Source organism: Alosa sapidissima, chromosome 15 (assembly GCF_018492685.1).
Source record: "Alosa sapidissima isolate fAloSap1 chromosome 15, fAloSap1.pri, whole genome shotgun sequence".
Taxonomy (NCBI): Eukaryota; Metazoa; Chordata; class Actinopteri; order Clupeiformes; family Clupeidae; genus Alosa; species Alosa sapidissima.
In genome coordinates, this window is record NC_055971.1 from 5,515,069 (window position 1) to 5,657,905 (window position 142,837).

The window sequence follows — 142,837 nt, forward strand, 5'->3', positions numbered from 1 at the left end:
CAAACTCATGCACACACAGAACAGACTGCTAGAGAGTGAGCAGCAATTCACTTTGACTTTGACAAAAAGTGTAGTGGATCTGATCAGAATCGCAAACTCTACCTGTAACTGATAACCTGTAACCACTTTTGTAATGAGTTACAAAAATGTATTTCTAAAGAAACCGGTTCATTCAAGCTGTTATGGTTCAACCTCAAATACTTTATGGTTGTGTGTGTGTGTGTGTGTACTCAGGGAAGATGCTGGTGCTGGGGTCTCTGTTTAATCTGCTGGAGCCGGTGTTGACAGTTGCAGCAGCACTTAGTGTTCAGTCTCCATTTTTGCGAAGTGCTCAGCACAACCCAGACTGCTCTACAGCACGCCAGCCCCTCCACAGCAACCATGGAGACCCCTTCACTCTCCTCAACACCTTCAACGCCTGGGTGCAGGTCGGTCTTCAGCACTACAGTAATCTACAGTGATCTTTTCTGATAGTTTGCTACTGTTGTACTTTTTGATATCCTCATTGAAAATATCATTGAATTCCTCTCTGAGGGCTGAAAGACAGCTAGGATTCCAGTAAACAACCTTATTTGACCACCCAGTGTTGCATTGAGGTGTTGTAGTGTAGTGATCACTTGGCCTTACCTGATCTGCGTTTTCCCAGGTGAAGGGTGAGCGTGGTGGTGGCTCCAGGAAGTGGTGCAGGAGGCGTGGCCTGGAAGAGCAGAGACTGTACGAGATGGTCAACCTGCGCAGACAGTTTAAGGTACGGCACACCCTTTGTGTAGTATGTGTGTGCATGTGCTTTTGTAGGTGGTTAACTAATAACATGATCGTGTATTCTATCAGTTTGTCATCTATTGACCTATTATAAATTAATAAATGCTGCATCTTGGATGCTGTTAGAGGTATTAACTACGTATGCATAGACTGAGTATAGTTTAGAAACATGTACATTGCGTGTGTGCATTTCTATTTCTTTGGTCTACATGCATTGTTGTGTGACTGTGTGTGTGACTGTGCGTGTGTGTGCGTGTGTGTGTGTGTGTGTGTGTGTGTGTGTGTGACTGTGTGTGTGACTGTGTGTGTGACTGTGTGTGTGTGTGTGTGTGACTGTGTGTGTGTGTGTGACTGTGTGTGTGTGTGCGTGAGTGTGCAGGAGCTGCTAAGGAGCCATGGCCTACTGGAGGAGGAGGGCACTGGTGCTCAGACCCCGGAAGAGCGCAAGCGACGTCGCGAGAGACTGACCGAGCGGCATCAGCTGCACCAGCTGAAACGCGAGCATGACCTGCACGAGGGCAGCCGGCGTAAAGTGCTCCGCCTTGAGGAGGGGGCAGGGGACTCGTCCGGCTCGGACGACGAGACGTCAGGGAGGAAAGGGAAGGACAAGAAGGGAGAAGGACAAGGTGTGGACATACAGGTGAGAAACTTCACTTGAACTTCACCTAATCGATAACACAACCTGCAGGACTGTGCAGAACTGAGTTTATATCACTTCATGGTTGTCATTTACAAAAAAAAATATCACATGATGTCACTAGCTTTTCATCTGCAGATGACTGCAGAACTCACTCTTGCGGTTCCCTTCATGTAGGAGGTGAAATTTAAGCTGCGTCACAATGTTGACCAGCTACAGGAGGTGGCCAGTGCCAGTCAGGACCTCTCGTCGCGCCAGCAGGCCCTGCTCAAGCTGCTGCTGTGCCGTGGGCTCTACCCCCAGCTGGCTCTGCCCGACGAGCACAACGCCAACCGCAAGGACTCCGAGCAGGTCTGCCCAGTCACACCTACACAGACACACTTTCAGTAACACAGTTATAAACATGACTCATTTATTATGAACATTTACTCACCTTTTATTAAACATTGCAAAGTATTGGTTGAAGAATCTATTTGGATAGTCTTGATGTGGTTATGGTGCTTCATTGTAACTCCATGTTGACTATGACTATGATCTAGCATTATGTTATGGGCTGTCTCGGATCAGTACTACAAACCTATTGTTTTTTATCGTGATTTTTTCGACAGCCCGGCACAGTATGTGGGGAGTTTGTTCAAATACTGCTTAAGTTGTGCCTTTTTATTTGGTAAATTGATCTGAAATTCTGAAAATAAGATTCAAGGACAGCAACAGGCTTTAGTGTTTAGATTCTTTCTTTCTTTCTTTCTTAGATACTGAATCTTATTTCCATTTAAAAATGTAAAAGAATGAAGATACTGTAAAATGATTGACTACAAGTATCTAAGAGAGCCACTAGGGTGAACAGTTCAAGATAAGTATAGAATGTACTGGTTCCAGTCTTAGATGTCTGAGTTTGTGTTTTTGCAGATATTCCACACAAGAAACAAGCAAGGGGTGGTAATCCATCCCACCAGTGTGTTTGCCAGTGACCCAGAGGTGCTGCAAGTTCCTGAACAGGAGAGTATCCAGCCTGGTAAATGAGACCATCAAAACACTTTCACACCTTCTGCAACATCTGGACATTACATTGTGTTCAACATATCACACACACATGTTGACACTGGTTTTTAATCTGAATCACTTTCTCTTGGCAGGGGTAGATAAAGGCCAGAGCAGTAGACACCAGCTGCTGGCCTTCGTCACTTTGCTGGAGACCAACAAGCCATATGTGTCCAACTGTGTCAGAGTTCCAGCACTGCAGGTGAGACACAAATCACCCCAGATCGCCAATGATCCTCCCCTGTGCCTGTTTAGCATAATCTGGAAAATTGCACATTTTGAGAAGTAAATGTAAGTGAATTGAATTGAATGTCATGTTATGTAAACTGCTAACGGCCCTTGCCAGGCTCTGCTTTTGGTGGCGAACTCTCTGGACAGTAATGGCGAGTGCACGCGGCTGGTGGTTGACGGCTGGCTGGAGCTGTGTCTGGGGGACGGGGAGAGGAGCCTGGCCGTGCTCTCGTCTGCGCTAGAGCTGCGCGCCGAGTGGGAGCGCCTCCTGCAGGCTCAGCTCAGCAAGCGCAGGCCATCCGCCCGGGACCTGGGGCGCCTGGGTGATCGTCTGGTGCGCTTCTTGCTCTACACCGAGGTGAGAACGCCATTTTAAAGTCGATTATTTTTTATGCTGTAGCAGGGTTGTGCACAATTTGAATTGCAATTCTGCTTCCTGTTTGCTACCTCAATTGAAATGCAAGTGAAATTCAAGAATTGAATTGGAATTTAAGAGCCAGTTTCAATTCAATTCTGGAATTTTGCACAAGCCTGTGCTGTAGACCCATTTCATCACCACAGACTACCAGAAGAGCCAGGCCAGGGACCATTGGAAACAGCCTCACACCAACAGCATGATCTTTTTGGTTGTCACTCACAAATATATTATGTACATCTTCAGAGTACTTGAAGTGCACTTCTGTGAATCATCAGGCAACTGAATTTCATTGTGATCCTATCTCTTGGAGGAAGACAAATTAAGCTTGGAAATCAACTGGTTTCACAACTACCCAAAACAGACATTGTTTATCATCAGTTAGGTGTGCTGGTTCAGAGTCTGTGCTAGCTGTGTCTAAGATCTAATTGCTCTCAACTCAGTCTCTTAAAATGGTTTCCCTTGCTGTTATTGTTGAGGCTCTGTTCATTCCTCTCCAGCCGCCTGTTTATCCACAAGACCATGCAGCACGCTAAGCACATTGCTCTTCTTCAGGTGAATTACAGCGTGCGGCGCCTCACATCTCTTCAGGCCCAGAACCTGTACGTGGGGCCCCAGCGGGACCCGGCTGCTTCGGACGTCCAGGCGCTCAGCTCCGTCTTCCCTGGGGTGGAGCCCAAGCCTGACCCCATCAAGGGAGGACTTCGTGTCAGCAGCTACTTCACCTACAACTGCCTCAGCGTAAGTGGTCCTGTCTCTGCTTCTGGGTGGTAGCCAGCAGGAACAAAGGACACATGTAACGTTGCCTTTGCTTTTGTGTTGTTGGTGGCAGGACCCGACTGACCTGTACAGTGAGTGTCTGCGCACGTTTTGGACCTGCCCGTACTGCGCCCTCTACATGCCCTTCACACCACTGGAACGCATGAAGCACCAGGCCACCTGCAAACCCCCAGAGGAGCAGACTGCGCAGGAGGACGAGGGTGTGTGTGTGTGTGTGTGTGTGTGTGTGTGTGTTTTTTCCGTGTTGACATTACTGCAGAATTACATAACATCAAATGAATGAACAGTAACAGAATGCTGTGGTTTAAATGAATAAGCTGAAGTGTAGATGACCGATGTGCCGTCCTGCTTGTCCAGATATGATTCTCAACCCAATCTCTCCCCAGAGTGTGAAAGTGAGAAGGCCGCTGCGTCGTCTTCCTCTTCCCTGACTCGCCTCTACCACTGTGATATCTGCGACAAGGACTTGACCCTCACGTCCACCGAGATTCTCAAACACAAGAGGCAGCACGCGATCACAAGTTAAGAAATACTGCTGCCAAACACTATTGTGCGTCCAGGCTGCAGGTGGTTAAAGCAGAAGAAACTGGACCACTGGATGCAACTGGGTGGAGAAAGTGTGGACCACATGCCTTGTGTGATGTTATGTGTAATGTTGTTCTAAAATACAAGAATATGTTTTTTAAGAGATTATTTCCCAGTTTCATTGTATCCATATGATGTGTCATCATAATACCATGCGGCATTATGTTGGTTTGTTTCTTAGTAACACTATACAACTATTTGCCACTTTTTAAAATATGCTTTTACCAGGGAACTAGTTTTGGCATTTTGATGTGACGTCCCCACTAGCTATCCAGGATTATGTACTTTATAGTTTGTGGTGTTTCGTGGAACACATCACGAAAATGATAGAAAACCTTTCACAGCACAAAATTGCCGACTGTATTGCCAATAGACAATAGCAATGCCAACAAGGCTCTGGGTAGCTCACAAGTTTTTAGACCAAAACTCTGTACTGCTGCTTTAAGTCATTACATTCATTGAGAATTTTTAGCCCTACAGTATGAGAGCCCACTGTCACCACCTAGTGGGCAGTCATGGCTGGTGTTTAGTGTATGCAGTCATTCACAAACACTGAGGCTAAAGCCTTAAGGTACACTAAAACAGAAGACCTCATATAATGAGAAATGCTTACACTGTTAGTCTCTCCAGGGAAACGTTCATGCCAAAGCCTCCAGGCATGTTAAAGGATTATTGATTGAAGCATTTAGTTTTTGCCTCTTGTGCCGATAGACAGTAACTTGTGCAAGTGTTGACGGATTTGACAGGTCTAACATGATATACAGTACATCATAGAGGTTACTCTTGCTTTAACTTCTTAGGAGTAAAAACATGCACACAATATTGAGAGAGCAAACATTTCATTAAAATATAGAGTGAGGGTTTAATTAATGATACAAACCCACGATATGTAACACCTCAAAGCAGCACATTGGCACAAAGTCAGAGAAGTAAGACAGCACAGAAAATAAAAACCCGTTTCCAAAAATAAATAAAGAATCAGAATAAATATCTCCATAAATAAATAAACAGGTAATATTTTTCATTAATTACTGTCAACTCAGAAATACATATTAAAATATGCACATTAGCAGAAATAAATTACTCAAATAAAAGAGTACTTTACGTACGTACTTACTTGGAAATGATTATTGATTAATTAAATCAAAAGGCACATTTATTTAAGATGTAAGGATGGGGCCTTCTAGAATGATCTCAGCAAGGTTCTGATTTTCCCTCTTTTTGTGTTTCATAGTGTGCACTAACTGTGCACTGTGTGTTTATTCAGCTTGTGTGTATGTGTGTTTGGGTGTGATTATCAGAGATATGGCAGCACTGTGAGACAGTGTATTGTCAACAGTATATTGCACTGTTGTGTCACTCGTGATCCTCTTGGTCCAGCATCGGAAGGAGGTGGTCTACAGCAAGTACAGTCTGACACAGCTCGTGTCTGTGCGCTGACTAGCACTGCAACCTGTCACTCGGGCCTAGAACACAATCACTCTAATATAAAGTGATGTACATCATCTGACTAATACAATTGTGTAACCTTGGACACAGTGCATGACTTGAACACTGTCTTAGTGCAGGGGTCTGTGTCGTGTTAAAATACATCCCAGTGGTAGAGGTGTTAATTTCTTGTGATTGTAGCCCCCCCCCCTCCCCCAAATGAATTAGTTACCTATTCCAACAATACTAGCTGTACTCATTCCCAAATAACCAACTAAAGGTTATGTGCTGTAGGATAGGTCAAAAGGTTACATAGCAGCTTTGAGAAATGATGTTTAAAGCAATGTAACTAGAAAATGATAATCATATCCTGCTGAGATCCCCATCAGTTCCACAGACTGGTATGCCTGAACAAGTTGCACTCAGTGAGGCCTGGATGAGAATTTTAAGCCACCTTAGTTTAAGACTCTGACTCATGGATGGTGTGGACTGGATTAAAACACCACAACCAGGGTTCTTTTTTTACCGTTCCCAGAGAACTGTTCTGAGTGACATGTCCAATGCACGGACCCTGCTCTGTCTCTCTGTGTCCAGCTATGAGGATTTTGGGCCCGGGCGGCTTCCTGTTCTTAATCTGTTTACACATGATACATCATGCCATTGTTCATTGCACGCTACCACTACGCTTCATACATGTTGACTGTAGGTCACTGAGTCTAGAGGGTATTTCTGAATGAGTCGTCTTTTTTCTATTTTGGAACAGTAATGTGTTGTGGCATCTTCCCATCCCACCCAGTGCATTTTTGATGAGTCAGGTTAAACTGCCTCAACAAAGGTAATTGGTCTGTTTTTTGTCTTTGTAACCATGCTATCAACACACATAAATAGTACACAAGTTCCCATGGCCCCCTCTGTGCTGTGGTCTTACTCAGTAGCCCAAAGACAGCACAGGAAGCTGACCACTGCACAGAACACCACTCCTCATCCCTCCAGATAACCCACTCTCAAACATGAGGTAAAACTTAGTAAATAGGAGGTAAAGGGGATTGTGTTTGCCATATTAACTTATAAAATAAATTATTCCAAATCAAATAAATAGAATTGAGTCAGAAATCGTCCCCCAGTGTTTTCTGTGTTTGTGTGTGTGAGAAGGGAAGGGTAATCTGTCAAGATCACAAACGTCAAAGGAAATATACCCATAAAATGGCAAGAATACTAATAAACATTTGTTTTTTGTGTTTTCATCCTGAGATGAAAGAAATGAGAAACAAACTTCATGACTGAAACAGTTTACACATCATTACCACTTCCTCTACAACTCTCCCTCTACTCCCAAAGTGACCATTTGACCCAGCCAATAATCAGTTAGCTCAGAGAGGCATCTGGGATAGTAGAACTCAATAGCCCACATCTATAGGCAGGCCAGTGCCCTACGGGCACATATAGAGTTAACAATGGAATGCAGCACGAAGCCATGGGGTGGAGATGTGGTGGATGGGAACGAGGTCTGGCACTCCAGCTGGGAAGGACTCGCGTCTTTCTCACAGTTCTCTGTGCTCGCTCTCTTCTCGTCTCGTCTCGTCTCGTCTCCCAAGCCTGACGCAGCCTGAAAACAAACCCTTGGATCCCGCCGAAATACACCTCCGCCGATCCCACTGACATCTCTCTCCATCTCCATCTCTCTCTCTCTCTTTCTGTCCAGGCCCCGCCCGTGCCACCGCTCCCCCCCCCCCCACCCCCACCCCCCACCTTACCGCACCGCCTTGTGCTTGCCGCCGCAGCAGCCGCACCTCTCGCCGCAGCGCAGGCAGGCGCGGAGCGGGAGGTAGCAGCACATGCAGGGCACGAAGAGCGAGAGCGCCAGCAGCGCCAGCCAGCGGGCGCAGCACAGCGGGTGCGGCCGGCCGCCCAGCGAGTCCTCGCACGAGCACGGCTCCCAGAACTCCCCCTCCGAGTCCGACATGCAGTGGTAGAGCAGGCTCTCGGCGCACCACACGCACGTCCACTGCCGCAGGCAGTGCAGCGCCGGGTCGGGCGCGTCGCGGCAGCGGCCCCGGCCGTTCTCGGAGGCGCTGAAGACCGAGCGGCAGTAGACGCAGCGCGACGAGCACGATGGCAGGCCCTGGGGGCACGGGCTGTCCTCGTCGGGCGAGATGGCGTCTCCCCCGGCGACGCTGCTACCACCCCCGCCGCCTCTCCTGTGAGTCCGAGAGCGGGGCGTGGCCAGCGAGGTGTGGATGCAGCACGGCGAGGGCGAGCCCTTACCCGTCTCCTGGGGCGACCCCCCCGTCGGAGACATTCCTGACGTGGCGTTGGGCATGGCTGTGCAGGTAGGCGAGGACAGGTGCCGGCCGGAGCCCTTGGGGTCCAGGGAGATGGTGACCTCGCAGCCGGCCGTGCCCACGCCGGCCAGCTCCTTCTCGAAGCGCACCACGCACACCTCCTTCTCCGGCCCGGTCCCGACGACCACGCCTCCCGTGAGACCTCCCACCTTGGTCTGCGTGGCCCCGGCACACCGGTAGTCCTCGTACCCGCGCGAGCCCCACAGGTCCTTACAGGGGTCCAGGTTGCGCAGGTCGCCCTCCTCCAGGAGAGAGATGGTGGGGGAGAGTGGGGACAGTGGGGAGGAGGGGGGAGGCGCCAGGGGAGGGGTGGCTGGGGCGGGGGTAGGGGGCGGTGGCGCTGGGGGGTTCAGCACTGCCGTCACCTGGCAAACATGCTGCTGCAGCACCACTGGCCGTGTGTGGATCTGAAGGGGAAAGGAGACAAAATGAGCTACCAACACATGCAGGCTAATCCAACCTCCTCAAAATGATGTCCGAATCTCTATGGGATTCCAATAAATTATAAAGTAGGAGTTTTTGTTTGTGTGCTTGTTCATTGGTTACCTGAGCAGGGGTCGTCTGTGTGGTAACAGCATGCCCTGATCCATAGCCAAAGTCCTCTGTGGCAGATCGCACAAAGCATGTAGAGGACGACTCGCTAGTCACTATGGTGATGGGCTTGGGCAGCATCTCCTTCCTACTATTAGAGGACGACTCACTGCCTGTATGAGACTGACACAGACTGCAAGTCATCACACTCATACACTCCCTTATAGCCATAGTGCATATATGACACTGACACAGACTACAACTCATCATCATACTGACACACTTCCTCATAGCTCACTGCATATATGAGACTGGCACAGACTGCAAGTCAACATACTCACACTTCCTCATAGCTCACTGCATATATGAGACTGGCACAGACTGCAAGTCAACATACTCACACACTTCCTCATAGCTCACTGCATATATGAGACTGACACAGACTGCAAGTCAACACACTTCCTCGTACTGACAGACCACAAGTTAGCACACTCATACTCTTCCTCATACTGGCACAGACTGCAAGTCATCACACCTATACACTTCTTCATAGCTCACTGCATATATGAGACTAACACAGACTGCAAGTCATCACACGCATACACTTCCTCATACTGCAACAGACTGCAAGTCATCAAATGTGTACACTTTCTCAGTTGTACACTTCCTCAACTGCATGTATGAGACTAACAAAGATGGTAAATGACTGTATTTATTTAAGGCTTCTGTATAAGGCAGAGGTTCTACTCCACTTCAGTCTCCAGTCTCCAACAGTCTCTATCTTGCTCACTTTCAAAGTATCTTGAGAGTAAGAGCTCACTGGCTCATAGAAGTTCATATCTGTAAATAGGATTCACTAAACTGAGCTAGTGTGAAAGCTTTGTAGATATGTCCCCCTCCAATTACACTGAGGGTTTCAGGAGCTATTCTTATTATCGTATTCTAATGAGAGTGCCCTCAAAACAGGACTTTCCTTAAGTGTAAAAAGTCTAAACATTAGATTTCTCTACCTCCACCTCCTGACCAGAACAACAGCAAACACTACTACACTGAAATGACAGGTTGGAGTACAATTCTGCATAAATGTGTTAGTATAGTATAATAACATTTCTAATCAAAATGTTCATGACTTCTGGAATAAAAATGGGTGACAGTCAAAAAGGTACTCACTGCTTGACCGTCATCTTCTGTGTCACCCTCCTCTGGAGTCGAGGAAGAGGGAGAGTCTGATCCTACAAAACAAGAGAAAGAATGATGAAGAAGAAGTGGTATGAAAGTGTACCTATTTGTACCTCAAATAATTCTACCCCTGAACAATAATGTAATAAATGTTGGTTAATCTTAAGTAAAACACTTCAAGTTGTAGCAACTGGAGCACACCAGGTTCACAACAAATGCCCTGATAATGCAGCTTTGTTGAGCCCTATTTGACACCATAAACAACACACGTCTTTCCAGCTCCTTTATTTGTCCTTGCTAATTGAAGACCATCTGTCTGTACCTCTCTCCAGTTTGTCAAGGACACTTTGAAGGCCTCGCTCAAAGGAGATGGCTTCAGCAGGACTCTGGAAAGTCAGACCAAACTTCCTGTCTTCCACCCGCCAGTGATGGAAAATGGGGTTCACCTTGTTGTACACCAGGCCCCTCTGCACAGCACACTCCAGCACGGGCTGCACAAATGGGGAAGGAGGAGAAGGTTACTAAGCCATTAGAAATAGAGGCATCTGGATAGGCCAGACACCTTCAGCAAGACACAGACTGGGTTATGAAGGGGGTGATTCCTGTGGTGGGGACTGAGAGTTTTTGGAAAGGAACAAGAAAAAAAAAGGCTTTGTAATCAGAGGACAGGCCTTAACACACACGCACACACTCACTGCTCGATCGTGCAGCCGCTCTCCGTGTATGATGTACTCTCTCCTCCCCCGTCCTTTACAGATGACCACATGACTAAGGCCACCACCTCCAAGGGGCACCCACCCGCCGCTAGAGTCATCTCGTGTCAAGACCAATGCACGAACACGCACACTGTTGAGAAAGAAAGAGGAGTGAGTGCAGCAGCTGGCTAAACACTGAACTGAACACCAGCAGAGGCCACATCTAAAACAGCTTACGCTTTCAATTACTATTCATATGAATGAGCTTTGTCATAACATGGAATGGTAACTTTCCTGTAGACTCGGCTGTATGCTGCTAGAAAGCCATTTGAGATCCAGCCATAAAAAAAGAGAAATGCTTCATTCTCTGAGAGCACTCTGCTGCAAAGAAACTGTTATCACAAGTAATTCATAATAAAACAATACAAAGACAATGGTTGTGAAAAGCTCAGGCCAAATATGCAGTCCACGTATTCACATATGTTGATATTTCTTATCAAAATGGTGATAGGTGGCAGTGGTACCATATGATTGCTATTTGGAGAGACATAAGAGACATATGATCTTAACAGTAACATTATCCTTTTAAGCCACACAAATGAACAACATCAGCCTGTGTAATTGGGGGCCTAGCAAGTTTCATGATTGAACCTCAACACTGGGTCAGATTTGGAGTTGCATCCATGCATGTAACGCTTGTTTTTAAAAAATGAGGTACCGTTGGAATCCTTGGATTAAGTTGAGTTCAACACACCCCGTCACGTCAGTTTCTGCAAAATTAGATTTTCTCCCAAATCGGATTTTTATCAGAAACACAAAAATGTTTTCATAGGTCACACATTTTATCCATTTTCCACTGAATTTGTCAAAGATGATCTTCAAACCAGGCCTCACTTGATTTGCGAATATGTTCACCCAATATAGCCTATCAAAAGTGGTGGCCAAGTCACCAAACAGGAAGTGAGCTCATAGCAATGTATTGATGTATCAAAACCAAACTTGGTAAATGGATGGACTAAGGACCCGATTGTGAGGATGCACAAGAAAGTTTGCATCATTTGGCGTCTAGGGGGACTATATTAGGCAAAAACTCATTTTAGCGAATACCTGTTGATGAGCTTGCAAGAAAAATACAATTCTACATTGAAATGGTGACAGTATTGGATTTTATAGAAAACACAAAAAAGTTTTCATAGCTCACCAATTTGGCAATTTTTTCATGGAATTTGGCATAAATTATCTTCAGGTCAAGCCCAATATTAACCAATCAAAATTTGCGAGGGCACCAAACAGGAAGTGAGGTCATAACTTGGCCAATCTTTAATCCACTGCCCTGAAACTGGCTGAGTGCTTGACACCTTGCCCTTGGCATAAAAAAACATAAAGTTTCCATGGCAACCGTGTTAGCTAGGCTGCTAGGCCCCACATTGCTGCTTACAGCTATATTTGGATGTGGTTTGGTATGAATTATTCTGTCGGGGAAAACACAATCAGTGGGGACACCTTCATTTCAATGAGATAGAGCAGAGTAATTTTTTAATGGACGATCACGTGGTCAAGGTAAATCTAATCTCATTTAAAAAGCAGCGACACAAATAAAACGCAGCGATGATCTCTCAACTACACATCACAAACGAAAACGGCAAACTGCATAAAGGCGCATCGTAGAACTGAGACATATGTGCAGGTTCTTTTGTTCAACACCGCATTAGTAAAGCAAATGGAAATGACTAGGGATGGGAAAGAGAAACTGCGATTGCCTCTGGAGCGAATGACCGGGAGGAAGGTGGAGGAAAGAATGAGTGCATTTCTCACAGAGATGTATCAATGAACGCGCCCATCGCCATACGAGGCCTGTGGATCTCCTAAAGCCTTATGGCGGTTCTCTATTTTAGCGATGTAGCGTTTACCGAAAGCTATTTCGTGCTCATGGCCTTTGCTAAACAAGTTTTATTTAATACCAATGACAATATTGTTTCAACAATTGTAATAAATTGCGTTATCTTATCTCCACCTATCGCCAGTTCTGCGCGCGGGCGCGCGCACGTACACACACACACACACACACACACACAGAGTGTGTGTGTGTGTGTGTGTGTGAGAGAGAGAGAGGGAAAAAAGAGAGGGAGGGAGATATACACACAATCCAACACCTCTTATTTTATGAATGAAATACAATAAAACTGGCTGATTCAATCGGATGTGCTGTAACACGGAAATCAACTACCATCGACTATAAAGAAGAAATGAGTGGGTGAGAGGGGAGATGGAGAAAGCGAGAGTTGGGGGGTGGGGGCGACATGAGAAAAAGAAAGGAGGAGGGGGTTGAGAAGCGGGTGAGAGGGAAAAAAATCACATTTCATTCATAAAGTTTGGCTTTAAAAATCATAATGAAAGCCGAGGCGCGTTGATAAAAATCATAACACTATCACCCGCGCGCTACACCTTTCAGTGACGGTTTGCCTTCCTGCGACGTGGGTAGAAAACTCGCCATATTTTGTCCATTTCTTCAACACATTTGTAGATTCACGGATGTATTTAATGGTTAAGAGGAGAAGTCTTCACACCTCCTCCTGACTGCTATGTGCCAATTCCCATTGCGTATTATGGCCAAAACACAAACTATCCCCGTGTTTGTCTTTGAAGTGGCAAAGAAGCTCCTTTTTACATCTCCACTATGTAGTTGTCATTTAGAACTCGAACCATATAAGTACGTATTTACCACACATTTGCGCGGATGTATGGAGAACAGGGTGTATACTGCCGATACTAGCCTACGTAATATTTATTACCAACAATATAATTGTATGTGTATAATTGTGGTTGATCGTATGGCGGGGTTTCAGTTATGACAAAGGAACAGAGCACCATTAGTCTATCTTCGATGCATGTCTCTGTGTTCAATTTTGTGCTTTGGCAAATAAAAAATGTGAAGACTTACTCGCCCTCCATGACTTGGTGTTGCCCGTTGCTTCGAGCTTGTGCCCCCCGGTCTCCTTTTTTAATCCCCCCTCTCGGCTCACACTCGACTCCTTTCCCTCACTCCCGTTGTCTGTCGGTCCCTCTGGCTGCTCTCATGTTCGTCTCTTTTTACTTTCCACCTTTATGTCGTTTTGGTGTATCAGGATGGGCTCGAGGTTGCAGCAGCCATTTTCCGCTGGCAGCGGCAGCATCCTCCCTCCCTCACCCTCCCTCACCCTCTCTCAATTACTCCCACCCTGTTTCTTGTCCTCATACTCTACCTGCCGCCTTCCTTTCAGACTAGATACCGTTAAACCGCCTCACACAGTCTCTCACAACATAGACTCCACAGGGTTGGCACTTAAGGCAAGTCGAGAATCTAAATTTCTACAAGGCGATCAATGAATGTATTTTCTTACACCAAAGCCACTGACCCAAACGTGCGTTACTGCGGGAAACATAACGCCACAGGCAGATTAGACAGATAGCCTATAGCCATGGCTACAATGTAGGCGACAGAAATATTAATCTATGATGAATGCAGATGACCTGATGATTAATTAGCCTTCTTGCAATGTCACGTTTTGATATGAGATAGCCTGACCTACGAGTGGCTATAGAAACGGCACGTCCATCGGCATAAGCTAGGCTACTATGCACACATATTGTTCAAAACTACGAGATAGGGTAATATATGTACTGTCATTATGTCTAATGAAAAATCACTTGTTTGTTGTCGGCTGTGCAGAAAGCCATTGAGGGACAGAAAAGAGATTTCTGTTTCAGCACTACGGACAGCTCCTTCTCATGTCACTCACTCGCTGATGCACGAAGGGGAGCCATGATAATGTTTTTACTAGCTCGTGCCTTGTGTCCATTCATTCAAAACTCATTCATGTTCAAAGCACTGACTGAAACACGCCTAGTGTTAGAGAAGGTTAGGTCTGCATAACTTTGCTCAATTAACGAGTTATTTGGGTGTCACATAAGCCAATATTTTAATCGGAGAAGCAATAGTAAACTATATTGAGGCCTTTCAAAAAGCGAATTTTCTTAGCTCTGTTCTCATGAAGTCTGTCAAGGCTTATAATGGCATGCTCATCAAACTGGAAATGTTTTTTTTTTTTTTTTTTTTAAATAAAAAAATCTATATGGGCCAAACTAGACTACAATAGGCTACTGTCCACCCAACTTTGTGTTCAGGACATTTATGTTGTTTTTGGTAAAATAAACTTTTCAACTTTTCTGCTCGACTTGGGTGCAGTAGCCACGACTTGCAGGCCTAGCCTACAGTGCAGTCTTACAAAGGCCGTGAAAGCGAAATAAGATTCTAGAGCACTCTTGAACCGTTGGTTGAGATCTGTGTCTGTTTTGATTCGATTTTTCTTTCTTTGAACAATAACGTACGCAACATTAGATTGATTAAGTATCAAGCGAGGGTTGTAAAAGTTATAATCCTTGCTATCCAGCCTAGGCCAACGAGAAGGTCTTGATCTGCTATCATGTGTCAGTGATCAGCGAGGTAGGCCAATCTAATAGGCCTCTGTTGTATTGCTATTTTAGACCCAACATGTTTTACTTATAGGCTACACAATGCTTCGTGGAAGTTTATCCGATTAGGCTAACATAAGCTAGCGTTAATTTAGGTTTACCTGCGTGTGATAACGATATCAGGCTAGATGACTAGGCTATTTTAAAATGTTCAAAGAATTGTGCTATTTTGGCAGATGATTTATTATGATATAAGCGTTTGCACGTGTTCTCTTAAATTAACCTTACCCCATAACTTCCCTTTTATTTTTGGATTAATTGATTTAAGATGGCATAGTAGCCTAGGTGGACATCACAGCTTTCCAAAGTCGTCACGTTACCACAAATATCTTCAACCATAGACTGTGTCTTCAACCATTTATCTCAGCCCCCTCCTATGACTATCATCTGCCCAGCTACAGTAGCCTACCTTCAGTCATTTTGAACCAGTCTCTCTCACTCTCCTAAAAGATACAATTAGTCGAATGAACTTTCCAACCCTTCAGATTTTGTCCCTCCCAAGCTTTTTAAAGAAATGTTTTATACTACTGGACCTCATATCTTAAATATTTAAATCAGCCTTATGGCAGGTGTTGTAGGCTACCAACCATATTTAAACATGCTACAGTACCGCCTCTGATTAAAAAGCTGAATCTAAAGTCCTCTCTAACTTTAGACCTATTTCCAAACTCCGATCCCTTTCCAAAGTCTTGGAAAAAGTTGTGCTTGCACAGCTGCAATCTTTTTTAGACAAACAAGGCATCTCTGAAGTGTTCCAGACCGGTTTTAAAGCCTTCACAGCTCAGAAACTGCACTTCTAAGAATTTGCAATGACATTTTATTAGCTACTGATGCTGGTGATGCTGTTATACTTATCCTGCTAAACCTCACAGCGGCCTTTGACACAGTTGATCATACCATCCATCTCTCTCGCCTTGAGTAGTGCGTAGGTATTAAAGGTACTGCCTTAGAGTGGTTCAGATCATACTTCTCCGATAGAAGATTCTCTGTCAGCATAGGCGACTTTGTTTCCTCCTCAGCACCTCTATCCTGTGGTGTGCCTCAGGGATCCATCCTTGCACCCATCCTCTTTGCCCTCTATATGCTCCCTTTAGGCTCCATCCTTAGAAAATATGGTATCTCTTTCCACTGCTATGCAGATAACACCCACATTTATCCCCTGAAGGGTCAAGATTCCTTAAAACCTCTCCTAGACTGTCTTGATGATGTCAAAGCCTGGATGGCCTTTTAATTTTATTAACAAAAAAACTGAAGTCCTCCTATTAGGACCCAGTGGAGATCACACTCAGGGTATGGACTTAGACTCCCTGAGGCCCTATGTAAAGCCCTCTGTAAAGAGCCTGGGTGTGTTCATGGACGGTCTCATCCAGGCCTCACTTTCCCGCTTGCAACTGGTTCAAAATGCAGCAGCTCGCCACGTAACTGGTACCCGTAAGCGATAACACATCTCTCCGCTCATTTTTATTTCACTGAGATACTAATCTGGCTGCTCACAATTATTCGGTGATGAGTTTACTTCATACAGGCCATCCCAGATAGCAAGAGGTTGATGGACCACTGTCGGCCCACTGGGCGGCAGATCTGGTGGTCTGCTGGTGTTTTTCTCATCGGTTACGTTTCCCTCAGCCATTGGTGGGCCAATTAGCAATGAGAGGGGATTAGTTCAATTTCAAAATCAAAAAAATGGTTGTGGTAAAGTAGTAAGCTAACGCACATTTTAAAAAAATGCTGTCGGAAGAATGTATAGGCATAGGCTATTTATACAGCAAAGGTAGGCTACATACATAATTGCCTGACTGCGATGCAGTTTATCAGTTTGTAAAGGTTAGGTGACGTAGGAATTAATCAAAATGATTGGTTAGGCTGAACCAATGTTAACACAAAGTTAACACAAAGTATATGCCCTTTACAATGCTATAGCTTGGAAAATGTCTCTCATGAAATGAAGTGAGTGAATCTGGTGACTAGGTGAGACAGGCAGATGTTGAAGAATGTACGCTATGGACTTCTTAGGATGTCTTGGCCTGACAGAGTGGCTACCAAAGCTGTTTGGGGTGGGCAACTGGTGGCAGTGCTCTAGCAGTGTTCTTACTGCATAGTATCCTTTGCCTAACTAACCTATTCGGTGATGAGTTTACTTCATACAGGCCATCCCAGATAGCAAGAGGTTGATGGACGACTGTCGGCCCACTGGGCGGCAGATCTGGTGGTCTGCTGGCGTTTTTCTCATCAGTTTTCCTGCGGTCCACTGACAGGTTGCGACAAACGCACCACCTTTTGCCAACTGTGGTCCAAACACTTTTTTATCCGTTTAGTTAAACTTCTTCCTCCAATTTTAGTAATTTGTTTTTATTCACAACTAGTTAAAGTAAAGGTGACATCACCGGTGGCAAGCCACTGGTGGTTCAATACCTACACATCTGATTGCTATCTGGGAAGCCTATCAAAAGAACAGCCATGCGTTAAACATGAGCCAATGGATTGACAAAATTGAAAATGTTTAGCCTAACTGTTTAAATGTAGGCCTTAGGTAACAATGGTATAAACCAATGCCTTTGCTGGGTGTTGCGGTGTAACAGAGATAACAAAACAATTGGTTTTGTGCCAAAATACAGATATTGCAGATAAAAAATATATAATGAAAGAATTTAGCAGTGCTCACTACTTACTTGAATGTGAACATGTCTTTCCTCTTTTCAGAGCACAAACATGGGAAATAATCACTCAGAACAGGAGCAACAAAGCAAGGGAAACCCTGAGACCAAACAAGAGAGTTTGCCAAAGAAGAAAGATACAGATATATGGAGTAGCTTTCGAAATAAGACCAAGGCCCCACTGTCTCCACCAACTGCCTTTAAGCCTGTGCCTCCAAACCTTTTCGCATCTGCCATTGGCACATCAACATTCTACACAAAGCAGTTACTAGTGGAGACTCCACATGAAGACAAAAGACCCGTAGACTCTAGCCCAGTAGTGCCCGCATTTTCACCCAAAGCAACTCTTACAACAAACCCATTTAGGGTACCAAAAGAGCCACGTGCTTACGATATTTCCTGGGACCGCCCTCAAGTTAAAAGCCCAGTGCCAAACCCGATTTCTTCATTTGTCTTCCCATCAGTATCAGACAACACTCCTCCAAAGGATCCTCCAAAACCATATCCTCCAAAATCAGATCCTCTGAAATCAGATCCTCCAAAACCATATCCTCCAAAATCAGATCCTCTGAAATCAGATCCTCCAAAACCATATCCTCCAAAATCAGATCCTCTGAAATCAGATCCTCCAAAATCAGATCCTCCGAAATCATATCCACCGAAATCAGTTCCTCTGAAATCAGATCCTCCGAAATCAGATCCACCGAAATCAGTTCCTCTGAAATCAGATCCTCCGAAATCAATTCCTCTGAAATCAGATCCTCCGAAAGCTGTTCCTCCAAAAGCAGTTCCTCAGAACAATTCCTCTGAAATCAGATCCTCAATTCCTCTGAAATCAGATCCTCCTAAATCAGATACTCCGAAAGCAGTTCCTCAGAACATCGCTTCTCCTACAAGACCTGTTGCTCCTCTGTGGGAAAATTCTCCATGGCAAAGAAAACCACCCCAAATCCCTAAGGAGGCCTGGCCTGAACCCCCACCACCTGTGAAACCGGCCTTGACTCCAGAAACTGTCATAAGGGAGGCTATAGCCAGCATCTCTCAGGATGTTCCAGTGCCCTTCCTTTTTACTGCAACCACCCCAGAAATGACACAAGGTCCTTTAAGATCGGAAGTAGCAGTGGTAGATAATAAAACAACTTCAGCGGAAATAAGTGAAAAATCCTCATCATGCTCTAATAACACTGTGGTCAACATCACAGATAGTAAAAGTGATGACAATGTGAACAGTCAAACATATTTTGTGATTTCTGAAGAAACCCATGCAGAGATTATGTCAAGGTGAGTGCTTCATCATTAGTGGATTGCTCACTCTAGATTATGCTGAACTATATTTTCTCTAGACCTCCTTTGTCCTGCATGCATCAGTATCCAAGCCTGGCCTGGAAAGCCCTGTAGCTAGATGTGTAAGATACATTTTTGTGCATGCTACATTAAATAACGTTAGACATTTTGTTTTTTACAGACTTGCATATGTGGAAAACCAAAAGTGGCTTCCTGAACCACCAGTCACTCAAAAGCAGGCAGTGGTGCAGCGAGCCCTAAATGGAGTCTCTTATGCAGAGGCAGTTAAAAAGTCTCAACCAAAGGTCAACCCTGCCCGACGTGAAGCCAGGGCCAAATTATTGAAGAAAATGAGGTTATCTAAATATGGTGTGAGGCAGACAGAAACGCAAACGGATGACGACTCTGCTGAAGGAGGTAATACTGTCCCACAACAACCATGCGACAATTCCTCTACCCATCTACTTCCACTCAAAGGTGCACCAGACCAGAGTGTTACACCAAAAAATAAAGCAGCCATTGAGCAAACAACACATCTCAACCAAAATGAAAAATCTGCCATCTCCTCTAACCTTATCGAACTGGAAAAAGAACCCCCCCTGGCAAATGCAACTAAAAAAATAGAGCAGAAGACAGACAATGCACCATCAAAGAATACCAAACCAGAACCCAATTTGAACCAAAATCCACCGACATTACCAAAAAGTAATCAATCTGTAAGAGGGACAAATCCCACCCTGAGAACGGATACATCAAAGACCGTATTTTGTCAAGCGCACAATGTAAACTCTGCTCCAGCCATAGATCTGACAGACGAAGCACAAATGAGAGAAATTCTGAACGCCATACGTGTCTCACCTTCACCTAGTCAAATCAGTCAATCAGAATTAAAAGCTGCTCTGCAAGCTGCAAGTGTCTCTTTACTGCACGACAAAGTAAAGCAAACCAAGCTGAGGGTTTCAGCGCAAATATCCAGAGCTGTGAGAGGAAAGGTGAAGGAAAGTTTTCAATGTGTGCCTTCGCAAGTCGACCCTAAATCAGGTCCAAAGCAAGCCCCTCTTCCTACTGACACTCCACAAGAACATTTAGACTGTTCTGCTGCAAATGTCGTTCACAGTGAACTTTCAAGTTCTACTGGCCCTTCAAAGGAATCTCAAAAGCCACTGATCACTCCGCATCAGCCAGCCTTATCTCCTGTTTCTCCAGACCCATCACTCACATCGACTTCCCCCAATTGTTTGTCCACAACAGACATATTAAATGCCCGATGTGACAAACAAGGTGCAGCAACAACTAAAGCCACACCCGCCATTGAGCTTGGACAAAGTCCATCTAAGTTCATCACCAGAGCTCACCAGACTCATGCCAAAATACCAGCTAACGCTAATCAGGTACAAACAAAGATGAAAGAAATAAAACAATTGCCTCCGAAATCCAAAATGACGGAAAAAGAAGATACAAATATAGAAAATGAAGAAAAGGCACAGGATCCAAAACCCTCAACACCATCTCCACAGCCTCTCTCACGGCCTGAAGGTCGTTGGCATCCTTTCACCACTGATCGGTCATGTGTGCAGAGGGTCCGTTGTCAGCACCGGGAGAATGGCAAGCTGCCCAAAAATGTAGTGCAATGGTAAGGCAACAAAACTTTCTCACACAACTGTTATGTATGCAGTGACACGGCAAAGCAGTAGTATTTACCATTTATCCCGTGTTTTTTTCTTTCACTTCTTAATAAGCTTTGATGGGAAATTTCAGATTCTTAAAAAATGAAAGTTTCTAATTGCTATTATCTTTAGGTTGAATGTAAGTCGGAACTACCTGTGTGAGCCGTCTTGGGTCACCACAGCATCACTGGCTGCCTCAATTGCTCTGAGTGTACGACTGGATAGGGAGGATTCCCGGCAGTAGATCAATAAAATTGACATAATTGTAAAAACGTTGAATGTTTCTTGTAAAGGAATTATGTGCCTTCAGTCAACAAAAGCATAACAGTTGGCTGCAACGTTGATGCCTGTAGACATTTGCTGATTCTTTATTTTTTTTTTTTAAATAATAAAAACAGTCAAATTTGGACAAAAAAAGTTTTATTATGAACTGACACAACCTGTGACCACTGAAGAAATAAAAATGTGCATTTCTCAGATCAATAGCTGTACAACCCATGAAAGGGACTAAGAATTTATCAATTCAAAAAAAGAAGGGGGGAAAAAAACAAACTTTCACAGCAAATCTATGCCAGTTGCTAGGAAACAAGGCAAGGGCATTGGAATGGAGTGATTCTGCAAACACTCCAAAGCAAAACCTGAAAATAAGTTTTAAGAGTTGTGTTTGTAATGTTTGAACCTGAAAATCATGTGAAGCATATGTATCTGCCCTGTGCAATGCAAAAAGCATTTCCAGATGAAAGTAATCACAATTAAACACACACCTGGTAAGAGTGGCTGCAACAGAACAAGTTTAAAGTGGTGTGAGACACTTTAAAAAAGCTTCTTCTCCATGATTTCCCATGTTACCATTGCAGATTTTACATTTTATTGTGATTATTTGCATGGGAAGAAATACAAAGATTTGTGAGTTATTTGGCTTGTTTTAAGTATGCATGTTGGCTATCAAAGATCAAAATCAAGGGCTACTGTGACAAACTTTATTACCTAGTACATGGACATATACACAATCAAACAGACTAACAGATTTAATACTGCAACACACTCAGGCAGGCACAAGTGTGTAAAAGAAAAGTATGTGAATTAGCCTTAATACAGACCTTGAACTGCAGCATAAACTAGCTATCTGTTGATGTATACATATCCGGCCCGTTGGATCCATGTCTGTTTATCTCCAAAGGGTAAAGGCAAGTCCAAGTTTGACTGTACATCTGCCTACATGTACGTGTAGCTTTTGTGTATGGGTGTGTGTGCACATAAGGAGGGAATGTCTGCATGCAACTTTGAATTACACAATCATTTCAAGCTGCCGTGCATACTCAATGACCTGCTGGGCTAATTCTGTTGATGGAATCGTCACTTCCTCTGTTTTTTGCTGCTGGGAGCTGAAAGAGTAGTATCCATCAGGACTCTGAGTCCAACCCCTCTGTAGGACAAAGAAAAGGGCAAGGGGAAAAGTGGGCTGATCAATACAAGCAAACAGAATTAAGAAGATGAACGGCAATGTATGATCTGTACTGTGCAATTTTTAAAATCCCTACACATATAAACAATTAGCCCATTTCACAAGATGTCACCACGGAGTAACCCAACTTCCCAGACAGAAACAGGAAAGGGTTGCGGACACCGGCGGTGTCATGAGCACGGAACTTTCGACATTCGATTACTTAGACCCCATTATTCTCAATACAACCCCGCAAACCAGCATCAAACTCTGCCACCACCTCCGCTGGTGTGAGGCCCGGGGTTGTATTGAGAATAATGTTGTCCAAGTAATTGAATGTCGGAAGCGGAGTGCGCCGCGCTCATGTCGGTGCCAGTGTCCACAGCGCTGAATACGTTTTACCCTGCCAATTAAGGGATCGTTAACATCAATGAAGCCTGGACACTGTGAAAAGCACCTGGACACTGTAAATGGGCTTATTGAGTATGTTAGTGCACGACCAACTAACCTTCTTAGCGTACTCGGTCATCTTCTTAGGTGATGAGAAGAACAGTACTCTTGTGGCCTCGTTGAACTGGATTTGTTCATAAGCCTTCTCTATGCAGCCAGCTATCTCATCACTACCAGAAACAAAGCAGTGGAGTGAGTCCCATGTGCTCTTCCATATGCAAATGAATGACATCAGGAAGCAATCACACTGATAAGTGGTTATAGAAGCAGAAGAAGAAGCTTTCCAATTGTCTGGTAAGGTTTAGCAGCTTATTGGTTGACACCACAAGTGCTACACTAGCAAGCTGGATGTGGCACAATGATGGATTAACTTTCTGTTGAAATGTAAAGCTCATTCATGCTACTTTTGACAAATGTTAGGCATCCTGATCAATCAAAACAATTAAATACCAACATGGCGAGAGGACCAAAATGTACAAAGGCGCAAATACAGAATTTCGTTTCATTGCTTAAACTGCTTTGTGGACCTCAGTGTGATGGCTGCCTTAGTCACAGGTATAAAGGGTTTAAAATAAACAAATAAATAACACTCATCTCACCGGATAGTGTCGAGCAGAATGTCAATGAAGAATGTATAACTCTCTGCAGGGATATTTCCTTTGGCAAGAAAGACCTTATTGTAACTTCCCTCCATCAAATACTACAAATAAACACAAAGTCATTGTCAGCATCACATTGCTCCATTCACTTGTTTGGACAGACATGCAAAAGGCAAAGCTGCCTATTCAATGCAAAATCACCTGCTCAAGAGAAACAGGATGTCTGATGTATACATTGCTCTGAATGTCTTTAGCACTCAGTCTCTCCAACTCTGTGTGAAACTCAGATACACGATTCTGAGAGAGCAAGAAGAGCAAGTTCAGACCCAGTAGCTGGTGCATGTAGGCTGACTCTGGCAATTCATCCCTATGAGAAGCAGATAAAAAAGTTAACATTTCTGGGTCCTTCAATTAGAAAATGCCAAGAAAATATTACAAAAAATATAATAATATATATATTTGGATATGTCCATTGAAATACTTGTGTTCCTAAGACAGCATAGGTTACACTTCCAAATACAACAAACAAAATAGTGAAATTACTTGTAGTCAAAATAGTAGCACTTCAGTTGTGCCATGTATCGCTCAAAGGAGGGGATATCCTTTTTCAGAATACTCCACAAAGCTCCAATCTCCAAGACATCTCCTGCAATATTCAGTTTAGTTAGAGGCATGTATGACACAAGCAATGGATGTGTCTATAAGGTGCAAAAATTAAACTGGGAACATCCAGTATTTCACCCCCAAATGCTCTAGACACTAGAGAAACACTAGAATAGGCATACTCACGCGCAAGAATGAGCTGTTGTTTGGTGAGCTTAGTCCCTGAGGTCGGGAGGAAATTCAACTCCAAAAGAGAGACCTGTGAAAACACAAGGCAGACTACTAAGGCACTAAGAAGTAACTGTCACAGCACTTTCAATGATATGCTATTTACACAGCAATTCAGGAGTGGAGCATTCAACGTGTAATATAACTTGCTAACTTGTTAATATGTTTATGGTTACTTGTTGCAGATGATGTTCAAAGAGAACTTGCAACCCAATTAAAATGTTTATACTAGCCTAACGTTACATTAAATGAAAGTAGGGCAATTGTTTCGCGAGCGACACAAGGTAATTGTTTTAAAAGTGAGCTGTTTAAGTACTTTAACAAATCTGATCACAAATCCACTGTGATTGTTCTCGCCGACTTTGTTTTCAATAAGACAGGCTCAATAAGACAGGTATTGTGGAACAGTAACGTTAGCAAGCTAATGTAATTAGCGGCATGTTAGCACACTGCCATCCGCCAACTGTTGTTAACAGTTTAAGGCCTTCACAAGCAAGTCGTCATAAGCAACACTGATTAATACACGTGCTTAGGGCGAGCCCGCAAATTTCGGTTAAATTACACAGATTCTTATTCTGTCTTCCGGATGTGCCAAACATGACTTGTTACTTTAGCTAGCTGGCTAGCAGGTAACGTTAGCTAGCAACATTGACAGTGGCCATGTCATTCGGAGACCGTTCCTGACTAAATAACTAAGTTTGGCTGTGTTTTCGTGGCAATAGAACATATACCAGTTAAATTCTTACCTTAAGTTTACTCAGGATTTCACCACACTTATTCAAGTTAGGATTTTTCTTATTCCATTCAGTTTTTAATGTTTCATAAAGCCCTGCTGTTTCTTTCAACACAGACGCCATGGTGATTCTGCAAAATGCGCGACACCGGTTGGACAAATTACAGGAGACATCCGTCTACACAACACGACACGCCCACTTCCCTTGCGTCACTACAGGATGTGGAGCATCTTTGGGATATGTAGGCTACAAGAGGGCATTCAAATCAGAATTTATCTGGGGAGGGTGTCAGAGAACAATAGTAGAAGTAGACCTATGTAAAAACAGAACAGACACCCAACCTTGTTAATTTGATTGTGTTTTTCTCAAGTTGCAGTGCATCTCTCAGGGCCACAGACATTGAGGAATGAGCCTACAAACCCAATTGAAAAGGGATGTATATTTAGGCTACATGTCTGACTGAAAGCTTTTGATGTGTGTATTAGGCCTATTTATATTAATCTTAACATCTATAGCTTAGTCTACACACTCAAAATCATTCATGTAGGCTTCTGGTGATATCCTTTTTCAAAATGTTTACCCATGTAGTTTGAGTGTTTTACCTTAGTTTTGACATCTATCCCATACGATAGGCTTCTCATTCTTTCTCTGTTTTTACTAATGCTTGCTTGTCCTTACTCTGAATTGTTGCAAATAGGCAAAGTTTTGATGTCAATAATAAATAAGTAGATATTGTTTTGTTGTAAATTACTGTTCTATAGCCACAGAGAAAAACATGATCACCCAGGTTAGATTGCAGCATTCCATAAAATACATGTTATAAGCCAACATAGACTCTCGGACTTCATAACTGCTGTTCCATGGCTGGTTTGGTTTGGAATGTCACAAAGTGAAGGGGTGAAATGGAAATGTACGGAGCCCCTAAGGGGACATGAGCAAAAAAAAAAATCTAAAGTTTAGTTTCATGTGCTCACGTGAAACTTTCACGTGCTCACCTGAAACTATCATGTGCTCACATGAAACTTTCATGTGCGCACGTGAAACTTTCATGTGCGCACATGAAAGTTTCACGTGAGCACAAGAAAGTTTTGTGTGCGCACACAAAACCTTTTCACATGAAACTTTCCTGTGCGCACATGAAACTTTCACGTGAGCACATGAAACTAAACTTTAGATTTTGTTTTGCTCATGTCCCCTTAGGGGCTCCGTAGAAATGCCTAGGGCTCCACACGTTTTATTTAACAGACCAAGGCTAAAATTGAGTTTGTTTGTTAATGACAAACTGGCAAGCCTACCCTTCTACTAGGCTACATGATTCACATTCAATCTCAAATCTCAGTTACAACTTGTTTGGTTGTCAACCACCAGGGGGGGCACTTGAACCATTTCTGAATCTATTTATTTTTTTGTCCAGGCTGTATTACGGAAGGTTTTGAGGTGAGGAATTCCCCATGTAGCCACTGTTACGTACATGGAGAATCCTGTAAATCTGGACTTGGTGTGAGGATATCCCACACAGAGGGTGGTGTTCTCGTGTTGGACTTCAAGCCTTGTGGTGTAGTTCCACTGTATATGTTTCCTGGCATAGAAATGACCGTTGCCATGCAGACCAAACAGAAGACCAAAAAAAAAAAGGATCAATGGTACGACAGCAGAGGTTCATGGAGAAGGGCATAGACATCCCCCCCCTAAGGAGTAGGGCAGGAGTCTGGCATTCTGATCATGCTGAAAAACAAAGTTTAATCATGTGATATAGCTGAACTATGAAACACTAACAGGGTTTATTCAAACTACAGAAGCTCTCTTTCTCTCTTCCTCTCCCTCTCTCTCTCTCTCTCACTCTCTCTCTCTCTCACACACACACACACACACACACACGCGCGCGCGCACACGCACACGCACACGCATGCACACACACACACACACACTCTCTGTCTCTCTTTCTCTCTCTCAAACACTGACACTCACATGTATAGACCTGTGAGGCTTGAACTTGAGCTCTCAGAAAAAAGTCCAAATAGGGAACGTTTTAGTTTTTCATGGAGATTCACTGTTTAAAAGCCTATGCCTGAGTAGAGAGCAACTTAGTAGACCTTCTGAATTGAGATATTAATAACTCTCTGCCCAGCCCACCACATTCTTGGTGTGTTAGTCACACTGTAAACCAAAGAGTGCAGAGGAATGGGCCTTTTGCCATGTTTCTTTCCAAGGAGGAGTATATGCATGAGATCCCACCCCCTGACCCCCCCCCCCCCCCCCTCCCCAGAATGGTACCTCTGTCTCCCGTTCTCCCTCACACATACGTATACATTTAAACAAGGCATCATGCACTTAGACCCTTATGACAACTTGCATGACAGTTTACAACATGTAAATGAATGCTGATCCCTTGAAGTTGTATTCGGAGGGCTGGAAAGTGACTATATGAGTGAGAGAGTGTAAGTGCACTAGAAAATGGAAAATGGCGGTATGACGTTTTGGCATGGGAGCCTGTGAGTCACTGTTTATCTGGTCTGTAACTGGGAGACTAACTGTGAGACCTATGTGAGCAGGAGAACAAGCCTCTCAGTATGCTTTGTGGTTATGTCAGCCTGGAAAATAGCGCTGGTCAAATAAATTTCACAGACGTGACTGTCAGGGAGGCTGGTTTAATGGCAATTTTGAGATTTCTGTAGGGATGTGTAGGCCCACTTCTTCCAATCTCACTGAGAAATGTAATTCAGAAAACGAGATGAGTTGATAGAAATGACTGACCAAAATAAACTTGAATTGGCTCACTTTATTTGAAGCACTAAAATGACAATTGATAACATACAAAATGCTGGTGAAGCTGTGTACAGTAGTAGCAATAGTTTTTGTTTCCTTTTTCATAGTTTTTACTTGTGTTGTGATACACAATGGTGCCTTACATATCATGTGACATTCACTCAGAAGTTGTTTAGTATAAAAATAATAATTAAAAAATCACAGAAGAACAACAGAAAAATAATTACATAGCGCCATTTTGCACAAATGGTATTGGAATCCAGAGGCTAAATAAACTAGTTAACAACAAAATTATAGTTAAAAAAGTAACTATTGGGTATAGTTACCCAACAGTAAAGCTTGCAAAAAAAGCTAGTTGTAGACTTCATAATTATATACAGAGGTGAGGGGTCTTTGTGCTCTCCATTTTCCAGACTTCCAAGCACTTTATATTTGCTTGCCTTCCATCAATGTTACATTTCAAACCCAAAACAAGTTGGAAAGCAGCACCAAACCCTCTCTTGGAAAAAAAAAACTCACAGAAATGGACATTTTCTAACAATTGAAAGCAAAGTGTAGACTGATGGGAGCAAACAAACATAGCAGCTACGGTGACAGCTCTTTGGAAGAAATCAGTGTAAGTGTGGTGGGCAATGTGGGCTGCTTATGCATCCGAGCCTTTCTGGCGCCTTTTGGATGGTGGCACCAGGCGGGCGGGCAGCTCCGGTGGGAGCCCGTGTCCCTCCAGTTTGACTTCAATCAGGTGGCTGGCCAGAGCGAATTCCTCGTCGTCTAGCATGCCGTCGCGGTCCACATCCGACAGCTTCCAGATGCGGCCCAGCACAGAGTTTGGGAGTCGTGTGCTCACCATCCAGTCTTTGGCTTTGGTGCCGCTGAGCTTGCCCTCGTTGGGCGCCAGGTTGTAAAAGATCTCATCGTATTTGGGCTTATCTTTGGTCACAATCCAGTCGCCCTCCTCCTCGTTGCCCTCTCCATTCTCTTCTCCTGCCTCGCCGAAGGGGTCACCCTCTACGAAGGGCCCAGCACGGGTGCCGAGGAAAGCCCCGCCCTGGACCCCAGGCTGGACACCTGCCTCCAGCTCTTCCTGGCGAAGCAGGGGCATCAGTTTGGCGATGTCAGTGGCCAGCAGCTCGTCAAGAACAGCGATCAGGTTGGGTTTCAGAGGTTTGAACTTAGTAAAGTCGTGAACCATAAGTTGTTCCTGTCAACAGAATAAAGAGAGTTGATTAAAAAAATGTAGAATGTGTTATCTCAATTTTCGCAGTGACATTTTACAACTAAATATAAATAAAACAGAACTTTTGGTACAATTAATATATAATCATAAGTTAAGTTACTAAGTTAATAAGTTAAGTTACAATTTGATCTTGTATATATCTTATAATTGTAATATTTGTGATAATTATAGACATGCCTGCATTTTGGCACAGTCAGGGAAGTCACCAGCTGAGATGTGGTGCTGTAGCTGGATCTTGGCAAAGATGACTGGTAGTTGGTTGATCAGGTTCTTTTTCTTATTATCTTTCCTGAAGACAGATGGCATCTCCTGCTTCAAATAGCTGATGATGTGGGCATGCACCTGGAGAGACAGATTGCAAATAAGCAGTTAAATCACAGCTGACTGAGATGTTAAACATTCCTATCCACCAGGTCACTCCACACAAATGGCCATCAGAGGAAAGAATGGAGGGACCCACCCTAACTAGACGAGCCCTCTTCACCAGGTCATTAAGTTTCCGTAAGGCAGCATTCCTTGGAAGGTTCTGAATATCAGCAAACAAGTCCTCTTCCTCCAGTTCAAACAGCTTGCGATTATCTGGCACCATCAATGGCTCGGACCAGAAGGAACCTATGTAGACCCGTAGCACCTCGGGACTGCCAAACACCTTCCCCAGAGACCACATAAGAGCACCATACACTCGCATCAGCTGCTGGGTTCCAACCATGTCGGCTTTGTTCAGAACCACGCGCAGCTTGTCCTCGTTGCCCTTCAATGCACCAATAGCCTCTGAAAACTCATCAGAGATTTCCAATTTGTGTGCATCAAAGAGCAAAATGATACGATCGACACGTTCTGCAAACCAGCGCAGCACAGCAGGGAAGTCATACCCTGTGGAGAAGAGACAAGTGTAAACTTAGAGCAAGTTTTGAATGCTATGCACAAAACAGAACAAAGTTACAAGATGCAACATGCCTCGACCTGCGATGGATCAGTAATATGTTTCCTTCTCTTTATTTATAAATCCTTTATGGTGTTGTCTTTTTATACAAGGATTCATTTGACACCACCACTTTTTTTCGGTGATTGCACACAGATCTTTAAATTCCTTCTGTTTCCACTTTCTCAAATGTTCAAAACCCTTGTGGGTCTTTCCACATTAACATGTGCCAGATGGATTACAGTTGTGTCTGGAAAATATGAAGTAAATTGCGCTGCAAAATATTAATTCTGTATTCAAGACAAATGATAAATCAAGTTAATGTGTAAAGTATGTTAGCATCATGCCAATGTTACTGTGTTTTTTCATGCATGGATTTTGCAACATGGATGAATCTGCACTGTTGGAGATAGAAGCAGTTGTGTTCTCTAGGAGATTTATGTTGCTCACTCTCAGATCCGTTCCAGCTTGTAGATCATACCAGATGTACAGAGGAATCTGTTGCCTCAGCGTTTGAGTGTTTATTATTTCTGACTTTATGTCTGAATCAGGTGGTGTCCCTCGCTCCACTGCTATCTGGTCTCCTCCATATGTGGAGAGGTGCTTGCTTGCTTGTGGTGTTAGAGCAAAAAGGGTTAGCAGGGTGAGAGGAGTCAGGAGATGTTGCTGTTAATCTGGGACAGGTGTCTCTACTCCTCCCCCCCTCCTTACCTTTTGAGCTGGCCTCACCTCGGCTCACTCTCTGCTTGGCCCCAGACAGGATGCCTGGAGTGTCGATGATGCTGATGCTCTCTAGGACCTGATTGGGCATCTGGGCACACTGGAACCTGCCGAAAACAACCAGACGGGGAGATTATTAATAGCAAACATGTTACAGGGTCTGGTTTCAGAGCTCAGTGTGCTGTTCCAAATGATGTTAGGGAGTACGTTAGCATTCAGTTTCTAACACATTTAACTGTATGAATATGTTCTTGTCAACATGAAAAAAATACTCAAGATCACACAGAACATCTTATCAAAACACATGTATTGAACTTCACATGGAAGAATGTGTATTGAAGAGAACCATTGTGTTTAGTGAGTATCTGAAAAGATTGTGAAAAAAGGGAACTTTCCACACATCATGGTTTCCACTGTGATTAACGGGGAAGACTTCTAACCGTACTCCTCCCACCTTGTTTCTTTGTGTGGAAGTGCTCAAGCTGCACAGGGCTTCCTGAAGGAAAATGGCTACTAGTGCCAGAATTAAACAATATGGGCCTCTAATGATCTGCCCCTACAACAACAAGGCTGCTTCCTGCACTAAATGAGTTTCACAAGCCGAGTGTTTCCCCTCCAAAGGAAGCTGGAGAAAAGAGGCAAGCAAACATGTTCACAAACACACCCTTCAAGGCTCTATGGGATGATGAAAGATAAAATGTTTGCAGCACCACATGGTAGCAATTTTAGGAAGTGTCAAGCAAGCCTAACTATGCTGTTTTATTTGTTAGTAGCTAGTCTTTGTATCTGTGAGCATACATACTTTATCCTACACATTGCTTCAGCACATTCTTTCCATGGCTAGCTCAACTTGAGGAAGACATTTCTGGGAGCCAGGCACCAAGCCCTGGCACTGTGACGGGTAAACAGGTCAAAGGGGAGCGTTTGACTCAGACCTTCCTTGACTCTGTTTAGCTCTCTCACGTCATTAGTTTGTCTACCCATGGATACCCTGCCTCCCTCTTCGTGCTACCACAACTCTCCTTAAGTACACTAGCTTTCATCACCCGCTCTCGCAATATCACTTCATTTCTCCATTTTTCCACAAATAAGGAAAGTACACCCCTCTCAAAAATTTGGCATGGACTCTTGACATTCCATTGAGTACAGACTGTCATGCAATTTTTCAGTTATCATGCTGCCTCTATCCCTCTCTCTCTCTCTCCCTCTTTCTTTCTCTCTCTCACACTCTCACCACTCCTCCATTCCACACCCAGCGCGTCTGTTATAAACTGGGGGAGGTTGAGTAAAAGTTTCTTCAGAATTTCTAATCTATCTTCATGTCCCTCCCTCGACTCCTTGAGGTATCCTTGTACAACCTGTGTGTTCTGTGCACGCATACCTGTTTAGGAATGAGTTCCCAAAGGCGTTGAGCTTGCGGAAGGGTTTGTTGGGGTCCACAATGAGGGCATTTCCTGGGGTTAGCCCCTCCACATCTCCATGCATAATGGCTGTAAAGCAGTCTGTTGTTGGCTCTGGCCCCACTCGACTGCCAGGGAATTCCTGCTCCAACAGGTATCTGGATAATGTCCATATGTTAAGGTTTAGTAAGCCCTCACTTCTAAGAATCACAGCCACACAGAGTAAAACCAAGTTTGGCCTAAGTTAAACCTACTCCTGACTCTTTTACCTGATAAATGTAGTCTTCCCTGTAGAGTACTGGCCCACAACCAGCACCATTGGTTTGTTGTCGAAGTCTGCATCTTCAAGACTTGGGGAGTGGAAGTCATGGAAGCAGTAGTATTGCTCCAGTGGCAGAAGCTTCTTGCGATAGAGGGACTTCAGTCCTTCTGTCACAGTCCGGATCACTTCAGGTGACTTCTTGTCATTTTTCCGCCCCCAACGAGACATTGTTTCGAATGTAGGACTTGGAGAAGTTTTACAAAATGTATGTGTGTTTTTAGCTAGTCTTATGTTTTCTTGTTTCCTGTATGATCCTCAGAGAGCCCTCTTCTTTTTCCTGCACTTATATAATAAACGAGTTCCTTGCTTAGCAATGGGTAGCAAACTCCAAATATAGAAATCCTCTGGTAAGACTGGTGTTTACAGTCTCTGTGGTGAGTTGGCCGGATTTTTAAAAGGTCGCTGAAAAAAAAAGGAAAAATATATCACTGTATAACACTGATGTATAAACTCTCTTCTACTCTCCTAGTGAATCGAGGATATACCAAAAAAAGCCCTAAAAGGCTGCTGCTGAAAGGTCCTTTAAATATCCAATCTGGAGGGAATTCTCAGAGTGTAGGGCATTGTCTGTGCATGCCTGGAAAAAGTTCATTTTGGAAAACACACCCAGTCAGGGTCTTCATACGCACACAGATACTTCATTTCCTTATATTGAAAAGGGTGAGATGTCTTTTCCAGTGGCTACTCTCAGTGGAATGTTCAATTAGCCAATGTAGCCTAGTGTAGAGTGCCAAGTGTGGGACTTGTAAAGAAGTTCACACAAGATGAACAATATGCAGTTTGTGAGTATGAGAGTAAAAGCCCTTTAAATACTATAAAATAAAAATCAACACTGATAGAACACAATTAATGAAGAAAGACCAGTCACAATAAACATGATTTAAACTGACCCACAATGAACCTTAATGAAACTTAACACACATTAAACGTTATTCGATCGGATAAAGTTATTCAAACTGCGTGATGCAAGGAGTCAAACTGCTCATGAACAGGGAGCAAATGGTACCTGTCAAAATGGCTAAATCCACAGAGTTGAGAAGGGCTTGCTCTCCACTAAGCAAGGATGAAAGCTGTGGGATAGGGCAATAAAAACTGGAGATGGAGTCGTGTATTGAAGCTCAGAACTGGTTTTCTGTACTTTTTTTGTTCGGTGCGCTCCCTCTGGCTCCAGTTGGAGGATTATGATTCACAAGCTTCGATGCTGATGGAAAATGCCTTGTGGCTTCAGACACCAAAAGAGACTGTTGAATTGAGGGCATGTGTTTTGGAGCTTATTTGGAGTTGTGGATAGCATTTGGAAAGTTTGCTATCATTGCTTAACGCAATGAGGCCTTTGTGAAATAACGGGCCCAAATGTCCCCTGACCTCGTTCATGTCAAATCTCATGCCAAATCTTTTCCTTCAGTACTAACGTGATCATAATACCAAGACATATTCCAACATGCACAGTGACGCATAACTCTTTATTTCTTTTCAGGACCTCCATGGAAATTTTCCATTAGAGTAAGGGGAAAAGAAGCACACGCATCCATCACTGCCATATATTTTACCAGAAGCAAAATTCCACTTACCTATTTGCGTTACCCTATCTCAAGATTATGCAATGCGATTATCCAAAAACGATGACCTTGATTTGTGAAAAAAAAAGATGCAGAAAAACAGATGAATTGAAACCTGCAAAATTACTTTTCTAGGATGAGTCTCCTTTGCTGTTTGCCTGGATGGTGCAGTGGGTGAGGAGAAGGAAAGGGATGGGTGTTCTCCAGAGTCTTAACAGGTTTCAGCTGCGCTCTGGGTCTGCCAGCTCTCCTCTCTCTGCGCTCACAGCAACAGTACACACACTCCCACCGACGAGGACTCAAGTGCCCCGACTGGCTCAAAGCTTTCTTCTCTGTCTCTCCCTCCCTCTGAACCTCCTCTTGAGGTGTTCCCTGATGAGCACTCTCAAGCAAGTTCTGGAAAGTGTTAGGGTGAAGATGGTGATTAAGCTAGATGTAATGCAGGACAGGGGGGATGGACGTTGGCACATCAGATGACTAAGGTGGGGTCAGAATTTTTGTTCGACTGTGCCATCTGACACGTACAAATCGAATTAAAATGGAATTGAATGTGTTTGCTATAAAAATGTTGTACATGAATAATGTAATATTGTAAAAATGATACTGGATGAATACCCTGCTTTTATACAGTTAAAAAAACCCAACAAAACTTAAAAACAACAGTGCACAGTACAAACATTTCCCCCAAGAACTGGGAGCCCCATCTCCTACGGGTAACCAATACAGATCAAGTGGCACCACCTGCTGGATGTTAACACAAATAACAGCAACAGCACATACCCAAAAGTGATTTAAATAAGATCTATTCCATGACTTATCCAATACTTTTGTCTGCAAGTTTCTATTCACAGTCTTCTAGTTGTTTGGACCAAGCCATTAACAATTCCAGCCAATCAACACTTTACACCAAGAACACATAATGGCAGAGTGCCATTTTTTTAAATGATGTTTATGATTTTTCTTTTGCTAGTGTGTTCAAATTAATTTTGCCATAAAACCAGAATAAAAACAAAGGCATTTTTATCTTTCATAAAAGCCAGGTTTAATTTACAGTTTTACTAAATGTACAGTTCCTTTTCTTTAAAAAAAGCATCATTATACACAATAAATACAATACAAAATTAATCTGTAGTACTATACTTCAAATTCTTACATTTGTATTTTTTTACATTATTATTGTTCTTCCCAAGTCATTGCTTCTGCCATGTCTATAAACTTTTTGAACGTCAACCATCAACAGACATAGAAATATTTCTTTGTAAGGGCAACTCCGGGGCTTTCGCAAATGGCCTTGTCAATGCTCACAGCAATACATAAGATCCCCCAAAAATTGATGCGCAGTAAGTAATTCATGAATTTTGTGTTGGAAGTTCTTCCTAGGAAACCAATTCTGTGTTCCTCACTCATTGTATCATTCTGGATTATGTGGCATACCCATGTTTGAAAGGCATGTTTCAATTTAGAAGTCTAACGCTATTCTTTTCAGCAATTATTTATCAGAATTAACCCTCTCATGACTGTGAGAACTGAGTTCCTCTGCTTTTGTCTGAATGAAATTGGAATGGATTCAAGTTAAAGTGAAGTGTCATTTGCTTCGGTAATGGTTGACTGTTGCAAGTGAAAATCTCATTTAGTATAGGATCTGATTGAAATTCCGAGCAAATTATGATTTCGATTCAGAATACAGTCACTGTTGATCAAAGCTGAAAATGTCCTTTCACACAACATTTCTGAGAGAATGGACATCAATGGGAGAATTCATTAAATGATCTAGAGAAGGCTTTCAACCCTCTTGTAACCTTCAGCACCTCATCTCGAGACTGAGAGAGATGGCATGTCCATGTAGACACAAAAAAAATAATTGATTTACATTACATTCATCCATTCAAAATAAGAGTGATTATGTTAAACGACACTGATGAAGCCACAGTACAATGGTGAGAATTAGACTGGAAAATGGGACACACTGATTTTGGGTCAACCTGTACACCCCTCTGATATTGTCAGAACTATTCTGTTGTGGAAGAGACTCACTGTGCGGAGTTGTGCTGTATAAGGGTGTGTGTGTGTGTGTGTGTGTGTGTGTGTGTGGGGGGGGGGGGTTGCTTAACAAACAGGCCTAAAAGCCTGCTTACTGCAACCAGACGTTAAAAAAAAGGGTATATTTTCTTGATTCCATTATTGAAAGTGAACTTCTTTCTCTGTGTTTGAAGTACACTTACGTGGACACTTGTACAATAAAGAGTGTCATTTTTTTCCATATCAACTTTTATCAAAAACAGCTGAACCGATGCTTGCCCGTTCTATTCCCTTATTTAAAAAAAACATCAAAATATCAAAACAGCTGTTATTGGTTCAGTCTAGCCCGCCTATAGGGTGGATGGGGTGCTGTTATCTGTTGTGTGTCTGAGTCACCAGGCTTCCGTTCTGACCTCGACCTCCGACCTGCTGAGTCGTGGAGGAGGACGAGGAGGCCGTGGAAGAGGAGGGTCTGTATGACGAGGTGGAAGAGGTGACAGTGCGTTGGGATGGGTGCGGGTGGTGGTGCCCGTGGGAGCCCCCTGGGGGCCTGCCTGAGCCGCCCCTGCTGCTGGGATGGCCCGTGGGCCCCTGCTGCAGGTTCAGTATGCTGTCTATGGCGCACTGCAGGTGCTCGTTCAGAGAGTCGTCCGGCGGGGGGCTACCGCTGGAGAAACTGGCATTGTCCATGTCTGGGGAGTCCGACTTGCAGCGTTTGGCAGGAAGCGAAGAGTCTCTGGCGAAGGACGAGGCGTCAGAGGGGGAGGGAGGGCCGGGCGCGTGCTGGTCCATTCGAAACGTGCCGCCGGGCCGCTCACGGTTCTTGCCGCCAAACCGTTTGGACCGCAGTGCCCCCCCCTCGGCATCGCGCTCCGCCGCCACCTCGTCCTCGCCGGCCTCCGCCTGCTCGGGCGGCCGGTGCCGGTGGTGCCGGTGGTAGGCGTTTTTGATTCCGCGGTAGAACACGTCCTCCACCTCGGCGAGCCCCGGTGTGGAGCGGAGCGCCTGGGAGACACCCTGGCCGGCGGCCTCGCCGCCTCCTCCTCCTCCTCCTCCTCCTCCTCCTCCTCCCGCGCTCCGCTCCTGGCCCCCGCGGCCGCCCTGGTGCTCCAGCTTGACGCTGGCGATCACCGTGCGCTCCGGCTGCGGCGAGGCGCGCAGCTGGGCGGGCGGAGAGGGCGAGGACGACGACGCCGCCGCCGCCGGGGGGAAGGCAGGTAGCGTCGGGGCGAGCGCCGGCGGATTGGGGGCCACCTCACAGCCGCCCCCCGGCACGCCCGGCCGGATGCGCGGGCTCACGTTCTCGCGGTAGGTCTTCCGCAGCGGCAGCCGGCAGGGCGTGGACGTGGACGTGGACACCGGCGGGCACTTGGGCCCGGGCACCTCGCGGTGCTCCAGCGTGCCGTTCATCTGCGAGGCGGAACAGGAAGTCGAAGACGAGGAAGACCAGGGGTAGGAAGGGGGCGCGTCCTGCTGGCTGGGCCCTGAATGCGTGGTGACCGTGCTATTGCTGGAGGAGGCCGTGGAGGTGCACGTGGCGGGAGGTGGAGCGGGAGTCCTGATGACCGATGCGGTGGTGGAGGGGAACGCCGCGGGAGCTTTGGGCTGTGGCGGCGGCGGCGGAGGTGGTGCTGGGGGCTGCACCTCAGGGGTGGGCGGCTGCGAGTGGTGCTGGGGCTGCGAGTGGACCGGGTCCAGTGCGGTGTTGTGCACCACCTTGGTCAAGCCGGCCTCTTGCTTGATCTTGAGCTTCAGGCCGATGCGCTGACGGGCCTCGTACGTTTTCATGGGGGGCTTGCTAGTCCGCTGAGGGAGAGCGTCGTCGTCGTCGTTGTTGTGGTGGGAGGGGCGGGAGGGGGCGGACGGAGTTCGACTGAAGGAGGAGGGCGCTGCTGAGGAGTCGGCGGCCACCCGTAGCGCCGGCGCAGGCGCAGGCGCAGCGACAGAGCTGGTCGACCAGGAGACAGACGCCCCACCGCCGCCTTGCTTGATCACCAGCTTGGTTGGAGGGTAGGGGATGGAGGGGGGTGCTGGAGCAGAGGGCACACTGGGGACAGGGGCAGGAGCGGGAGCAGGGGCAGGGGTAGGGGGGGCAGGGCCCATGGCTGGTGGGGCTGGCCTGACTGAACTGGCTTCAACTGCCACCGGCCTTTGTGCACTGACAGTGACACTGTCCAACAGGCAAGAGTTGGCCACGAACTCTTCTGTAATGCAGATGGAAGAGAAAAGAAAGACACAACTTTAGAAAACGGTTGCTAGTTGGTAAGAAAGTACTACAACATGAGTTACAAACTGTAAAAGATCTGACGCGTTGCAGTTCAAAGACATAGAAGGCAAAATCTGCTCCAAAACACTTAAAAAAAAACAACCATTTTCAACAAGCCATGCAGGTGTGGGACAATATTTTAGGACTTAAAGATCTTAAATAGTGTCCCTTAAAACAAAGAAATTATACACTAGTCATTGCATAGGAAGCAAATTCAAGATTCAGTGTGGAGGCCTCTTGATTTCAAATGGAATGTCCCAACATCTATACAATATTAAATCTGTAATGCCTACCACTCCAGGTGCAAACAACTTCTAACAGCTTCAACCTAAAATCAACCAAACTGGTTAACTTTGGGGCAGCCGTGGCCCACTGGTTAGCACTCTGGACTTGTAACCGGAGGGTTGCCGGTTCGAGCCCCGACCAGTGGGCCGCGGCTGAAGTGCCCTTGAGCAAGGCACCTAACCCCTCACTGCTCCCCGAGCGCCGCCATTGTAGCAGGCAGCTCACTGCGCCGGGATTAGTGTGTGCTTCACCTCACTGTGTGTTCACTGTGTGCTGTTTGTGTTTCACTAATTGACCGATTGGGTTAAATGCAGAGACCAAATTTCCCTCACGGGATCAAAAAAGTATATATACTATACATAACTATACAGTGCTGCAGTACATATTAAAGTATCCACAGAGCTTTAGTGAGTTCTAATAAGCTTCTAATAAATATTTTTCTGTAAATCTACAGTATCAGATATTGAATTTGTGATTCCTAGCTCATGTGTTTACATAAGTACAAGTATAGTAAGTATATATACTCTTTTGATCCCGTCAGGGAAATTTGGTCTCTGCATTTATCCCAATCCGTGAATTAGTGAAACACACAGCACACAGTGAACACAGTGAGGTGAAGCACACACTAATCCCGGCGCAGTGAGCTGCCTGCATCAACAGCAGCGCTCGGGGAGCAGTGAGGGGTTAGGTGCCTTGCTCAAGGACACTTCAGCCGTGCCTACTGGTGTCCCACCAGTCATGGGCCCTGCCCCCCCTACTCCTGCCCCTGCTCCTGCCCCCAGAGTGCCCTCTGCTCCAGCGCCCCCCTCCATCCCCTAATCTTAAACTTCAGCCGTGCCTACTGGTCGGGGTTCAAACCGGCAACCCTCCGGTTACAGGTCCGAAGTGCTAACCAGTAGGCCACGGCTGCCCTTTCACATGACCTTCCAGGACTGAATCAAATGGCGTATAGACACAGACTACATTCACTACTGCATTTTCCTAGTAGGCTTACGCTCAATGGTGTTTTAAGCCCCCAACGTCATCTTCCAGGCTTAAAGGCACCTAATCCTAAACCTAACCCATGCCTAACCCTAGCGCCTTCCAGGCAGTGCTGTCTTGAAGACAACTTTGGGGGCTTAAAACACCAAGAAACTAGGCGCACAGAACACAGGTCGCCAAATTGGCCATTTAACTTTCTTACTTGGTTCACACACACATACCAATCTGTCAAGAATACATATACACAAATGTGTGTACCTGGTCTCTCTCTTGCCAGTATCCTGTCCTGGCTCAAAGCAATCTTCTCCTCCTGAATGAACATGCGATCAATCATGACCATCTCTGCAGAGGGACCCAATCTCTGTTCATGACAAAACCACAGAGCATTAATTAGTTTATTAGTTATTCATAAATTAGCCATGAAACAAGAGGACAAAACAGTTCATGAAAGAACTGTATGAAAACTGCTACCTTGGATTCCTCAAACAGCAAGTGACGATATTTATCCAGCATGGTCTGAGTCCTCTTCAGAAGCTGGCAGGAGACGCTTTCAAACTCACTGTCCACTGGAGAAATGATGAAAGAATGAAAGGGAGGAAGATTATGACTGACCCATATCAGACACAAATTCGACCCACCAGCACCAGATCAAACGGTATTATGTGATGGGTGAGAGTTACCTTTCTGATAGTCCTGGTGAGAGGAGGCTGTGCCCTGGTAAAGATGATAGGGCAAAAGTCTGTGCAAGCTGTCCTCAAGTGAGCGGAATGGAGAGCTGTAGTCGGGATGCAGGACTGACCCCTGCTGCTTCCTCAGCTGTTCCAGCATCCTGCACACGAGCAAGTGGGAGACATGGATAAATGAGAGAAGGACCTTAAGATGAGCCTGCACATCATCTTCATGGGGTTTCAGGTCATGGTCAGAAAGTCACTTCCTGACCATAACTAAGGTCAAGTCTGCCTTGCATACCTGGCTTCCTTGCTGGGTTCCATGAGGAAAGGCATTTTCATAGTTGAAGTTTGCTGAATGAGTGAAACAAAACATGATTATATGTTGTCCTTGACATTGCACCAGGTAGACCAATAGCACAAATTAAAAACTTTACAACTACTAAACTTATACTAACAGACACTTAAGGCAAAACACACAGTCAGTATAACCTATGGCAAGCAAAGATTGTGATGATTGTGCAAAAATAAACCATAAGTTACATTATGATTGCTTTGTATTTTAAAAAAAAGCTAGGCAACACAGACCTAATCAGATAATTGATGGTTACATATTCAACATTGTCTGCAGAGTAACTGGACATAGTTGTACAAGTAATCTCATTATGCATTATGTTCTAACAAAAACACATTAATATTGATTGCATTGGAATTCCCGTCGCCATTCTGTTCCTTGGCACACAACATGCTGCTGGATACACTCTGCACTGACCTAAGCAGGACACCTAATCTGAGGGCAGCTCTACTGGACACCTAATCAGAGGGCAGCACTACAGGAGGGCTGCTGCAACATGCCACATGCTGTACCTGGGTTTGGACAGGTCCGGGACCAGCAGGTTGGGCCACAGGCATCTGGGACAGAGCTGGGTTAAGCACCGGAAGCCCTCCCACAGCACTGATGACTCCCTGCTTCGCCTAAGAAACCAAACAACACAAACATGCATGTTCATGTGTACATGATTTTGATTGTTCTTGGAGCTGAAGTTATAGTAGTGGTCTTATTTATTTACCTGTACCGGTTGGTTAAGGCTCGGTGGCGCAATTGCCTGGTTAACACTGGCTCCAACCACTCCAGGAAATACCTGTGCATCACTCAAGCCTGAAACAATAAACAAAGAATAATTAGAATGAGAAATGAAAATGAACCAGCATAGAGCGCTACATTATGTTTGACCGTCCTTACATTTGAAAGTTGTGCAAGTGTTGTAGAATGTTGTAGCCTCGGCAGGGGACAACATACAGGAACACAAGTGATGAATTACCTGTAGCTGAAGGCTTCACCAGCACGGACTTCTGCTGCATCATGGATGGAACCGTGATAGACGGGCAAGTGATGGCAGATGACGTAATAACCTGAGTGGCGGGTGGCTCCGGCAGTTTGTTGAACTGACCAGCCACTGGAGCCTGGGCAGCCTGTGCCTGCTGCTGCTGTTGCTGTTGTTGCTGCTGCTGCTGCTGCTTGGCCTGAATGATGATGCTCTGCTGGACCTGAAAGGGAGACCAAAACAAGCAAGAATGTGTGAATCCAGACCAACCACCACATCAAAAATGTTAGTTAGCCCTTGATTACTGTGAGCTACCTGCTGCAGTTTGTCCCTTAGCTGCTTCTGTTGAGGGGAAGGCTGAGCGATGGCTGAGAGGGTCTGGAGCTGTGTACTGATCAACTGCAAGTTGTGCTGCTGTTCCGGCGTCAGGCCCAGCAGCTGGGAAATCTGGACCTGCTGCTTCAACATCCCAGCAGGAGTGGCGGCCGTGACCCCCGGCTGAGCAAAGTGGAGCTGTGCTGGGTGGAACTGCGGGGGCTTGGGGGAGCACGAGGGCGGCGGCACCTCCGGCTGGATGGGGGCGGGTTGGGACGGAGGCCGAGACGTTTGGGCCTGGAGTGGCACCTGGATTTGTGTCTGTATCTGATGAGGCGGCTGCTGCTGCTGCTGTTGCTGCTGCAGCATCTGAGGAATGGGCTGTGCAGGTTGAGGGGAGCCTCCGAGCTGGTTATTGTGGATAATGAAGAGCGAGGGCATGGATGAAGGGGTGCAGGAGCGGGAGGGCGTCGGGGTCTGCGCTTGGGGAGCGGGCTGCGGCTGCTGCGGGAGAGGAGACTGGATGCGCTGGCCCACAGTGAGGGGAGAGGGCTGGGACTGCTGAGGGCTATCAGCCATAGAGTGGGAGACTGCACTGGCAGCCATCACAGGCTGGGAGGGGGATGCAGTCTGGATCCTCAGTGGCTGCTGGGGTCCTGCCGTAGAGACCTGGAGGGCAGGCGGATTTGCAGGCCATCATTATTAGAACGTTCAAATACTTTGTTGGCAATAAAGCAGAGGAACAGCAGAAGAGCAGCTTCTACATTTTGATTGAGATGACCAGAAACAGATGTAGACTTTAAACGTATTATAAAAAAAAAAATCTACCCAAGATTTATTCTATTAATCTACAACTCAATATTTTGTTTTACTGTGTCATAACACAGTACACTACAGTTAACCATGCAAAGGACTGGCCATCTCAATACTTTAAGCAAACATCACTAACTCAAATACAAAGCCAAACAACAATAGAAGCAAGGCAGTCAGAGAGCAAATGAGGATTCGGAGGGATCAAATTACTCTTGACACAGCTCAAAACAAACACAATCACAGCACGCCACACTTCCACTTTATGCGGACTTCCATGATCACAGAAATGCAACACAAACCTGACTTAATCAACATACCTGCATTACCTTGAAATAATTATTGGAGGTCTGAGTAGTATCATTTGCAGATAAAGGTAGCAAGGATTACCAGCATATTACATAATACTTTCCCTGTGTGTGAATGGGAGGGAGGGGGGGGGGCATTAGGAAGTGAAGGCTGTGCTGCCAAGGACTGTGTAGGATTAGGTGCTTCAAGTGGTCACCATCACACTAGGCCAAGAAATGACCTGTGGTGCTTGATTGATTATTTGATTATTACAGTGCAGCATCAGAGTTGGTGTTAGAGTTAATGAGAGAATAAGTGAGAAGCATGTCAAAAGTCTAGAAGCCTTCGAGAAACTCAATAAATTAGCTAGCCATATACCTGCAACGTTATCTGCAACTCTGTATAAATAAAACATTAAATGCTTTGCATTCTATGGCTTCTGTGCCATATAAATGGTTGTTAAAAAATCTTCATACCATATATGAATTGAGCCAGTCTACATGAGTGAATATTATTATATAGTCTACAATCAGTGTATACTGGTTGACTACATTACACTTTCTTCTGGGAACAGTATGGCCACTAAATGGCTCACTGACAAAATGCTGTCAGGAAGCATGGCTCTGCAGAAAGCACTCTAGGCATTCTTTACAAATAGTAAGAAATCAAAAAGCGTTGCAATTTACTTCATAATTATGCTCAGAAGCGCTCATCTAGGTCAATCGACTCAGAGACATAACGCAGACATGACAACGAACAGAGCAACAGCAGCAAAGAAAAGCAGCAAAGAACAAAACACTAGACAGATGTGTTCGGTGCTGAACAAGGAAGCACAGTAAAAAGAAAAGTGGGCAGGGACAGAATTTGAGAGAGAGTAATCCAATAGGCAGCAGTGGCAGCAGCAAGTGGGTGGGGCTTAGCACAGGGCATGGGCTCGTCTACCTTTGTGACCACTGCTGCCATGTGGGAGGCGCCCGGGGACGGGCTGGGACTCTGACCCGGGAGGGGCTCAGCTAATGGGCCATCTTGGCCCGAGGGGGTGAGACCAGCAAAGTTGCCGCTGACGATAACAGATGCAGGTACGCCCACAGAGGGGAGAGATGGATCTTTTTCTGTCTGGTGCTGTTGGTCCTGACATAAGTACATTTATACATTCAAGCAAGGGAAAGGTTCATAAGCATATCAAAAGATGAAAATGGTCAAGCAGGGTCTCTATGTTTCTGTAAATATATTAATTTCATAGCCTACAACACAATCTCCTGATTAACAACACCATTTAAACAGTATGGCACCGTTTCAAGAGACTGGATTTAAGTAAGCTAACTATATTAAAATTTAGTTGATTTGATTAAAAAAGGATGGGTCTCATTATATCCCCATTGCATGTGGCCAACACTTTAACAAGTGTCATACAAACCAACTGTCTGAACAATCATCTATTTCTAATTCATAAATTGCATGCTTATTAACTACACCTTATGTAAGCTAAGAGGAATTTCATGGCCAAAGTTGACATGAGGATTTAACAAGATTTAATTTGTTTCATTGCAATCCACTTGGGCTTAAACAGCAAAGACTGTTCTGCTTTTCTCTGGAAAAAATATGTACACTTTTACTAGTTCCCCATTACAATATCTTAACACCTTGGTTGATACATTGTGAGGTTGCACAATGTTTTTACCAACTAGTAGCCAGAGCTGCCACTATCACCATGTTTTTATGTACTCACAGCAATGAATCAGAATCATATGCATAGTTCACCTGAGAGGACAAAGGAAACTACTAATATTAACTAGCCATGTCTGCTTTTGTTATGATGAACTTTCTTAGAGGAAACAGACAAAATTGCTTTGTGAGGCAGGACCTAGGAGAGGAGAGGAGGGGAGGAGGAGGAGGGAAGAGTAAAGCACACTGACCTGTTGCAGGAACATCAGAGACTCCTGGCTGAGGATCATTCCGGAGCCCTGGGGCGTGAGCAGCACCTTTCCCGGGCTGTGCTGTGCTGACGGAGCCGTCAGCGGAACAGTCGCTATGGGCGCAGACGAGGTCACCACAGTAGAGGACGGAGATGAGGAGGCCACGGAGGAGGCCACCGAGACCGGCAGAGCAGTCTGCACGGTGAGGATCGAGGGTTGCGCCTGGGCTTGTGCAGGGTGGCCACCTTGGTCTGGGGTGCTGCCCAGCACCGTCACACTCTCCCCTGGCTGGCAGGGAGCCATGGCGACTGCTCCACTAGTGTTGCCGCCTTGCTGCTGTAGAGTGGGCTGCAAGCTGACGGCCGGGCTCACTCCGTCCACCTGGCTCAACATGGCCAGCGAGTTCTGGATGGGATGGATGACTGTCTGGGCATGTCCAGTAACGGGATGTGCTTGGGTCTGGGTCTGTGCCAGCGATACAGGCATCTGGAAGAGGGTTGGATGACCCATCTGACCAGGCTGCAACTGGATGGGACCAGAAAGGATGTGGGCTCCTGGGTGACCCTGCGATGCCAAGACCTGGCTAAGGTTGATGTTCTGGTTCGTCAGAATCTGGTTGGCAATGATCTGGCCTCCGGGCCCTTGACTGGTAATAATGCCTCCGGGATGTTGGGTTAAGATCTGTCCCCCAGCCTGCAGCTGGGGTAAGAGGAACTGGTGATTCTGGCCCTGAAGGCCCGGAATTACAATACTACCAGACTGGTTGAGGAGTTGGACACTAAGGGGTTTGCCTGATGCCTGGGCTGCCTGTTGCTTGAAGAGCGCTTGGGAAAACTGCCCGCCCTGTGATGTGTTCAGAACCACATTTGAGCCAGGCTTGCCAGTCAAAAAGGTCACATTCGGCGCTGACACAGGAACAGATTGCACACCTACAGCTTTGCTGGCATCATTTTGTAATGTGTGGGGGACAGGATGCTGCTGCTGCTGTTTGAACAGTTTGGGCTGAATGGTTGCTTGCGGCGGTTTGGGTTGTATAGGTGTTGGTGTCCTCTGGATGATGACATTTTGCATGATTTGACCTTGTGGTTGAGCTGGGGGCTGAGCTCCAAAGCCTACAAGCCCACTCTGTGCAGTCATGGTGCTACCACTGCTGTTGGTGTTTGTACTACTCACACATACAGCTGGCCCATTCAAAGTTGAGGGCCCAATGTTGGCCTTGCCTCCTTGAATCAACAGTCCTCCACCAGAACTCAAAACAGAGCCTCCAAGACCGGCTTGGGTTCCAGCAGCTGCACCCTCCTGGCCTGGCTGATGCAGCTGATAGCCACCCATGGCTTTAGTCAAAATCTGCTGTCCAGACTGATTAATAGTCATTACAGTGGGCTGGCCAACTACTTGAATCGGCCCTAAGCCTAAATGGCCTGACTGATTCCCATTGGGAAGAGCCTGGATGCTAGAGATGGGCTGAAGTGTCACATTTCCCAGGCCTACTTGTGGCATAAAAGGCTGGACACTGATTGCCTTATTCATAACTTGTTGTTGAAGTTGAATACCTGGGTGGGCCAGTACTGACCCAAGCATGTCTGGTGTGGCATTGGTGGGTCCAGTAGAGGGGCCCGAGGCAGGGCCAGAAAAAATCTGGGTTGCCCCACCAACTCCAACGCCAATACCAACAGCTGTACCCCCAGCACCTGACAAGCTGGGGTCCGGCAGGGGCTGGACCACTTGTGTTAGGCCTGAGAGCCCAAAGGAGCTGAGGTCCAGCTCAGCCTCTGCTTCCTGAAGGCTCTGTTCAGTGATGTTGGCTTCAGCAAGACTCTGCTGGAGGATGTCACAAGGCTCATGATTGGACCCAACACCATTGCTTCCACCATCCTCCCCAGTGGCCCCACCAGGGGACCCTCCCAAAATGTCATCCTCCAAGAAATCCAAGTCCACGCTGACTCTCGGGAGCCCTGGTGGCTCACCGGCCGATATCTGAGTGGGAGGTTGGACTTCGGAAACATGGCCCTGCAAAACACACATTGTTCATGACAGTTCAGGAATTGTTAAAAGCATCGGGAAGGAGTTAACATAAATGAACATAGTAGAGGCGACAGAGTGGATAGAGACAAAACAAGGTTAAAGCCTCAGGTGTCATGAGAGTTCGAGTGAGCTGCTCCGATGAAGAAGGTGTTGGGGTAAGGAGGTGTCTGGAAGAAGCATGCCACATAGATTGGATGGAGACAGCAGGGTAGGGATGGGGGTGTTACTCACCCCAGCGTTGGAGAAGAACGAGCTGGACGGGTCACTCGAGCCATCCAAAAGGTCGTCAGTGTCCAGCTATACACAGACATACCCAGGAAAGAAAGAGACCAGATAGGGAGACAGAAGGACGGGACCGAAGAAGTTAACACAAATAGAGGAGCAGAAAGTGGGTTGAGGGAGGAGCACCAACCACCAGGATGGAAAGCAAGGAAACAGACAAATTATAGAGGGAAGGAAAAGACAGGGAAAATCAAAGGATGGCATTAGAATAGATTAGTGTTAATTTTGTGTATTTCAAAAAGAGGAAATTTTTGAAGGATTGAAATTAAGAGGAGAACTCATTTGCCAGAACACCCATAAGCAGAAAAAAAAGACTACGACAGAAACATGAAAACACCTGAAGGGGAAGCAGGATTGAGGCGGGGGGAGCAGGGAGGTGTTGTGTATAGATGCAACTGTGTGTGTTGTTTTATGCCGAGATGCTACGAAATGTGCACCCTGACCGGTCAGTGTTATTAAGTACTCCTTTAACCCCCTCTTTAAATGGTCTCTCAATACTCACATGTGTTTCTGATCCATGGAGGAAATCATTGAGTGCTTCAGGGTCACTGTTTGTTAAAAAAGGCAAAAAAATTATGTTAGTTATAAATAATATGTTATATGTATATTTGGTCAGTCTTCAATTCTGATTCAACCATTCAAACAGAGGTACACATGCTGATGTTTTCATGTATGCAATTCAAATTTAAACACGTAGAAAATGTTCACACTCACCAAATTACATCTAGCAAGCACCTGCCGTCTTCATCATCCATGTCAACTGTAAACCATTGTGAATGTTAGAAAAAGAGGAATCACATTTGTTTCTCAGCTAGACTATAGACAGACAATCTTGTTTAAACACACAAACTTTCTTCATGAACTGAAGCCTAAAGCCTAAGTAGGTCAAACTATAACCAAGTCATGGCTTGCTACACGTATCAGTCTCATTTAAGTAAAATGCATGTTTTCAGTATAAATTCATCCAACTGTTGTCTCTGAATTTATTTGAAGCATCTTGTCTACAAATAATTCAGCCAACAGAGGAGCTAACAAATTATGCTATTTTACTTTAACACAGGCAAGCTGTACCTGATACTATGAGTTTAAAGTCATTGCAATATATATATATATATATATATATATATATATATATATATATATATATATATATATATGTGTGTGTGTGTGTGTTTGTGTGAATGAATAAATAAATAAATAGAAATCAGTGGTATCCACAGTCCACACCTCTCATTTGGATAAATTCATGAGAATGTCACTCAACATAACATGCCCTGTGAATAGGGTAACATTAACCTAACAGCCAGTGTTTGACGATAACAATTTTTTATAATAACAAAAATCATAAAAACTTCATGTGACTGACAAAATACTATTTTAAAGCCACAGACACATTTTACTTTGAATAATAAAAAAAATACAACAGACTAAAACAAATACAACACAGATTTAAAGGCTGGTGTAAACATCACCTAAGCACTGATTTGCTTTACTTCCAATGATACAGAACCAGTTTCTTTTTCTGATTTTAGTTCCCCAGTCCTAGGCTTATTGGCCCAATGTTTGTTATTGCAGACGCGGGCTAAACTGTTTTGTGTTGTGAGCCCGGAGACTACTCTGCCTTCTCAGAGATGAAAAGCGCGGTTTTCACACACATATCGTATTTCCATACAAAGAAACAAACAATTGCGTGCACACAAGCATTTCCACAGACCTATCTAAGATGCGAATTTAATCAGCGCGCCGATGTTCTGTAATTTGTAGAAATAGTCAGTGATATTCGGTATAGGTAATCATTTCGAGCCTCTCTCACGATGAAGTAGGCGGGGGCGCCAATAACTCTTGTAAAACTAAACAGCAGGAATGCCGCGGAACTAAATTTATTTGAGGCATCCCGCTTGCCACCTTTGAGATAATTTAACATTATCGCACCCGGGATTCTGGAGCAGAACAGAAACAGTCAGAGGGAATCATGAATGGAGATAGAGATGGAGGACCTTTTTCTCCTGCGATGCCGAACCTTAAGTTTGCTAATAGCAAACAGCACAACGTAAAACCATTGCAACCCGATAGCCTATTGACAACAACAATGTAAAGGTAGTTAGTGAAATCGTGACATTTTCATTCACAATGCATTTTTCAATTCTCTCTCAGAGGTTTAGATACCTGGCAACGATTTACAGCAAATCCAGACAGCTACAGCTAGCCATAGCTAAGCGACTAGCTGTATTTTTCGTTTACAGGTTTATTCGTATAAGGTGTAAAATGAAAAATAGGAAAACATTACAGACACCGCATTGAAGAATTACTCGCGTGCCACGATAACATGTAACAAAAATTGCCGGGGCTGTCCATTTAGTTCCACAAAAAGCAATTGCGTATGTCTATCCTTGCTAGCTAAATATGAGTTTATGTTGGAATATTCTTGGACCAGGGGGGTATGCTTGGGAATTCGCTGTTAAAATCTGTCTCTTTGCCGAAACACACTGGGGTTGGCATTTAGGACATGGTCGATTTGAAGTTTGCGATCAGCTTGCAATATGCAAACATTGCATCTTTAGTGTAGTTATTCCGATTTACGGAGAAAATGCTACATTGTAACAAACTCACCCGAGACGATAGAGGTGCAGGCAGCGCGGGGTCTCCAGTACGGCCCTGCACGGGCTCCCATTCAGGACCCGATCACAGAACTCTCAAACAGGAAACAGCGGTCCATGTCTTTCGCCTGTTCAATGACCAAATTAAACGGACAAGATATAATTTATATTATTATTATTATTTTAATTATCACACCTCTCTAGGTTGTATCAATTAGTATAATTTATACAATGAAAAAATGTTGATATCTCTCAAATGTATCTCAGTTTCAAGGTTAACCTACTAGCCATTCAGTTTTTGTTTGCCAGGCATGAGATTTACTGCACAAAGTGAATAGTGTATTATATTTCGTTGAGTAGATAATCTACCAACCAAATGGAGAATACCAAAGATTCCCCACATCTGAAATGATTGAGAATATCATATATGATTCAGGCGAATATGCGGTCTCATTTTGGGTCCATGCACTGTCATGACAGGTTTTATTATAAACATTGGGATGATTTGTTGCCAGTCTCTCGGCTGCTATGATATTCAATTTTGAAGTGTTAGAATCAACCCTGGTATAGGGCCATTGGATGTTTTTTCACATTCTTCAAAGTGAATTGTTAGATGTTACATGCGCCACATATCTGTTCAACCTATGAGAGTAGCAGCTACAGGGCAAAATCACAGAAGCTGCACTACTACGGGCCTAATATTTTATTATTTGCCTTATTTGCTCCAAACCGCAATAATATCGGTAGAGGACGCCAGTGACCCGTGGTTTAAATTAAGAGGATTCTGTGATTACGATTAATTCTATTCCTTTAACTTTTGATAATATCTTACACATTTGTGTGGGATTTTGTATAGTAACAACAGCTGTTTGTTATGTTTACATGTTTGAACGTTGCATGTAACCTTAGCTCTCCGTTCTCACGTGACTGGGGCGAAAAGCAGTGATGTGGCGGAATTCAGTTTCAACTTTAGCATAACGTTAGCTACATAACTAGCTGGCTAGTGCCTAGAATTTAGCTGACAAAATGGACAACTCTGGGAAAGAAAAAGAAGCAATGGCCCTCATGGCTGAGGCTGAAAAGAAAGTAAAATCATCTCAGTCGTTCTTTGGATCTTTATTTGGGTAAATATTATTGTGAAATCAGCTTTCGATCTAACTAACCAACTTTGCCGACAGGGGTTTTAGCTTCATGCAGCGGGGTTGAGTTGTTTACAACTTTGTTATCTAGTTTCATTGCTTCTACGTCTCACACACAATTATTCAGAATTCTAGTATGTCATTCCATGCAAAACCGTGTACAAAACCTGCTGGTTACCGTTACCGTCAAAACACAACTCTGTGGTGGAGTTGGGAAGCTAGGTAGCGATGTCATAGCATGTTGTTGGTTGAATAGCAAATATATTAGCAGTGAAAATATCCATGTAGTGGTCTAATTGAAACTGTCAGTATTACTATGCAGGTCTGTCTACAACAAAAATTAACACACGCTAAATGGCCATTTCCCTTCATAGTATTCATATTTACACACAAAGGAGCCATGCTAAGTGAGCTCAATGCTAGCTAGCATGAGTATTGGACGATTTTAGGTGTGTACAGGTGATATGGGTTACCATCAACATTGAGTCAAGGTAGGGCAATCCTCCTCCATACCTGTTTGGTTTCTGGCAGGGAGAGTCTTGTAACAAAACTGCTCACATGTTCAACTGACATGTGCATTAAATAATCCAGAGGTATGTCTACTAGAACTATCGATTTCAAGTGTGCAAAGGCACTTTTAACATGACGAGAAATATGTGGCCTAGGCTATATCCAAGAAAAAATGCAATTACATATTTTCCCCAAATCGTGCAGCCCTTTGAAACATGTCTTTTTAGGCAAGTACTGGTATTCTTTTTCAAATGATTTGGCATGGTATGTGACCATGTGGACAGATAATTCCTTTGATGGACAAGAGCAGTAGGTTATGATTAGAATATTTAAGTGAGAATAAGTTAACAGGGCTGTACGTTGACTTTTTTTTGTTTATAGCACTGGAGCTACAGAGGCTGATAGTTTTGTAGCACCAGTGATGGGCAGTAGCGTCACTACTTGTAGTGAAGCTACTAGCTTACCGTAACTACATTTCTTAGTAGCTTGGTGGTAGCGTAGCCATTTTCTGAAGCAGATAACTTTTCAATAACTAAGCTGTGTTTGACCACATAATGCAGTAGCTTTTACAGAAGCTACGTTTTCCAGAACATTTGTGGAGCTCACAGTAGAGCCTCCTTCTGACCGCTTATACAGGAATCTTTTAGGAAAGACAAACTAATTTTCCATGCCAGAGATGAAGCAACGAAATTGTGCTTGCAAAGATGTTGGTGGTCATCTACTGGGTGGTTTTATTGAGCATGTCTATAAAATAGGCTGTCAAAGTTGTTTGTATTAGTTTTAACTTTATTATTATTTTTAAATGTAGCACCAACATTTCAGCCAAGTGGAATGAAACTAGGATAATCAAGAGGTGAAGCTTGTACAGGCAAAAATCCACCCAACAATGAAGATAAAAACATGCACACACACACAAGTAGCTTCTGGTGTAGTAAACTACTTTTGCAAAATGTATGTAACTTCTACATTTTGTCTTGAGGAAGCTTTTGGGTAGTTAAGCTTTATTTAATATAGAGTAACTGGTATCTTAGCTCACTACATTTTCTGTAGCTTGCCCATCACTGTGTCACTGTGTAGCACAATCCACAAACCCTCTAGCATCAGTATGTAGTTACATACACCTCCTGTAGGCTACACTCTACAAAAACATTTTAAATAAGGAGTCACTGGTGCTAGGCTGGTAAATCATTCATAGCACTTTATTGTTGCATGTGCTAGACAAATTTACAATATTCTAAAATTATGTCCTAATATAAGTCAGAAAAATAAAAACACTATGTCTTGTTAACACCATGTTGTGCATTTCCAGGTAGTAATGGCTAATTTATTCATAGGGGCTCATCAAAGCAGGAGGAAGCCTGTGACATGTATGCTAGAGCAGCCAATATGTTCAAAATGGCCAAAAACTGGAGTGGTAAGAACAATACACACTTTAATTCATTTTAATTTCTATGATTTCTGTGGCTGTAAGTTGGTACCTATCAGACATGCAGGTGGTTTGTCTTAGTGTCAGACTTGATGTTTTCATGTTTCAGCTGCAGGTAATGCCTTCTCCCAGGCAGCTCTTCTCCACTTGCAGATGCAGAGTAAACATGATGCAGCCACCAATTTCATTGACGCAGGGAATGCTTTCAAAAAAGCAGATCCACAAGGTAGTTTCACACTTTAAAACACTTCCAAATCTCGTTGCAGGCCCTTAGATGACCTATAGTCACTAAACAGTCTGAGTTCCCAAGACTGAGATCCCATTTTATTTGCTTGTTTGTATTTACATCTGCTCTGCAATGTACAAGGTACAAGGAAGTTTATTGTCACATGCATATAGTTACTGGAAGTAAGAAATGCAGTGAAATTATGTCTGGTGTCAGCCTATTTGTGCATTTATTGGGGGGGTAAAAAGTGCAGTAGAAGAGGGGTTTAGTAGATTAAGTGGCAAGGGCTGCATAAGAAAGGTGGGGGAGGATTGGGATTAGGGGGGGGGGCACCAACAAGGAGCACCCATGTAGTCAGATATGTCAGATCATTCCTAGTTTGGTTCCTCTGAAAGTAAGTTTGATGAAGGAAGTTGCTGTGACTACCCACATGGTTACATATGAAACACACTGTTAAAGTCAGCCTTTTCCCTGATTAATTATGTCTGTCATTTCTTCCCTTTTTCTTTGTACAGAGGCTATAAACTGTCTGAATCGGGCCATTGAGATCTATACAGATATGGTGAGAAAAGGCAACATGATTATAACAACTTACCAGATATGATTATCATGATAGAATGATGATCATGATCTATGATTATGTTAGTTGTGTTTATCTTTGCTTTAGACTTCTTCAAAACAGGAAGAGCTTCTTCGACCGCTGACATACTTTGTTTCCCACCTAAACCACATGTCAGACCAGAAGTCTATAACAAAGAGAACAGGTTTAGAACAGCTATTTGAGAATACGCTATGCATTTTTTTCAGGGTCGTTTCACCATAGCAGCCAAACATCATATAACAATTGCAGAAGTATATGAGACAGAACTGGTGGATATTGATAAGGTAAAGTTGAGTTTCTGCTCTTTAACACTTTGTGCTATATTGGCTGTGCTGCATTATACCCTATATGGCCAAAAATATGTGGGCATCTAACCATCACACCCATATCAGCATGTTGGACACCCAACTCCAAAAACATGGCCATTAACTGGAGTTGCATCCCTCCTCTGCATCTATAATGGCCTCCACTCCTCTGAAGACTTTCCACAAGACTTTTTAGGTGTGTGGAAAATTGTACCCATTCAGCCAAAAAAGCTGAACAGGCACTGATATTGGACGAGAAGGCCTGGCTTGCCGTCTTCAAGGTGTCAATTGGTTTAAGGTCAGGCTTCAGACTCGAGTCTTTATGGACTGTGCTTTGTTTGTTGGAACACAGTCCTGCTGGAACAGGAACCTGCTGCCACAAAGTTGGAAGCATACATTTGTCTAACATGTCTTTATAGATTAGATTCAACTTTGTCATTGTGCAGAGTACAAGTACAAAGACAACGAAATGCAGTTTGCATCTAACCAGAGGTACAAAAAAGGAAAAAAAGTGCAATGTGATATACAATGTATAGGCAGGTGGTTCATAGACAGGACAAGAAATATAGTGCAGTGTAGACAGTAGTATATAGTTGGTTTACAGAAGGTGGTTTAGAGTAATATAAATTAAATATTAATATGTGTAGTGTATTAGCAGTTACCTTATAAGATCAGAATAAATATGTAAAATTGAACAATGTATGAACAACATATACAGATATGTGCAATGTAGTAGCAGTAACATTATAATAGTAGTAAGAATAATATAGGTACATTATATGCAGTGTATTAACTGAATATATTATAAGAAAAACAATAAATATGGATTTTCAGTATGAATCATAGACAGATATGTACAGTATTATGTAGCTTTATCACCCGGGGAGAAGAAATATTCTTTTCTGATTGACTAGTGAGATGCTATTAATTCTGAATAACAGCCTATGAAGTAGATCTGGTAAAAAAAGTTTCATCACCGTTCCATATCAATGCTTATGAATGGTAACTATAACAAGCATAGTAGGACGACGGTTGAGCCTGAAAGCAGGCTTCACAACAATGGAATCAACTGTAAACAAGCTAACTGTCCATGCGATCGCTGTTATAGGGCCAAAGAAAGTTGTACAAGTCGGCTTCTTTTTAAACGGAACTGCTTGTTTCCTTTGCGTGTTATAAAGACATGACTATTGCCTATAGTGGCAACCGGGTGATAAGCGGGATAACGGCTTTCGAGGTGTCCTATTATATGGAATTAATGGACTTCAGCGGTGCACGTCGGGGAGTTCTTTGCCTCTCGCCCTCGTCCATTAATTCCGTATAAGGACTCCGCGGTGGTCGGTATCCCTTACTTAATGCTAACCACTGGAACCTATAGGCCCAGCCCAAATCCTGAAAAACGAAAGTAGCTTCAGACTAGTTAGTCCACCTCCATGAAACCTTATAATAGGCACTGCATTCCTCTAAGTAGCATCCTCCTGGCATACGCCAACCCAGATTAATCCATCAGACTGCGAGATAGTAAAGCATGATTCATCACTCTAGAGAATGTGTTTCCACTGTTCCTAAGTCAATCGGCTGTGAGATTTACACAGCTGATGCTTGTCATTGCGAATCATGATCATTGGCTATTGTGCAGCTGCTCAGCCATGAAAAAAACATTTATTGAGATACCGTGACTCCTAGAGAACCTATACTCTTCCTATGAAAAAGCGCTATATAAATAAAAATGACTTGACTTGACTATGAAGATGGCAAAGTCACTGACCTCTCAAGAGTACCACTCATTCTACTGCTAATGTTAATCTTTGAAGATTTGTATTTGTGTTTGATTTCTGGAGTACAGTGGGGAAAATAAATATTTAACACGTCAACATTTTTTTGAGTAAGTATACTTCTAGTGAGGCTATTTCCATGAAAATTTCACCAGACATTATTATTAACTTCGGTAATCCACACATATAAAAAAATCCAAACATTAATGTTCATAAGTAGAGTTATGAGTAAAAAAGTGGAATGCCACAGGAAAAAAAGTATTGAACATGCCTACTGAAATTTCTTAAATGCTTTGTGGAAAACCCTTTATTTGTAATGAGAGCTTCAAGGCATTTCCTTTATGACGAAACTAATCAGTCACAGTATTCAGGTGTGATTTTGGCCCATTCTTTTAAACAGATAGTCCTTTAATATTGAAGATTCCAGGGGTCCCTCTTGTAAATCCTGATCTTTAGGTAACTTCCAAAACTGTTCAATTGGATTTAAGTCAGGGCCTGAATTTCCTTTCTCTGAAACCAATTGAGAGTTTCCTTTGCTGAATGCTTTGGATCATTGTCCTGCTGGAAGGTCTAGCCATGTCTCATCCTCATTGTTCTGGTGGATGGCAAGATTCTCTCAGAAAAAATGGCTCCATTCATAATTTCTTCAACTATATGAAGTCTGCCAGTACCATGAGATGAAAAACAGCCCCACACCGTGATGCCTCCACCTCCAAACTTCACTGTTGGTATGGTATTTTTAGGGTGATGCACAGTGCCATTTCTCCTCCAAATATGGTGTGTAGTATGACATCCAAAGAGTTAAATTTTGCTCTCACCTGACCAGAATACATTCTCTTAGTATTTCATAGGCTTGTCCAAATGTTGTGTAGCAAACTTTCAATGAGCTTCGACGTGTTTTTCTTCAGTAATAGTCCTGTGAGAGAGTAGAAAATGTCATGCGAATAGCCTCTCTTGAAGTATACTTACTGAAAAAAATGTTGACGTGTTCAATACTTATTTTCTCCGCTGTATGTGTTTGAGTTTGTTAGTAATAGGTGTGACTGAAACAACTGGTTGAGTAATAAAGGGTGGTGTCCACATACTTTTGGCCATTTGTCTATTTATGATAGATTTATTGTTAAGTAAATACAAAGATGTTTTCAGCCTTCCTCACTAACAGCAGCTGTACCCACTAGGAGTGCATCATGAAAAATACTTGTTAGACAGAGCTGGCTATGTCTGTTAGCGTTCTCCTATCTGATATTTTGCAGAGATTGGAAAAAATCAGTGATTATTTTGTGCCTTATTAGATTTTTGTTCTCAAAGAGCTACCAGGAACTACATCTTAAACATTTCATGGCAATTTAATGAATGAATGGTAAAGGAACAATGTGCATGCTGGCATTCAACCTATTTATTATGATTTATGATCTCCTGTAGGCTATTGCCCATTATGAACAGGCTGCTGATTACTATAAAGGGGAGGAATCTACAAGGTAAGCTATAATAAATTAATAAGTCTGTTGTTAACGGGATATTCCACCATTTGGGGAATTACACTCATTTTCCACCTCCCCTTGAGTTAAACAATTTATCTTTGACCATTAGCATCTTGCCTTCTAGCATCACGTTTCAAAGTGACTAAGATTTCCAGTAATTGTCCTATTTAAAACTTAGAGTTAGAAAGTGTAATAGACTAATGGAAAAGGAAACCTGGCGATTTGAAATGGAACTATACTCTCATTCAAATGTAATAATCCAGTCACTAACCAATTTGTCTGCTGCAGTTCAACCTTGGTACTGGAAGTTAGGCTATGGGCACTATTTTCAAGTGCTGCATGATATCATTGTGCTTCTGCGCCCATGGTGTTCCTTGATTATTACGCTAAATGGTGGAATATCCCTGTAAAGGTTTACACTTTAAATCTTAAGGTTAATTTGTTTTGAATAAATGGTAAAGGCTGCCACAGCTACAATACAAAAACATCACAGAACATAGCACATATGATACACATAGAGTAGATAACACATACATTGTGAATGGGTACACATTCACAGTCAAGACACAAATTACACTCACACCACTCATACCCCATAAATGGCACTCTCTCTCACCCAGTACCACTCAGCACAGTCACAAGTAGTCACTCATTCTCTCTCTACACTCTATTCTCCTTTTCTACTCAATCTTATGTCTTCTTTTTAGGGCTGAACGATTTAGGGAAAATGTCTAATTGAGATATAATACATTCCTTGATGTTTGCTTAATCTTATCTTTTTGGGCATGACCAGCACTAGGCTACTTCTGCTAAACAGTTTTTGCTGTACATATATTGTACTGCTGCCTGTAGTGCTTTTTCAAGTGGCCTAAAGAGGTAGCGACTACTTGGTGATTTTTTGCATATTACCTTTGTTTGCTTGTTTGTTCCATCACTTCTTGTAAATCCAAAAAACCCGCAAAGAATTGTAGTTGCAAGCTGTATGATTAATTGCAGCCTTTGCATTTTGCTAATTGCATTAGTTGAAATTGTGATTTCGATTAAAAATAGATTCATCTTTTCATCCCTAATCCTTTCATTATCTTTCTGTGTAGCTCAGCCAACAAGTGTCTTCTCAAAGTGGCAACATATGCTGCTCAGCTGGAAAAATACCAGAAGGCCATTGAAATATATGAACAGGTGGGTCTCACTGGAAACTTTGCTGGATTTACCAGGAAATTAAAAAACACCTCAGCCCAAGAAAATGGAATCATGTAAAGTTCTGTTTTGTCACCAATCCTATCCATCAACGAACTACTTCTATGAAGTCATTTCAGTCTAGAATGTTATGTTAAAGGAGAATTCCGGTATTTAGCACTTCGAGTCCCTTTTCTGGTTTGTTTTGGATGAACTAGAGTGGTGAACACCGACATTTTGACGATGGGTCCTGTCTAGACTTTTCTGACTCGTTTTGAATCGCCTCTGACTACTTCAGAGTGGCAGCCTATGGGCATCCACAATCATGTCCTTAAAACAACCCTTAACGTTTGTTTTACCACCGGTTAGTGATGTTCGTTGATGTTCCAAAACAAGTAGCGTAGCGAAACTCAGTTTCTGTCTTGTTTTATTTGGCATTTTGTAAAATCCTATTGATTTCTGTTGGAAGACTCATTGCACGTTGATATTACTGCGCCACCGGAAACGGAGGCTGTTTACATTTGGTTGTAGTCTTTCCGCGAGACCTTCTTTTATTGTCTATACATGGATGTCTATGCAACGTCACAAAAACATGCGTGCGCAACCAAGAGGCAGAAAGCACCATAGAACAGCATGAGCAATGCAAAAGAGCAAAAGAATAAAATGAGTTTTTGTGCTGAAAACTGCACCAATTCGAAATCATGATGGTTACAGAATGTTAAATATGTTCAATATCCCTAACGGAATGCATGTCTTCCCAAAAATGACAAAATACGATGTTATATTAATAATGCAAATGAACGGCAAACTTTGAAAAATAGTCTGAAATGAGATGTTATTATCATTGAGACAACAGGGGTATACAATAAAATCTGATTGTAGCTTACAGCAGCCGACTATTTAGGTTAAGTTTATAACGTTGTGGACGGCCACCAAGCGTCTTCTGCCTCACGGCTGCGCGCATCTAGTTTTGTTGGTAAAACGTTGGTAAAGCTCAAATATTTAACGGAAGTTTATACACGGTTGTGAGGTGAGAAAAAATAGTTCCACAATAGCAAATAACGCGGCTGGAAATCATACATTGCGCCGATATATGTTTTTTTTTTTTTTTAATTATCGACGACGAACACCACTAACCACTTGGTGAGTTGCACAGTTTTGAAAACGAACGTTAAGGGTTGTTTTAAGGACATGTTTGTGCATGCCCGTAGGCAGCCACTCTGAAGCAGTAAAGGTGATTCAAAACGAGTCAGAAAAGTCGAGACAGGACCAATCGTCAAAATTTCGGTGTCCACCACTCTAGCTCCTCCAAAACAAACCAGAAAAGGGACTCAAAGTGCTAATTACCGGAATTATCCTTTAAACGGAAATGTTTTTAAAAAAATATATGTATATCGGAACATCACATATTTCCAACCTCTTACGTGTATGTGTTACTTAATATTAATTTCTATACAAACTAAGACGGCGGATTCCTAAAGAACCAAGCACCCAGACCATAAGTGTATCTAAATTAGCTATGTACCAAAAATTACATTTTACCGTGACTCGAAGAGCTGTAAACTGTGTTGTAAGGCTGCGTGTACAAATCCGCTTGGAGCTCCAGTGGAATTTTGATTTGCGACGAGAATTCTCGGGCTAACCGTTGATGTGCTGTGAGAAAGGTTGGGAAAAGGCCCAGCACTAAACTCCGAGCGTGGTAAACAAAATCGGATATTTCGGGCAGTAAAAGCCCGAAGTTGGATCGCCACCTCTGGCCCACTTTCGACCATCATATTTTAAACTTGCCAGAATATTAAGATAATACCATTGATTGTTTTCAAAATATTTTTGATAAAAATGGTGAAAACTGTGAGATGAGCACAACACCAGATCTGCCCTCAGACCAGCTTCTTGCTATGTGCAATTCTACTTGTATTTTTTTATTTCACACTACTTGGGCCAATGGTAGAATACTGGTCACTACTTGGGCCAATGGTAAAAAAAGCAACATGGGATGTTGATATTTAATGAAGCCATGAATGAATCATTATGCCTATGATCCAAACATAGACTACATGATCAAATAGCCTAGTTAGGCCTACTTAAATTGTCTGGTATAAACCAAATCAACTCTCCACTGTGTGTTTGCAGTTAATATTTATGCAACGTTAGAACTTAACAAGTGTTGGCTTAACAAGTTACCAGTCCAGAACACACAGAAAATTGCAACAGAAAGTTGACTTTATAATCAACTATTTGTTCCAACAGCATTTAAACAAAGCATTTATAAAATTGAAAAAAAAAAAAATACATAAGAAGTAAAATAAAATACTGTTACTGTACTAACTGTATCACATTATCCCAAGCTTCAAAGAGCTCCCCACGTTTGTGACAGAATTCAGACGTGACACATCTAAATTCTCAGCTTGTTTATACCTCACACTGAACACATAAGAACGCTATGCCCATCACTCTGGGGTGTGGTAGCCTACTCTCTGGGATTTATGCACCAAGGTAACTGAAGTATCCAATTTGTGTCTTGAAATTATGTTTGAAATAAATGTCTTAGAACAAAAACGTTGATATACTTGTATTTTATAGTTAGGCTAGTGAAAACGAGTTGATAAGTAGGCTAGTTGAGTTTGTTATCATAAACATAACAGCTAACGCCATGTTGAGCAGGAGGAGTTGAGCACTAGGCTACCATAAATCCTCAAATTATGCCCGGGATTGATTCTATTTATAGCAGGACAAATAAAGGCAGGTTTACATATACAAGATGGGGTAACAATTGGCTACCATACCAACAATTGCCATCAGTCCACTAGAAGACATTGTTTCGATTTAAGTCAATGAAATAACACCTCTTCTTAATATTTTATTATATGTTATATTGTACTGTATTATGTTGGTTGGATTAATAGCCTACAGTTGGCAAAGAAAAGTCGTTTTCCTACCATGGGTCTCCAACGTACGTTCTCAAGATCATTCTCTTGCCGCCCCTTTCGAGCTAATTGCCAGAGGCTGAAGCCTACTACATTTAAACACAATTGTTGTGACTCAAGGCATTCCAGCCTACGAATTTTATTAAAAAAAAAGTACTAAATCATGCATAATTAAACAATAACTCACAGGGGGCAGCCGTGGCCTACTGGTTAGCACTTCGGACTTGTAACCGGAGGGTTGCCGGTTCGAACCCTGACCAGTAGGCACGGCTGAAGTGCCCTTGAGCAAGGCACCTAACCCCTCACTGCTCCCCGAGCGCCGCTGTTGTTGCAGGCAGCTCACTGCGCCGGGATTAGTGTGTACTTCACCTCACTGTTCACTGTGTGCTTCACTAATTCACGAATTGGGATAAATGCAGCGACCAAATTTCCCTCACGGGATCAAAAGAGTGTGTATATATATACTTATACTAACTCAATTTAGGCTACTTGGCTACGCAAAAAGATTTCCATTACAGCACAACCCCTATTCATTGAAGGGTTGCCTTGTCTCGCAATAAACCGCAGTGGAAATCCCGACACCTTTTCAACTGCATGAAACTTAACAGTGAACCATCAAATATCTCCCAGATTTCAGTGCCCATCAGTCCCAACATTTAGCAATATAATCAAACAGTCCAAAAGTAAATTAAATCCCAAACCAAAGCGAAAATGCTTTTGATAGCCTACCGGTATGCCGCTCCAAACGAAACGCATGTCTAAATGCAGGTTAGAAATATTTTAAAAAGCCTGTCTCGAATACCAGCCTGCCTCAAATAAAGATGATGATGAATGATTTATGCCAAGCAAGTAGCCTGGATTATTTTATGATTGTTAGTAGACAAACTGGCTTCAGATATCCAACAGAGTGAATATGAGATTGTGCAGTCTTACAGTACTGTAGATGGCTGTGGTTAGTGATGTGATGCTGTTAATGGGGAGTTTTACAGTTAGCGCAAATCCTATATGTTATTATTTATTTAGTGTACCTATAAGGCTTTTTTTCCCTTATCACAAGTGAGGGGGACGACGGCTGTCTCTTCAGCACTGCGGGGGACATATCCCCCACGTCCCCCGTGCCTCTTGCGCCCCTGAAATATTGTCTCGAGAGACAGTATAGCATGGAACTTTGGCCAGCCTGTAGTGAGTATAGTGTTGAGCGAAGTGATGTTGTGTCTTTAAAGGGAACTGGAATTTTAAACATGGGCCCTATTTGTAGATCTTTGTGGGTGCAAAAGAGATTTTTATTGGCAACAAATATTATTAAAATCGGTCCAGTATATGGAAAATTTGCAGATGTTTTGAGATTTTGTGTTTCTGTTGAAGTTATGCTAACAACTGCAAGTACTAATGGTGCTTTTGTAATATTCCTCTGCAGGTTGGAACCAATGCCATGGACAGCCCTTTGTTGAAGTACAGTGCGAAGGACTATTTTTTCAAAGCAGCTCTCTGTCATTTCTGTGTTGACATGCTAAATGCCAAGGTATAGCTTTCTTCTACTTCCTCCTCTGTAATTCAATATATATTTTGCCATCTTAGTCATTATCAAACAGAAATCTTTTTCATTTGTTTGAATGGATGCACTTTCCCAGTTTTTGTTTGTGGTCCTAAACCTAACCTAAACTTAATACCAGTGAGGAAATGAGGTTGCGCACACACACATCTTCACCAGTATATTTTTTGGTCAAGTCATGCTCTGATGATGGCCATTCGGCCTAAATGTTGCCATGTTTGGTTAGCCGAATAGAGATGAAATGTAGTCCAGTTCTATGAAGATTTGTGGGTGCTGCCTCGTTACCTTAGAGTATTTAATTTGGAATATTTCTTATTGTCTTATTCTTCTTATTGTCTACTGTGTCTTGTACAGTTGGCCTTGCAGAAATACGAGGACATGTTTCCAGCCTTTTCAGATTCACGGGAATGCAAACTGCTGAAGGTATATACATTTCTTAAGCTGTTATCAATGTTATCTGTTAATATCATAAAAGTAGTTAATGATCCCATGTTACCACAGAAACTTCTGGATGCCTCTGAAGAACAGAACATTGATGCCTATACTGATGCAGTAAGTGATTCAAGCTCATACTTTCAAGACGTGTGAAAGTTTACATTTTGTATGTTCATGTAGCTTTCATGTTGATTTACACAACTTTACACAACTTGCATGTCAGTAGTATGATCAAGGCAGCCTTATGAAAATGGTGTGGGGCAGACCCACAACCTCGTCAATTTTGCCTGTTAGGAAAGCGTGGAACATGAACTCTCTCATGAACCTTATCAATGCCATTTAATTCCAAGAAAAAACATTTTCAAAATCAAAGTGTGGTTTATGTAATCAAGGAAAACTGTATAGCAAACCACCTCAAATGTAAACATTTATTTCATCACATAAGCAAAGAATTCAATTAACCAAACTATACAATTTCTAGGAGGTATATGTATAACAATGTGCATGAGGTGTTTAGATGAATAATTTAAAACTCATTGTTGAGAAAGAAAGTGACAGACTTAATGCATGAATGCGTGGAGGCTAAAAAGTGCGTAGTTATGATGCATGGGAGAATATGGCCTTGAGTGATCACTATGAATACAATATCACTAAGGAAACAATATTTTACAACCTCATAAGAGAAACGACAAGCAGAATTTGCAGATATTTGCTTCGCATTGTGCGCCAACATTGAAATGTCATGTTTACTCAGGTGAAGGAGTATGACACTATCTCACGGTTGGACCAGTGGCTCACCACCATGCTGCTGCGCATCAAGAAAACCATACAGGAGGATGAGAGTGACCTTCGCTAAAGACTCTCTCTCACACACAGTTGCTTGCCCAGCGACAACCTTGTATTTTGGATCATTCCCAGATTTTGCTAAGTGGCACTTTTTAGTGACTTACAACTATTGTGACTTACGACTATTGTGACCGTAATCTGTCAGTTTTTCAACAAAAAAACAAAAAAAAGCCTTATGTGCCTTCTGTTTCTGATGAGCCTAGATTTTCTTGCCTGAAGTCCATCTTCCCAGACTCTCTGGGAAGGTCTGGCAGACCTTTCATCCACTGGTGCTCTAAATAAGGTCTATTCATGACCCTTAAGAATACTAACTTTCTTGAATGGAAATCTGTTGCCAGGGTGAGCAGTGCCTTCAATCATGACTAGTTGCAGCACACTCTTTGGAACTTCAAAGTAGCTCTGAGAACCTTTATGTGCTATCAGAAAAACAGACATAGGTCTAAGCACAGCAGAAATAGCACAGTATAACAGTCTATAAAAGATTCTTTATGCTGGTATTCCATATTGTACTATTTTATTTTATTTTATTTTTTGCCACAGGATGGTAGTCAACACGTTCAAACAGTAAACTTTGATTTTTTGTGATGAATTTGGTTGGAACAATTAAAAAATCTAAAAATGGTATAATGCACAAGCTTTGTAAAATATAATGTGTATGAATGAATTTCTTTGGCTGTGTGTTCGTTTTTCTGATCTTAAGTGTTTGAGTGTCAAATTGGTCCTGATGCGAAACTTCTTACTTTAATATTGTGTTTCTTACTTTCTTCTGTTTTTTTTTTTCTTTAAGGAAGTGAATTTTGGTAATGAGGCCTTGTGCTGTGGGCATCCCACATAATTCAACAGCTAATTTGGAGATGTGTGCAGAAGCTTTTTTTTTGTTTGTTTTAACTAGACATGCCAATTTTATAGTTATAGTTAGCATACACTTTTATCCAAAGCGAGCAACAACATGTCCCGTATACAAATTCACAGATGGGGTGATAAATAAATGATAATTCAAAATAATAACAAATAAATGATAATTCTAAATAATAACAAAATGTTGGCCTTAATATCTGGACTTCTTCCTATAACAATGCATACATTTTTTGTTCATATTATGGTCGTAATATGTAATCAATGCCATTAGATAGAATAACATGAAAGGCTGGAGAACAGGGCCATGCAAATATTAGACACTATTGTAAAAAGAATACAAAATATTATCATATCACCCCATCTGTTTGTGAATTTGTTTATATTATTGTTATTATTATTATTATTATTCATAATAATAATAATATTAATCTATGGCTACAGCCTTGGTAAAATATCGCACACACTCATTCATTGTTACATACGACAGGAAGAGCAGCTGTGCCCAGCGTTGTGATTGGTTGTCTTTAATTGACTAATGTTAGAAAGGGAGTTCAATCAGATATTTCTCCATATTGAAGGCTTTTTGATTGATAATTATTAACAATTTGTAATTGTGGGCCATTGGAATCGTATGCCATTGCATGTTTGTATGTTTTTTCTAAGCCTAGACTTTGTTTAGGTGCATGGACAAGACACAAACATGCCTAGAGCCGGCCCTGTTCAACCATATTTATTCCTTCTGGAGTCTTTTAACAATGAACTTAGATTAATGTAGGAATTGAAAAGTGATTGTGTGGCCTATGAGGGAACACCCAGTGATACCCTTGGTGCCATCAAATGGTTGCCTATAGCGATGCGGTCAGGATACACACCTGTATGCCGTGGTCCACCTTGCTGGTGTCCATGTTGTGGTTGCTATATCACATAATTTATCCCCCTTTTTTACCACTACACCCCTGTGTTTAACTATGGAGTTACCCTTACATTATTTGCAACAGGGTACTATTTCATTAATTGAACATCACAGCAGCAATATTTGCCTTTTTTGTGATTTGTAGCATAATAAACAAATAAATAAAGGTTCAAAGCCTTCAATGCCATTTATAACATATATACTTTTGGATGTGTTTGTGTGTGTCTGACAGGGGTCACGTGTGTCTGACAGAAGCAGGGGGCGAGAAAGAGAGATGTGTAGATTACAAATAATAACATCAAGGCTTATAAATCTGAATAGCATTAATCAGGACCTGCTATCTGGCAAGGGCTCAAACTATTTTCTTTTCCTGAGATCTTTTGATGGCTCTTCTCTCCCTCCAACTTGAATATAAACTGCATGTTTCTTTCTCCCTTTAGTTTTTGCTGTTGAATTAAGCCTGAAAATGTCTTTTGGTGTTATTTGATAGGCTATTTTATGTCATGTTCACAAAAGAAGTAATCCTTTGTAATCATTACATTTATATAGCCTTTCAGACCCAGATGCAGGGGACAAGTGAGACACAGGAGGGTTAAAGTCATCCATTAGGTCACCTATTGACTCAGGCCTATAAAAGTGCTTGTGCAAAAAGTGTGCTTGTGTGGTCATTAAAAGTATACGCTATGCTACCAACAAATGGCTTCTGTGTGGGGCCATAGACTATGATCAGATAGGGCCAAGTCCTTAATGGTAAAACTTTCTCCAGACAACATGAATAGTAGGCTGTAGGGTTATTATTTGAAATGTTTTGAAATGGTTTCATTTGATACTTGAAATATATATATATATATATATATATATATATATATATATATATATATATATATATATAATCTGTACAGTTAAGAACAAAATTATTCATACCCCTGGCAAATATTGATTTAATGTTGATTTTCTCTTAACCAATATGTAATATACCAAAAGGTTGTAAGACAATATGGTAGAAACATGGAATCAAAAATAAATAAATAAGCATTTTAATCTTTTTTAACATTTTTATGAAAAATGGTGTGTCCACAATTATTCATACCCTTTTAAAATAATTACTGAAAACATCTTTATTTTCAATCAAAGCTCTCAAAATGGTTCTTATAATACGTACCAAGCCGCTCCATGTCTCCACAATGATTGTAGACCGCACCTTTTTAGCTGCAATCCGGGTTTTGAGGCAGGAACAATTATTTGCCAGCACTCTGGCCTTGTACTCACTTTTTTGACGGATTGAGGTCTGGTCTCTGGCTGGGCCACTCTAAAATATGACATTGTTCTCTGTTAACCATTTATTGACTTGTTTGGCTGATGTTTTGGATCATTGTATGGTTTAATGGTCCAATGATGCCTATTGGAGCAGGTCACCAGGTCCCCCTGGTTGAAAAACATCCCAAAAGAATACTTTTCTAACCCCCACAATTAAAATGGACATGGTGTCATTGGAATTTAATGCATCTTTTTTTTATGCCAATCTCAGGCCATGTCCCTGGGTCAAAAAAAAAAATCAGCGAAAGCTAATTTCTTTGTCCAGGTGTGCCCTTATAAAGGTTTAGCTGAGTTGTGCATGTTTGGAGAAGAGTGATCCATGATCAGCATCCAAGATGACAAGTGATCCATTTTGAGATTTGAACATTTCAACCACCAAAACACCATCCACAATGTGGAGAATATCTATAGAAATGTATTAGTTTTGGGTGTTTTTCAGACAATGGGACCTGGTGAACTTCTCAAAGTAACAACACTAAAACAAGGGGAAAATTGAGAATTTTGGAGGAGAAGAGGCTGTCTGCCGAGAGACCTGCCCCAATAGGTGGCATTGGACCATTAAAACACACAATGATCCAAAACATACATAACAAGGCAAGAAATGGTTAACCGAGAACAATACCAATATTTTAGAGTGGCCCAGCCATAGTCCAGACCTCAATCCGTCAAAAAAGTAAAAAAAAAAACAGATTGCTGGTAAGGTGCGTCTAGAATCATTGTGGAGACAGAGGCTTGGTATGTATTATAAGAACCATTTTGAGAGCTGTGAATGCAAATAAAGATGTTTCCATTGATTATTAAAAGGGTATGAATAATTTTGGACATGCCATTTTTCATAAAAATGTTAAAAAAAGAGGAAAATGCTTCTTTTTGATTCCATGTTTCTACCACATTGTCTTACAACCTTTTGACATGTGGTAGTGTCATTTTCAGTCAGAACAAACATATCGATAAAGAGAAAAGAATGAATAATTTTGTTCTTAAATATGACATTCTAGTAGGCCTATTCGAGTATAGTCTAGCGCCCTCCACATATTGCTCAACTTTACCTGGCAATAAATGTGGAGGGCGCTAGACTCGAATGTCATCGTTATCTGAGGTGTCAATTTTCAGGAAGAATATTTTTTTTTCAGAACCTGTTTGGTGAGGAAGGTCTGGGGATGAGGGCGTTGTCGATCTCTGTTAACAATAAATAGACTTTTATCGACTGACCACGTTTATTGCCCTTAGATACTGCCTGATCAGACGCTTTAAATAAAGGAAACACCGGTGTCAGGTGAGATGACATAGCCTAATGGAAGAGTGAGGACATGGACATCGTTTGGTTATTTTACAAGGAAATTCATCAGAGACGGAAACAGGTAGGCTAAACAGTTTGATTGGCTTTCATTAAACGACTTCATAATCATTCTTATTGGCTTAGTTTTGCCTATTCGTTTTAGTAAAATTCATCTGAGAATTACAAAGAAACAGCAAAATTATAGCCTACAGTTGGCTTGGCTAGCCTACACCTTTGATCTCAGTTAAGGGGAAGTCCGGTATAGGCTAGATGTAGAACATTAGCCTAATATTAATATACCATAGTGAATGGTTTCGCTTCCTGAAACTGAGACTAGGCTAGCCTATTCTTGCTGACATCTGTTTGCTGTTAGCCTATTTTCTCAAGGTGTTCAGGTGTTTACATGTAGCCTAAATCCCCAGGGTCACACGCTACTTAGTAGGCTTATACTTTCCCCGAATAATTAATCTTTTGGGACGTGGGGTGGAGTGGGGTGGTAGTGTGGGGGTCCAACACTTGGATGAAACTATCGTTATAAACTTAAATGATTCACTGGTGTGTTGTTAAGAAAAAAAAACGCCTGTCATTGGTAGGCCTACATCAATGTCATCACAATTAAGCAGAATTCTTTACCTGTCCCTATAGCCCTCAGATAGGCTAGCTACAGCACGATGTGAATGGGGAGAGCCGGGGCCGTTGAAACACTTATTAATTAAATTTTCAAAGCGAGCTAGGTCTTTTTTAGAGTTATAACAGTAAGTTCTCCCATTTATATCATGTTTCTGTAGTGGAAAGTGTAATTTTTACTAGGTTTTTACGTGGGTTAGGCATCCTAATAAGTGCCCATAACGTCCCACAGCCCGCAGTCTCCATAAGATAACACGGGAAAACTCGTTTGGAGACACTTAGAAATGTCCATTCCACTCCATTATAGACAGAATACCAGCTGAGATCATTTGCATTGTTTTTTAATCAGGGCAGCAGTTTTCAGATTACATTACTTACATAGGCCTTAATCCCAAAAGGGTTCTCGACTGTTGTATAAAGAAATGGCTGATCTTTAATGCAATATCTACATTGCCCATTATCAGCAACCATTCATCCAATGTTGAAAAAAACATAATCTTAAAAGGCTAACTGAGAAAACACTGGAGAACCCTTTTGATCAGAACACTCTCAAAATGTGAGAGTGCACTTGCTCAAAAGAGGAACATTGGAAACCGATTTGTTTTGCAAATATCCCAGAAGAGTTCTTGTGAGCAGGTAGGGGAGAACCGGCATAATTGTAACACTTTTTTATTTTTCCAATTCAAACTCGATTTACAGAAAGACGATAGACTTGAGAGCTGTGAAATTTGACCAGGACAGAGTCGTACATGTCTACTCCATGAAAGTTGAAACAGAATTTAAAAAAGACGTTTGTCAATAATTTAACTTAACAGCGACATGTAGGCCTACCTTTGTTACAATCTTGACGCAGCCATAAAAAAGTGCGGTACAGTTGTAACATTATGCATGAATGTAACAGTGCTAAAATCGTGAATCCTATAACATATTTTAACACAAAACACTGCTGGGTTAAACAAAGAGCATCTGTTTTAATATAAAATCAAGAAAAAAAAAGTCCAAATGTATGACTGTTAAAACTAATTTATTGCATTATTGATTAGCCATTGCAGACCATATGTTACGGTGTTATGCTAGCTCACAATAACCTTTAAATATGCTTATTTTGGCCATATCCACTTGATAAAACCAGTAAATATAGTTGATAAACTGCTTATTTCTTACATGTCTGAAGCATTTGGTCCAACAGTGATATTTCAAGTTGCTGTGTTAACTTTAATTGGGTGATGGCGGCACAAAAATCATAATCCATAACTCGCAATGAGAATGTTCGCGCATGCGCGATAAAATCAGTTCATTTTGCCATAGAGACTGGTGTTACAACTGACCCGCACAGGTCACACACACCCGCTCTGTAGTTCTTATGTGGTAGTATGTTTTTTCATAGTAGGCTATATGCTCCTTAATCACATTAAAGATTGCTTAGGTTTCACATATCTCTAGGCAATTGTGTTGATTTGACACTGACTACCATAGACTATAATGGAAAATTGGTTTCTGTTTATACAGTAGGCTATAGGCTATATTAGAGGGTTGGATCTTACCTCCAGGTCTTATGAAATCTAAAAATAAACCAAATCAATATGTCATGAAATAAGCAATAGGCTTCTTGTAAAGGTATTACTTTTACTAGTAATTAGAATGGTATTTCAGTGCACTTCACTTCTAACTTTTGAGAGTTGATCAAAACAGTTCTCTTTTGGATATAATAACAATGAGATATTCTGTAGCCAACTGATTATCAGTTTGTCGCATGTTTACACCTTGTATGTGTGTTGCACAACACATGTTGCACTTGGCGATCACTATGGTAGTGGACCATGATGGTCATAGAAGAAGTGAAGGAGCAGTACCCCCCAATTATGGTGGGGTAATTCGCACTCTGCGTGAAAGCAAGGACGCATAGAAGACGACTAGCTAAATTAGCCTACTATTAAATCCACTTAGCATCATTAGCATGCTGCACATATTTGTTTTTCATATTTATACTTTTTTGATCCCGTGAGGGAAATTTGGTCTCTGCATTTAACCCAATCGGTGAATTAGTGAAACACAAACAGCACACAGTGAACACATAGTGAGGTGAAGCACACACTAAAGGCTTCTACATACCTGACGCACCCGACCGGTAGCGCGACAATGTGACGTCAAAATGACGTAGATCTCTCTGGCGCGCCAGGGTTTTGGCCGTGTAGCGCGAGGTAGCGCACCACTCATTTTTTTTCAGACGAGCGCGACAAGGCGGAAACAGGAAGATGGACTAGTTCGAGGGCAAGCGAGTTGCAGTGTTTTGTTACAATCGTGAATTTTTAATAATTTGCTGGATAAGTTAACAAAGTTACCAGTGAGAGTTGCAACACATGGAATTAAGAGGAAAGAATAGAAACGATTTATTTTCAAACAAAGAATATCTATTAAGGCCTGAACAAAATCTCTTTCCACTTCAGGAAATTACACAAACTGAGCCAGCTGCTAGCTAGCTAGCTAGCTAACTAAACTGTTTAAATTATTAAAATTTCCCTCGGGATGACTAAAGTACCTATCTATATATCCATCTATCTACCTGTGCACACACCTTGGAAACTACATGATAATGATGATGGTAGTTGTGAATAGTAGCAACCAAAGTCTGAAGTACCATCACAGAGGCTAGCTACTGGTGTTTCTTACTGCAGCTTCTTCTGCTGTGTAAGTAGTTAATGTTAGTCTTTTCACAACAGCGACACCTCTGTTCAGGAGAATATTGCAACTAGTGTTGCGACCACCACGCGCGAGTATAAATGGTTACGGCGCTTCTGTGACGTCACATTGTCGCGCTACTGGTCGGGTGCGTCGAGTATGTGGGACGTTTAATCCTGGCGCAGTGAGCTGCCTGCTTCAACGGCGGCGCTCGGGGAGCAGTGAAGGGCACTTCAGCCGCGGCCCACTGGTCGGGGCTCGAACCGGCAACCCTCCGGTTACAAGTCCAGAGTGCTAACCAGTGGGCCACGGCTGCCCCAATACGGCTGTATTATTACCTGTATTATTATATTATGTTATTTAATAAAATGTCTAGCCTCTAAATGTGAGGTTGGTGTATCGTTACAGCCCTGTTAATATAAGATTATAACAGTTATAAGATTTCATTTTTTGCAGTGATGTCACTTCAACCACCACTTAATGACAAACACCAGTGTGAGTAGAGATTCTGTACTTGTCTCTGATAGCCCAAGGCTGTCGGAGTGTTTGCTCTGCAGTGAAAGGTTTGAAATGGTTGCTTGGTTTGAAACCAGGTTGTCCTATTTGCAGAGAAAATGGCCCCTATTTTGCACCCTGACGTAAAACTTGTTTTTCACCCGTTTTCCACTTGTTTTGCACGTCTATTTTTATTTTTACAATGCACCCAGGGGTGTGGTAATTAACAACCTAGGGAGTGGCCTAGCGCATTGTCTAAAAATCGTTATCAAAACATTACAAATTACACAATTACAATGGGAAACATAATTAGAATAAAGACATTACGAAATACAACTCACTATGAGTGGGCTAGTTATTCACCATCATTTGCAAATTGGTAATGACGGTTAAAAGTGATTAGGGAAGAGGCGAGAGACACATATGGAGCACAGCTGAAGAAGCACTGTCATGAGATATAAACAACTCCTCTGCAGGATAAACGTTGTTTTATTCAGTCATTTGAACAACATTACGCTAAGTGTTGCTTTTTCCAGCCTATATTTTCGATGGTAACCCATTGTCAGTCAATAGTGAAAGTAATTTACTTTGTATAACTGTTTTGTCTTTGACTGACACCACAGTGAAGTTAGTTTCACTTAGCCAATGAGTTCAAATAATAGATGAGTGCAAATGCTTGAAGGCTATACTATGCTAGGTTTTAGTAAAGAATAGTGGAATGACTGTTCCATATGGTCTCGCAAGCAGACTCCTTCAAATGTGCTGCTGACTGTCAAAATACCGATGCATTCTTTGACGTCGCTGTTAAAGGGAATGACAGGTCTCATTCTCATTGGTTGATTAAGAAACCTAGGAACACCTTGTTGCGCCATCCGCCCGACGTTTGATAACGAAAACACTCCCAATATGGACTGGACATCCTACTAAATTTGAATAAGCTTTTGACTAGTGACCATGCACTTTAGACTGTCTTAATAGGATGTAATGCTTGTGTTTTTGGGATGTATGCCCTCTGTGGTGCCGCAGGTGCCTCTAAAACCATGTGCTTACATTTTATCCAAAGTGACTTACAGCAAGATAATAACATTCAAGCTACAATGCAGAGGAGACTAGAGGAGACTACTACTGCATCTGTCATTACTGTTACTATACAATACAGTACTATTACTAGAGTCTTACTATGAGGACAAGAGTGTCGGCGTTAGACGTACTAGTCAAAGTGTGACAGCGAGAGTAAGCGGCATAAGAAAGAGGCAGAGGAGAGAAGAGAGGGAATTGCATGGTGTGCATACTAGTCGTGTGATGTTAGAAGCGTAAGAGAGGAGGTATCCTTGGCAGCCAAATTTGCTTGTTTTTAGGACAAATTTGCTTAAGGGGATATTCCACCATTTGGGGAATTACATTCATTTTCCACCTCCCCTTGAGTTAAACAATTGATTTTTACCTTTCTCCAGTTCATCCAGCCATTCTCTGAGTCTGGCGATACCACTTTTAGCTCCAGTCTAGCATTAATCATTGAATCGGATTAGACCATTAGCACTCGCCTGCTAGCATCACGTTTAAAAGTGACTAAGATTTCTGGTAATTTTCCTATTTAAAACGTGTCTCCTCTCAAGTTAGAAAGTGTAATAAGACCAATGGAAAATGAAACGTGGCGATTTTCTAGGCTGATTTGACATGGAACTATACTCTCATTCCACCGTAATAATCAAGGAACACCATGGGTGCAGCGTACCGTACACTAATCCTCAGTGTTTGACTCGTTTGACACGTTTTCAATTTCCTAAAACACATTTTCCAAAACACCACACACAAAAACTAGATGTACCGCAGAGCGGTACAAAATATGACCGCCGCCCAGTCCAGCACATTTTTTCCACAAAAATAAATCACGCTGAAAGCCCTATATGATTCTAACTGTCTCACTAAATTGCATTATCCACCCTCAATTCTCACTGGTATCTGCTAGACAACAAGTACCAAAACATGATTAGTTCATAGATTTCACATGTAAAATTCATTTTATACAACCCCACCCCCATCTTGCCTGTTCATAATTCTGAGAAATTCTTGAATTGTGTGCATGTGTGAGTGTACACGTTTATGTTTATGTGTGTGCACTGTAACAAGATTCTGTGATTTTCACAGCATCACTGCTGTTTTTGAGAAAAATGTGTACTGTATTTGTGAATACAGTATGTTGCTGTAGTTTCGCTATGAATTATGGTCAAAAATGGTCAAACTACAGTAATAAAAACGTGCTGCGAATCATAACACAGTAATAAATCTGACTCTATCAGTTAGCTGACTCTAAACAGAAAATCAGTTTTCTTTTTGCACATAAATACAAAGTTAAGCTCCCAGATAGCAAGGTGACATTGATATTATGTTGATTTTCCATCCAAATCATCATTTTGAAAAGATATTGAAAAGTCATGGATTTATGGTTTACTGGGAAATTTTGACGTGGTGATTGAAACGTGCACCGCGCAACGACGTTTGAACTGTCCGGCGGCGGGAGATCATTTTTAAACAGCAGTTCAGTCAGTCAGACCAACGGTGTTCAGCACTCTGTCAAGTTCGCAGCTCCACCTTAATGGTAAGCAAGCATTTATTTATGTAACGTTAATGTTTCATTGTGAAATTGTACTACATTAAATTCGGGCATGTGTACAGTCTATGTACGTTGTACTGTCTAACTTACAAACTCATCCATGCTTGTTGGATCAACTAAGTAAGTAACGTTAGGCTAGCTATCATAGTTGCTGTTGCTGTGAAGGTGGCATTAACGTTAATGTTTTATCAAAGATCCTTGAATACTAGCTCCGCTTTAACCCTCTCTGGTTTTATGTTACATTAACGTTTTGGCAGTCTCGTTTATATTAGGCCTACTTTAGTTCTCAGTAAGTTACAGTTTATTATATTCATATAATTTATATAAAACATTCGCTAGTAGTGCTAGGCCTAGTATGTTACTGTCACAATGTTAGGCTGAAGATGATGTGCTGCTGGTTAACGTTAACGTGGAGGTTTAGCTGCTACCAGCTAGAGCTAACTTATGTAACGTTAACTCATCGTAATCAGTACATATATCCAAAGATTGTTAAGGCGGAGCAAGATACTTCGTCATAGTTCATGTCTATGGGCGCTAAATGGGGATCGAATCCTGTCTGCATAAAGAGGCGTGTCGATGACGTATTGATGAGCATACGTTGCAACCGGCCAACAGCAGCGGCATAAATAACCGGCGCACACCTGATATAAAGTCGATTTTCTCCAGACTGGAATGCTCAAAAATGCTAAAAATGTACCTGAAATGTTCAGAAGGGTTTGATGATCATGAAAACGTGCCCGAAATTCACATTCCTAACTCTATAGAACCAAGACCTTAGCATATGTGGTAAAATTCTGAGCTATGCCCATAGACTTCAATGGAGCAGTCGCTGCCTCTGTTCTGCATAAAGGGGGATTTTGACCCCCCCTCGTGCGATCCGGGTTCCCGGAAGTGGCTCCTGATGAAATATCTTGCTCCGCCTTAACAATCTTTGATATATCTATGTGTTGCTGCAAGCAAACATCATCAATGAGCTCACCCAGCTGGCTAACGTTAGCAGCTAAATATACCTTGCGAAACTGAGTTAGCAGCTATGCTAACACCATCTTCAGCCTGGCATTTTGACAGTAAACTCAAAAAACATACAGTATACAGTGTTTCCCCTACAGTGTATTTAACAGCGGCGCAGCGCCGCCGCTGGATTTTCAGCGCCGCTGCAACATAATATCACAAGATTCACTTAACACACTGTAAAAGCACAACGGCCAACGTCATCTCGAAATTGTTTTCTGAAAGTCTTGAGTAAGTTAAGTGCATCAAATCCGCACTTAGCCTCTCATTATTCAGGACATATATGCGGCATGATGTGTCAGGTGATTACAAGCCCAAAGACAAGTCTGCAGCCCATATGGCTAGCCTACGTTCTGAACATGGTTACATTGTTTAGCTATCCGACTGATGGGGTCTTGCTCCGCCACAGTGTAGCCTATGGTGTCATCGTTCACTTGTAGGTTACACAATAAATAGCCTACTTATAGGCCTGGTGACAATAAAAAATGATATTAGTTATATTTCATCACGAAGCTGTTTGTATGCCGTGAATTCGCTTGTAGCCTATGCCATATGTTAAGCTTGAGCAATTCCTCTGATCCAAAGCCTGCTTTGACACTAATGTGAAACATGCATCCTCCTCTCCTAGCCTACATCAAATAAAAGAAACCAATTCATGATTACCGAAATGAATTTAACATGGGGGGAAAAAAGTTTGTTGCGATTTAGCCTACTGTTGTGATGCGGTTCTTTCTGCTGATTGGATTTACGTCCGGTGTCGTCAACTCTGAGAACTCTTGCTCCGGCTGACAATTTTATCCAGAGAGCTGATTTCCCAAAGATGAGCCTCCATCAACATTCAACGACAAATTATTAAAACGTAAGTAATGCAATAGAGTAAACCAATGTGCTACAAGGTGTATGGTCTTAACGTTAGTTGTAGCCTAGACTTGTAACGTTAGCGTAGGGCTACATGTAATGTTTGCATGGGAAAGCTAGGCGAACACAGTCTAGGCCTGTTTAAACTTTCTGATAGTTAAAGGAAATATGAGCATATGTTGGCATATACGTATAGCCTAAATTCTGTCCACTTAGCTATAATAGGCTATCACAAACAGACCTTTTCTACGTTTGCGGCATTAGACATAGGAGCCTACATTCTCTTATCAGAAAGACGTGTTCTCATAACTTCAGCGTTCTCTTGACGGTGAGACGAACGGTCGCACTTCAATCAAGTAGCCTAGGTCCTTTTCGAGTTAATTGTGAGTGAGTTGTATGGTAACTGTGGGAGTGATGTAGAAGAAAAGTGAGTATTTACTTTTTTATACGTGGGTTTGTTGTTTTGGGACTGAGAAATAGACTACAAGGAGAGCATCTGGCTACGTGCATGCGTGTCAGCATTAATGGCCCCCCAACAATTCAATTCAATTACCAAAGAGCCTTAGAGATGTTCTTTGAAAAGCCCAGACAAATTAAGTGCTCGCAGATTGGGTGTGGCCTTTGCCATTAAGACAAATTTAAATAAATTGTAAATAATCTTTTTCTGGGTTGTGCCATTTCATTTTTATGAATTGTGCCATAAATTGTGCCTGGGTTGTGCCATCATTTTTAACCAATAATGTAAAAGAAAGCTGAAAATGTCCACAAAATAAATAAATAAATAAATTAAACCCCCCCCCCCCCCCAAGTAATAGCACCGCTGCTGGAAAAATTTCTAGGGGAAACACTGGTGTATATATATAAATGATTATTCTTAAGTTTCACTTGTAAGTAGCCTTCAGTTTCAGTTGAAAATTGTTATCTAACACTGTTTATCTTTTTTTCTTCTATTTCTGCTAGGTGCTGCTTCACTCTGCTACTGGTGGTGGATCAGGCTGACTGCAACCATTGGTCTAACGTTAGGATGCAGCACACGAGAATTTCTAAACGGAAAAAAAGTGAATAAATGTACTTGCTTTTCAAACTGATAACAAGTTGTCAATGGTTATTTATGCAAGTTTGTGTAGCCTAAACCATACCTAGGCCTAGTGAAATTTATCCTGGCTGTAGATAAAGCAGGATATGAATTTCCCAAACTGTATATAATATTACAGCACTAGTATTACTACTGTACTAAGTTACAGTATGATCCATAAGTACTGTGATTAAAAATACGGTAGACAATTCAATACTGTATACAGCACTGGTAGTACTACTGTAGTTTGCATTTACAGTATCAGGCATAGGTACTGTGATTTCATATACAGTAGGTGTACTGTAGAGTGAAATACAGCAACTTGCTGGTTATTTGCTGCCAGCAAGTTGCTGTAAATTTTACGTTAAACTTTTTACAGTGTGGGTGTGTGTGTGTGCGTGCTTGTGTGTTTGCCTGCGTATGTGTGTTTGTGCATGTGCATGCATGCGTACATATGTCTACTGTGTGAGTATGTGTCATACGTATGATTACTGTGAATGTATGTGTGTGCGTGTGTATCTGTTTATGCACATGTGTGCACATGGAATGGGTTAACATGACCCCTGGAGGCAAACATACGGAAAAAATTGGTCATCCTAGGCCCTATGGTTCTCAAGATATTCACAGAAAACTGTGTCTGCCCTACCCTCCTTTCAGGGGGTCCAGTACAACGGGGGGACTACAGATCAAAATGAAAAACGATGGTTCCATGCTATCCATGTGGGGTTACATGCCCACCAAGTTTCATGTACCCCGGTCTTTCAGTGTCCCGGGAATTCATGTTGGTGTACGGTCACTAAATGTACACATAAATTATTTTATTGTAAGGCCCCCCATGAACGAAAGTTCACAAAACTTGGCATGCATTCGGAGGGTGTCATAATGATCCTACACTTTCAATTTCGAGCAGTTTTGACCATGTCAGCCAGAGATATTGTGATGAAAACACCTAATTTTTTGCTTTTTAATTTTTAACTAGGTGGCGCTATAGATGAAATAAGTGGTAATGGGATGGGTTGACATGCCCCCTTAAGACCAACATACAAAAAAAAGGTGGACCTCCTAGGCCCTACGGTTCTCGAGATATTCACAGAAAACTGTCTCCGGCCACCTAAAGGCCAGTGGGTGTATAGTAACATAATTAAGCAATATAGCGCGAGTGAGAGTGGGGTTGGTCATGGATATTCCCATGAGTGTTGTTCGGCCGTAGCCACGAGGCCGGAGGCCGAGTGGCGCAGGCAACAACAGCCGTGGGAATATCCATGACCAATCCCACGATCACGAGTGCTATATTGCTTTTATACAACAATTCTACCACAAACTAAATAATCTGAAAACACCCCATTATTGTTTAAAAATGTTAATTTCGACATCGTTCTTACGCATCAAAAAATAGTTCCCTTTTCAATAGACAGCGTCTTGGTTGCTAGGTAACCAACATTCCAGACCCTTCGTTACGGGTCTTTGTGGTTTACATGTCTTCTTGAAAGAAATGTTGAAATCACATTCATATCTAGGTTTGCTGCATGCATGTTACAAGGACACTGGGCCATGTCATGTAAGGGACATGGTACTGCAAAAAAACGGAAACATAGTCTACATTGCAGAACCACTCAACTTTATTAATGTATAGTGAATAAATGTTACACGACTGTGCACAGCCTGACGTGACGATGCTAGCACGTTAGCAGCGGTTAGCTAATTATGCTAACGTTTGTTATCTACAAGTCTCCTCCAAGTGACAATCATATTATACACAATGCTGGCAATGCTGAGAACAATTAGCATCCTCGTTTATCTTACTTACATTGAGTTGACTGTGTGGCTTAATCCACAGATGTGGTGAAGCACTGTTTCGTTATGGTTTGCTAAGGAGTAACCCATTGCTTGAAATAGTGGAGAGCTGGGTGTCAAATCTTTGCATTGTATCGCGGAGTGATTTATTATTAGCTGTGCTGAGTCTGAGTTGAAATGTCCAGGGATATTCCAACTCATGGAACGTCTCTTGGCCAATCGGAAACAAATAAATAGTTCCATAGATTCCCAATTGTTGTATAAATTAATTTATTGTGTGGCCCCCCATGAACGGAATTCCACAAAACTTGGCATGCATTCAGAGGGTGTCATAATGATCCTACACTTCCAATTTCGTGCAGTTTTGACTATGTTAGGTCACAGATACCTGCGATTACAACACCTCATTTTTACTTTTTTGTGTTTAACTAGGTGGCGCTATACATGAAATGAGTGGTTATGGAATTATTGACATGGCCCCTTGAGATCAACATACAAAAAAAAAATGGTCCTCCTAAACCTTACGGTTCTCGAGATATTCACAGAAAACTGTGTCTGCCCTACCCTCCTTTCGGGGGGTGCAGTCCAGCGGGGGGGCTACAGATCAAAGCGAAAAACGATGGTTCCATGCTATCCATATGGGGTTACATGCCCACCAAGTTTCGTCTACCCCGGTCTTTCAGTGTCCCGGGAATCCTTGACGGAAATTTGGACATGCGAAAAAGAAAAAAAAATCTGACTAAACCTATATGACCGCTTCGCTGCGCGGCGGTCATAATAAGAGGAAGTAACTTTAATTTTTCAAACATAACCTATCAAAATGCCACATTTATTCGCTACTTATTTACACTCAGTCCTAAATGTACAAACACTCTGAACACTATCCGATCATTGCCTTATAGGCATATGAATAGATACTCTATATATAGGTATAGACTCTTTCAATGTTTCTAGAGGATTTATGGTTCAAATGTTCAGAACCAATGCAGATACTTTGAAATTATAATAAATTGGACATTACCGTAATGTTCTACAAAAAGTCACAAAACACGACCACCGCTCAGTCCTACACATTCTCTCAGCAAAAATAAATCAGGCTTGTCAATTTGTCTCCATCTACTCTACATCAACTGATGTGCATGTAAATGAGTGTGTGCATGTTTGAGTTTGCTTTTGTGTACAGTGTGTGTGTGTGTGTGTTTGCTTGAAAGTGTGTTTGTGTGTTATAGGGAGGTAATGATGTGTGTGTGTGTGTGTGTGCATTCGTGTCGGTGTGTGTTTAACTGTGTGTTTGTGCGTGTGTTTGTAAGTGCTTTCAGACATACGTGTAAGACCGGAGGTTCTGCCGATGTTAAACGGTGGGGCCGTATATCTGAACGACATAACCGGTCATATGGAAGTCCGAATTTACCCGGTGTTTATACTACTCCCCCCCTAGTATTTCCTCCGGACATTATGTAAATGTGCTGTGTCTGAACGAAGAGTAGAACATGCGGTTAAAATGCACACCTAGTGAGAGGGCGTGTTGGTGACGTTTCTTTCGTGCGTCCATGTGGTTAGATCTGACTTAAATGCCAGTGTTATGATGGAGTGGCATAGTGCTGTCCAGAAAATCTCCGACCTGGAAAGATGCAGACATCACGGAGCTACTGTCCATGAGGGCAGACAACATTTTGATAGAACACCTGAAGGGAACGTTAGAGACACGTTAGCCTACAACTGCATGGCAAGGACAAACGAATTCAGAAGACTGAATCATCATAAGCAGAAGGTGCTGAAAAGGCAGTAGCCTACAGCGACGTCGTTGACGACAATAACAGGAGTATTTAATAAATTGTTAGCCAACACGGTTTTCTGTTCATTGATAGCCTTTATGACCTGCTGAGCTCGCTGATATTTGCTGAGCATATATGCCTAGAGAAAATGAAAACGAAGAAAACCCAACTTTGTTCCAAGCTCCTTACGTAAATGTGACACATGGGGAGAGGATGCTTTTGGAAAAAATAAACCATGAAAAAACGAACAACTTCACTGTTATTAATGTTAGTATTTTGTTTGTTGCTTAAAAACGTTGTATGATCTTGAAGTCTTGAGTTAGCCTACTGAATTGGCTGGTAGCCTACCATAAAGTTTGTGCATGCTCTCTCCAACGCAAACCAGATTTGGGGTTCTATAGCTAATTCTGGTACATAACGTTGAAAACAGATAAATGTGTTTATTTGAAGCACACATACAAATACTGTAGGCTAGGTCAATTCCAAGTGCGTTTCAACTAGCCTACTTCAAGTATTAGCCTATGCACAATAGATTTCACTTCTTTAGCCTACATAATGCATAGGCTACACTTTACAAAAAGCAGCTGTGACAGGCAGCGGCCGCATATATTCTGCGTCATATCTCGCATCTTGTGAACTCTACAAGCCCCCACACCTCACTCGACAACCACACGGAGATTCTGTAATGTGCGTGTATGTCGTTCACACATACGTCCGTATAAGGTCAGTATTAGGTCCGCAGGTTAGCATCATATCTGAATCATCCGAAGGGTAGGACCTCCGTTTGACAAACCTCCTCATATACTCCGGAGGTTATATCTGAAAGCGCTTTATGTGTGTGTGTGTGTGCTTGCCTGTGTATATGTGTTGTTTGTGTGTGTGTGTGTGTAGGTGTGTGCAAAAATTCACTACTTAAGTATGTGTTTTATGTAGTTTGTAGAGGACTGGTTCAGACACGTCACATAACGTGAAAATGTCACATCCATAACGGTAGTGTTCCCTACATAATGCATTACAAAAATGACGCATAGTTTCAAAAACACACTTTTGTCTCCTTCATACTACATATATCATGGTTTCGGCAGTTTCCTTAAAAATTCAGAGAGTTTGTAGAAAACCTGTAATCTCTCATAAAAGTGCTATTTCATGTCACATCCATAATGCTGATAAAATGCCATGTAAGCTTAGGATGTAAATGATTATAGGAAATTTGAGGATTTGTCAGTATTCAGAGGACAGAGGTTACATTATAAGTTATGCAAATTAATTTCCTTGATACTAATTTTGTCCATGCTCAAGACATTTTGTTAACCATTATATATGAGTCTAACTGTCACATCCATAATGCTGGAACTGCCCCAGCCTTTTGCCACAGGAGCGCCAGTTATCCATTGCTAGTTAACCAATGGAAAATAATTGATCAGATTGTTAAAGGTTATTGACAATGCCTTTGGTGTTGACATAGCTATGAGAGAACACATTTTCTGCCTCTGCTACCAATGCCTATTTGCGAAAGTGAAATAGGCAAAATGAAACTAATTTTTGCCGGTTGGAGAGAAGGGGGTTACGAGACTCGGCCAATGTCTTTTGGGGAGTCGCCAGACAAAAAGTTTAAGAACCACTGGCATACACTACACATTGAGATAAGTGGTTTGGTGAGCCAAAGCCAGAGGAGCATTTACATTAGGCAAAGAGGCACAGGCATTAGAACAGGTCTACAGGCTCACATGCACAAGCTGGATCCCAGAGCCCAGTATACACATTGCTCATGTTATGAATTTGGTTCTGCATGACATCACTGACATTGCAACATTCTTGCATGTTGCAACTTATGTTACTTATTATACGTGTTACTTATGTTATAGTTAATGTACGTGATTATGATAATGATCATCAGAAATATACACACTGTCTCTGACCTCTGTGCCCGACATGAATGACCTCATTACAAGGACCTCTCTTCAAACGAAAATGGTGATGTGGGAGGAAAAGCATATGGTCTTCTTCTGCGCCTGCAGAAAGGATGAGGAAATTGTGAGGAAATAATGAGGAAATTGACAAGCTTTAAAAAGCAAATGCGACTGCGACAGCTTAACAAGTCAAAACTTAATTCAAATGTGAAGCAGGTTGTCGAGCTATCACTGAAGATCTGGAGTTGTGGTATTTAACATGTACAGGTTTTATTTCTGACATATTTCTTAGTGTCTATTGTTTAAACCCCCTCATTCCAAACCTACTAGGTTAGCCTATGCACTATCTATGTACTGTACTAGCTCTGTGTTCATGGACTGGCCACCTTTCTTTTAGAATAGAATAGAATAGAATACGTTTTATTGTCATTGGACAGCAGCTGTCCAACAAAATATTTCCGCAACTCACTCTCAGTGGTACACAAATAAAATTGCATTTTTTTTGTAAGAAAAAAGCTTTCAAAGATACATATAATTAACTATATGTTGTCAAAACCCACCACTACACAAATATGTTGTCAAAAAAAGGTCACTAAGTGTTTTCTCTCAGATTTGCATCTAATAAACCAAGTGTTATTGAAGGTGCTCTAAGTGATGTTAAACAGTTTCTAAGCTAACATACACTGCAAAAACTGCTTATCTAATAAAATCTAACCAAGTTTTATTAATCTTATATCAAGATCAAAAAATATAGTGGGTTTTCAGTATAAAGAGACAGCGCTTTCTTGTAAAATCATTTGATTTAAAAACAAGCAAATTTGTCTGCCAGTGCGTTGAATAAATCTGTCTTGATAAGACTCCTTAAAATAAGTCTTCTTAAATTAAGTTAAAATTAACTTTCAAGAGAGTGCTAGGTAAGTCTGTTCATACTAAAAACAATACCAAATAGATTTTTTATTCTTAAAGGCACACTATGAAAGATTTTTACCTTTACAAAGCCAATTTGATGGTAAACAAACTTGTAATAGGCGGATCGTTCACTTAGCATAGCTATACAGCATAGACATAGTGAGTCCCTAGCGAGAAAACCAGCCATGCAACTTCCAAGCGGCGCCCCGCCAAATCTCGTGAGAATCGTGAAACATTACGTTGTCAGTAGATATACAAAATGGGACCCACTGTAGCTCTTTGGAGATTTTGGAGTTTTTGCCTGTTGTTAATCCTTCACCTCCACAACAAAAGCATTTGCATTGTGTACAGGGGGGATAAGTCGTGAGAAGTTTGGTATTTACAATAGCAGAGTAACATAAAAATATCGCGACTCAGAGGGAGCTCTACAGTCGCCAAAAATACCTAAATCTGCATAGTATACCATTAATATAAAATTAATAACACTTGGTTAGATTTTATTTTTTGCAGTGCAAGGCAATCACCTCAAGTAGGAGTATAGTCAGGGCCGGTTCTAGCCTACTACATTTGGGTGGGCTGGTAGAAATTTTGGGTGGGCAATCATAGCAAAGCGGTCAAATTGGATAAAAATTGACTTAAACACAAAACACAAACACAACAGGGAGAGGCAGTACGGTATTTCATGTATTTATAATAAGTATTTCAAATACAAAACAGTATGTCATTTTTATTTTATTTTGTTGAAGAAAATGGCTTCGTATTTTGTATCAAAATACTTTATAGGTGTGTTTTGCCAAATATATCCTTGATAAAACCAATGTCAAGTTGCAGTTTTTCCATGCAGTTTTGCCAACTTGAAAAAGGATTGACTCTTCAATCTTTTACTTTTTCTTTTAATGTCAGCAGCTTATTTCCAGGGTTTTGCAGTTTAGCAGCGATTTGTTTCCACAAGGTGAAAAACCTTTAAATAGAAACAGAAAACAAAGAAAATAGATATAAGCTAATGCAGTAGGCTACAATACACATCACCAGTAGTAGACAAATACACTCACAATGCACAGATCATAAAATCTAGAATATAGAAAAATATAGAAAAATATACATCTGATATTAAAATACACAGGGCAATTCACCAATGTATATTGCACAAGCCCATCAGCAGTAGCCTACCTTTACCCGATAATCCAGCAATTTCACCCATCATGCTCTCACCATGCTTTATAAAAACAAAAATGCAATTTAGTCATTAACAAAAATAAACAATTTATATTAACACCGTAGTGCGTTCACTAGACAAATATTCACATTAGCGGATAGCAGTTGCAAACACATTGACTTGACCAAACTATTCTGGTAGCATGAGCAGCAATATGAAACAGGCAAGGTTCAGTCTCTTACCGACTGCCCTTCCAGTCTTAGTAGAAAGTCAGTACTGCACGATATTCCACGGACTGTCCGCACTTACTTTTGGTGATGTGATGATATCAAATAATGAATGCAGCCTCTGACTGTGTTGACTTAGTAATTAGTATTGTTGTGAGCAGAATATTGAGATTCAGAAAGATGATCCAGAAAGATGAGTAATGTGTAGGTTGCTCACACACACACCAACCTCAAGTTTATTGAGAACTTTAAAGGAGAAATCCTGACGATTTTTACATGGATCTTGATCGCTAGACGTCGCCAAGTGCTGTCAATAGGAAAAAAACGACCAAAATCGTATCTACCAAACTGGACTGCAGTTAATGGCCAGTACTCCCAGTCAGCTACAATGCTAGGTCTGGGGGCATCATCTAAACATGCTTTTTTGACTCTTAGATAAAAGCTGTTGCTCTCAAACACTGTCCTTAATCAACAGAGTCAGTGTACTGATGAAGGAATAGATTAGATAGATAATGGAAGGTTTGCAAAGTGATATCATGCTCCTTTTAAAGAGCATTTTAGTATTTTTTTGATACAGTATAAGTGTAAGTATAAGTATATACTCTTTTGATCCTGTGAGGGAAATTTGGTCTCTGCATTTATTTAATGATTGATGGCAGAGTTGCAACGGTTTGTCTTGAATTCCCTGCTACTTGAAAACAAATAAGATGGATGTTGCTGTTGGCGAACAGTCTGACACGAGTTAAGCTTTTATTAAGTTGGCAAACGTTTGAACTAGCCAACTAGCTCCACTGGTGGGAAACGCATGGGACTCATTGCGCTGCTGCTGTCCTATTGCGTGCAGAGGTAATTTGAAAGACAACTTATTATCCCGCCCCTCGGACTGAGCACTGCGAACGGTGAGTGCCCAGACCCTACATTTTAATGTGGGTCTGGCTCGTCAGGCTAGGCCATGGCTGCACCAATGATACATGGTGTGGCTATGTATTTTGTAGATTTGTTTTTTATACACTTAAAATTAGGGTGTTTGATATTTTATTTTAAAATACATTTTGATGTATTTCAGCCCATCTCTGCCAACAGCTAGAGTAGCCAGGCAGCTACAGCGCTACACTCTGGGAGCATATTTAAAACCATGCCCCCATAGCATAGCACTGTATAGCTAGCTACCTGGCAGACAGTCAGTATAATTACCCAACCCAATTTTGAACCCAGGTTCAAGGTAGGAGCAAAGTTCTAGTCAGAGCCAGTAAGTGCTCTGTCCATCCACTACACAACACTTTTCTCTCTCCCTCTCCCAAACAAAAATGATGTAGGCATTTCAATAAAACAGCCTTTCAAGGTTGACTAATGATCAATAACACAAAAACATCCAAATGGACAGCATTTACACTATCTTGTAAGGCTATACTTACATTGTAATGTTATCCAATCTGCATGTGGTACCACGTGATATAATTTGGGATGGGGATTCAGTTCACAGTGTTTTCACAACATAAAGGAGAGCAGCTAATTCAGCAGTATTCTAGCAAGTTTACACAAGCCTTGTAGTTCATTCACACCTAAAGGAAAAAAGAGAATGCTGAATTAATTTTCCAAGACAAGACAAGATTTTCCAGGACAGGACCCTACACCATTTCTGTCATCAATCTGTCATTTCCTGGAAAGATCACCGGTCACCAGTCAAGTCACCGGTTTTTCAGGTTTTTCAGGTTTTTCCAGTTAACCGCGAGTTTCTGTTTGTCTAGAAACCTGACAGAATATCACACACATCAAAGTTGCTTGGATGTTGCAACATGCAGTCGGTAGAGTCTGTGTCCTACATATACATTCTAAAACGTGCTGATTATATGTGACAACTGTTTTCAGAACCAGTTTCTGAAAATCCCCTTCATACAATTTATGGTTTTACTGCCATATAATTCTTTGGTTATCCAGCTAACTGTGCTTTATATTGAAATGGAACATTCTGTATATGTTGGGGCAATTAAAATGGCAACAAATATTTAAAAGGGGACTGAACAATTCTGGTCACTCATACCGACCGTGAGCCTTTTGAGGAATCTTCATAACTGATGCTGCTTATATTCTGCTCCAACTATATGGAACTAGCCATTGCCACAGGTGCACAGCAAAGTCCTTTAGTGTGACTGTTCTACAACATTCCTATATCATTTTACAGGATTATATGATTGATAAAAAGAAATGCAGACTGCATATAAAAATACTATTTAATAATGATAATAATAACAGTAGTATAGCCTAACATGTTAATGTATTAACCTTCAATACATAGCCTAATGTGTTAATGTATTAACCTTCAATATATAATCTGAAATCTGAATAGAAAAGCATCAAGTGTTTAAGACATTTTCTTACAGCAGAAGATGATCAGGAATCTGTCAGCAGGGGGAGGCAGAGATGCACCTATAGCACATAATCAAGAAAACCATGTCTATACTATATACCATACATGCTTACCAACACATTAGCAGACTTAAAGATCCTTTAAGTGATAAATACATAAGTCAGATAGTGTTTCTCTGTATCTCAGACCAGTGAGGGAGGGGTGGGTAGTAGTAGAAGAGGAGGTCATTGTGATCTGTCACTTTTGTGAATAATGATTTCACTGCTTCTATGAGCAACTGGCCCAAGAGTCAGAGGCGTTGTCTGAGTAGCTTTCAGAGGATCAAGAGCTGACATCCTGTCACAATTCATGAAACAGCGAAAAAATACTATAGTGAATAAAGAAACAGGAAATGACTAATGTAGGGCCGTTCCAGCGTTATGGATGTGACAATTGGACTCATTTTGGTAAACAAAATGCCTTAGAGTGGGGGCAAAATTAGTATCAGTGAATTCATTTGCATAACTTTTAATGCAACCTCTGTCCTCTGAATACTGAAAAATCCTCAAATTTCATATAATCAATTTCATCCTAAGAATACAAGGCATTTTATCAGCTTTTTCTACAAAGGTTTTCTACAAACTCTGTGAATTTTAAAAGAAACTGCCGAAACTATGATATATGTACCATGAAGGAGACTTGAATGAACACAAAAAGTGTGTTTTTGAAACTATGCGTCATTTTCGTAATGCATTATGTGACGGTTTCACGTTATGGATGTGACGTGTCTGAACCAGTCCTCGACAAACTACATAAAACACATAATTAAGTAGTGAATTTTGATATGAAACAATTGAAATGGTAATCATGAAAAACTAGCGATGAAAATATTGCTTCCTCAGTGCCCACTAAGATCCACAGGAAGAATCAGGACAACAAGTCATTTAAAATATAAAAAAGAAATTTATTTTTTTCTTTTACCGTCATCAATTTTGGTCAGTGATTCCCGGGTTACTGAAACATCAGGGAACATGAAACTTGGTGGCCACTCCCCTAAATAACTAGCCCTACCTGAACCGTTGCACCCAAGATGACAAAATATTTATGGTATGTTAGTCTCAAGAGCCCGCATGAACCTAACCCATACCCACTCATTTGTGATTTGCACACATAAAGTTATGGAGTGAGAATTGTCTCAAAATGATTTAAATATATATAAAAGGATATATATACATATACATACATTTATAAATATCCAAATACAAAATACAAATATAAAAATGTGACATACAAATAAATAAACAAATTTACATAAATAAACGTGTCTTTGTAAATATATTTTCGAGATTTGAAAATAAATATGCTTGACTTTGTATGTGGAATCTGCATTTGTGAATCTCCTTTTTGCTTTTATGTCAATGACGTAATTTTGAGACATTCCTACTGCACACCAAGATCCACAAATAAATACCACTCGGATCTTGGTGTGCAGTAGGAATGTCTCAAAATTACGTCATCGACATAAAAGCAAAAAGGAGATTCACAAATGCAGATTCCACATACAAAGTCAAGCATATTTATTTTCAAATCTCGAAAATATATTTACAAAGACACGTTTATTTATGTAAATTTGTTTATTTATTTGTATGTCACATTTTTATATTTGTATTTTGTATTTGGATATTTATACATGTATGTATATGTATATATATCCTTTTATATATATTTAAATAATTTTGAGACAATTCTCACTCCATATTAAGTACATGCACGCGCATGTGCACACATGCACATGCACACACACGCACATGCGCACACACACACACACACACGCACGCACAGTTGCACACATACAGACAGGCAAGCACACACACACACACACGCACGCACAGTCGCACACATACAGACAGGCAAGCACACACACACATAAACACATACAGACAGGCAAGCACACACACACACAAACACCCACCCACATGAATGCAGACACATAAACACACACACACAGGCACGCATACGCATGTGGGCATGCAAACACATACGCACACACACACACACAAATACAGGCACGCATATGCACATGCACACACACAGACACACACACACACACACACACACACACACACTTTTATAAACAAAAGCAAACTCACATATGCACACACTCATTTACATGCACATGAGTTGCAGGAGTAGGAGATGGAGACAAATTGACAAGCGTGATTTATTTTTGCGAAGAGAATATGCAGGACTGAGAGGCGGTCATATTTTGTACCGCTATGCGGTACATCTAGTTCAATGCTGGCCTTACTCATGTTACTCTGAGGGTATTAGCAAAGATCCTTGATTACTAGCTCCGCTTTAACCCTCTCTGGTATTAGCTACAGAGGACCTGACACTTCAAATGCTGTCATATCGCGTCACATTTCAAATTAAACTGTGTTAAGCAGACGTGAACGGCAGGCTGAACAGATCTGCAACAGAAGGAGGTTGCTATGATAGATAGATAGATAGATAGATAGATAGATAGATACTTTATTGATCCCCAGGGGAAATTCAAGGTCTCAGCAGCAGCATACATACAACACAAACACATTCTTTAACAGCAGAAAGAGTAAAGTATATAATATAAAAACACAACTAAGCAGTAAGGACAGTAGAAGATAAAGAATATACTAAATATACTAAAATACAAATTATACTAACACTTAATACAATATATAAAAATATGCTAAAATACAAATTACAAAAATACAAATTATACTAACACTTAATCTAAACCAATTCTAAAAACAGTATCCACATAGTGGTGATTAATAAATCAGAGGCGCTTGCAATGACTGATGTTAACTCCAGCTGCAAAGTCAGCCATCTTCACCAGCTAACACGATAATCCAGTTACTGTACAACATTAGTATCACAGTTACAGGAAGATAATCGCTCAGATTTTCGTTATTAGGCCACTTGAAAATAGGCTATGGCTAGGCTAATCACTGGAGGTATTTTATTATTATGTTTGTTTTGCTAATGGTTAGGCAAGGCCTCCCTGTGGTTTTGATCAACCTAATAATCTTTGAAATGTCAGTTGTAAACACTAAGTTGAAATGCGTTGAAACTGACATGCCACCATAACAGACGTTTTTATCGGCTTTGAGGTATAATAAAGTCCCCAGTCTTGTAAATTCACATTATGTAACATCCATAACGTCACATCCATAACGCACCATTAAAGGTTTTAAAAGTAAGAAAGGGGCACAATTTGGTCATCACACTTTACATTGATATAAATCAGCTTTGCACAGACACTATGGACATTGTCGCATCAACACTGTATGTGTAGCATAAACTTTTCCTATAAAACGTTATGGATGTGACATGGCCATGGAACTTGCTGACTTAAAAACAAAAGCCTTACAAATGTAAGGAGTTGTGCTCTTAAAGGAGAATTCCGGTGTGATATTGACCTAAAGTGTATCGAAACATGATACCGAGTGTGAACGTATGTCTCATAGCCCATCTCGGCTTGTCCCCTGCACTCCAAAATCTGGCGCTAGTTAGCCGATGCTACCAACATCTTTTTCAATAGTGGTGCTTCGGCATCGGGCTAGCCATGCAAATAAATCACTGTTTTACACCCATTTACGAGGCTCAATGTATCTCCACACTTCATTGGTAGACTTCCGAGGGCCCTGACATTTAAAACGAGACATTGAGAACTTTGAAAAAGCACTGGTAGTTTACTTACAAGACGATTTATACAGACAGTATCTTCACGAAGTTTAGCGTTTGCAGCCATCTTGAATTTAGTCACGATAAGTCGAGCAACGAGTAAGAATGAACAGGTATGATAAGGGATCAGATTCCAAAAATAATTCAGTGGAAATGCATGGATTCCAGTTGCTGCTACTGGAAGAAACTGGAATCCATGCATTTCCACTGAATTATTTTTGGAATCTGATCCCTTATCATACCTGTTCATTCTTACTCGTTGCTCGACTTATCGTGACTAAATTCAAGATGGCTGCAAATGTTAAACTTCGTGAAGATACTGTCTGTATAAATCGTCTTGTAAGTAAACTACCAGTGCTTTTTCAAAGTTCTCAATGTCTCGTTTTAAATGTCAGGGCCCTAGGAAGTCTACCAATGAAGTGTGGAGATACATTGAGCCTCGTAAATGGGTGTAAAACAGTGATTTATTTGCATGGCTAGCCCGATGCCGAAGCACCACTACTGAAAAAGTTGTTGGTAGCATCGGCTAACTAGCGCCAGATTTTGGAGTGCAGGGGACAAGTCGAGATGGGCTATGAGACATATGTTCACACTCGGTATCATGTTTCAATACACTTTAGGTCAATATCACACCGGAATTCTCCTTTAAAGGCAAGCCGAGCATAGACATTGCTCTACCATTCCCTTGTCAATCTGGAATTTGTCAAATGACACAATTTGTTTGAACATTGGGTCCATTTATCCACTTTTGAAATATGTATAATATTACCATGTAAAAAAAGTTGTTTCTGTATGGTTGCACACCATATTTATGATGTAAAAAGAGTGTCATTCTCCATCAAATTCAATCAGATCAGTTACAAACAATAACATATAGACCTAAATGAAGATTTTAACAACAGTTCTATTTGCGTATGCACAACTTTTTTTTCCATGGTAAGGATGACCTTTGCATGGAATTGCCCTGTAACTATGTGTCACATACTGTGTGGGTTGTATCGTAGGTGAACCTCTAAACAGCTGTTAGGTGTTGTTGGCTGGTCTGGGTCAAGCCATTACTGGTACAGGTAATGGCCCATTAGTCTTGAATGTCTTTTAACATGTTAGGATAGTGAGCATTTCACAAAGCAGACCTTTCCCAACATAATACACATGGGTCTCCCAGATATTTGTGTATACCCTCCCAACCAATAAGAATAGAATGAAAATGTTCTTCTGTTTTGAAAACAGTGTTTGCTCCTTGTAAACAGACTTTGGACTTATTCCACACACTTCCACAGGGATTATAATCTTGACAGAAGTAGTGCAATTTCCTTAACATCTAAAGGGTATGAGCCCTCAGCTGGCACTAGGGAGTGACACGGGTGCTCTTGCTCCAGCCTCTGAGTTTGCATTCAGTTTTACATGAAACCAGTGACACCAGAGCATGCACTGGTATTTGTTTAGAACAACATTTTGAGAAGAAAAACAATGTTACTTTGGTGAAGCTAACAGCAACAAACTTTGAGAACTATTGTGTATTTTCTTTTTTTCTCTAACAGATGGATCTGACAGCCTGCAGAATCAAGAAGGATATCAATGACAAATGACCAGCCACTTTTTCATAACACTGCATATCAAGATTCGTTGTGTGTAATACTCTGGACTTTGTCTTGGAACGCTGGACTGGAGAGCTCCTTCATCTTACTTTTACAGCTTTGTGTCTCGAACATATACAGTTTAACACTGCAGTGGACACTGAATCACCCTGACATCTGTATTTGAAAGTCTACAAAATGAAAGGTCATAGCAGAGCATTTGCTGCTACACTAGTGATTTGTTCATGTCTTATATTTATCTACTCAAACTTGAACCAGGAGGTGCCTGTTCCTCCCTGTGTCTTACCAAATATTCCTGTGAGGTTTGTCTCTGGTCACCCAAGTGGCACACCTGTTATAGTAGATGGAAAAATAAACAGAAGTCAACTTCCTCATGTGAGGATATCCACAGTCCACCTTTCCCCTGCATTTAGAAATGATATTCCAATGAGTAGTGCATTCTGGAACAGAAAGTTTTACTCTGGTCTCAAAAAGTTGGATAAGGCAGGAAATCTCTTACAACCTGAGATCAGCAGCAACGGTACACCACAGAGTACAGAATACCTGCAAACAAACATAGCAGATTTCAATAAATACCCATCCATCCATCAGGATTTTTTGCGCAGCATGCATTTTCGCAGTCCTGATATTCTCATCAATCAGCCCAACAAGTGCACCTCTAATGGCAAACCTGACAATGTGACTCTTCTCTTTGCCATTAAGTCTAGTGCACAGAATTTTGCACAACGACAAACTATTAGGCAGACTTGGGGGCAAGAAGGATTTTATGAAGATGGTCTGCTGGTACGAACAATTTTTATCTTGGGCAACTCTTCCTCGGACGATCCGGATCTCGAAAAGCTCTTGTCCATCGAAGCGCAGGAGTTTGGTGATTTGCTTGTCTGGGACTTTAAGGATACATTTTTCAACCTCACTCTAAAGGAACATGTATTTTACAAATGGTCCATCCTACACTGTCCTCAGGTCTCCTTTATTTTCAAGGGTGATGATGACATTTTTGTTAATACAAAAGCGCTTCTTAAATACCTTAAGTCACTGCAGCCAGGCAATATGTCAAAACTGTATCTTGGCCAAATAATAATGCAAGCCTCCCCCCTGCGTGACCCTAAGATAAAATACTATGTCCCACACTCCTTCTATGATGGACCCTATCCACCCTATGCTGGTGGTGGTGGCTTTGTCTTCTCTGGGGCTCTGCTAGAGTCCCTCTACAGTATGACCTGGTACATCCCCTTTTTTCCCATCGATGATGTCTACACAGGGATGTGTTTCCAAGCTCTTGGTATAGCTCCAGAGAAACATAATGGGTTCAGGACCTTTGACATCATGGAGAAGGATCGGGAGGATCCATGTGTGCACAAAGATCTGCTTGTGGTGCATCGGAAAAGTCCACAGCAAACTCTACGGTTGTGGCGGAAATTAGAGAGCCCTCTCCTCACTTGCTAAAGCAAATCCCTATCCTAAACATATCATGGGAACTTTACTAAAATGGTGTAGAATTCTTTCAGAATTTATGTTTTTTTATTATTATTATTATTAAAAAGGCCACATCCTTTTTTGTGGATATTTGGATATTAAAAAAACTAAATGTAATGATTATAGGTCAAATCATTCTTTTCATTTGGACTACAGTACAATCCAGGCCAAGCTGTAGAGCCGGAGCTGATTTTGAATGTTAATGTGTGAGATGTTTTTATCAAGCAGAATTAAACGTTTGCTATGGATCAGAGTTTTACCAAAGTCCTTTTAGGCAAGTCCCTCCACTCGGCGTCCATATTGCAATGCTTTTTGGGCACTCATCGGGCATCCTACTCGGCAGAAATGCGCGTGTGCAAGGCTTCACGACACCAATCTTGCTCCAGCAGCGAGTTCACAACACATGATTGGCACGATGTCTTCACAACACACCATATGATTGGCTCAATGTATTCACATCACACCACATGATTGGCTCAATGTATTCACATGTCGACGTTTTGCCAAGGAAGGGGTGGAATATGTGTAGACAACGGCCATATTGGCGTTACAAACTAGCCCCATGCATTTCTATGGAGGATTTTTTGAGTGTTGTGTCTCCTCATTAGAAAGTCTCTGGTTTTACAGTGTTGGCCAGACATTTTCCGTATGGCACCACCTGGTGCATTCAGGGAGCAATGTAAGCACAAGTATCTAGATGATTTTCTGAATGTGTGTTTGGAAATTCTCATGATCTCTTGGATTTTATTTTGTATAGATTCTTTATTTTGAGTGCTTTTTGTCTTTCTGTTTGTTGCATGATTTATGGCACTTCCACCAATCCTTACCTGTGTTATTTATACTTTGGCCCAATCTCGATGCATGTCCACACCCACAGGCTCAGAGACTTTGATGTGCCTCCCCATTGAGTCCTTGAGGTTTGGGCTGTCCCACTGTCAAATCGTCAAGTGGATGAAGGCACTCTTGCTTTTGCGCCCTTATTGCCCATGTGAGCTGAAGCATAATGCTACGGTGATAGTGCTGGTTCAGTAGCTATGTTTTTACAGGAAAGATTGAGCATTTTAAATTTCATTCGGACATCTACAAGAGGCCAATGAAGAGTGACTAGAGGAGTGACTTGGGTCTTCTTCATTCTAATGGCCACATTTGGAACCTATAACGGTCTCACTCTCACTACACCAGTTGGCCCATTAACATTGCAACATGTAATAACATTGCATTTTAATAGTCTGGTTTAGAAATAACAGACCAGAAATCCAGAAGGAGTTGTTGTCTATTTGAAATTGAAATTGAGTGACAGGAAGTGAGTGGGAGAGGGAGATGTAGTGGGATCGGGAAATGACCGCAGGTCGGATTCGAACCTGTGTCCCCATGGGCACTTGGACCTACATGGTATGGGCACTGTAGCCTGTTGCACCCAAACAGGTTACAGTGACCTAAATGGGGCTTCAGTCATTGAAGTAGGCCCAGGAGATGTCACAGAGACACTGATCATTGCTTGTCATTTAAATAAGACTCTGGGGTTCAGGGCTTGAGGTCCTTAGGGGTGACAACAGGTTCAGCTCAGTTGTGTAACTTCTCTCCACCACTTTGTGGCTTGAGGAAGACCAATATGGCCACAGTGCGTATGCCCTTTTTATATGAAAAGCTTTCGTAATATGTAAGAGTGCCTTTGTTTCTCTTTTTTCAATAAATAATATAATCTCGAGGGAGTAATCTCTTTACCTGTATTCCATGCTGTTCTATATGATGTTTCTGTGCTGATGCACCTTGCAGTTTTTAGGGCCCAAGAGTTTGCTTTACTTTACATCAAATTAACATCAGACTGTTGATCCAGCCACTTATCATGTAATGCTCTCATAAGAGTCTTTTTGCCATGATTTGAGTTACACTGGCAAAGGTGTGCAAGACAGGTATACTATGATTTCATGAAACAAAAGTGACAAACAACAGACTAACTATTCCAACATCAGCGGGTGGTGTTGGAAAAGGAGAAATGAAGTGTGGAAAACAAATAACTTAATTACCCAGTAGAGGTTTCTAATTAGTATTCCATACCAGAGCACAAACATATGTTTGACTTTGTTTTAACTTGTAGTTAAATATATTTCATTTTGGGGTCTTTGTTTTCATTCCCGGACTATAATTGGAGCCCTGCTGTCTGGATTGAAAATGACTGTAACGTGTATAATCGATCCAATTCAATTATAAATCACAATTTTGTTTTGTTTTTATGGCCAGTTTAGAAGAAGCCCAATGAATGATCTAGTTCAATTGAAGATACAACACAACTGATTTGTTCTTGTGATAGCAGCTGTACCCAAGCATGAAGCAGCTGTTGAATATGGCCAGCTAGTCAGTTCTTCACTTTTAAAAATGCACTCTAAATATTATTAATATAGTATTGATCCCATTTACTTCAACATTTGTAACACTGTAATATGATCTAAAGCCATGCTCAGCTGCAGTGTCATTGTGTGGTTAGGTTGTTAAATGCTGTGATGCTTCAAAGATTCTATAAAGGTCTGCAATTCTGGCAAAAAAGTTGTCAATATTTTTTATCAAATAGAGAAAAATCAGAGCTTTGGTTCAGATGGTGGAAGACTTTTGACAAGAAATCAGTTACACAAGGAGACCGAGAGAGTCTAATACTATTTACATTTTTAGTGAATTATGCTAAACTAGGCTAATGGTGTCAGACTGGGTTATTGCATGCACAGAGAAGAGAAGGGTATCCTCTTCTGTAAGTGCATGTTGTGTTGTAAGTGCATGTTGTGTGTGATGTCTGTATGCTACTGAGACCCTTAAATTTCCCCTTGGGGATCAATAAAGTATCTATCTATCTATCTTCTTTAACTCTGGGGTAGTCAAATAAGCTACAGTTCTACCAGAAAGACTCAGTAGACAGAATAGAATCAGTTAACAATTTAATTAGTAAAGGAACGGCTTGGATGCAAGCATGATGGAGTCCTGAATAGGTAACAGTCTTTGGCGTAGGCCCCGTCTCGGATCCGTCCAGCGATGAGCGGATCTCGTCTCCTGCCGATGGATGAAGGCAGGGGCGGGGAGCCTACCCCCCACGACGAGACGGGGACCAACTGGTGGCGGTGGCTGAAGGAAGATGATGTGGTAGGCAGACCGTGCCCGATGGACGTGGACTGCTGGCAGAGGTGGCTGGAGGGGAGGTGGAGGGAACGTCAAAGTCAGCATACTGAGAAGCAGAAGCAGTGTTAGGTGGTACGTATTTAAAGAGCCCACTGAATTCCTATAGGCTAGCGCTGATTGAATGAGTGAATGATCAGATTGCAGGGCTTTCCCGAAAGTAGGCAAAGCTAAGATTGGCTCCGTGTAAGCATGGGAGGAGTAAGTTACACTACGAGTCTTCCTAGTAGAACTTTCGCTGAAGCTATCATTTCCTAGATGGACTGTGTTTTATTTATGGGTCTACTTTGGTAATTATCCTGCTATTTCCTGTTTCCCAACTCCATCTCAGTATATGCGCGCACACAAACACTCTGCACACCACACACTCACACACACACACACACAGACGCACAAACACACACAGACGCACACAAACACTCTGCACACCACACACACACACACACAGGGACTGAAAACAGAATGATTTTCATTTCGGTTGGTTCTGAGCAAAAACATATTTTTTCTGTTCCTGTTCCAGTGTTCCAATAGCCTGGAGATTCCAGACCCAAATCCGAAAGATTAAGGGTCTGGTCATGAATAATGTAATGGCCCAACTCGAGAGGCGGCACCATGCATTTGAAAATCTCACTGCACGCAAATTGGATAACACCATACTGTACCAGAGAGATTTTGAGTGCTTCAATCATAAGTTGCATGATCCTCCCCTGCCTGCAAGAAAATTTTCAACGACCCCCCAGCAGTTTTTTCAAAAAAGACATGACCGTTCCCGGCCAATTCCCGGTCGATACCATCCGCCCACGCTTTTAAGCGCTATGAAAACACACCGACTTTTAGGCTGCCGTTCTGAAATCAACCTCTGCTTTCTGATCTTACACATCACACTTCACCAAGATGGTGGCCATTTCAGTAGATTTACTCACTAACATTGTTGTGGAAACACAATAAGCATGGAAACTAAATGCACACTTCCTGCAACTGCATTAGCCTACTTGAAATAAGTTACTCCTCTAGTAAGTATTCACATAAAATAAAACAATAAAACATTGAGACCAATAAAACATTGAGACCATTCAACACATGAACTTGTTGCTATGGACTCATCTCTAGGCTTCCTCAGTCATTGTAAAGTTGCCGAAGCTGAATATTATCCAAAACTCAATTTCTCAGACGAGCGTCAATTTGGGAGCTTGCTACACTCCTTCCTTCTCAAATGACTTGAAAAGGCCGTTTGCACAATTTCACAAATAATCACAGGGACCGAAAAATACCTAACATGCCAACTTTTTCCGGGTTTATCCTTTTAACTTTTCCCCGCTGTGTTGCCGTTTTAATATTTTCCTGTAGAATATCCCATATTACTGTAATACTCTCATAATAGTCCTGCATTCTGGCCTGTCTCTGTGTTGTCCTGTTGTTACCCCTTGCCCTTCCAGTGAAACAGATGTATTCAAATCATCGTTTTGCTTGCTTGAATGCAAACTCAGATTGATGTTAACCTAGGCCTGGTTGGCGTGAGAGCACGATTCATTGGCGCTTGCAGTGTTCGGCCGTAGGCTATGTCTAGGTGCGCACCTGCCAGGCTACTCAGCTACAAGTAGACAAAGAATTCCCCCTGTATATTCACTCCAAGTTGGCCTACCATAACTTACCAACTCTACATTTTTGTTGGCAGGAGAGAGAATGACAGCGATTAACAAATTGCACTTGTTGCTGGTTACCAATAAATAGGGCCTATATATTTTTTTGCAAACAACAAAAACAGAAAGGATGGAGACAGCAAAGCTAGAGATGGGCAGGAACAAGGTCAATTGGTAGAAATGCTTATCAAAACGTTAGGAGCTGGATGTGAGGATGAATGAAGCACAAGTATGCTTTATGTTAAGCATGCACACTGTTTAAAGTTAGGCTACACGGTAAACTACAAGTAAACCAAAGTTAAATTTAGCTTTTTTAGGGCTGGATAAAGTTGACCAAATGGATATAGGCTGTTAGGCGTGAATAAAGTAGGCTACTTTGTTGCTCCAACCCATAGACAGTAAAAGATATGGACAGAGTCATCACATAGGCTAGACGTCAATCGAGGCGGGTGAAGCAAATTTCAACCGTTTCCTGTTGGTCGACGAGGCTTTCTGCGCAGGCTCAGGGGACGTAAATGTAACGTAGGCACGTAGTCTGACTCATGTAACTCTTGTGATAGCTGGACCGAAAGATTGGGTATGTAGCCACCATGTCTACATTACTGTTCTAAATGTCCTAGTTGTTCGTAGATAAATGTGATTTAACATAAACAGCACTCGCCACATTCATAGCCTAGGCTACTGTCAATCCATCAAAACTTCGCTGAAATGTTGTGCTCCGATGCTTTCGTTCTTATCCAGAGAATACGGTTATTTTGCTCCTGTGCGATGCTTTCACCCACTCTGGTTGTATACTTATTATGTCACTTTAGCATTGATTTCGGAAAAAAGTTTATTACTCAGCCGGTAAGTCAGTTACGAGGTTATGACGCCAATCACACAATGTTGTATTACTCCGAAAATAGAAAAAGTTCATATAAAGGCTTAAAACACTTCAGCTGTAATGTTATTTGATGTCAAAGTGGCGCCAAAATTGAATGGGGTTCAATGGGGATGGCTAGGTGAACTGGTCTACTATTTAGCCTCAGATCCGCCATAGTGTCTACGCTCTCCGAACGTTCGCCTGCCCCCTTGCTTCAACCCTTCCAACGTTAATGGACCTCTCCAGAATAAGTCCCGCCTCCGTATCCATAACCTCCGTAACTTCCGTATCCATCCAACTTCCGGTCGTCAAATGTCTATGGGAAATAACATGGCGTTTCGAAAGATCGTACCTGTCAAACTCTGTAGGTGACAAAGTAGAAAAAGCTGGTGGGCCGATTGGCCTACACACTTCTGCCTTCTAGTTTCCACTGGATTTTTTGATTGTCGGTGCCGTCATTACCAAATTTGTCATTTGGTATTTTGCGTAAGAAACCCGGGAAATCTCCCTTGTTTTCATTGTTCAATGTTGACAGAGCTATGGAACGAAAGAGAACGTTATATGGCGACAGAAATCAACAATCAAACAAGCCACTTTGATTTTTTGCTGTTTTCATTAATACAAAAGATGGGTGACCCCCCCTCCTAGACAAAAAAAGTTAGGTGACCCTCCCCTCAACAAAGAATAAAAAGACATGACCCTCCCCTATTTTCCTCAGGTGGCCCCGTTTATAAATAACGAACAGTCCCTTAGTAACATTAATTTAAAAATGACATTGCCTTTACAAATTGATTTACGGCAGGTGGCACAATAGGCTAGGGCCTAGGCTTTTTCTGCACCAGCTTTAAAGCTTAAATCTGCATTAGCAAATTTGACAGGTCTGGACTGCAGACGGGCCATTTTAGCACCTGGACTCTTCCTCTATGGAGAAATACTGTTTAAATATGTGCAGAATTCATTTGGCATTGTTTTCCTGAAAGGTTCAAGGTATTCCCTGGAAAAGACATTGCCTGGATGGCAGTATATGTTGCTCAAAACCTGTAAACATCATTCAGTATTGATTATGCCTTGCCAGATGTGCAAGATGCTATGCTGTAGGCACTAATGCACCTCCACACCGTCATTGATGTTGGGTTTCGAACTGAGCACTAAATCAAGTTGGATAGGTTGGATACTTGGATAGGCCCTCTCCTCTTTGGCCCAGATGAGTCCATGATTTCTAAGAATAATAGCAAATTTTGATTGGTCTAACCACAGGACCTTTTTTCCACCTTACCTCAGTCCATTGTAAACGAGTTCAGGCCTAGATAAGACAGTGGTATTTCTGCATCATATCTAAATACAATTGTGGCTGTTGCATGGTAAAGTTTACACTAGCATTTCTGAATTGAGTATCCAACTGTGCTCATGGACAGTGGTTATCAGAGGTTTTCCTGAGCTCATACAATGATTTTCTTTAAACAGGTCTGGTTTTGATGCAGTGCCATCTGAGGTCCACAAAACCAGCCAACCAATATTGTTTTTCAGCTCTATCCCTTGTTTACAAAGATTTCTTTGGATTCTCTGAATATCTTAATTATGCACTGTAGATGATTAACTCCCCAAATTCTACAACACAATTTTTATGTGTTTGTTTTTGTGTATATATATGTGTGTGTGTGTGTGTGTGTGGGTGGGTGGGGGAATTGATTGTTTGTGTGTTTGTGTGTGTGATGCAGAGCTGCCAACTCTCACGCATTGACTGTAAGATTCATTCATTTGATTGGCTCCACACGCTCTCACACCAATCCAATGTGTGAGGGTTGCCAGCTCTGGTGTGGGTGTGTGTGTGTGTGTGTGGGGGGGGGGGGGTGTGGAGTGTGTGTGTGTGTGTCTGTGTGTCTGTGTGCGTGTGCCTGTATGTGTACGTGTGGGTGTGTTTATGTGTGTGTGCTACCACCATTGCACACACACATAAACACATACGTCTGTGTGTGGTGGTTCTTGAAGCACTGACTCCAGCTGCAGTCCACTCTTTGTGAATCTCCCCCACATTTTTGAATGGGTTTTGTTTCACAATCCTCTCCAGGGTGCGGTTATCCCTATTGCTTGTACACTTTTTTCTACTACATCTTTTCCTTCCCTTCGCCTCTCTATTAATGTTTTTGGACAAAGAGCTCTGTGAACAGCCAGCCTCTTTAGCATTGACCTTTTGTGTCTTGCCCTCCTTGTGTAAGGTGTCAGTGGTCGTCTTTTGGACAACTGTCAAATCAGCAGTCTTCCCCATGATTGTGTAGCCTACAGAACTAGACTGAGAGACCATTTAAAGGCCTTTACAGTACAGGTGTTTTGAGTTAATTAGCTGATTAGAGTGTGGCACCAGGTGTCTTCAATATTGAACCTTTTCACAATATTCTAATTTTCTGAGATACTGAATTTGGGATTTTCAGTAGTTGTCAGTTATAATCATCAAAGTTAAAATAAATAAACATGTGAAATATATCAGTCTGTGTGGAATGAATGTATACATTATACAAGTTTTACTTTTTGAAAGGAATTACGGAAATAAATCAACTTTTTCATGATATTCTAATTATATGACCAGCACCCATATATTCATTTATTCCCCTGCTTGGTTGAATTTCCCATTGTTCTGCGTTCTTTAGAACGTGTATTAACGGTGTGTTATTTGCACACCTGTGAAGTAGGTCCAATTATTTGGCTGTATCACACTTGTATATTAATTCACCGAACTCATTGTGAAGTGAAAATGAACTGTCCCGTTGTAGCCCCATTTAAGTCGTCCTCACCCACCTACTTATTGGCACCTGAACTGTGGGATTTCCAGAGTCCTGAGTGCAGCCTCAAACCTAGCTTGGATGTAGATAAGTTGGCGTTTAGTGTATTGGCTGTGCAGTAGGCCTATGTATGTGTGTTAGGTAAACCCCCCTCCTGATGCCTTAAAGGAAAAGTCTGGCCATTTTTCACATAGATCTCTGTTTCTCGAAGTCACTGTGTATTGTTGGTACGAGAAAAACAATGGGTGCTACCTAGCTCGAGTTGCTGCAGCCAACAGCTAGTGCAACCAGGCAGCTAGTGCTACACTCTGGGGGAGGGCATGATGTCTTGCCCACCAAAACAAAGTCAAGAGCTAGAACAGCCAGGTAGCTACAGTGCTATACTATGGGGGCAATGGGCATGATTTTAAAGATGCCCCCAGAGTGTAGCACTGTAGCTACCTGGGTGCTCTAGCTGTTGGCAGAGATGGGCAAAAATACATCAACATGTATTTCAAAATAATATATCAAATACAATTTCAAAGGAGAAATTCTGCGATTTTTCACAGATCTCCATTTCTCGAGGTCACCGAGTACTATCGATACGGAAAAAAAAATGAAAACACTCTGCTACACTCTGGGGGCATGTCCGTGAGCCTGCATGTTCATACCCCCAGAGGGTAGCAGTGTAGCTGCCTGGCTTCTTTAGCTGTTGGCTGTAGCAACTCAAGCTAGGTAAAACCGATTGTTTCCAGGGTTTTTTTCATACCTACAGTACTCGTGAACTCAAGAAATGGATATCTAAGTGAAAAATTGCCAGAATTATCAAAAGTATCAAAATAAACTGCAAAATACATTAGCCACACCATGCATCAAAATAAAATACAGTATTTTTTGTATTTTGAAAGTACTAAAAATGTTCTTTAAAGGTAGCATGATATCACCTCCATATCTGTCTATTTAAAGCAACACCAAAAACACCTTTACATAATGTTTCCAAAATTGTTTCAGTGGTTCATCAACTATGGAATGATGAGACATAAGAAACTACAAATTTGACTTGCTTCTGATGTCGCAATACATCATACTTTCATTAAATCGTGCAACATACTCTGCCATGTCTGTGGACATATTATTTGCAAAGCCGGTGCTAGATAACCAAATAGCATGCGTGTGACAGAGGAAAAGTGCTTTAGTGTTGCTTTAATCTATTCCTTCATCAGTACACTGACTATGTTAATTAAGTGGACAATGTTTGAGAGCAACAGCTTTTCTCTGCCTATGCCATAACCAACTATGCTGACCTGCTTGTTACATCTCATAGCCTAAATACTGTATCAGAGATGCACTCAAAAGTCACAACTGAACTTGTCAAGCGGTACAAAGTGGAGACAAGTCTCTGACATCGTCAATGCATGCCCAGATTGGATTATTAAAGTTCTCAAAAAACTGATCATTAAAGTTCTCTAGAAACTTGATGTTGGTAGAGAGGTAGTGTATTGTGTGTGTGAGCAACCTACAAGTTACTCATCTTGCACTGGATCATCTTCCTGAATCTTAATATTCTGATCACAACAAGTCTGGGCAAATAACTAAGCCAGCATCAGTCTGAGGCTACAGTACATTCATTGTTTTGCACTTTAATGACACATCACCAAAAGTAGGCTATTGGTTTTACCAAAATTATTTGCCCGTATTTTTAAACTACAAAAATACACACCTATAAAAGTGCCTGAAAAGGTATTTGCAAAACAGCAGTAGTGTTAAGGTGTAGTGTGCTACTTCTTCAAACTCAGGATATAACATGGGATTTAAGATCAGTAACAGAAACAGAAATCTTTCATCCATGTATCCCATTAGCATGTGACTAATATGACTGCACATGGTGCGGCACTCATACCAAAAAGGATTGGCTAAATTCGTTCTTGCTTATAACTCATGTAGGGGCAGCCATGGCCTACTGGTTAGCGCTTCGGACTTGTAACCGGAGGGTTGCCGGTTCGAACCCCGACCAGTAGGCACGGCTGAAGTGCCCTTGAGCAAGTTCACTGCTCCCCGAGTGCCGCTGTAGCAGGCAGCTCACTGCGTCGGGATTAGTGTGTGCTTCACTTCACTGTGTGCTGAGTGTGTTTCACTAAATCGCATATTGGGATAAATGCAGAGACCAAATTTCCCTCACGGGATCAACAAACAGCTTACCATGTGTCAGAAAAAGATATAGAAAGACACTAAAGAAGGAAACAACACAACATGGCCTACCTCTACGTTTGACCTCTGGTAATCCACGGTGTGAATCTGGTGCAAAAAAATATATATATTTTTGTTTGTAAACATATCTTACTTGGAGGTAGAGGTATTGATTCCCTACCCTGACAAGGAGAGCCTCTATGTACAGACCCATTAGGGGCTCTTCCTGTGCTCAAGTCAGCATTTCCTCGCAAGCACTATGCACTCAAATGGTGGTTGCAGAAGCCATTATCTCATTTTCCAGAACACCTCCTGTTATCAAATGCAGAAAATCTTTAGTTCCAGTCATCACTGTCATACACAGGAATATTATGCAGGAATGTTATTTATAAAACATCAATAACTTCAAACTTGTCCCATTGTTTGACTGTTGTTGTATGCAAGCATGAACAGGCATTTATGTGTAGACCTGATCCATGAGCATTCATGTTTGGTGAATATATGATATTCTAAAATAAAAATATATAAAATATACTAAAATAATATTAAAAGTGTATTTACACACAAGCAGTGTATTCATGTTTATAAAATGTATATGCATTTAAATGCATTTAAAATGCATTTAATGCATTTTATTGCCAGTAAATAACACATCTAATGTAGGCTACTAAGCCTACTTTATGCTGACAGGGAAAAAAATTGTGATCATATGTCTCTACTGAGATCTAACGTAGGTACACAGTAAGGAAAAAGACTGACACAGTAATATTAAGAGGGTATGTATGTTCACAGTTTGAGTGTTTTATCAATCCTTTTATTCGTTCTATTAATCTTCATCAAATAAACTAAAATGGGATGGGATAATAGTTAAATAAGTAGGCAACTGAATGCATTAATTAACTTATTATTAAGAGAATTAATCTACTTTGATTAATTTTAAGAGTTTGGTTGAATGTGGCTGAATACATCAAATGTAATCAGCCCTAAAAGGGCATCATTTAATATATTGCCAAGCAAGTGCAATTTTCTTTTGGGGCAGTTGCCATAGCTCTAGACCTGTAAAACTGAGCTTGGATTTGTGTTTGCATTAAGTATGATCAAGTATAATATATTGGGGTTTTTTTTCGTATCACCTCATACACTTCCTGGATATACTACAGCAATTACAAATATTTGTCATGAGCCAACACATACTGTTTATACCAAGTGTTGAGAGAGGACGTGATTCGCTTTGAATATGTATACTACTATGGGAAACCCAAGAACTTTCATAGAATGTGTCTCATTCATAGATAGGTTTAGAAGTTGTCTTGGAACAAAAGCATGGGTTTCGACATTCTGTTACTGTAACAGTAGTCTAATTAGCATTCTAATGAAGGGAAGGAGGACCTGTAACTCAATGTGAACACAGTGTGTCGCTCCTCCCCTCCACTGCTGGTACCACATGCTCACATTCTGGAGAAATTTGTAGCACGACGTTTGCAGTTCTTCCACCCACAAACGTGTCCCCATGGTTGGAACAGCAGTGCTTGCGACGAAAGTACACTGGCAGTTACACCTGTGTCCCACACCAAATAAGACGAAAGGCAACCTGATGGTAAAATCTTGGCTGTAATTTGGAGGAATGTGGATTAAGCTACATGCGCGAGTTAGTGGTAAGTGTTTATTGTCCAGAGTTGGGCTAAAGTTATGCCATGTTATTGTGGGCTCACGTATCAAAGTCCATTGTCAGATGTTTTCTTTACTCTTAAGTATGCTGTTAAATCATATCTCGTAAATGTTCCCACGGGGATGAATTGTGGAGGGAAAGCCTAAACCGATATGATTCGTTTGGATATAATTGCGTCAAAATGATAATGTTATAAAACGCGTATTTTGTCTCACATCTTTTCTGTACTTGAAACAGTGATTACCTCCAAAAAACATGACAACGGAGATAAACTTTACAACACTTCTCAACGTGTCTGACATCAATAACAACTCAAGAGGATGTTCCCTTACGAAGACTGGGTTTCAATTTTACTATTTGCCTACTGTGTATATCATAGTTTTCATCACAGGCTTGATAGGAAATAGTCTGGCAATATGGATGTTCGTGTTTCACATGAGACCATGGAGCAGCATCTCGGTCTACATGTTTAATCTGGCGCTGGCGGATTTCTGTTACGTGCTTTCTCTCCCCTTCCTAATTTTCTATTACTTTAATAAAACTGACTGGATTTTTGGCGACGTGCTGTGTCGACTGCAGCGCTATATTTTTCACGTTAATCTGTATGGGAGCATTCTGTTTCTCACCTGCATCAGCGTGCACAGGTACACGGGAGTAGTACACCCTCTTAAATCGCTGGGGAGGCTGAAGAAAAAGAACGCTATACGCACAAGCGCGCTGATTTGGTTCATAGTTACCGTGGGGATTTCGCCTATTCTGTATTACTCGCGCACGGGTCCAAAGAGGAACGCAACGACATGCTATGACACCACCACAGAGGACGAGCTGCAGGGCTACTTCATCTACAGCATGTGCATGACGGCTTTTGGCTTCTGCATTCCTTTTATTATCATCTTTGGATGCTATGGATTAATTGTGAAGGCCCTCATATGCAATGACATGGACAATGCACCACTGAGGAGGAAGTCAATATATCTTGTAATCATTGTCCTGGCAGTGTTTGCTGTCTCCTACCTGCCCTTTCATGTGATGAAGAATCTGAACATGCGGGCCAGGCTTTACTTCCAGAGTCCTGAGATGTGTGATTTTAATAATAAAGTGTATGCCACTTATCAGGTTACCCGAGGTCTAGCTAGTCTCAACAGTTGCGTGGACCCCATCCTTTACTTCTTGGCTGGGGACACATTTAGGCGGAAGTTCTCCAGAGCCACCAAAAAGACTTACAGAAAGGGGGAGAATGCATTGCAGTCCAAGAGTGAGGAGACCGCACTCAACAGCCTGCCGGACTATACAGGCAATGGAGACCAGCGGCTCTGACTGTGCCTCTTATGAGTTGTGCGGAGTGGACAAAACTTGTACATTTGTCAAGCTGTTCACTAAATGGATCCATGTGTGCTGATGTTTAGATAGCATGACTTCTACTCCATGTTCAACATGATGACATGATGTCACTGCGACCAAGTCATAGTACTGTATTTGCCAGTATTAATTAGGCTGCTCTTTTCTTATTAGCGTATCATGAATGGTTAACAAAGTAAAGGTTTTGTTGAGAATCAAACATGTATAGAACATTGAAAATCTTCTACAGTCTGCTACGGAATGAGCATGTGTTACAACTGGGGTTGCCCATAGGATAAACTAGTAAATGTAATTTATGTAAGTTAAACAAGCTAAAGTGAGACTTTTGAGAATGCAATTTTAGGCACTTACTAACAGTTCCTTTACTGTACCTGATATGCTCAAACTGTGTGTCTAGGAACTGCAAAGCACTATGAATTTTAATATTTTTGAGCATCATGTATGAGGTCAGTATATTTCTATTTGATTTTTCCATTACATTTTTTAATAATATGTGTGTTTGTTATTGTAAACAATGTCCTTTGTCCCACACATATCAAATAGCCTTTTGATGGTGTAGTATGAAAAGAAAAGCCTCTGATAAAGCCATGATCACATACTGTGATTTTGTGAGTTTTTTGTGACATTATAGGTTTTCCATCCGTTTCTGTAACAGAGGATTTGAAAAATGAAGAATGATGACTGACTGTTTGATGGCCTAATATTTGTTTGTTCCATGTGTGTATGTGTGGGTGTGAGTGCATGTGCGTGTGTGTGTGTGTGTGTGTGAGTGTCAGGTCATTTGCATGCTGATCACATTGTGTGAGGAGTATACTTGTGGGCTGTGTTTACCTCCTAGCTCATATTGTATTCAGCAGCCCTACAGTGATGTGTATAGGGTCTGCAAATTATTAGAAACATTTATCAGACATTTGCTGGCATTGTCATTACATCTGTGTGGAATAACAAATATCAGATTATAGTTATGGGATGTGCCAAAGGAAATTACATCCATTTCAGTTGACACCCAAGATATAAGTCTGGAGCTCAGGAAATTGGCAGTGCTAATTACTGTAGTAACAAGCAAAACGAAATAATGAGAGCAGTGTTTGGTGTTGCAAAGTTCAGATACTTCTGAAAAAGCAGATAAGCAAATGGGAGTTGATCTTGGCAGTGTTTAAAAGTATTACATTTGAAATTTTAGGTTACGTTGAACATTCTACAAAATTGCTTGCTAACAGCAGATTAAATTCAAACAGGGTTAAGTTTGTTTGTATTAAAACATGTTGTTGTATTAAAACACATGATATGACACAATCAAATCGTTTAAATCATGTAATGTTTTAAATGGTTTACAACAATCTTGTATGTCAACAGTGAGTGAATCTATTGTACCATTTGTATCGTTTAGTTTCCCTCCATTGAAAACCTACATTCGATTTTTTTTCCCGAGTGGGCTGATTTTCTTTTCATGTGTAGAAAAGAGGGAAGGAGAACGAGAGAAGCATGTAGAGTGGTGACTTTTCCCTTCCAGCCTTTCCAGCCTTTCCCAAGGCACCCTTTGTCTGTGTGGACAAAAGATCTGGACTTATTACTGTGGGGCAGGGAGCAGGAGGGGTAGTGGAGATCAGAAGCTGTCCCACCAGTGCTCCTGCTCTCTGGCACAGAGCACAGAATGCCCTGTCTAAACACGGCGTATAAATAGAATGACTTATTTCCTGGCTTCCTGGTGGATGAAGTATAGACGTCCAAGTCATTGAAAAGGGTGTCATTTCAATTAAAATAGGTGGATGTAGTTCCTGTTGTTTTGTTTTGCTGTTTCAGCTGCAGGGCAGATCAAATGGCAGACGTGTTTATGACTGAGAATATCTGTGAAGGGAAACTAAATGCTCTCAGATGGAATAAGCTTTTCCACATAATTAATTAAGTTGTCTACTGCTACAATTACTACATGTTGAGACCATTAGCGTGTGCAGCCACATGTTTGATGAGCTTTATACAGTTCTATAGACAATGTCACCTCTGCAGAAAGACTTGCTGAGGCATGCAGCCTCACCAGACTTACCCGTCTATCTTCTTTCTAGCTCACGCTGTGTTTTTCTTTCAAACTTTGCTTCTGTACTGGGTGGGGCTAAAAAACAGGAGAGAAGAGAACTGGGAAACACGAATGCCAACCAGTTGCACTTCAGATCCTAGAAGATACGGTAGAAAACCCAGAGTGCTGTCATCACTATCCTCAACCCATGTCCATTTAAAGCAGCAATGGAGATTTGTGAAATACCGTACTTGCAAGCTTACTAACAGATTTGTCTTGCAAACATCAACAATGTACCAACAAAAAATAACTGCAGTTATGAGACAATGCAGTTTCTTGTCCAAAGTGCACTGCAATGCCCATTTTGTGTACAAAAAACTGCATTCCACAAAAATTGCAGTTATTTTTGTATGGGTAGCAACTTTTGCTCTGATTAACGCTAGAGTTTTCTAGCAGATGTATTGTGGAGATAAGATGCACACATCTTTTTGACTTGCTATTACTGTACATGGATGGATCTTTTCTCTACCAGACTGGACCTGATATATTTGTGACGTGTATGACTCTTAGGACAGAATTGTGGTTTAAAGGAAATGCTGAGAGGTTATTCTGTTAGAGTGGGGCCAACATTCATCTTTCTCTCACACACAGTCAGACATTCTGGAACCTGTTCGAGCCTTTTAAGAACACTGATATTCCATTTTGAAAGTATCCAGTCCACACAACAAGGATGATGGCTGTCATGATTTGGATAGGCATGATTCCTAATAGCCTAGTAGCATAAATATTGAAGAGCTATTCAGCTATTAAGGGGGAAAGGGGATACCTCAGCAATATACTGAAGGGCAGCTACATACAATCATTGCCAATACTGTGCATTGACTTTCACAAATGGAAATGAGACAGTACAAATTATGCATGAGTCAGTATGTTTTCCTTTTGCCCAGTATCTTGGGAACCCAATATTAAAGTGCATCAGGACAGAATGGTGATGATGGCACTGCTGCTTGGAACGTCATGCATTGCCATTGTCCTGTATCAGTATATACGCTTCCTCTCCATGATCTGAAGAAAAATGCCCGTAATGCTGTTAAAGTCCCTTTCTGAGGTGACTGGGGTAACTATACCAACAACATAGAGGCGGTAAACAACCAATGGCCTCTTCACACCAAATAACTTTGACAAGATTTGGGAAAGATTCTTAAAAGATTCTTTTAACTAATGCCCCTTATTCACTCAAAACAAATACAATCTTTCAAGAATCTTTCCCAAATCTTGTCAAAGTTGTTTGGTGTAAGGAGGCTATAACCCTGTAAATAATTGGGTTATACGTTCTTTCTGAACAATATGGTTACGTAATGCCTGTATAACTGTCAAAAAATGAAGACATGACATTAGCTTTATCCATATGTAAGAAATAAAGGGTCTATATTACTTAAATAAAAGATACCCTACAGATTTTCAAGCATACATATGACAGTATACATATGTATACATATGACATTTCTTAGCAGTAATGTAATGAAAAGACAAAACATGTTTTGCTTCAGCTTCATCTCTCTGCCAATGGATGCTGGTCAGAGTTGGTTTTAAATGTTTCTGATGTGAACACTTTAAAATTGTGCTTCTTTGTATAACTGTATGGGGTGGAATACGGCCACTACCAAAGAGCTTCTCCAATATCAACATGTACAAACTTTGCTATTATAAACATTGCTATTAATCAACTTCTTTACAAGCATTGTAAGTAAGCTTTTCATACTGAATGTTACATAATTTAATTTATTTCTCTACATCCTGTTTCCTCCCACAAGCAGAAATGTTTATTCTCAAACTGCTCTGAGATGTCTGCAGGGATCTGTTTTGTTGTGCAGTCAGATGCAGTTGTATTCATCCTTATTTGTACAGACACATTTCTATGAGGAATTGAGGAAGTTAATTTTGTGGTTTGGTACAATTTATTCTGAGTGTGGCTGACACTGCCATAATATGACTCTTGACCACTTATCTTTTGTATTTCACATGCTTATACAATACATGGTGCCAATTTCAAAGACACAACAAAGTGCCAGAAACAATCTTCGGGCCCTATTATCGTGGTCTAAAATGCATGGTCACTAGTCAAAAGCTTATTTAAATTTAGCAGGATGTCCAGTCCACATTGGGAGTGTTTTCGTCGGGCGGATGGCGCAACAAGGCGATCCTACTCTAGGTTTCTTAATCAGTCATGGGTGTGTTTTGGGCGTAACATCATTTAAACCAATGATAATGACATCTGTCATTCCCTTTAACAGCAAGCAGTGCAACTTAAAACAGTGCATCAGTATTTTGATAGTCAGCGGCGCATTTAAAGGAATCTGCTTGCATGCAAGCCCATATGAAACAGGTATTCCACTAAACCATGCTTTACTAAAACCTAGCAGAGTACAGCCAACACGCATTTGCACTCATCTATTATTTGAACTCATTGGCAAATTGAAACTACTTCACCATGGTGTCAGTCAACGACAAAACAGTTCTTCACAGTCAGTTATTTTCACTATTGACTGACAATGGTTTACCATCGGGCCTGGAGCCTGGAAAAAGCAACACTTACCCCAATAATGTTTGAATGACTGAATAAGAAACATTTATCCTGCAGAGGAGTTGCTGCTTGTAACAGTGCGTCTTCAGCTGAGCTTCATATTTGCCTCTCGCCTCTCACCTAATGACTTTTATCCGTCATTACCAATTTGCAAATGATGGTGAATAACTACTCATTGTGAGATGTATTTCGTAATATCTTTATTCTAATTATGTTTCCCATTGTGTAATTTATAATGTTTTGCATGGATGTGCGCTGGTGCATGTTTTTGGATGAGAGAAACAGAGTGCGTTGTGCACCCGCCCATATCACTGTTCATAATGCGCTCTTAAAATTACATATAAACAACTCGCCATGGATTTCTGACCAGGTTTTTCTTGCTCAGTGGCGTAATGCGTTGTGTACGATAGCAATTTTTAGACATTGCACCAGACCCTTACCCTAGGCCATTAATTGCCACACCCCTTGGCGCATTGCTCAATAAAAAAAGAAGGGCATGGCAAAAAACTTGAGTCTACAATAGGAATACGCTTTGCGTTGTGATGATTATAGACTTTACACTATACGCTTTAGACCGTCATGATAGAGGCCTTCAAGTTTCGTAGGAACTGTTTGTTTTAACTCTGTGCCTGTTTGCCTAATTTTTCTCAACGTATACTTGTGTTGAAACATTTCACGAAAGAAAAGCCATTGCATTGTCAGGTTGCTTCTATGTGTCATAATGATCCTTGACATTCAAAGTTTCAAAGTAAACTATCAAAGAGGAATGGGGAATGTACTGAAACACACCTCCTGGTTCAATTGTCAGCTCACCTAGACATGACTCCCTGCCACCCTAATATTTACACATTTAACACGCCTATATTTGCAACTTTTCCCGCACTGACACGTAAGCAAATAATTACATATCCTCCACTATTTTTAATGTAGTTGTGCTTTTAATGGTCTATATAGTTACAGTGAATGTGTCCCATCCATTCCATAGCCTTGCAAGTCAGTCTTATAACAGAATCAAGTTCCCTGTGTTGGCAGAGAATCCCAAATGCCATCAGCAGAGTCATGATAAGGGGAGATCAGAGTTCATCTAGTGCTGTGGAGAGTGCATGTCATGTAACAGTGCTCAGCTTGTAGACTGTTTTATGTTAACCAATCCAAATATATGATCAATAACACATTGGTATATTCTGCATTTGGGTCATGAATCAAAGATCTCAAGTGTGGTTTGATTGTATTTATGTAAACATTTTAGATTTGAAAAAAACATTTGCTTAATCTGTAGTTAGAATGTGTGCTGATCGTGTTCATGTTTTCTTTTTACATTGTAGAATCTGTGCACTGTGTCACGAGCTACAGTAGCCTAACAAGTATTATGGTGTGACATTGTGACATTGGCTGTTGTGAACTGTTTAAACATGTAACTCACTGGCTGTCTCGCTGTGTTTATTGAGAAGGTTGTGGGACAGAGAGGGAATGATTGTAAGTCAAGATAACACAATTAGACAGGCAGGCAAATCCCCCAGGTCTGATTCAGAAAGCCAGGCCTGTCTCATTTCCTCCACCCATCTCTGTTACCTATTTGGTGCCACGGGGCTCATTTACCTCAGCTCTGTCAGGCAGCATCGCCATCACTGACACAGACGAGGATTAGATTAGATCCTTGTTCCACAATTGTGTATAGATTCACTTTGAACAACGTTCCAATATCCGTATCTTATCATGACAGAGAGAGCAATCTCTTTTCTGTGTGTGTGTGTGTGTGTGTGTGTGTGTGTGTGTGTGTGTGTGTGTTGACAAAACCGCATAGTGCGATGCTACTGCCAAGGGAATGTCAGGCATGTCAGAATTTATGGTGTTATGTGCTTACATGCATTACTCTTTAGCGAGAGGAAACATTCTTTACCGTCACTGCAGATGCCTGTCTCATCAGGCACCAAATATAAATCTAGTGGGAGGATCCGTCTAACAGGAAGATGTACATTTCTGCTGATAACGTATAGCAGCCCAGCCTTCTGTGAAGATATGTGTGTCCATATCTGTCTGTCATACTGGAACCCCATCACTGGTGTATATCAGCACACAAGGATTCTGCAATCCAATTAAATACATGTTCTATTATTGATTAAGAAGTAAATTAAGTGTAGTCTCAATGTCTCAATGTTTTTTGGAGAATCCGTTTTTAGAAACCCTAAAAAGCTGTGAAAAAGGTTTGAAAAAATGTTTGAAAAGGATTAGAAGAAAAACATTTAGTACTGAAGCGATTTAGTCGTCAATATATCATCGATAGATAGATAGATAGATAGATAGATAGATAGATAGATACTTTATCGATCCCCAAGGGGAAATTCAAGAATAGAATATCTACTATGTCTGTAAATGTATAGATACTTCAGGTGGTGGGGGTTTAAAGTACTGTAGGTTGTCTCCAGCAGATCCTAACAGTAAAGGTAGGCTACAGCTGGAGAGGGACAACTGAAACACGGTGAGTGACTGAATTTCAGCATTAATTGTTGAGTTTAATTGGATCGAGGGCATTTCAAAATTAAGAAGACAACCGACACTACTGAAACAGTTGAACTTCATCAGAGACGTCCATTACAGTTCAAATTCCCCACTCCCTTTTTCCATTACTTCTTCCCTTCCATCCTGTTTGTATTGCACCATACATCATAGTAATGTAAGTGCCAGAAACACAGGCCTTCGGTTTTACCACTCTGTCAATCACACCATCACTCCATCTAAACCCCAACACAATGTCTACCACATATGCACATGTACAACCATAGATCCCTAAGATAAGTGATTATCCTGCCTACCAAGAGGCCTTAAGCAGGCATTGTGTGTAGCTATAGTTTGCCGTACAGCATCCTAGCTCATTATACTTAGTCCATCATATCCTAAGCATGTGTACACCAGGGATTCCTCCATTTATGCTCCCTCGTCTCAAGACATACATGCCAACATTCTTTCACACACTCAGGGTCAGAAAACCAAGGGCACATACAATTTAAAGCAGACACACACACACACACACACAGACACTTTCATAAGGATGAAACCCATTTTGTCTCCATTAGTTAGATGAGACGGTTGCAGTGAAACATCTGCCAGCAGGTAGTAAATGAGCTGACAGACCATATTTTTCTTTCAGTTTTGGCACAGTCACCTTATTCACCATGCACACACACTGTTACCGTCAGCTCGTTCACAGACTGCTACATAAAGGGAGATGGACAACTAGTTCCAATCTTACTATTTAATAATATAAAGCAAAAATAATAGGCCTAATAATAACAAACATAAGGTGTCTAGGGGAAAATGAGTGTCTGCGTGTGTGTATGGCTGAATGCAAAGGCTGTGTCAGCATGTAAGATGGCTAGATGGAAGACAAATAAAATAGAGAGAGATAAAGGGGAGAGAATCTAAATGGGTGCCTGCAAGAGAAGAACAAATGGCTAATGGGTAGGGATGTGACTCTTGAAACTGACGTCTCAAATCAGTGTCGAGCTTTCAAAGCGTTTCGAAACGTGGGTCAAAACATCTGTCTGCGCAATCTGAAGTGCATGTCGACAGCAAGCTGTTAGGGGAGAGTGGGGGGATTGGTGCCAGCAGGGAAGTTGTGACACCCCCTATTTCTAGGGAACCATAGAAAAAATTGGTCATGTGACCACACATTTTTGAAGACTCAGCCATTTCAATCATCCTGCAGAGAAGAGAGCCTCATTGCATGAGAGGTAAGTACATTTAAGTTAAAAAAAACAGTTTTTTGCCATTCAAAGTAAAATTTCTATGATCATGTTTTTTTTATTTTTGTGTCAAAACAGTTATAGACAAGTTTGAAAACATTTCACACATGTTTTAGTGCTTTGGTAAGCTACATTATGAGTCTATACAGCTAGCATGATGTTAGCTCAAATCTGATGGATGATGCATTTTTTCCAAAATGGTGGGATTGGGGTGATTTGTACCAAAGGGCCTGGGTTAAGTTGTGCCAGTGGCACAACTCACCCCCACTTATAAATGTTTTAAACATATTATTTTATTGTAATTGTGCATTTTACTCTTACATTTTATCACTAAAACTATGTGGCATTCTTAATTTTAGACCAAAAATAGAAATATACCATCATGGCACAGAGTTAAGAGGAAGACAGGCAGGGCATACAGTACTGTATGGAGAAGGAGCTGGCAGAACATATAAAGGCACTAACAGGAATGCTCAATGCTCATGCAGATAAGATAAGCAAAATTGGGTACTTATTTAGAGCGTATAGCATCAACTTATCTAAAGAGAAGGGACGCAAGGGCTCAATAAGGGACAATTTAAGAGATATGCTAATAATACTAATACACTTTTAATATTTTCTAGGATGTGATTGGTTTGGAGCCTTTAAAGCACGCCGTCATTTGTCATGCCACACTCCTGAAGCAACCTCTGTTGGTAGAGCTACTGCCATTAATAGGCACAACGTGGGGGAGTTATTTGATAACCTAAAGTGATGGACAGGTAATCATATGGCTTTGACATGTCAGCCTCAGAAAGACACTCCTGTATACAGGACTCTCTCTCTCTGTCTCTCTCTCCCTCTCTCTCTCTCTCTCACACACACACACTGACCAGGAAGCCTGGGAAGGAGAGGGGGAACATAATCTCTAGGTAGTAGCAGTGGCAGAGCTGACTACAACCACATCCAACCACCTAAATCTGCTGTAAACTTCTCTGATCAACAAAAATTTAATCTCATTTCAGGTAGGACTTCCCTCCACACAAGATCTACAACATGGATGAAACTGGTGTGACAACTGAAAATGACCTTTGATGTGCTCATGCGCAATAGGCTTGTAGAAAATTGGCCTTTGATGTTGTAAAATAACTTTAAATAAACCTAAAATGAGTAATTTTGTATTGAATTTGTCTAGCTTTTATAAAGCATTACAGTGTCTGAGATCAAAATATACTGTTTTACTTAAATAATCAATGGCACAATTTACCCCAATGCATTCTCTTCAAAGGCACAACTTACTGTACCCTGCACCGGGGGCAAGTTGTGCCACAAGACCACTTTTTTCAGAAAGCTATATCTCTTAAATACTATATTTCAGATCGAAAGTGATTGTTCCCAGAGATGCTCCACATCCTGAAATATATGTTCATATTGTAGTTGGAAGCATTACCATCATGGCCTCCATTTAAAGTCACTTTAAGTAAAAACTGGCACAACTCACCCCACTCTCCCCTATGTGTCGGTGTGTTTTAATTGACAGTAGAGTGTACCTCCGTTATTGTCATGATGGTGTAGTGGTTAGCGCAACTGTTTTGCACTGTAGGCTCAGATGCTCAGAAATCAAGCAAACACATTGAAAGGTTTTATGCAACATTGCAACATTGAGGGGTTTTATGAGAAGAAAATGGTTTAGAGAACACTAGCAGCAGCAGTAAGCTACATTTCAGTGTCACTTGGTCTCCCATCCATCTTGGTCTCCCATCCAACTACTAACCAAGGTCCTCTGCTTAGCTTTTGACTTAGCCCATGAACACAGGTTACACAGTGATTTCCAGACTTGAATAGACTTCTTCTCTGCTACGAATCATTTGACAGCTTTGCTCTACTATATACGGCTCTGAGGTGTCAGAATAGACCTCTGAAGTTCGCCTACAAAAAGGAACCAAAGCTGTTAATTGAAGCTAACTATCTATAGACCCCTTCAATGTTTGTAATCATCCAGAGCCTAGGTTGGGTGAGCTGTGCCATTTTTCTGACCCCATGCTGGCGGCCACAGTTCGTCAGACTGAAGAACTGCCTCTCCGACACCGTGATCAGCAGCACTGGAGCTCCGCGGGGAACAGAGCTCTCTCCAGGCCTGTTCACAGACTGTACTGACTGTCCACTAGCCCCACTTAGTCCTTACACTGTCTACACTGTTTACTGGCTATATTAGTCCATATGTACAACCCCTCCCTCTGTAACCTGCGTTGTGTTGAACCTGCGCGATTCAGCCCTGCACACGCCCAGTCTCGAACCCACGAACAGCAGCACCTCGGATCGGGAGGCGAGCGCGCCAACAATAGCCCAGGCTACTGGCTCGCATGCCAGCAGCACTCTTGAGGCGTCGGGGAGTGAGGTCTACCAACGTTCCACAAGCATAGCTAAGCTAGCTGGCATCCGTTACACCTCCAACTCCCAGTCTGGACTGTGGTCTAACATCATACTTGACCGATGGCTGACCCTATTACTGCAAAGTTATCCTTGAACTGCTGCTATAATTCTTATATTACTATGTTTACATTTTTCTCCATTTTGTCAATATAATTATACTATAACTGTTATATTACTATTACTATTACTACTTACATTTTTCTCTTATATTGCACATATTTAATGCTGGTCTCGTATATTGTCCATATTTATTGCTCGTCGCTAGACTTTAACCCTGCACTGTTGGACTTATTTGCACTACCACCATGACACACACCTTACTGAGCACCTTACCACGGCATATTGAATCACAGGGTCAGTCCCTGCCCTGTCACTGCAAGCGCCTCATGCTTATACATTACATTCATGTGGCTCATTCATGCTTATACAGTACATTTATGTGGATCCTTGTTTTAGGATCTTTAGTGTCTTTTACTGTTCATTTTAGTCGTGTGGATTTGTTTTTGTTTTGATGGGCGTACAGGAAGAGCGTACAGGAAGAGCCTTTCATGCATGTAGTCTATACAGGAGCTGTAGCAAGAAGAGTCCTTGCATTGTTGACAACTTCCTGACAAGTCACAGACCACACAAAGGAATCAGGTGTTCACAGGAGATCTTGAACAAACCAGACAAAGAACAACAATCCAGCTCATCATAATCTAATATGGTGGACAATGACTCACCATCAGCCACTTTCAAAGGAGGGATGACAAAACTCGGTTGCCACAACTGAATTTTCACCACTTCCAACGGAATTAGCAGATTTGGCAGTTTCAGTCTCTAGGTCCTCTACAGGTGAATGTGAGGAACCATTATCTACAACCTCAGGTGTAACAAGAAGGGTGTCCTCTAATGGCACAAAATCTGAGCCAACACCAGGGTCCAGATAAGAACAGCACATGCCATACACACAGCAGGATGCCTACAAGAACACTAAACAGGATTCTGTAGCATCTCAGGCACAGACACCACAATAGGTGCCGGCACCACATCAATGCTGTCCCACGCCTTCCCTCCCCCTAGATCAAGACACAGCACACTTTCCACTAGGTGAGCAAGACATGCCAGTGTCACATGAAGATATCAAGCCCATAGTTTTAGATGTTTTACCTTAATTGTTAAGGGCCAGACAGTCAGACACTTTATGGCCTACCTTCTTATGATAAAAGCATATGACCTCTGCCTTGCTAGAAGGGAGACTGCTGGGACTAACAGAGGGAAATGAGTGTGGGGAGTTACACACTCCACCTCCAGGTGGTTGTCTATTCCTAGGAGGAGTTTTCATTCCATCCTGATGGCTACCCCACCAGCTATTAGGAACATGCTTTTGTATCAACCCATACTTGTCTGCCAGAACAGCAGCGTCATCCAGCTTTTGCACCTCTTGTTCGCTCGAAGACATCTACAGCTTCAGGGAGACTTCAAGGAGGACCAGTTGTTTTAAGTCTTTCCCGGATTCTGCTTTCAGTGCTGCACACCATCTGTCGAACAAGCCTTCTTTCTCTCGTGCAAACTCGAAAGTATGCTGTTCAGACTTTCTAGCCTCTGAACTTTGGCGATAGGCCTCAGAGACTAACTCATAAGCATGGGGAATGGTTCTCTTAACCACATCATATTGTTTAGTTTACTGCTCCACACTCAGCTGAAGACACCTCTTGCGTCTTCCCTATAAAAAACGCACTGTAGCATTAAAGGACACACTTCTTTAGGCCAGTTAAAGGTGGTCACCACTCTCTCAAAGCGAAAAAAATATCTGTCCACATCCTTCTCTGAGAACTTCTCTTTTACTCACATTAAAACTAGGCTGGTCGGAACTTAAAGGAGAAGGAAACTGAGGAGATTAATTTTGCTTGGCCATCTCTAACTTGAGATTTTTAACTGCTAAGGCATGTTCCCGCTCATGGTCACACTTGTCATTGTAGCGCCCCCTAGGCCTATCTCCTGGTACTAAAGGGCGTTTCCCGGGTTCTTAAACTAATCCCAGTAAAGTATATATAATATATAGAATTCCTGCTGACCTTCTGTTTAAATGTCTGTTTGTGTCTTTACATGTACTTTGAATAAATAACTTTTTAACCCTTGTATACCTACTTGTGTGTAACTGACTTAAACCATATTCACATGAAATACCATTTACATATGCAATCTATTACCCAATGGTATCTTAACACTAAGTAAACACTCAGAACTCAGTTATTAAAATGTTAAATAAAAATAGTTTACTGAATATAAATATTCAATTTACCAAAAGAATGAATTATCAATATAAACAAAAAAAAAAATAAGATACAAGTGTATCAATGGAGCAAAGTATTCAACACATACTTTCTTAGCAAATGTACAAGAAATCAAAAATGTTACACGTACCTCAAAAGCCTCAAAATGCAGTAGGAGCTTAGAAACTAGTAGGCTACATTAGCCACACTTTAGCTAACAGTTAACAGTAAGCTTAAAGTACAGTACACAACACATTAACATGAAAACACATACACACACACGGGCCCACGCGCACACACACACATTCACACGTGATTCACCCACCCCAGTCCTAGCCGGCAAATGAGCTAAAACCTAGCAGCTAACCGTTGCAGGCCTGGAGCGTCGCTTGTGGTCGGCGTGGCCAAAAACAAATGACCCCTTCACTCCGTTAGAGCAAGAGAAACAAATAACGATACCTTAATCCCAAGTGGTAGGTTTCCCGTCGAGTCACCGCACCGGCACAGGCAGGCAGTCTCTCACACGCAATGACCATGGACTGGCAGCTCACTCAATGACAGGAATCCTCTCGGTGACGAGATGACAACTTTTCCAAAACGTCAACTACAAAGTCTTTGGCTTCCAAGTTCACAATTTAGTCCGACTGGCAAAATATACGTTTGTCACGTTCTATTTCAAAGTTTAGTCACTTAAGCACGGAGCAAGTCCTCAACGTGGCTTCTCCTCAACTATCCAGTCTCCTCTCTCGCGCGGTTTGCAACCTTTCACCTCACATGTAATTCCATGCATACAAAAGTCATACAATGAAATATATTTTTTAACACAACATCAAAATATCACGTTACATTATACATTTCACTTTGCCAACGAAATATTTTTAACAAAAACTCTTAGAATGAATTTAAAACACATACATGACTTAAACACAGTTGTGTATCAAACTACAACTCCCATAATCCCTTTCACTTACCCAAATTGAATGGAATGGAGATGAACGACAATAAGCTTATTTCTTGACCTTACTCCTAAATTCCAATATTATATAACTTCAAGATAATTTTAGTTCTAATGAGCAATTATGAACTTTATTTAATCTAAGTTATGTAGCACTTATTTATTTAACTTAAATGCTTTTTAGCACTGTGCTACACCCTCCCCCTTCTAAAGGCTAGCATGTCCTCATGCGCTATCATTTAGACATGAATAAGTCCACTTCTTTCAGGGCAAGGATTAGCAAGAGAGCATCTAAAACACTGGGCCATAGGATGACACCAAAGTGTTTTGCACTTCCTCTTCTCAGGCTCTTGATTTATGTGAACCACAGTAAGGGGCTTATCGACTGGCTTCCCTGGCTCATCATACGTAAAGCGTGTCACAGGTTTTACCTGTCTTTTGGGACGTTTTTCACAGGTAAGTTCTTCCACAGGCACTTCATTTTCAACCACTTCCCTCTCAGCAGGATGTTCTCCCCCTTCAGACTCTGAGGCGCCCACAGGGTCAGGTTGTGGTTGTAGACTACTTCCTGCTTCATCATCTACAGGCGTTTCTCCAACTTCACTTTCCACAGATGATTCTCCAGCTTCTCCAACTTCTTGAGCATGGCTTTGCTCCAAGTCATCAGACACTGGGGTACTCTCGGGTTGGATTTCTCTTTCAGGAACAGCAGGGGGTGTGGATCTGAACAGTTCGCTCACATCATCTCTCAGAGGGAAATACGACCCATCATATTCCTCATCAGATGAAAACTCTTCAAATCCATCTTCAGTATCCATCTCTCTGACTTCCTCATTCCGTGTTTCCTTTCTTTCCCGTTTTTGTTCTGTTTGGGTTCTGGTCACAGGGCGATGAGGGGCCTGTTTGCTCTCCTCAGGGGTCGTCAACCTCACAGACTCTCCTATGGGTAACAGGTGGTCTCTATGAAGTGTCCGTATACCTCCCATTCCTCTTTCAGGTTTCAATCTGTAAACAGGTAAGTCTGGCAATTTCTTCACAACAATGTATGGCAATGAATTCCACCTATTCTGTAACTTGTGTTTTCCTGTAAATCCCAGATTCTTTATCAACACTCTGTCTCCTTGTTCCAGAGTATGATGTCTCACTCTTCTGTCAAAGTTTTTCTTGTTTCTGTCATGGTTCTTTTGCGAAGCTTCAGATGCAAGCTTGTACGCATTCTGCAGTTCTCTTTTCATGTTCTCCACATACTGCTGGTACTTCACTGTATCCTTCCCATCAGCAGAAGTGTTGAAGCACACATCAATGGGCAAACGGGCTTCTCTCCCGAACATGAGTAAGTATGGCGAATAGCCAGTAGCCTCGTTCTTCGTACAATTGTACGCATGGACTAGTTGACTGATGCTCTGACTCCATTGTGACCTTTTAGCTGGATCCAAAGTTCCTAGCATTGACAGCAGCGTCCTGTTGAATCTCTCTGGTTGTGCATCACCTTGCGGGTGGTAAGGCGAGGTTCGAGACTTACGGATGCCTAACATCACCAACAGTTCTTTGATAAGGCGACTTTCAAAGTCTCGTCCCTGATCTGAATGGATTCGCGAAGGTAATCCATAATGCACAAAGAATTTCTCAAACAGGGTCTTGGCTACAGTCATGGCTTTTTGATCTTTACACGGGAAAGCTTGGGCGTAACGGGTGAAATGATCTGTTACGACCAACACATTTGCGATCCCTCGGGAGTCTGGCTCAATAGACAAGAAGTCTATACAAACTAGGTCAAGTGGACCTGTACTTGTGATTTGACTCAATGGAGCAGCTCGTTGTGGAAGTGACTTCCTTGCAACGCATCTCCCACAGTTCTTGACATAATCCTCAATGTCAGTGGTCATTCTTGGCCAGTAAAATCGTTCCTTCAGGAGTTCAGTTGTCCGTTCGACTCCAAGGTGTCCAGTGCCATCGTGGAGGGAACGAAGGACCATCCGACGGTATTTCTCAGGTAAGACTAACTGTTGTCTTTCGTCTCCAGATTGTTTGTTCACCACCCTGAAGAGAAGGTGATTCTTCACAATCAGCTTGGGACTTTGTCTTTGCAGGAGCACTATGCTTGGATCTTGACTCTTGGCCATAGCCTGAAGCTGGCCAGTCTCAACAGCTTTTTTTACCGCACCTATGACTGAATCTTGTTCTTGAGCTCTTCTCAATTCATGGTGGCTCAATTGTTCCAAGTTGCTTATCTCCAACTGTGTCGGACAGGCATAGACACTAGGAACACTCTTGGGGTTGGCTCCTAGTTGGTCTATAAGTCTGTTTGACTCAGTGTTCCTGTATGGAGTTGCTATTTGGCAGATGGCTCTAACCCCAGGGGGAGATATCTCGTTCCAGTCAGGAGACACTTCAGTGGATGGTAACTGACGTGAGAGCAGATCAGCGTCAATGTTGTGTCGACCTGGTCTGTACTGGACTTTGAAATCATAGGTGGCGAGAGCTGACAACCACCTATGTCCAGTTGCATTGAGCTTGGCAGTTGTTAGGACGTATGTGAGTGGGTTATTATCTGTTCTCACCGTGAACTTAGCACCATAAAGATAATCATAGAACTTGTCCACGACCACCCATTTCAATGCGAGAAACTCCAGTTGGTGGATGGGATAGCGCTGCTCAGGGGCACTGAGTTTGCGGCTTGCAAATGTTACAGGCCTCAGGCCTTCAGGATATTCTTGATTGAGGACAGCGCCTAAACCATTCAGACTTGCATCTACATGGAGTACATATGGTTTTGATGGGTCAGCAAATGCTAGCACTGGGGCATGAGTGAGGCAGTGAATGATATTATGAAATGCCTTGGTGCACTCTTCGTCCCAGCGCTCCCCAAAAGGCTCTCCTTCTTTGAAATAATACTTCTTCTCTTGGGCAGTCTTGTGCCTATTCTTAGGAGGGTAGCCTTTTGTGAGCTCAGTGAGGGGTCGAACTATGGCTGAGTAGTTCTTAACAAACCTTCGGTAGTAGCCACAGAATCCGAGAAACGATCTTAAAGATCTCAGATCTGTAGGCACCTTCCAGTCCTTGACCGCACTCACTTTCTCAGGATCGGTGGCTATTCCTAGCGCAGAAACAATGTGTCCAACATACTTTACTTGTGGCTGACAAAACTGGCACTTGTCAAGTGAAATTTTCAGACCACACTCTTCAAGTCTGTCGAGCACTTTAAATAGTCGTTCTTCATGTTCCTCTAAGGTTCGTCCGAATACTATGATGTCATCTAAATAGACAATCACCTGGAGCAGATGCATGTCCCCCACGGCTCTCTCCATCAACCGTTGGAAGGTTGCCGGGGCTCCAGTTATGCCTTGGGGCATGCGTTGAAATTCATAGAACCCTAGAGGACATATGAATGCTGTTTTCTCTCTGTCTTCTTCAGACATGGGTATCTGGTAGTACCCACTCCGGAGGTCTAACACAGAAAACCAACGACTGCCGGACAGGCAATCCAAGGCATCGTCGATCCGTGGAGTGGTGTACTGGTCAGGGATTGTTCTGTTGTTTAACGTGCGATAATCAATGCACATGCGTACACTCCCGTTCTTCTTTCTGACAATTACTATTGGCGACGCATATGGACTTCTGGATTCTTTGATGATGCCCGCTGCCAGCAGGTCTTTAAGGTGGCGGCGTATGTCATCTATATCCGCTGGGGCTATGCGTCTGGATCTTTCTCTGAAAGGTCTTGGGTCACTGAGTCTTATGTGGTGCTCCACACCCTTGGCGAGACCCACATCCCACTCATCAAGAGAGAATGCATTACCTCTTTTGGATAGCTTCTGACGCAGCCTGTTCCTCCAGACCTCTGGAATCGGAGATTCACCAAAGTCAAACAACGTCTCCTCAAGGACCTTGGATGTAGATTTAGGTCTCTGGGCCATCATAACTGTGTCAGTGGGATACACATAAGCAAGGACTGTTCCAGCAGACAGAGTAACTTCCCTCAGTGTCTCATTTCTCAACAGTACTTTGAAACTGTTGACATTTAGCTCAGACGATGTTAGCACCACGGGCTGAATGAGCACTCGAGCAGGTAGCGTCATAGAAAGTGGTGTTTCAACCATGACAATGTCTTTTTCTAAGGGTTTCTTGCACCCAACTTTGCAAACTGCATATCGTTCACCTCTGGCAGGAACAGATAGAGGACCCGGACCCATCCATTTGACCTCTCCAATGGGCTCTTCCACATCTATCTCTTGGCTACGGGAGAGGTTCACTTGTTTTGTCTGTGGTAAAATTCTGAAAGAGTGAGCCTGTGAGTCTGAAGTGTCAGCATCTTTGCACAGAGCAGCTAGACGATGGAATAAGTTGGCATTCGTCCCAATGATGACAGGAATATGGTCTGGGCCACTTGGCTCGGGACAAACTAATGCTAATACGGAGATAGACTCACTCACTCCGGTAAGTGTGGCTGGAAACTCCACATCTACTACTATATAGCCTAGATATGGGTAACTGGAGGAGCTCAAACCCCATATTGAAAGACCAGTGATGGGGTGGATGGGAACATTGGGTAAGTATTTCTTTTGCCACTTGTCAAATATTATCGTGACTTGAGATCCACTGTCCAATAAGGCATTACACGAATGGCCATTGATCTTGACGCAAATAGTGGAGGCAGGACCTACCAAACCACTAGGAAGGTTGCTTTGAACAGGTTTGCGAACATAGCTCTTCTTGCAGTAGGCATCTCTGCTGACAGTCGGATTTGGCTCACTCTTCCCACCCTTGGCTCTCTTTAGTGAACGAAGCAGCTTTCTGATCACTTCCGGGGGGTTTTCTGATTCTTGGCACTGGCTGGCAATGTGCCCATCGCCACCACATCGGTAACAAAAGAAATTATCACGGCTGACCGAGGGCCTGCTTCTCTCATAAGAGCTCACAGCTTGTTGCTGAAATGTCTTTCTTCTTGGGGTTGCGCTGCCCTCTACATTCATTACAGTCAGCTGTTTTTGCAAATGCTGAACTTGAGCCTTCAAGCTTTGTACTTCAGGGTCTATTCGTGCTTCAGCACTCGCAGAAGTCATCTTTGCTTTCTGTTCTGGGGCTTCAGGTGATGCTGGGGCCTTGCGTGACTCTTCCAGCTTGGCACGCAGCTCCTTGACCTCAGCTTTCAATGCTTGAATTTCAGTGGGTTTTGGTGGTGGTGACGTTTTAGGGAGCACAGGTTTCACCGTGGCATCAAGCTTACACCGGGCAGCTTCATTTTCTTCCTCCTCACGAATCTCGTTCAGTAGCTTCAAGAAAGTAGGCGGGGATTCTTTTCTCTCTCTCAGTCTTAACTTCAGCAACATCATGTCGGACTCAACAGCGCCACGAAGAAGTTGCTCAATTCGCACTCTATCAACTTGTGCAGGTTGTAGTCCACCTCTCTGAACTACTTTGGTCAATGACTTGTCTACTCGACGGAGAAACTCAGACAGCGCTTCACCGAAGTTCTGGCGAAGAAGTCTGAATGCAAAATACAAATCTTCACCGGACTCTGAAGTCCCAAACGCACTTTCAAGCGCAACAAGATACTCAGATGCACTTGCATCACCATTAGACAATCTAACTGCCTTGATAATCTCAAGGGCAGGACCCTTTAAGCTTTCAACAATGCGCTTACGCTTCTCTTTTTCAGCACAATCACTTTCTGCTATCATCAGCTTAGCCTGCTCAATCCAATTCTCCATGGTTTCCTCTCCCGCCGGAGTAGGCACCACACCTGAGAAAACACGCAGTCGCTTGTAAGCAGTGGAATCACTAGAACGCTTTGTGGTCTTTTCCAAGAGCTCACCAACTGCTCGAATTACAGCTTCAGGAGAACTAGTAGGAAAAGGGGAAAGCAAAGCTTGAACATCAGTCATGGATTTGCCTTCATCTTGTAGAAGCTTTCTGAGTTTTGCAGAAAAATCATCAGGGACAGGCTCTTTTTCTCTGACGACCACAATCTTCCACACAGGATCACCATCTTTAGGTAATACCTCAGTAGGAACACGCGAAGGATCAATCTTTTCACGACATTCACACAGCACCAGCAAACTTGTTTTAGACGGACCTTCTTTTGAAGAACGAACACGTACTCTACCAAATATTTTCACAGTTTCAATTGTGCTCTCAATAAAGGCTACAGCAGCATCAACTGGAACATCCAACAACAGCAATGCATGATCGGGCTTAACCATTGCATCACTACACCAATCCAGTAGCTCTTGTTGCCAAGCAGAACTATTTCCTAACTCCATTTTTTCACTCAAGAATATAGACAGCAATGAAAGTTCAACTTAACACTCTTTGGAGCATCAACATTATTAATCGGAAGGAAATAACAGCAAGAATCATCCCAGCGGTGCCTCCATTTTGTGTAGCGCCCCCTAGGCCTATCTCCTGGTACTAAAGGGCGTTTCCCGGGTTCTTAAACTAATCCCAGTAAAGTATATATAATATATAGAATTCCTGCTGACCTTCTGTTTAAATGTCTGTTTGTGTCTTTACATGTACTTTGAATAAATAACTTTTTAACCCTTGTATACCTACTTGTGTGTAACTGACTTAAACCATATTCACATGAAATACCATTTACATATGCAATCTATTACCCAATGGTATCTTAACACTAAGTAAACACTCAGAACTCAGTTATTAAAATGTTAAATAAAAATAGTTTACTGAATATAAATATTCAATTTACCAAAAGAATGAATTATCAATATAAACAAAAAAAAAATAAGATACAAGTGTATCAATGGAGCAAAGTATTCAACACATACTTTCTTAGCAAATGTACAAGAAATCAAAAATGTTACACGTACCTCAAAAGCCTCAAAATGCAGTAGGAGCTTAGAAACTAGTAGGCTACATTAGCCACACTTTAGCTAACAGTTAACAGTAAGCTTAAAGTACAGTACACAACACATTAACATGAAAACACATACACACACACGGGCCCACGCGCACACACACACATTCACACGTGATTCACCCACCCCAGTCCTAGCCGGCAAATGAGCTAAAACCTAGCAGCTAACCGTTGCAGGCCTGGAGCGTCGCTTGTGGTCGGCGTGGCCAAAAACAAATGACCCCTTCACTCCGTTAGAGCAAGAGAAACAAATAACGATACCTTAATCCCAAGTGGTAGGTTTCCCGTCGAGTCACCGCACCGGCACAGGCAGGCAGTCTCTCACACGCAATGACCATGGACTGGCAGCTCACTCAATGACAGGAATCCTCTCGGTGACGAGATGACAACTTTTCCAAAACGTCAACTACAAAGTCTTTGGCTTCCAAGTTCACAATTTAGTCCGACTGGCAAAATATACGTTTGTCACGTTCTATTTCAAAGTTTAGTCACTTAAGCACGGAGCAAGTCCTCAACGTGGCTTCTCCTCAACTATCCAGTCTCCTCTCTCGCGCGGTTTGCAACCTTTCACCTCACATGTAATTCCATGCATACAAAAGTCATACAATGAAATATATTTTTTAACACAACATCAAAATATCACGTTACATTATACATTTCACTTTGCCAACGAAATATTTTTAACAAAAACTCTTAGAATGAATTTAAACACATACATGACTTAAACACAGTTGTGTATCAAACTACAACTCCCATAATCCCTTTCACTTACCCAAATTGAATGGAATGGAGATGAACGACAATAAGCTTATTTCTTGACCTTACTCCTAAATTCCAATATTATATAACTTCAAGATAATTTTAGTTCTAATGAGCAATTATGAACTTTATTTAATCTAAGTTATGTAGCACTTATTTATTTAACTTAAATGCTTTTTAGCACTGTGCTACATCATGCTCCATGCGGTTTAGCTCAACTTGATACTCAAGTTTGCAAAACTCTACTTCCCTCTGCACTTCAAGATTCAAGATTAGATTTATTTGTCATTTCTCTGAGCACTCACATACAGAAGAATTAAAGTTTCTCATCAGTACGTTTACATAATCAGTAATAAATAGATACTTAAAATCAAACAAACTCACCGACACACTCACACACATTCATTTCATACTAGCACACTCAAACACAACAAAACCAGAATGCTTATAAAGTGCTTGGATGTTTTTTTTTTTCAGTTCTGTATGGAGTCATTAGAGCTTGTATGTATGTATGTATGTGTGTGTGTGTGCATGCATGTGCTTGTTTATGGGGATTTGGAAGGGGACACAGTCGTTCACTAGCCTGACTGCCTGCAGGAAGAGGCTGTTCAACATCCTGCTGGTCTTACAGCTGATGTTTCTGTACCTCCTCCTGGATAGCATGAGGGAAACGATGTGGTGTGAGGGGTAGTAGAGGTCCTTGATGGTGGCGGTGGTTCTACGGGCACAACGCTGGTGGTAGATCTCCCTCCAGGAAGGGAAGGGGGGCACCCATGATCTTACTTACTGTCTTCACTATCCCGTTTAGCTGATTTTTCTCCTGTGCACTACAGTCCCTAAACCAGGAAGTGAAGCTTTAAGTGACACTTCCCTTTCGGCCTTTTCGAGCTGCAGTTGCTGGTCTGAGGAAACCACCACTTCCTTAAAGTCGTCTGTCTATGTCTGTGGGAGAATCAAAATGGGTGCACACACACACACACACACACACACACACACACACACACAGACACACACAGACACACACACACACACACACACACAGATCCACGCTGCTCTGGGAGTACGTCTATATCTGAGGGACCTTGGAGAGACAGAGAACGAACACACACACACACACACACACACACACACACACACAAACACACAGTGGGAAGGACATGGCTGACACTCATTTTTTATTTATTTTGTACAGTAACATACTTAACTGGCATGAATTTGTATGGAACTAAGAGATCTGCACTTCTGCAAGTGTGACACGTTATGTTGAGTCATTTCCCTCTCCTGAATGGTGTGAATAGTATCCTCTGTCTTCATTTTGTCAATCAAATTAGTTTTCTGTTAAAATGTCACGGTCTGGTGGTTGTTCTGATTAAACTGCATGGCTTCAGGGAGTAGGTGCTGACTCTGGGGAGAGAGAGAGAGAGAGTGTCTAGCAGAGTGTATCTGTGTGACCGAGGGTGCTTGAACGTTCGCACAATCACCTCCCCCCCGACCATCACCACACACACAATTGAGAGAGAGAGAGAGAGAGAGAGAGAGAGAGAGAGAGAGAGGGAGGGAGTTCTGAACAAAGCTAGCATGTGTGGTGGTCTGCCATTTATCACCAGAAAGTAATGACAGCTTTTGATTCACATTGCTTTGAAAATGTAATTTTCTTCCTTCCACTCCAAATGCCTTCATATAATAGCGTCTTCATGCCGTTCGTAAGCTCGGAGGACCAGACTTTGAAAATCCCGACCTCCGAAAAAAGAGTTTTCATGAGATCAGCTTGCATGTAAATTGCATACATCAATGTACATTTGTTGGAGAGTACATTTTGTAAGAATTGATCCTATCCAATTTTTTGGAATATGCCCCTTTCAATATGCACGTGCAAATGTGAAAAGATATTCTGATAAAATAATACATTATGTTTATTTCTCTTTCAATAAACACTATTTTGTGTCTTGTCTTATTATATAATTTCTGCAAATATTTTACAGGTTAATCTGTAATGGGTCTTGAAGACAGGGATGAATGAAATGGAAGCTAATTGGCAATAGCTCCCATAATGCAAATTTATCAGACATTTTAATGCATTGAGTGCACACTGTAAGACTGAAGAGAGCTACTTTGACTGTTTAACTGATTGACTGAATTGGCAAATGTTTCAAAAGATGTCGGATTCTATCTACTCTTCGTCGTTCAGCCTTGAGATGGAGGGACTAGACTTCCTTTTAAGGACAGAATGGGACCTTAAGACTTAATTAATCCACAACACGGCATCATTCCAAAAAAGAAGAGTAACTGCAAAATGAAATTAAAGGCATGCTTCAAAATCTTTGTGATGTTTTAGTCTCCATTTCCTCCCGCACATAACTGCCTTAACAGAAGGCCCCCACTGACAGACAGAAATGATCACCCACAGCCACTGCATTTAATCAACAGTGATTGAAAGTGGCTGCTTTTGTATGACTGCTGAATGGTAACAGGCTCTATTAGCAAGCAATTTTTCCTGGTTACAAAAATGACTTCCACGCTTATTCATTGCCAGAGAAATGCCATCCTGCTTTCAGGCAATAAGAAGCGGATCCAGGTTGTACAGATTTGGACTTATAGTGAAGGCCCATCTTCAGGAGTTGCTAGAACATGGGCAACGCAATGCAAAGACTGTGCTGGTGTGCTTGGATTTAAATGTTACTGGGGTGTCGCTTTTTTCAGGCAATGCTTTAGATTGTAACCCCTTGTAGTCAGTACTGTGACTGGTAAAATAACTAACTAACTAACAAGACTTTGTTTTGTCATTGCCTATGAGTTCAAATACTAGGTGAGTATAGGCGTGTGTATACTCTGCTTGTCACACACACACACACACACACACACACACACACACACACACACACACACACACACACACACACACACACACACACACACCTGTTTTAGCAAAGCAAATCTTTGGGGAATCCTGCTGTTGCATACTCGGTTGCTCGTGAAAGCAAATTCTTTCCACAGAGATGCGTTCACTTGTCATCATAATAGCAACGTGCCATGGTATTATGCACTCCTTGGCAATGACAAAACAAAGTCTTATACTGAGTTATTTAACCAAGAAACATACCACAAACATGGTATATGGTTTAATGTCTCAAAATCAGCTCACCAATAAAAGGCAGTTGAGATGCTGAGAAATTATGAGTTTGAGCTTTCTGATATTAGTTAAGGGAGTTACGCTTTATGCTTACGCTTTATGCTTATAGTTTAGAGGTAGTTGAGAGGTGCCTCACAATCAATGTCATGCAGTGAAAGATTTTTTATTGTGATGTATCTCACCTTGCTGGAGAGGTCCAGTGATGGTTAAAATAATCTCAAATGGGGTTGTGTACATTGCAAACCAGTGGTAAGAATTGAGGTAAAAATATCCAAAAAATGAGCTACACGCATCAAAAGAATGAGAAGAAATAAGGGTGATGATGTCATTAAAACAATGACAAGGTATAGTGCTGCAGAGATATCAACCTGAATTAGCATGCTAAATTACTAGCCACAGCCCGACAGGTGTCATAATACCAGTTTCGGCCATGGGAGGCGGTATGCGGGCAACATACCCGCCAGCCAAACTGCAATACACGTGTCTCGGTTGTTACTCTAGGGTAGACCAACTCACTTTCTGGAGGTATACTGCCCCCATCTTTTATGGAATGTGGAGTAGGAATTGATTTTTTGGCAGACATTACACATGGCACCTTTAAGCCTGGCAGACACTGCATGATTTAGTCCTGATTCAGTCAGACCCAACAAATTTTAGAATCTGGTCGAATTTCTGTCCGATTTGTATTGTAGTCTAAAGAGGCTTGCAACGGCCGATTAGGAAGCAAAACAGTCAACATTCCAGCTCCAGACAGATCGGGTTGGAATTCTGGCATGTCTATTTTTGCCCTGATAAGTGTTTTCAAAATGAGGAGTTTTGAATTGCAGTTATAGATCAGAACAGAGTTGAGACAGAGACCTGGTCAGATTACCAGAACCAAAGTCCTTAGTAAAGTCAAGAAGTCAGAAGTTTTCTCTAAATTGTTTTTACAGTTGCAGTAGCTGTAGTAGTAGCAGTAGTGGAAGTAGCACTAATAGGCTAAAATGTGCAAACTATTTAAGTTCATTTTGATTTTCTCACAACACAATGTGAAAAACAAAATGGAAATCTGCATCAGGTCTTTTGTGTGTGTGGTAAATGGACTTCCTCTGTTGCCATTCTTGTGCATGTAAGCTGATATGAGTGCCCTAAATGCCCAACTAAAATTAGCTCCCTGTATGGCACTGTGATGATGTGCTAAATGTGAAGACACATTCTCTACTTGCTTAACAATTCTCTACAGCTTTTTTTGTGATATTCCTCCCCAGATGAATGACTATTTTATAGAAGAATATAGAAATGTATGATGAAATGTGTCATGAATAGATTTTACTTCTAATCTTTTAACTTCCTTCGTTCTCCCTCACTACAAACCAGTCAAAACATTTCCATTCATACTAAACTGAGTTCCCATCCCAGCTATTCAGCCATTCATATGAACCCCAACCTAAAAGCTATAAGGAGATGCACAAGGCACAGGTTCAAATCACTGAGTCATTACATTAAACTACCGCAACATTACATGCAGATTAGCAGAGGTCATAATTAGTTTACTTTAATAATGAACTTTTATCTCTTGATACTTTTATTTCTGTTGGGTCATATGGTTCTTTCATCAATTTCTTTAACTCACTGTTTGGGTTGTGGTCATGACTGCCACACAACATCTTATTTGCAACTTGACCGTTTGCCCTTGTGTGTTAAAAAAGTAGCAACACAAGATTAATTGCCCTGAACATATAAACAAATGATAGCAGGGCATTGACAATATGGTTCACAAATGCTGGCTGATATTTTTATCTTTGCTTTATTGGGAAGGCAGTAGAGATGTGTCTTTTTTTACCCTTTGTTTTTCAGTCTGCAGGGCAGACTCAAACTAGGCTGCAGTGACATCTGGACTGGCCTCCACTTCCCATTTTCACAGGAGGGTTTTTCCTCATGGTTATTGCATTGGGTTGCCCCTTAGAACATACACATACAATAATGCACTATGACCCTCGGATGTTTCTCTATCAGTAGCTGAACATGCAATATTAATGACAGTGAAATGTCAGTGGTGAAAGGCACTTATTGAAGAAAGGGTGAATGAGTCTGTGTCCATTATTTCTCTCCTCCATCTGGTTGTATCCGGCCATTTGGAGGTTCACCCATAGGGACAATCACATGGTTGTGTGCAGTGGTCATCTAAAAAAAAAACATCTTTCTCTTGACCATTTGAATCCAGCTTTGTAACTGTACAATGCTGGATGTTCAACACTACTCTTTTGTGTTGACTCTTCTGGGGGAAGTCTCCACACGCTGCTCACGCCCAGAGTGCATTCAGCTGTTGGTGTTTGCCTCCATGCTCACTTCCACTGGGGAAATGCACTCTGAATTGACTCATTGATCAGATTAAGTTCATTTATAAAGATATCCTATCTCCAGTGCAGTGTTTGAATGCACACTTTCCCAGCCATGGTTTTAACCCAAATGCAGCACAAACATTATGGCTTTTAGCGTGATGAAATTTGTTTTCCACCATTTCCACACATTAGCTCTACGTTATTAAACATTCATTATGTTCAAAAATTCTGCTCCCAATTTGCAGCCTTGGCCACGACACGTGCCACAAGCACTTGATGGACCACTTGAGGATGGTCAGAATTTTTAAGTGCTCACTGGCGTGTGTAACAGTGATTGACCTCCTGATTGTTTTACATGCATGTCAAGGATCTGTGGTCAGTCTTCATCTCCATATTAGCCTTTTTGAATCCAGTTATCTGGTCGTTCACTGGGTATCTTCCTGGATTTGTTGACAATTGACAAGACCAAGCACCCCCCATTTATAATTTGGAGAGTCTTTTTTCCAATACAATAGAGTGACACCTAGTGGAATATGAGAAGAGGTTCACCAAAAGAGTTACAATTGTTGACAATCCTTTTCAGTTTACATTTTGAGTTGAAAGTTTCTGTTAAACGCCGCTGTTTTACAAAATACTAAACACATTTATGTCCATTTAATGTCCATTGTCACTGTAGATGTACAGTCATTAAATAAGATAATACACAACACAAGCTTTTTCCCCACAAAGATTTGTACAATAATTAGTATTTGCCCATTATAAACTGTGAGTCAACATATCTAATTTAAAACATGAATTTCTGTTGCAAGTTATCTTAACCTATAAAGGTTTTAAACCCAGACCAACAGAGCCAAGAAGAAAATCATTACAAATGTTACTGAAGAGGTGTGAAGAAATTTCTCAGACATCCCTTATTTGCCACAGTGGGGAATAGATTGTTTCGCTATACTGCCCTCCCATGGCAAGAATATTTCAATGCAGACACAACAGATATCAGATGAATTGGAACTTCTTACTTTTACAAACCTCATCTTGAATACATGAGATGGTTCTTTTAATGGCAATATTATTTAATTCAGTCAATGAGGCCTACATATTGGCTTACATATTGTTTTAATTGTACATCAAATAGTTGTCATTTTAAGATAAAAGTCATTATGAGATAACACTTGTAAAAAAAGGAGTAAGAAAATAATATAATTGGTACTTGTCTCCACTGACTAACTGCACTAGGTTATTACACGCAATCCTGAGAGTGACAGGCTGCTGCGTCTTCAGTATAAACCGTGAGACTGAAGTACAAGCTGAAAGGTGCAGAAGCATTTACAAAAGCATATTTGTAGTGCATCCTGTGTGCAATAGGCTTTCTCAACAATGACAAGTGAGTGGAAAAAACAGAAACCTCAAAACAAAAAATAAATAAATGTTCAGATTATTTGAAATCATCCATAGATAAAGTTATGTTGCATGCAAAACTAGGCTTGCCCTAACCTTTCCGCGCCAGATTTTGGAGTGCAGGGGACAAGCCGAGATGGGCTATGAGACATACGTAACACTCGGTATCATGTTTCAACACACTTTAGGTCAATATCACACCGGAATTCTCCTTTAAATGTTATATATTACTGTACAGTAGTAAATATTGTAGAATGGTGCTTTAGTCGTAGTACAGCTACATGTCCTTGTCTTTATCATTCACTTCAAATACTTCACACCAAATTCCTCCTTTATTTAGTCATTCTCTGAAAACGCTTGTATTTCTTGGATCACACTGGTTTCAAGATCAAGCTAGGCATCAGCAATGTATAATACAAATAAGTATGATGGGTGCACTGTCAGGTCACAATATGACATTAAACAGAACTGGAAAAGGGACTAATCTGGACATCCCAGACACTGTGGAGCAGTTACGCATGGCACATAACACAAGAGACAGACATCCAACTCTGTGTAGAGATCCACTATTGTCATGAAAAATAAACAAACCTTTTTTGTCAATCTTTGTGTCTTCAAATGGGTTTGAGAGTGTCTGAGTATGTTCCTGTCACTGCTAAGCCAGTACATGTCTTTAATTTTGTCTTTTAATTCGTGTGCTAGTCATTTCTGGAAATTACATTGTTTGCATTGAAATAACAGGAACATATAAATGTCATGCAGCAATGCCTCATCTTTATTTTTCTGGCATCTCCAAAAGACTGCCATTGCATTCTTAAGTATCCAGCCTTTTGTTATCTTAAGTTGTTGAGCAAACTCTATGGATGCCAATACATGCACACAGATGAGTGCAAAATATTAACACTTACATTGTAACATGGTTTTGTAGACAGAAACATGATAGTATCCCTGTAAAGTGGCTAAAATTAGCTTACTTTAAAACTGCGTAGGTCTACAGAACCAGTTAAATTCAACCAAAACTTGTAGGTGAATCATTCCAATTCTGCTGAAAACTAGATTTACCGCAATGCGTTACAAAATATGACTGCCGCTCAGTCCTGCACATTCTCTCCGCAAAAGAAAATAACTCTTGTCAATTTGTCTCCATCTCCTACTCCATCCCGTACTCTTGCAACTTTTGTGTATGTAAACGAGTGTGTGCATAGTGTGTGTTTGTTTACGTGTGCTTCTGTGTGTGTGTGTGTGTGTGTTTATACTGTATGTGTGTGTGTTTTTATGTGTGTGTGCGTGTGGATGGGTGTGTTTATGTGTGTGTGTTTGCGTGCTTGTGTTTGTGTGCGTGCGTGTAATCGTGTGCGTGCCTGTGTGTGTGTGTGTGTGCATACATGCATGTGCGTGCAAGAGTACTGTGTGTGTGTGTGTGTGTGTGTGTGTGTGTGTGTGTGTGTGTGTGTGTGTGTGTGTGTGTGTGTGCGCGCGCGCATGCGTGGGTGTGTGTGTGTAAGTGTGAATGTAATTCCATGAAACTAAGCATGCATTCAGAGGGTGTCATGATGATCTTACACTTCAAATTTTGTGCAGTTTTGAACCTGTCAGCCAAAGATACCTGCTTATTACAACGCTTTATTTTTGCGTTTTCATTTTTAACTAGGTGGCGCTATACCTCAAATGAGTGGATATGGGATGGGTTGACATGGCCCCTTGAGACCAACATATGAAAAAAGTTGGTCATCCTAGGCCCTACAGTTCTTGAGATATTCACAGAAAACTGTGTCCGGCCTACCCTCCTTTCAGGGGACCCAGTGCGCCGGGTGGGTCAAAACAGAAAAACAGAAATGGAGCAACATGCCCACAAAGTTTTGTGCAGCCCGGTCTTTCAATGTCCTGGGAATCGTTGACATAAATTTGCTGAAGAAAAAAAGAAATCCGTCAGAAAAAACTCTGACTAATCCAATATGACCGCTGCTTCACTAATACAGCAGTCATAACGATTACACTTATGTGTATTATGAAATACTTCTCAGAACATGTTTGGTCTTAGCGGAGTTGTACCTTTGTCGAGTCCAAAACCAGGACTAGTTGAGACCAAGAGTCAAAAGAGCTTCAAATCCAAGTCAAGACCGGGTCCAAAATGACAGAGACCAAAAGAAGAATAAAGAAGAATTCTTGTGACCTCTTACTTACCTACAGTATGTAATTTTTTTCCTGTGATCTATTATTTTATACTATGACATTATTAGGGCACTCTGGTATAGCATTTTCATTTAAAAATGGATATAACCAAACCTTATCTTTTGGCAGCATTTGATTGGTTGATAGGTGGTCAATGTTAATGTCCAGCCATTGTAGATGAATTTGGAAGTAATTAAAAAAAATCCTGAACATGGTCACAAAATGAAGCCCGCTGGACTCCGTCAAGACCAACTAGAATATTTGGAGAGGCCAATGGCCAAGACCAAGACAAGTCAGTCCAAATACCAGAGAGTCTAAGACAAGTCAGAGTCCATACCATAGAAAAAGTCTCGAACCCAAGAGTACGGTAGCCCTGGTTGTTAGTTAGCGCTACAACTAGGGCTGTCAAAATAACTGATTCATTTGGATTAATTAATTTGAGAAAAAATAACTGATTAAAAAAATTAGTGCAGATTAATCGATTCCGTATGACCTTTGACCCCGAGCTGTTCCAGTCAGTAAAATATAAAATGACTGTAAAATGAAGGAGAGAGAAGAAAACGTGCTGCCTGGATCATTGATTGGAACATTTACTTTTAAAAAACGGCCTGATGGTGTTGATAAAAATAAAGTTTGAAAATAAAGTCCTCTGCAATGTCTGCAGCAAGGAATTTGCATATCACCGGAGTTCATCAACTCTATAGTCGCACATCAATGCAAAGAAATAAGTGTTGACATTGAGGGGAGTGTTAATTTATTTTCATTGTGTCCCCTAGGTTATATCTGTGGCCTGAAATGCCTTGTATGTGAAAAAAAAAAACTTCTTCCCGAAGCACTTTTGAATTTATTTCCTCAGCATATTAGGTCATATCATAGATTATTATGGCCATTATTTGAACAGTGAAAATAATAATAAAAGAGTTTTTGAACTTTAATGTCACTAATGCTGATTATTCAATGATTCATTTGAGTTTAAATATTTAAAATACTTTCACAGCAAAAATTATACATGTGATTAATTTAGATTAATTAATCACAGAGTATGTAATTAATTAGATTTTTTTTTTTAATCGATCGACAGCCATAGCTACAAACGTTGATTTTTTAAGGCAACACTTGTTTTTATTAATGTGTGTAACAGTGTGTGTGTGTGTGTGTGTGTGTGTGTGATGACTAATTCAGAGGTAATGTGCAGCTTGATTCATTCCAGTGGGCTGGTATTGTATGATCATTGGTGATCAATACTCTGCACAACTATTAGGTAACTTCTGGACAGGAAGTTAGTCAGACTTACATAACCAGACATGTTCTACATCACCTTTATCTTATATTTTATGGCAAGATTGATCTGAGATTAATAGGCCATTGCCCTAGTTTTCATCTTGGAAATATTCAATCTGATTAGATTGGAATAAAAGAATGATGGGACTATTCAAACATTTTGTGATGATTAACAGTGTGAAATGTGATGTAATCAAATTAACCTTACATTTCCCCTGAAAACATACCAAAACCATTTAATTTATATTAAGGGGGCCTTCATTTTAAAAACAGGACCTTATGCCAATTTAAAGTGTAACCCCTTAATCTACATGTAAGGTGTCAAGTCAGTGGTTTTGTTGGGATTAAGGAGGCAATTAAGGCCAATTTCTAAGTATATCTTATGAATTTGTTAATTTAGGGATTCCTTGATGGGGGGGGTCGAAAAAATAAGGGGTAAATTCAGTGGGCTTTTCTCCTTAAATCGACCTTCATCTCTGCACATTTCTACTTAAAAACACTTTATCCAAGTAGCAACTTTAAACTTTATCCAAGTAGCAACGCCGCTGATGGCAAAGCTGGGTGTTTGTAATGGTGTAGTAAGGTTTAGTTAACCGATTTCTATGGTAAGGGTTGTTAACCGATAAGGAACTTGCGGTGATCAAGCGACTCAACCAACTGTTCCTTTAAGATACTGCGCCTTTAAGAAAAGCTACCCAACTGTCTGCGCTGGTGACGTGAAGTCGCTGCGCGCTGTAGAGTGTGGGCAGGAAGAGAGTATGAGAGCGCATTGATTACTCTTTGAACAGAAACGGTGCTCAGGGTCCGGCAGGGTGTAGCATGTCACGTTGCTAATGCTGTGGCACGGTCGAAATCAACCCAACGCCGTCCCTAAACACCGAGCGTGCACGTTCCCCACCCGAATCGAAAGATTTGGGTTGAAACCTGTGAGCGCAGGAGCGGCGCTGTGTGCCGTTTGAACAGCAGGGCGAACAGCGGGTGGAAAGCGCGTTCGAGTGGAAGGCAGGGAACGAGGAGCCATGAGAGAATACAAAGTAGTCGTGCTGGGCTCTGGTGGTGTGGGGAAATCAGCATTGACTGTTCAGTTTGTCACTGGGTCTTTTATCGAGAAATACGACCCTACAATAGAGGATTTCTATAGAAAAGAGATCGAAGTTGACTCGTCGCCTTCAGTGTTGGAAATCCTGGACACGGCGGGGACAGAACAGTTCGCATCGATGCGAGATCTGTACATCAAAAACGGGCAGGGATTCATACTGGTGTACAGTCTGGTTAATCAACAGAGCTTCCAGGATATCAAACCGATGAGGGATCAGATTATTCGTGTCAAAAGGTACGAGAGAGTGCCCATGATCTTGGTTGGGAACAAGGTGGATTTGGAAGGCGAGCGAGAGGTCTCTTCCGGGGAAGGCAAAGCCCTAGCGGATGAGTGGAACTGTCCGTTTATGGAAACTTCAGCCAAAAATAAAGGCTCGGTCGACGAACTGTTCGCAGAGATTGTCAGACAAATGAACTATGCTTCAACTCCAAATGGGGACGACCAGTGCTGCTCATCATGTGTCATTCTTTAGATGAAAATTCACTATATTTTTAAGTTTGCAATGGTGAGTGTCCAACTCGAAATATATGGCGAAATATGACTGAACAGACCAAAATGTTACATACCGGTTGAGCTTGAAGACAAACGTGTAGGCCTACGTCAGTGTCATCAGTATTGGAATGTGTCCTGTCATGTCTTGCACACGAACATTCATATGAAAAAGACAACATAATTAACATAACTGTTTACATGATAGAATACTTGAATGTTCTAGGATAGATATAACGCTAACAGCGGACACTTGAAAGACATGGTCGCCTGATTGTTGTTGTGAGACTACTATTTCATCGGTTATTGTTTTTTTTGTTTTTTTTTTGGAAGTGTGTTGCAGGAATTCTAACTTGAGCTCTACGTGTCTCTCCTTGGCTTTGGAAGGAGCACAAATTCCGCAATGGAGGTGAGACCATCGCAGGAGTTCACTCTTGAGGAATTCTGTTTGGAGTAGGCCCAATCCATGCAGCTCTTAGTGTAGCCTACACCACTGAAGTGGCTGATCTGAGCGCTCCGCCTGTCTCGGCCTGCACTCCTAACTGGAACTTTTACCTTACAACGGATGGTGACGGAGCTGGACATAACCACGAAAGTTTTCCTCATTGGAGGAAGGAATAAGTAGTCATTAAGTGCTGCGCATGACTTGGGTCGAACAGTGTAAACTTGCCCTCTCCCCCTGCTATGTAAAGCTCTACTTTCAGATTTTTGACAGAAACGTCAGTTCATTGAAACCACTGTTTTTCAGTCAGTGCCACCCCCATTTTTCCTCAGCGTTCACGAAGACTTGACTGGAGTGACGTGGGACGTCAGCGTTGCGTTCTCACGTCGAGTGCCTTCCAAAAATCAGCTATTCCCGTTCAGTGCCAACGTGAGGGCGTACAAGAATCTAATTTTTAATGGCAATCCACAAAAGTACTTAAATGTAACACTTGGTTATACTTAAGGGGTTGAGAAGATACAGCAGTCCCCTTCTTAAACGAATTGCAGTTTTCTCCTTTCTCTTACAATCCTTTAATTTGGCCTCAATGTTTTTTTTAGGTTGGTCTAGCCTAGATATGACCAAATTATTTTGAAATACAGGTACTGAAAATCAACCAGTTTACTCAACAAAACCTCATTTAAGCAATTTAAGTCAAAGATTTTTATGTTTTGTTTCTCTTTTTGTTTTA

General features: G+C 41.7%; 10 protein-coding genes and 2 long non-coding RNA genes across 20 annotated transcripts in view; 7 read left to right on the forward strand and 5 right to left on the reverse strand.

The window, feature by feature from the left end:
- The window catches only part of dhx34 (DEAH (Asp-Glu-Ala-His) box polypeptide 34), an 8,133-nt gene extending 3,579 nt beyond the window's left edge, over positions 1-4,554 (forward strand). Inside the window, exons 7-16 of the mRNA XM_042064097.1 lie at positions 235-428; positions 647-748; positions 1,142-1,402; positions 1,577-1,750; positions 2,309-2,414; positions 2,536-2,642; positions 2,787-3,029; positions 3,642-3,827; positions 3,919-4,066; positions 4,253-4,554. Of these exons, the coding sequence (XP_041920031.1) occupies positions 235-428; positions 647-748; positions 1,142-1,402; positions 1,577-1,750; positions 2,309-2,414; positions 2,536-2,642; positions 2,787-3,029; positions 3,642-3,827; positions 3,919-4,066; positions 4,253-4,392 (1,661 nt within the window). The 3' untranslated portion in view covers positions 4,393-4,554. The remainder of the gene's footprint in view (positions 1-234; positions 429-646; positions 749-1,141; positions 1,403-1,576; positions 1,751-2,308; positions 2,415-2,535; positions 2,643-2,786; positions 3,030-3,641; positions 3,828-3,918; positions 4,067-4,252) is intronic.
- A 3,075-nt stretch (positions 4,555-7,629) lies between these two features.
- Positions 7,630-13,773, reverse strand: spred3 (sprouty related EVH1 domain containing 3). Of its 2 annotated transcripts, none has more exons than XM_042064135.1 (6): positions 13,568-13,773; positions 10,627-10,777; positions 10,254-10,422; positions 9,923-9,984; positions 8,768-8,935; positions 7,630-8,628 (listed from the first exon to the last, which is right to left on the reverse strand). In XM_042064135.1, exons 1-6 carry the CDS (start codon positions 13,576-13,578, stop codon positions 7,630-7,632), a joined length of 1,560 nt encoding a protein of 519 aa, XP_041920069.1. In that variant the 5' UTR covers positions 13,579-13,773. The 2 variants fall into 2 exon arrangements, with proteins under 2 accessions (XP_041920069.1, XP_041920068.1); XM_042064134.1 differs by lacking the exon at positions 13,568-13,773 and adding an exon at positions 11,828-12,024.
- A 1,179-nt stretch (positions 13,774-14,952) lies between these two features.
- LOC121684146 (titin-like) lies at positions 14,953-37,569 on the forward strand. 2 transcript variants are annotated; one of them, XM_042064100.1, is made up of 6 exons: positions 14,953-15,109; positions 17,839-18,280; positions 18,326-19,073; positions 19,258-20,709; positions 20,876-21,008; positions 37,558-37,569. In XM_042064100.1, the coding sequence occupies exons 2-5, from the start codon at positions 17,848-17,850 to the stop codon at positions 20,985-20,987; spliced, it is 2,745 nt and encodes a 914-aa protein (XP_041920034.1). In that variant the 5' UTR covers positions 14,953-15,109; positions 17,839-17,847; the 3' UTR covers positions 20,988-21,008; positions 37,558-37,569. The 2 variants fall into 2 exon arrangements, with proteins under 2 accessions (XP_041920034.1, XP_041920033.1); XM_042064099.1 differs by having other exon boundaries at positions 17,839-19,073.
- psmd8 (proteasome 26S subunit, non-ATPase 8) lies at positions 21,147-24,964 on the reverse strand. The gene is made up of 7 exons (XM_042064148.1): positions 24,814-24,964; positions 24,026-24,098; positions 23,780-23,882; positions 23,438-23,603; positions 23,237-23,337; positions 22,696-22,807; positions 21,147-22,169 (listed from the first exon to the last, which is right to left on the reverse strand). Exons 1-7 carry the CDS (start codon positions 24,922-24,924, stop codon positions 22,032-22,034), a joined length of 804 nt encoding a protein of 267 aa, XP_041920082.1. The 5' UTR covers positions 24,925-24,964; the 3' UTR covers positions 21,147-22,031.
- On the reverse strand, positions 27,561-34,143 carry ehd2b (EH-domain containing 2b). 3 transcript variants are annotated; one of them, XM_042064133.1, is made up of 7 exons: positions 33,740-34,143; positions 32,116-32,570; positions 31,828-32,004; positions 30,456-30,553; positions 29,265-29,677; positions 28,982-29,146; positions 27,561-28,768 (listed from the first exon to the last, which is right to left on the reverse strand). In XM_042064133.1, the coding sequence occupies exons 2-7, from the start codon at positions 32,334-32,336 to the stop codon at positions 28,211-28,213; spliced, it is 1,632 nt and encodes a 543-aa protein (XP_041920067.1). In that variant the 5' UTR covers positions 32,337-32,570; positions 33,740-34,143; the 3' UTR covers positions 27,561-28,210. The 3 variants fall into 3 exon arrangements, with proteins under 3 accessions (XP_041920067.1, XP_041920065.1, XP_041920066.1); XM_042064131.1 differs by having other exon boundaries at positions 30,438-30,553; positions 33,740-34,142; XM_042064132.1 differs by lacking the exon at positions 33,740-34,143 and adding an exon at positions 33,175-33,404 and having other exon boundaries at positions 30,438-30,553.
- Positions 34,753-49,616, reverse strand: bicra (BRD4 interacting chromatin remodeling complex associated protein). Of its 4 annotated transcripts, none has more exons than XM_042064084.1 (15): positions 49,518-49,616; positions 47,622-47,667; positions 47,410-47,455; positions 46,857-46,922; positions 44,601-46,610; positions 43,627-43,815; positions 41,587-42,255; positions 41,269-41,494; positions 41,017-41,105; positions 40,814-40,921; positions 40,248-40,300; positions 39,959-40,107; positions 39,750-39,844; positions 39,537-39,639; positions 34,753-37,950 (listed from the first exon to the last, which is right to left on the reverse strand). In XM_042064084.1, exons 1-15 carry the CDS (start codon positions 49,576-49,578, stop codon positions 36,119-36,121), a joined length of 5,742 nt encoding a protein of 1,913 aa, XP_041920018.1. In that variant the 5' UTR covers positions 49,579-49,616; the 3' UTR covers positions 34,753-36,118. The 4 variants fall into 4 exon arrangements, with proteins under 4 accessions (XP_041920018.1, XP_041920017.1, XP_041920019.1 ...); XM_042064083.1 differs by having other exon boundaries at positions 39,747-39,844; XM_042064085.1 differs by lacking the exon at positions 46,857-46,922 and having other exon boundaries at positions 39,747-39,844.
- Positions 49,617-50,061: 445 nt separating this feature from the next.
- Positions 50,062-64,564, forward strand: napab (N-ethylmaleimide-sensitive factor attachment protein, alpha b). 2 transcript variants are annotated; one of them, XM_042064146.1, is made up of 11 exons: positions 50,062-50,628; positions 52,488-52,567; positions 52,689-52,805; positions 53,321-53,367; positions 53,613-53,690; positions 56,906-56,961; positions 58,059-58,143; positions 62,485-62,589; positions 62,974-63,042; positions 63,121-63,171; positions 63,809-64,564. In XM_042064146.1, exons 1-11 carry the CDS (start codon positions 50,531-50,533, stop codon positions 63,908-63,910), a joined length of 888 nt encoding a protein of 295 aa, XP_041920080.1. In that variant the 5' UTR covers positions 50,062-50,530; the 3' UTR covers positions 63,911-64,564. The 2 variants fall into 2 exon arrangements, with proteins under 2 accessions (XP_041920080.1, XP_041920081.1); XM_042064147.1 differs by having other exon boundaries at positions 50,492-50,628; positions 52,463-52,567.
- A 3,536-nt stretch (positions 64,565-68,100) lies between these two features.
- b3gnt2l (UDP-GlcNAc:betaGal beta-1,3-N-acetylglucosaminyltransferase 2, like) lies at positions 68,101-94,876 on the forward strand. Its single transcript, XM_042064143.1, has 2 exons — positions 68,101-68,349; positions 93,012-94,876. The coding sequence occupies exon 2, from the start codon at positions 93,246-93,248 to the stop codon at positions 94,512-94,514; it is 1,269 nt and encodes a 422-aa protein (XP_041920077.1). The 5' UTR covers positions 68,101-68,349; positions 93,012-93,245; the 3' UTR covers positions 94,515-94,876.
- LOC121684194 lies at positions 84,902-86,881 on the reverse strand. The gene is made up of 3 exons (XR_006023059.1): positions 86,813-86,881; positions 85,185-85,230; positions 84,902-84,975 (listed from the first exon to the last, which is right to left on the reverse strand). It is a non-coding gene; the product is annotated as an uncharacterized LOC121684194 (long non-coding RNA).
- An 11,742-nt stretch (positions 94,877-106,618) lies between the features above and the next one.
- On the forward strand, positions 106,619-108,869 carry p2ry1 (purinergic receptor P2Y1). The gene is made up of 2 exons (XM_042064145.1): positions 106,619-106,806; positions 107,058-108,869. The coding sequence occupies exon 2, from the start codon at positions 107,076-107,078 to the stop codon at positions 108,135-108,137; it is 1,062 nt and encodes a 353-aa protein (XP_041920079.1). The 5' UTR covers positions 106,619-106,806; positions 107,058-107,075; the 3' UTR covers positions 108,138-108,869.
- Positions 108,870-116,329: 7,460 nt separating this feature from the next.
- LOC121684189 lies at positions 116,330-117,732 on the forward strand. Its single transcript, XR_006023054.1, has 3 exons — positions 116,330-116,508; positions 117,144-117,281; positions 117,525-117,732. It is a non-coding gene; the product is annotated as an uncharacterized LOC121684189 (long non-coding RNA).
- Positions 117,733-140,806: 23,074 nt separating this feature from the next.
- LOC121684185 (ras-related protein Rap-2b) overlaps positions 140,807-142,837 on the forward strand; it is a 2,151-nt gene continuing 120 nt past the window's right edge. Inside the window, exons 1-2 of the mRNA XM_042064154.1 lie at positions 140,807-141,681; positions 141,999-142,837. The exon at positions 141,999-142,837 is cut by the window's right edge and continues 120 nt beyond it. Coding sequence (XP_041920088.1) covers positions 141,097-141,648 — 552 coding nt within the window. The 5' untranslated portion in view covers positions 140,807-141,096 and the 3' untranslated portion in view covers positions 141,649-141,681; positions 141,999-142,837. The remainder of the gene's footprint in view (positions 141,682-141,998) is intronic.

Coding starts and splice junctions, on each gene's coding strand:
- spred3 (XM_042064134.1), bottom strand. CDS start 11,859: ATGCCAAATTCCATGAAAAAATTGCCAAATTG. Junction 10,778..11,827: donor ATGAAAAAATTGCCAAATTG/GTGAGCTATGAA, acceptor CTTTCTCAACAG/TGTGCGTGTTCGTGCATTGG. Junction 8,936..9,922: donor CAGAAGATGACGGTCAAGCA/GTGAGTACCTTT, acceptor AGTCTGTGTCAG/TCTCATACAGGCAGTGAGTC.
- LOC121684146 (XM_042064099.1), top strand. CDS start 17,848: ATGGGAAATAATCACTCAGAACAGGAGCAACAAAGCAAGGGAAACCCT. Junction 19,074..19,257: donor CATGCAGAGATTATGTCAAG/GTGAGTGCTTCA, acceptor TGTTTTTTACAG/ACTTGCATATGTGGAAAACC. Junction 20,710..20,875: donor CCCAAAAATGTAGTGCAATG/GTAAGGCAACAA, acceptor TATTATCTTTAG/GTTGAATGTAAGTCGGAACT.
- psmd8 (XM_042064148.1), bottom strand. CDS start 24,924: ATGGCGTCTGTGTTGAAAGAAACAGCAGGGCTTTATGAAACATTAAAA. Junction 24,099..24,813: donor AAATCCTGAGTAAACTTAAG/GTAAGAATTTAA, acceptor GTGTTTTCACAG/GTCTCTCTTTTGGAGTTGAA. Junction 22,808..23,236: donor ATTCTGCTCGACACTATCCG/GTGAGATGAGTG, acceptor TGTTTCTGGTAG/TGATGAGATAGCTGGCTGCA.
- ehd2b (XM_042064131.1), bottom strand. CDS start 32,336: ATGTCTCGTTGGGGGCGGAAAAATGACAAGAAGTCACCTGAAGTGATC. Junction 32,005..32,115: donor GGGAAGACTACATTTATCAG/GTAAAAGAGTCA, acceptor GACATTATCCAG/ATACCTGTTGGAGCAGGAAT. Junction 29,147..29,264: donor AGAGGGCTCGTCTAGTTAGG/GTGGGTCCCTCC, acceptor CTGTCTCTCCAG/GTGCATGCCCACATCATCAG.
- bicra (XM_042064083.1), bottom strand. CDS start 49,578: ATGGGAGCCCGTGCAGGGCCGTACTGGAGACCCCGCGCTGCCTGCACC. Junction 46,611..46,856: donor CGTTCTTCTCCAACGCTGGG/GTGAGTAACACC, acceptor TGTGTTTTGCAG/GGCCATGTTTCCGAAGTCCA. Junction 41,495..41,586: donor TAAGGGACAAACTGCAGCAG/GTAGCTCACAGT, acceptor TCTCCCTTTCAG/GTCCAGCAGAGCATCATCAT.
- napab (XM_042064146.1), top strand. CDS start 50,531: ATGGACAACTCTGGGAAAGAAAAAGAAGCAATGGCCCTCATGGCTGAG. Junction 63,043..63,120: donor GGGAATGCAAACTGCTGAAG/GTATATACATTT, acceptor ATGTTACCACAG/AAACTTCTGGATGCCTCTGA. Junction 63,172..63,808: donor TTGATGCCTATACTGATGCA/GTAAGTGATTCA, acceptor ATGTTTACTCAG/GTGAAGGAGTATGACACTAT.
- b3gnt2l (XM_042064143.1), top strand. CDS start 93,246: ATGAAAGGTCATAGCAGAGCATTTGCTGCTACACTAGTGATTTGTTCA.
- p2ry1 (XM_042064145.1), top strand. CDS start 107,076: ATGACAACGGAGATAAACTTTACAACACTTCTCAACGTGTCTGACATC.